This window comes from Merops nubicus, unplaced genomic scaffold (assembly GCF_000691845.1).
Source record: "Merops nubicus isolate BGI_N331 unplaced genomic scaffold, ASM69184v1 scaffold4002, whole genome shotgun sequence".
Taxonomy (NCBI): Eukaryota; Metazoa; Chordata; class Aves; order Coraciiformes; family Meropidae; genus Merops; species Merops nubicus.
In genome coordinates this window covers 17,216-140,218 of record NW_008594102.1, presented here as the reverse complement: position 1 = coordinate 140,218, position 123,003 = coordinate 17,216, and the positions used below count along the sequence as shown (strand labels likewise).

At 38.7% G+C, this 123,003-nt stretch overlaps 1 protein-coding gene across 1 annotated transcript; it reads left to right on the top strand.

Moving 5' to 3' along the window:
* Positions 1–1,586: 1,586 nt before the first annotated feature.
* ADCY1 (adenylate cyclase 1 (brain)) lies at positions 1,587–106,049 on the top strand (the record flags this gene model as incomplete). The annotated part of the gene is made up of 19 exons (XM_008935621.1): positions 1,587–1,736; positions 18,311–18,429; positions 31,287–31,398; positions 47,019–47,146; positions 57,896–58,054; positions 59,484–59,625; positions 72,572–72,727; positions 76,413–76,607; positions 78,023–78,120; positions 81,164–81,248; positions 84,270–84,359; positions 87,231–87,487; positions 88,117–88,243; positions 96,896–97,012; positions 98,156–98,302; positions 98,675–98,773; positions 102,744–102,858; positions 104,467–104,591; positions 105,464–106,049. Coding segments are annotated over 19 exons (2,760 nt in total), but the record flags the coding sequence as incomplete, so codon positions are not given.
* Positions 106,050–123,003: the final 16,954 nt, after the last annotated feature.

Below are 123,003 nucleotides of genomic sequence, written 5' to 3'. Positions count from 1 at the left end.
AGGAAGTTTCTAGATGTCATTTTGGATCTTTTCTTACCATACTGGCTGAATGCAAGCCTCCAACCCTAGTCCTATTAGTCAGGAAGCACTCTCTACAACAATGTAAATGGTTTCATTTTTCTTAAAATTTGATTGTGGTGTTGGCACAGCTGGATTCACCATGTAGTGCAAACAAGGTTTTCCTCTTCGATTTACACTAGCAGATCATACAACAGTAGAGATGTACTAGTTCTTGTATGTATACCTTGTATTGTATGTAATAGGTATATTATATACAAAAGTATATAATACAATAGAAATATATGCACTATATATACTATATAAGATGATGTATGCCTTGTATTAAGAAATAAATGTCAGTTGCATCATCAGTTATGGGGTCATATGTATGGGGTCAGTTAATATGGTCTTATACATTATAGGCTCTTTATAAACTAATTTAGGTGCATAGGAATTTAACATTAATTGTGTGTTACTTGCTATAATGTCTTTCTTTGCTCTTTTTATAGCCAATATTGGCCAGTTTATGTGTCAGCTGATTTCTGAAATTTTGAAATTCATGAGTCCTGTGAGTCCTTTTCATGATGCTGTGATAATAACTAGAGTAAATATGGAGAATGAGACCGAAAAGATATTGGGTAAACAGGCCTTATTCCCTCCTTCTAAACAAACATTGCATTGCATTGCAGAATTTACCATCTCAAGGCGTGCTTCAAACATCAGAAATGCAGTGAGAGGTTTGGACAGGGTTGTCTTAGGGAGATTGTGTGCAAACCACTATTGAGTTCTTTAGGTTAGTTAACTAGCTTTATGACATATAGTAAAAACATTTAAAAAACCCAGAAGGACAGTTGGGTCATTTATGTGTCCTTCATCAAAGTACTTTTCAGAGAAGCACTTCCAAAGTACTTTGTTGTCCCTACTTATAGCATTGTGGTAAGGCTTGGTTTGAGCCAAGGGCCATCATTTGAAAGCACTCAGCAGCTTCTGAGCGGTCTGCTGCGGGACAACATCAACAATATTTGGGATGATTTCTCAAAAAATATAGTATGATCCCTAACAGTACACGCGTGGGAACAGAAATACATTTGCCAAGTGCAAACTGCACAGTATGAAAGCTTGGGGTACCCAGGAACACATTTTGGGGAAAAAAAAAAAAAAAAAAAAAAGGGCAATAATATCCCTACTTTACAAAAGAATAGGAAAATAATTTTGTTCTTTGGGACATCTCACAATTGCACAAATGCTAAACGTGCTGCTGTTCTTATCAGATAGATCTGCCAGTGGGCTGATGGAAAAACCGGTGCTGAATGGAAGTGATAAGTATCATAAGAGAAATTAACTTCAGCAGATGCAAAGCTCTATGCTATGCAGTATTATTTGCCTGGGCTTGTGGTAGCTGCTGTCATTGTTTCACTGCGCTTGGGTTGTGGGAAGGGGTATCAGTGACATGGCCAGCAAGGCAGAATCTTTACAGACAGTGCACTAGCTTTTTATTTTTTTTTTTTTTTAATTTTCCTGAATAGAAATGTAAAATAAAAGTTTGTATTTTAAAATATTCATTTGTTTTTCTTTCTTTCTTACAGCTTGTGGCCAATGCAATCCTATTTGTCAGTGTAAATTTGTATGGGGTCTTTGTGAGGATTTTGACAGAAAGGGCTCAGAGGAAGGCATTCCTTCAGGCCAGGAACTGCATTGAGGACAGGCTGAGGCTGGAGGATGAAAATGAAAAACAGGTCAGTTTTTAAGCCTTTTTTGCTTTTCTCTGTTTCTTCTGAGATGACTGTAGCTATGTGAACCACAGTTCAGGACATTGCTGCCAAGTACCTGACAGGGCATATATGTGTTTCCATTGTGAAGGAATGGTGCTGCTTCCCTCCACCTGCTCCAGCTTTTCCTCCCCAGTGCATGCACGCTCTTCATTCTTCGTCTGCAGCACACACAGATGGTGCAGGCTGGCCCTACACCTGATGTGATCTCCAGCACCAGAGGGGCTTTATTTTAGGGCTGAGGCAAAGCTAACATACTATTGCAATCTGAGATCTGGGGGTGTGTTCTGCATGGAGTTTTTGGGTGGGTGTTAGCTATGCTGTAAATACTTCTCTTCTGGCTGTGTGTGCTACAATGTTTGCATTCATGGCACCTATAAGTAATAGTCAACAGCTGGGGGACAAGGAACTGCACGGATATACATGAATAACTGTGGTAACAAGCTATTCCTTCCCTCAAAAGCCACCTCAGTAGTTTGATTATTTATTTTACAGAATTTTATCAATCAATCTTCCAAACAGATTTGGAAACAGTGAGAAAAAACACTATTGTGGAGCTTGCTGTTGTTACTCAGAGGTCTAAAACTTAAACTTACTAAGATCTCTTAATCTGTAAGGTTTGGACTAGATTTTCCTTTTTATCTAGGTGATAATACAGGGCCACACTGGAATACAGAGATACAACTCCACTGACATCCTTGGAATGATAGTAACTTGTGCCGGTAAAGGACTTAAGTGGTACTCAAACCTTTCTGTAGAAGATGTTTAGGTCCTCAAAGCTTGTGTACCTCCCACACTTGTACTTCCCTTCACTTGCAATTTTTCTAGAAAGTCTATTCCTGTGCATGAAGTAACATGGGCTTTTAAGTAGTTTTTGTTATTAATTTAGTGTATGCATTTTTATGACCTGAACATACTCTGTAGTAAGTAGATGTCTTCTTTGAACAACTGCGTATCTTTGCTGGCTGTGTAAAAATGGTATTAGGATCAAAGCCTTTAGGTTTGTTCCTGGTCTTTTGTAATCAAAAGCTGCAGATTTTCAAAGGCATAAATGTGTTATAAGTCAATTTCCATGGGATTTAGGCAACCCTGCCATTTATGCCTTTGAAAACACACTTCTGGGTTCCAACATGAAAATAATACCGATTCTTCTGTTTCTCTAGTTAGCATGTGAGCAATCTGTCTTGTTTTAGATAAAAAAAAAAAAAAACAAACAGTAAAGCAAAAACATTACACATAAGTACCATCACTGTTGATAGAATACCTAGAGAATCCTGGAAATTTTTTTCCAATGCAGTGTACAGGTCAGTGAAGAGAATACACTTTTCTCCTACACTTGTGAAATTAACTTTATGCAGCACAGTATAAAACTCAATGCAGAGATGATATATGCTTATTAGCTGTCAAAAGTACCACCTAAATACTTCCTTGGGCTGCTCTCACACTACATTAAAATACCTCTAAAAACAGGGTGAGAATTAAGATATGATTACAGGCTGCAAAATTATTCTGCAGTTGCTGTAGCATAACATAGCCCAAGTTTCCAGCTGGCAACACTCAAGAGTGTTTGAAAGGAAAAGAGACGTTGCTGACCTAGTTCAATTTTTGTGATCATTCCTGTATTTTTGTTCTCTGAAGTATTAACATTACATGTAAAAAGGGCTGATTTTTTTCATTAAACTTCCTTGTCTCATTCAAATGCTCTGACCTAAATACCAGAGCCCTTTTTACACTGAGAACTGTAATCCAAAATGCTAAAACCTTTCCCTGGTATTTCTGTGAAAGTCTCTAATGGGAAAGGAAAGAACATCTTCTCTTTTGAACATACACAGCCTTCTGGAGTTAAAAGTGTTGACTGTGTGAGACAGATAGCACAGCTGAAACTGTCAGTGAGATTTCTTCTTCTGTGTCCTACTTACAGTGATTCTCCTCATGTGGGACGTGTTTGTAGTGATACTCCCATGGGATAATTTTGATAAATATATTTTTATGATCAAGAGTAAAGATTTCATTGCTATAGCATTTTGCAAGTAGCCTTAGAAAGTGTTGCTGGGGAGAAGGGTAGCAGACAGACTCTCTTTAAACTCAAGTTTATTGTTCACCCTGTTGTCTGTTCTCTGTGGTCACAAGTGACTGACCTTGATGGTGGCATCAGCCATTTGTTATGCTGCTGCCTGCAATTCCAAAGTAACACCAGCAGTGAAGGCCAAGAACCAAATAAGTTTTAGACCATGAGCAAATAATTTTAATCATTCACTTGGGATAAGCTGCTTCTCTGATTGTCTGTAAATCTTCAGCAGCAAGATCACCCTCTGCAGAGCAAGCAGATAAGAATAAATACTGTGGGGTGGGTTCTGTTCCCTGGAACTGTATTTATTCTGTCCCCTGGAACTGCGTTTATTCTGTTCCTGCTCAGTGAGAACACCTGAGCACTTCCTCTTTACTCCCACTACCCATCTGTCTGTGTCCATGAATACGAGCTCATCGTTTGCCCATACAGAAAGCAAGGCATTGGCACCCTGCTCCCTGGAGTGCTGCCAGGATTACACATCCCTGCCAGTTCTGAGAGCAGCCTCCAGGCAGTGCTTCACCCCTTCCCAAGTGAGCAAGAAAGGAGCAAGCAAGGATGGGGAATGGGGTGTGTGTTCAGCATAGAGAAAGAAGTAAGCTGATGCTGATTGAAGCTGCTTGCCAGCTGATTGAAAAAGGGGAAACCAATAAGAAAGTTGTGGCTTGCCATATGTTAATTCCCAGTATGGCAGCTCCTGAAGTGGTGCTGTGCTGTAAGGAAGTGGTAGCACTGTACTTCTGAGGCCATTGTAATTCAAAGTGCAACTGGCCACTGTGTTTAGAGGCCTGTAGACTCCCATTTTCCATTTTTCTAGTCTCTCTTTCAGCATGTATTGGTTTTGTCCTCCCCACAGTTTTGTGATGGTGAATTTTGGTCTAATTATGCAGTCTGTGAAACAGAACTTCCTTTTATTTGTCATGGACTTGTTGTCTGATGATTGGTTACTCTCCAGCTCTTGTTTTGTGATAAATCCTGAGTAATTATTCTACAGTAACCTTTTCCATTCACAACACTGTAGACTTCCTTCATAACCCTGCTCGTCTATCTTTCCAAGATAAAGAATTGTAGCCTGTTTTGTCTCCAGGTATGTGGAAGGTATTTCCTACCTCAGTCTTGCTAATGTTGTAATGAATCTTACTCATTTCCCCCCACCTCCCTCACCTCTACAGTAAGAAAGTTTTTATGCATATTCATAGATTGGATTGGGAGATAAAGCCTATAATTTCCACGAGTGAAATGCAGTTGCTGCAGCACAGGCTAATGTGAAAAGTGCCTGTTTTCATATGAGGAAGGCTGGAAAAAAGTCAAACTTCATGCAAACCTCCAAAGCACACAAAACCAACTTAGATATCTTCACTCATTATGAATTGCATAAGTACAGAAAATAAAGACCATCTTTTCAAGCAACTTACTTAGATCTTTCTTTTCCTCCTAAATGTTAATTTTGTATTTGCTTATAATTAGAACATGGTGCTGGGAGAATAGCAAAATCTCCAGAATGAGGGCTTGTCTATCTTAAAAAATCTTTGTGAACTAACATTTAGTCTGTCAAGCCATTGTGACTGGAGAAATTTATTTAGTGGTGGCACCAATCTTTCATGAAATAGTTGTGTACTCCACTACGATGCATGAAATTTCAGTTTATTAGAGGCTTTAACAGAAGCTGAAGGAAGCACTAAAAACTGCAGGAAATTAGGAAGCAGTGGGCTAAGACAGATGATTCTGTGACTAGCTTCAGGGCCAGAAGCACAGCACTCCAGGTAGTCTAATTGGTTTTGCTGAGAGGTAGAGTTATTCTGTTTGCTACTACAAGACTATGTTACTGCAGTAATGCTTCCATACAGGTTCACCAGGTCATTTGAAACTAGCTAAAATCGCTTTATGCAGTACAATTGTCTGTGTGTATATGTGTATGCATTCCAAGTATCTGCTATATTTTAGGGCAGTATTCTTAATACTGCATATAGTAACTGGGACATAACTGAGTCAAAAATCTGATTAATAACTATTTGTGGAAAATGAAACCGTGTCAGCAAAATATACCATGAGTCTCAGTGCAGAATGCTTTGAACTGCTGCTTAGGATGTTTTGGGTTCAAATTCCTTTCTGGGTTCAGATTCAACATCAAAATAATTTAATGTAGATATTACACTTTTGGGATATGTGTAATGCCTCCCATACCTTTTGGTAAAAGGATAACACCTGCAGCAACCCTCCAGTGGTTTTGCCTGTTGTTATATAATTTCCAACATTTATGAAAAAAGAAAAAAAATACATTATGTTTGCATAAAGCAAACCATGTTGAACTTCCGTTCTGATAATGGATAACAGGTTGCTGTTTTTTTTTTCTTCCAGTTCTGCAACTAAACTGAAGAATTAGGTATTTGCACAGCCTCAGGCAGAAGTAATTTCTAGGGTTCCTGACAGCATGCTTATCAATGCATAATCAGGTTCTCCTCATGTTTCCAATACTTTTTATTCTCAGAATCTTCATCTTTCTTCATTGCACTGCAGAAGAAAATAAGAAATTTATTATTAAAACACAGGCCCTGTTTCCAGAATCATTTATACTAGCTCTGTGCATCAACAAATTACCCTGCAGCAAAAATTTCATTTGGATCACGTATGGGCACAAAATATGTTCTTGTCAAATTATCTAGCGTGCAACAGGGAGGTGATCCTGATCTTGCACAAACTGCAGGGTGAGATATAATACCCAATCCTCTGCAAAAGCTAACCAGTACAATCTTTGAAAAATGTAGGTAGACTAACTAATTTTAGCTGACAGGGTGAGCCTGTACCACATTAGTGCTGTGTTCTGTGTTTCAAGGAGGCTTAAAATTGACTTTATTGTGTCATTGAACCACAACCTTACACTGGAAAGTCCACCTTCAAAAATCTATTTGTTCTTTTCCAGGACCAGAGAAAAGATAAAATAAGGACTGTTATAATTTCAGGCTCTCAGATAGAACTGCTGGGCTTCATGCCCACTCATGCAGGCTGGTCACCAGTGCCTCCTAGCCAAATAGCAGCAGCAGGAGAGAGAAGAACTTGTCCCACTCTCTGTTTGATTTGCCACCTTTGGCTGCTTAGATCCTTACACAGAACTGAGGTGAACTGTTGGCTACCTTCATCCTGTTATGTGGCACCTCTAGTCCATCTTTCACCTTTCTCAGGTAAAAGCAGTGGTGGAGGCACACTTCTTTCTCCCACAGCCCTGTCGCTTTCCACTGACTGGCATCAGTTGGTTCCCAGTACTGCAATAGTCATGCATGTGTCTATCCTTTGTAGAGGAAATAATAAATCTGAGGGCTACTCAGGTTAAATGCAAACTTTCAGGTGGAAGGCTTCATCTTCAACCTGAAGCCATTAGGAACTGCTTATTACCCTTTGCAAAGCAAGGTACAGCAAACAAATAAATGTGTTCTAAATCTACAGCTCCATTGCACCTCTTTATGGAGAATAAACATCTCATGTGAAGGCACTTAGTGCCAGAAGCTGCATAGTTTTGTATATCCTTGGGATTCTTCTTACCTAACTTTGGCCAATTAAAAGTGATGCTTGTAATCTAACCTTTTAACCTATAGGCAGTAAACCTTCATAGTCACAGGCACATAGAAGGGCAGCTCAACCCTTCTATTCTGAACACCTTGCTGATGGTGAGATGAGGTTTTTTTCTGAGAGTGGCTGCAGGGCAGCACCTAGGCTTAGGGCTTTGCAGCTGTATAACAGAAAGGTGCCTGGACTTGAAATGTCAAAGTGTAGAAACTCAGTCATACACAAGAAAAAACATACAGTTGTAAATCATACAAAGTACATGTATCTTAATTGCATTGTAATTGTGTTACTCCACCCACATGCCTTTAATTTGCAAAATGTAACATACAGTATTATAGAAAAATCTTTAAAAGCTTTAAAAAGGCACACAAAATAGTAGGCCAGATCAGTACTATAACAATTTGGTTTAACTTTATTTCACCACCTGAAAGCTTCCTGATGTTAGTAAGTATGTCAGCTAAATTGGCTATCAGCCATTTCATTTTTTTGACACAAGATGTGAACTATGGCAACTGAACAGATTTCTAAAGAAGAAAATAGGGCATATGAACTTTGGTTTTTAGTACAAGTCTGTGTAGTCACTCATAATCTAACAGTGGGATGTCCTGGACTGCTATTTGTTGAAGTTTGTTTTTTCTTATAGATGTATGGATGATGTATCTGTTAAACTCTTAAGCATTGTAATAGATGCTGGCTTACACTGAGTAGGCAAATATAAATAGATAAGTTGAAAAATAGTAATTATATCATTCCAAAAGCCACTGATACTTTGGCTGTTATGAGGTTTTAAACAAACGCTGGGAAATTTCAAATACATTCTGCTTCAAAAAACTGTCAATTAAATATGCTGGTGGTGTTTGGCTTTTTGTGACTTTTTCACTTTATTTTTCCTACTTGCTTCATGTATTTTCCATTAGATGTAATGGAGGAGGAGCGGCAAATAAGAGCACACAAACCTGGCATTACATGATTAAAAATACACTGGCACACAGTTTTCAGTAGATAACATCATGGATAACAGTTGCTAAGGCAAATTATCATAGGTAAGAACACTGGCTATAGTGCATCAGATTCTTAAGTTAAACAGTAAGAAAAAATACTTCAAAAGTAATTTCTTAGGGCTGATTTCTAAATTTAGAGCAATATCCATGACTCTGTGGACACTCATGCGATGTTTTTATGTATTTTAGGAGGATGCCACAGTACAAATTAATACAAACTCAGGAGTGAATCCTGATGTTCTTCTCTCAGCACCAGGAATTCATAGGGAGCTTGAAAATGTCATTAGGGAAGTTCTCTTACATATATTTTTGTTGTCCACAAAATTGTTTTCACTTCCAGAAGATACTGAGTGGCTAGTGCAGCTCTAAAGTTATGCTTTATCAGATGATAGCAACGTTCTGAAGAACCAGTACTAGTGCACCAGCGTGTCCATAGTGTTCTTCTGATTTTTCCCCTATTTTGGACCCTCAGCTGCAGAATGTTTCTGCTCCAGCAGCAAGTAAGGAAGATAGATGTCTGTGGACTTTCTGCCCCTGTCCTCTACTCTGGCCACATTCTTAGCAAGGTGCTGGAGCAGACCACAGATGGTTTGCCACATATCTGTCTGTGGTGGTAGGATATTGTTATCTCATGGGGTAGGGAAAAGGCAGAAAGTGCCACAGTCCCAGTACCATCTCAAGCTGGAACACGTAGCATGTTCTTTGAGAAAAATCCCACTAGCTGGGGACTTGAGGAATAGTGAGGGTAGAAGAGGGAGATGCATCTACCTTGCTGAAGGTTGAGCTCTGTGACTTCCTGAGGAGTACATATGTGCCTAGCCCAAGTATTCAGTGTTATATTAGTGGAACAAACCAGACATGACTTTGGACTGGAATGAGGTGAACTTGTAACTCTAGAGGAAACTTAGTACAGCACGGAGTAAGCCACTGCAGCTCTGTCTCCTCTTCCATTTAGACTGGAAGGAGGTAGAACTGGCGAAGCTGATGCTGCTTGCAATGCAATCTTCCTAACATCTCCAGGAGAAAAAAGAGATATAGAGTGATGGGATAGTTGTTCCAGTCCTGTTCACAGTGGAACATGTTGCCCTGCACAGCACTTCAACCTCTAGCAAACCAGAGCTCACATGTGTCTCAGCTGCATGCCTGCCTAGGAATTGCATTACTACTTCTCTGTTCCCTCTGATCATGGCATTGGCAGGTGATTAGTACTGTTTATGATCATTTTTAAGGCCCTTCTTTATTTGAATCAGAAAACCTGTTTTATTAAGAAATTGAATTTTCGGAACTTGTGCTTTAAGTGTCTTTTTGTTTTTAACAAAATGTGAGGGGATCATTTCCCTGAAAGATGAAACCTGGGCTTTCTGACTCTGCAAGAGAATGGGCAAAATGTTTTCTTTTCCACATAAGAAGATTTAGAACAGGATGTTCAGTGGATGTTCTGTGCCAAAAAAAAAAAAAAGCTTCATCTTCACTGATAGACCCTCAAGAACCTGCTTATTAAAAACCTACTGGAGCTTGATAGCTAGAAACAAGGACATTTATTAAACTAACATTTAATAAATAAGAAAAACATTGAAAACTCCTGTTTGACTTTTTTTTTTTTCCTTAGCAGATATTTCCAAGTATATCATATTACTATATTCCCATACCCACTAACCTTCTCTAAATATTTCCACGGTTGGTAGTATTGTCTTTACTGACCCATACATCTTTTTAACAGAACAGTGATAAAGACTAAAAGAAGTAGTTTGTGTTCAGACTACGTGCTTTACCTTCTAACTCCTACTAAATTCCTCAAAAGAAGAGTACTGTGTTGAAGTGTATCTGAAATGTATGTTTTAAGGATATAATTCCATAATTACTGGTCATTCTGTCAAGCATAGGGAGGGTTTCAAGTTTTTTGATCTAGAGAATGGTCTGATTATATCTGTGTGGCAACTTGCCTGCAATATAGTGAGGCAAATAAAGAGGCTTGAAGTATAAAGGCGCTGTTTGGTTGTGTGCATTTAGCTGCTTCTAGATCAGGTTTGCATCCAGTAGGAATATTTCCATTAGCTGAAATGAGTATCACCTCTTTTCCTGTCAAAATTTCTGTGATGGTTTTGTGGATACACTGAATTTTGCCAGTTAAGTTTCAGAGACAGTGAATACTAAGGATATAGAATGAAAGTAAAAAGATTAATGGTAGGCTGATATTGCAGTCATTTATTCATTGCCAGTTTGTATCGGGTGTCAATGCTGTTAGCTTGCCTTTCTGAAGATTGATACTTCCTGATTTATTTCTAGAGCAGTCTGGTTTAAGAGATACGGGGGCAACCAGGGAAACAGGCTATACTTTTTATACTTCTAGTTTCCGTGTTTATCCTCATAGCCTCTCTCTGTTCTTGTTCCTGTTAGAAGAAGATTTGTGGAGCTGATCTCTAGTTATCCTACTAGTAACTTTCCAGTCCATTCTGGAATCACACTTGCCTTTTTAGGATAGCATCACATACATATTTCATGGTCGTTCAGTGGCCAGTGGGTATGTGAGGCTTTTTTACATGCTGAGTTTTCCAACTGATTTTATCTCATGTCTTCTTGTGGGTGGTACCTAAAAGGTATGATGTACGGCTGAGTTTTTGTCGTTTTGATCATTCAACTTCTTGTATGCTGTCCTGTGACCTTTGCACCTTCTAGCAGTTTTATGGTCTCTTTATGCCCTCTCCAACCTGATGCCTCTGCACTCCATGCTACCCGTTGCTCTCTCCATTTTAGCCAAGACTTCACGCTCCCCTAATTTTTTCACAAAGCCTTGGCTTCTCCATTGTAACTAGTACTGTTCCATGTAGAACCTATAATGCCTCATTAAACACTACACTGATGATATATTCTGCCTTTATTGAAAAAAAATAATCAGTTAACCATAGGAAGATGTCAAATAAGTCTAGTACATCTACTCATCTTGAATCCATCTTGCAGTTCATACATCTATTGCTCATCTACCATTACTGTATATTGCTAGCCATCCTCTTACTACTCAAAATCTCTGCAATAGACGGCAGCTTTATGGATGATCTTTTATGACTACGATTGTAACGATGACTTACCGATAAATAGTTTTTCAAGAAGTCTCAGGAATGTTCTGAAACATTGCCACCTTGTGGCTTTTAAAAATCACCATAACAGGATTTTTTTTTGTGCTTAGTTAGAAAGGGCATAACATAGTTTAATTTAAAATAACTTAAAATAATTCATTAATGAAATCTACTTTCTTTGTTTTCCAGCTTACAAGAAATATAAATGAATCTTAGTCGTTTTACACAAAGTTGCTCTTCCATGCATTGCACTAGGCTTCTTTTATCTCTTTTTTTGGTTGTGCAATGTAACATAGGGATGACAGAGACCATAAACCCACTAAGCAGTAGCTTTTAAAATTATGCAAGAGTGAATTAGCAAGGTATAATTAGGTAGCAGGTGGTAATATTTAGGATGTACTCCTAAGTCCCTGCTGACTAAGTAGAAGCTGAATCTCAAAATTATATAGATGAGTTGTCTTTGAAACAGTCTTATTAATGTTTTATATGCATGTCTGAAGCTTGTCTTCTCCAGGAAAAAGATGCTTTTAAAATATGGTGACACTTTCCATTGAAGCATAGCCATAACAAAAGAAGAAATTGATGAGTTAGATTTCATGTTTTGTGTTGTAAAGAACCTTGTAGAGTGGAAGATCTAAATGTTCCTTTCTTTTGTGAGCTCCCTTTCCTCTTTGTCACCATTATTGGATTGGTACTATAACAACCAAAATATTCATATTTAGTCATCCAGGAAACAAAGGTGCCAAAACTGTTTTTGCTACATGCTTCTTTTTTCCTTTTTTCTTTTCAAACTACCTACGAGAATGCAAAAAGCAGTGGACCATGGGCATGCAGTCTATCCTGAATAATGTGGTTCAGTGCCAGGGAGTGTGGGAAAGAAGAAGGATCTGGAGTGCCATCAAGAGTTACTCCTTTCCCCAGCACAAGCTCGGGAGCCTCTGAGTCTCAGTTTGAGCAAGCTCCACAAGACAGAGCTCTCTGCCAAGGCAGGCATAGGGCCCAGGCTGCCTGCTGGAGAGGGCAGCACTGCCAGCAGGCAGCTCAGGAACCCAGCAAAACTGACTGAGAGAGACCGAGTTGCATCCACTACAGTCCTGTTCTCCTGGGATTGGAAGACACGCACAGCAGCACAGTTTTCTGCATGACCCTTCAGCAGGTCCAGACTGTAATTTTATTCTCAAAATGAATTCCACTATATGAGCATATACAGAGAGGACAGTGAGATGCAAAGAACCAAAGAAAGAACCCACAGCTCTGAGGCAATGCTACATTTTCTCTGTTTGCCACACTCCTGTATCTCAGAAAAAAATAGCAACAACTGTTTCCTGTGGTAAAATAGTTCATATTGACTTTTTCTCATCTGATAATCTCCAAGAATACAATTTAGCATGGAGAAGCACAGCAAGTGCATCTAGTTTATAGTTAGAAAGTTGTGAGGGGTCATCCAGCTGCACAGCAGGCAAAGAAAGGAGAGGGTGCTGGCTAGGATGCTTAAGACGTTTTTCTGCATTTCAGCATTCTTTTCTGATGAAGGTAAAGTGCATTCATAAATGATTTACAACTTGCTGAAGGAACTTGAAAATGTATCACTGTCATGTGCCGTACAGATGTCAAATCATTTTGTACTACTGGAATAGAATGTGATGTTGGACTGGGTAGCATTGTTTGGGGAGCTGCATGAAATGATTATAAATCAAGGTGAAAATTTCAAAGGGACTTTGAGAAAGTCAGAAGTGTTTGGAAGAAGCAGTAAAATATGAAGGTCATGGATTTCCAAAATAGAAGGGGGCAGGCATCTTCATCTGGAGACAGGCACAAGAAACATATTTAGGAATATGCACTGGGACTCCCATAAAGCAGAGCCAGGGTGTGGGTGGAAGAAACTGGCCAGGACAGGGAAGGAGATGGGAGAGGAATTTGTGTTGAGAAGCCTCCAAATTGGAGAAAGCTGAAGAGAGTGTTGAGGCAGAACAGAGCATGCAGATGATGGAAACGCTTGCTGCAACAATTTTTGTTTTCTGCTTGCTTCTTTGTGCTTCCCCTCCCAGAAAGAGAAATCACACTACTGCTAGGGGGTGCTGAGCCTTGAGGTCTCTGCTATTTTAGAAGCCACACTTGTGTGTGGTAAGGTAGCAGGATGGTATCAGGCCTCCTAAGGAAGGCACAAGCACTCTCTACTCCTGATGCTTGTCCTTTTGTCCCACTTGGTGTACAACAACCAGAAGGGACCACTGGAGAATATCCAGTCCAACCAGCCCTTCAGAGCAGGAGTGCCAATAACACCAGATCTCATTAAATTTTTTCCCTAGGTCAAATCCATATTGAGAACTGCAGTACAGGAGCTCGTACTTGCAGTTAGGGTTGAGAATGTTCCAAACAATAAGTAGCAGTATAGACTCTTTCTGGCCATTAACAATGGAAAACCTTTTTTTTTTCCTCTGCCTTTGGATATTTTCCTTCTTTGTCACATGCATAATGGTGCTAGCTTTAAGATAGTGCCAAGGTAACACTGTGCATTTCCTAACTGACTTGGTATGCACATTTTGATTTGTCTTGGAGTGTGATGGTTGCTCTTTCTCATTTCTTACAATGCTTCATTGCTGTGGGAGAAGGAAATCTGGACGGTTTTTTTAAATCAAATGTCCTTTTCAAAATTAACTAAGTCTTCATTAATGGTGCAGGAATCCTCATTAATGAAGATAAGACAGTTGGCAGAGACAGCCCAGTTTGGCATTGCAAATCCCACACTAGGACTGGCTATTTAAAATACAAATTTAATGAAAAATGATGTGAATGAAGGAGATATAGGTCATCTTCTACCATTTTCTTTTCTTAGTAGGATTTCCACAGGGAATGCAAAATCATTGTCAGACAATTACAATCTTGAAAAGAGCCTTTTTTTCAGCATGTGATTTTACTTTAGAGCTTGTTAATGCTGAGAGGAGATTTAGAGCAGGAGAAGAAGAGAGTACAAATTTGTAAAATAACATAAGGTGGTCACAGGGCCAAGATTTAATTTTCTGGGTAGAAACCAGCTGTAATAAGCCTAAACAGCACTGTGGATCAGTGAGAAAGGTGAAAAAGTGGAAACATTTTTCTATCTGCTAGGCCATGTGTTTTGGAATATGCCACATATCAAGGCTACCACAACACATCATTTGTCACCACTAAGGTGGTCTGCAGCAGGACTGTTGTGTTATTCTACTTAAAGCTGTTGCTAATTGATTAGTGCTCCCTGTCTCACTCTTATTTTTTTCTATTGCCACCCATCCCCATCAGAGGCCACAACCACTCGAGCACGAATGTCACCACAAATGTGATTGGCCTTGCTTCAGTGCTACTGCTTGTTCCATTCCATGCAGCCATACACATCCAGTTTTCCTTTCCGTTTAGTTTTCAGATAATTTTTATCCTCAGATCTGTCGTGCAAGAGCAAATAAAAAGAAATTAAACAACAATGGTAAGACTTGCTGAATAGAGATCCATGCGGAGCCCTTTCCAAACCTTCCAACAGCTGTATTGGGCATACATGAATTCACTTATGCAGTTCCAAACCTCTGAGTCCTTAAGCATTCCTTACACTGGCCTGAAGGGCAATACCACTTTCCTTGGCAGATAAGATTTTGCCCAAAATAAAAGCGACTACTCATATTTTTTCTAGAGAGCTAGGTACTATTGTTCATTTATTTTCAGTGTCTCTATTCCTTCCATTGTGGAGTTGTTTCTTACATTTTCCAGTTTATCCTCCATGATGGTGGTTCCCCCTTGCCCTGAAAGGTCATCAGGGGCTGCCCTTTGAGAAAGCCATAAATTAGTATTTCTTCACTTGGTTTCCTGAGACTGCTAACCCTCTTTGTAAAGAGTCTACAATTCTTCTTCAGTAATCCATCTTTTTATTTGTTTAGTTGGTTTTCCATCTCTAACGAAAAAAGCAAGCCACCACAATTGGATAATAAGATTTTCATAAGCTCCCTTTCATGTCTTTTAATAGTCAGACACAATAAAATTGGCATCCAGGATAATACTTATGAAATTCCAACATCCTTTGGAGTTTACACCAACTTAAGCACCAGAGAATTTAAACATCAGTCCAAACTTCTCTCTTATGTGGATTCTCTGTTGTCTGATAGGTGGTCAGCTCATTTTCCAGCCTCGTTGTTTTTCAGTTAAAACAGTACATCAACTGTAAGACACAACTTGTGAGCAATAGAGCTTTGTAATATCTACAAAACTATTTGTTTTGGATTTTAACCTAAATTTTGGGTTACTGAAATATAATTCTGCTGCAGAGATATAAGCATATTTAATTAATTTAACATAAAAATTATAATTATGAACAATTTTCTACCAAGATTTGGGACTGTTTGTTTATTTGACATATGCAAGAACTGTTAACAGCTATTTAATTTCATTGTATTATTTGCAATATTCTTAGTAGATAAGAAAAAGGAAAGAGACTTTGTTAATCATCCTGAGTGTTAAGTCCACATCAACCGCCACAAACATATGAAGGAACTTTAGTCTAAAGGAAGTACCAGGGCAGTTCTACAAAGTTTACCTTATTCCTTGATGACACAAATATTCATTGTATCCATTCCAATTCCAGAAGAAACTGTAAAATCAGAAACCCTTTGAGTGCTATTAGGTGGGTTTGGCAGGTGAATGTGTGAATGTGAACAGTGGAAAACACTTTTCTGTGCAGAGTGCTGAGGACTCCAGAGCTGGACACAGTACTCCATATAGGGTCTCATCAGGGAGGAGCAGAGCAGCAGAATCACCTCCCTCAGCCTTCTAGCCATGCAGACCAGGATACGTGTGCCCTCCTGGGCTGCAAGTGCACATTGTTGGCTCTTGTTGATCTTTTCATCCACCAGTACCCTCAGGTCCTTTTCTGCAGGGCTGCTCTCAATCCCATCATCCCACAGCCTGTATTGATACTGAGAATTGCCCCAACCCAGGTGCAGGGCCTTGCACTTGGCCGTTTTGGACTTCATGAGGTTCACACAGGCCTGGTTCTCAGGCTTGTCCATGTCTCTGGGCAGCATCATATCCCTCAGTCGTGTCCACTGCACCACTCAGCTTTGTGTCATCTGCAGACTTGCTGAGGGTCCACGTGATCTCATTGTCTGTGCCACTAATGAAGATATTAAAAAGCACTGTATGTACCCATGAGGGACCACTTGCCACTGGTCTCCATCTGGACATTGTGCCATTGACCATTACCCTCTACATGTGACCATCCAAACAATTGCTTATCCCCCAAACAGTCTACCCATCAAATCCATATCTCCCCAGTTTAGAGAGAAGGATGTTGTGGGGGACCATGTCAAAGACTTTACAGGAGTCCATCTAGACAATATCTGTAGTCCTTTGTCCAGTGATGTAGTCACTTCATCATAGAAGGCCACTAGTTTGGTCAGGCAGGACATGCCCTTGGTAAAGTCATTCTGGCTGTCTCAAATCATATGCCTTAGCATAGCTTCTAGGAGAACCTGTTCCATGATCCTCCCAGACACAAAAGTGAGGCTGACTGGTCTATAGTTCCTAGTGTCCTCCTTTCTACCCTTTTTAAAAATGGTTGCAATGTTTCTCTTTTTCCAGTTCCAGGGACTTCACCTGACTGCCATAATTTTTCAAATGTGAAGAGTGACTTGGCAACTACATCAGCCGATTCCCTCAGGATTCTGGGGTGCTCTTGTCAGGTCCCAAATGTCATTAAATAAAAGGAGGATGTAGTTTGGCCAAGATATGCACTTCTGTGATGTCTTGCAGCTGTCATTATGGTGGTTCTTGATCATCAGATAACAGAATCACAGAACAGTTGAGGTACACTGGAGGTCATCTGTTCCAGCTATTCTGGTTTCCAGAATGAGTTGCACCATCACATTTCCAGGACTCAAGGTGAAACTGACTGGCCTGTAGTTTTTCTGGGTTCTCCTTCTTGCCCTTCTTGAAGATAGGAATGACATTTTCTTTCTTCCAGTCTTCAGACATTTCTCTTAGTCATCATGTTTGATCGAAGATTATTGAGAGTAGCTTTCTGTGTGAAAACAAAACTTAAGCTGGTATTGAAGGAGCACCTACTACAAGTTTTCCAGGTGGTACCTGGGAACGTGCCAGAATACATGGAAAAACTACATAGGTCTCTATAGCAAATACTGACAAGATCCAAAATGTTAGAGGTCCTTTTTGTGCAGGTCAGTGACCCATGCTAAAAGTCTCTCCGTGGATGCAGCAAGAAGAGATGTTTTTAACTGGGGCTTGTACCTGATGCATTCCATTACTGAGCTGGCTGGAACAGATATTGCCACACTGTATAATATGCCATTAAAACTGTACCTTTATTAGTGTTCAGCTGAATCAGACAGTGGTTGAATCTATCATCCACTCTGGCTGCTTAATAACCAGCTGTCATAGTCCTTGTAATGTAACACTTTCATTAGATTCAGAAATAAGACACACAAAAGGGTAGCAAATGATCCTGGGAAGTCTTTCCCAGACAGATAAATGCTACTAACAATAAAGTAAGTTGTTATTATTAGCATTGTGATGTTAATGAAAATTATGGACAATTATCTGCTCTTGAAATCCACTCTACATTATGTAAATGTCAGAATTTGTTTATTTTTTTTTTTTTTTTTTTAATACAGAAGATTTAAAAAGTCACCCGCGTAGTTTGCAGAAATTTGAGAGAAATGGATCATATCATTTATGCCATGTGAATTCTCAGGAAACAGACGAGATTAGCAAAATATTATCTAGTTTGCTAATTTAAAACTTTTGCATAATTGTCATGGACTATACCACAAAACTGATGTTGTTTATGTTTTCTTTTAGGAACGTCTCCTGATGAGTCTGTTGCCCAGGAATGTTGCAATGGAAATGAAAGAAGATTTCCTGAAGCCTCCTGAAAGGATTTTCCATAAGATTTACATTCAAAGGCATGACAATGTTAGGTAGGATTGATGTAGCCCATTAAATAATTTAAAGCAGAGAATATTTAGTACAAATACAGTGATATGCAATTGCAGTCAGGTCTTAGAGGAAAAAAAACAAGTAGTATAGTGGAGTGAAGATTTTTTATTTGTGCAGAGAGGGAGAATGGGTGCACTAGGAAGAATTAATAGTCTTCTCAGAAGATAATAGTGAATCAATAAATGGCTTAGAAGAGTAGTGCTGGGAGGCAGACAACTTTTTTTCAAATGAGTAGACATTCTTTTTGTACTGTATTATGTTGGGGATGAATAAGGGTATTTATTTTGCATGGTAACTTTTATACTTTTCTATTTTCCTGATAGTAAGGTGGATTACTTTTAATGCAATGAGTTTTCTGGGTAATAGCACAGAAATACAGAAAGAAAATGTGATGTAAACTTAAAAGATGTGTATTTGTCCCCATGATATGAGCATTTCCGCTGAGAGGCTAGTGACTGAGGTTCAATTCTACTTCTTGCTGTTGTTCAGTAAAAGACTGTTGTACAAGTGCCCTTATTTATGGTGGTTGTTGTGAAAGTACATTCGAATTTGCTGTTCTTCTCTGTCCCTCCAGACAAATTCCTTAAAGACCTTGTCTGAATGGTGTTGTTTTATCATCCTGACTCTAGCTATTTTTTCTCCAATTGCCTTGCTTTCACACCAAAAATAGTGTCAAAGAGGTTTACTTGGTGCCACCCTTGCACTAAGCAAGGCTTAATAAATGATATAGGAAAGCTACCTTGATTTGCACTGTGATTTTACTCATGGCAAAGGCATAAACTCCCTTAGCACCTCCTCCTCTCTGTCATCCACTGCTAAGTTCCTTCTCTTGGGGTTCAATCTATCTCTCATTGAGCTGACTCCAATATTTCCAAGGACTACTTCCCAATGACTACGCTGTTGCAGCTGAAAGTATGTCAATGGGAGAATCAGAGAGGACTGTGGTGGGAGTGTTGAGAAGACTGACAAATTACATCAGTTTTACACTGTAAAATTGAACATTACGGTCTGTAACAATCAATGTAAACTCAGCTCTAAGCATACAGTACCCCAGAGCTGATGCTGCAAAGTTAGCATTGTTGATTAGTCTTTGATGGTTCTCAGTTGCTGAAATGGGGCTGGAGAGCTCCTGAATGGGAGGATTCAAGATCAAAGTGGGTTGCCTTCCTTAGCCGCCAATTTCCCTTGTTTATGCCTCATGCTTTTATGTTGATGTCCTGTCTATTTGCAGTCACTTGAACTTAACTTGTCTGCTGCTTGCCAGATTTTTATTGCTTGGTTGCCTTCTATTATCTCTGTCCCTTTGGTGACCACATTGCTTATGTATATAAAAAGAAATCGTGTCTAGCTATGCCATTGCAGTGCTATAAAACACATGTATGCTACTGTTGGTTGCACTTAAATTCAGGTTTGAGGCAAGTCAACAATAATTATATCCTGATTAGTACATTTATACCTTCTACGTGTCACATGTCTCTGCATTGGTTACAGTGTGGATAGTCTTCTTAAATAGCATTGCTCTGCAGCTGGACTGGTTGATTATAATGCTGGTGAGACCTCTCTTGTGCTGAGATCTTTTTGAAATGTAACCTCAGGAGTACCTTTTTTTTTTCCTCCTACATGAAATGGTATTTTGCATAACCGCTAACACTGCTGTGGCTTACTCACTGCTTAAATGTGAGGTTCATAGCAGATTTTGAACCTGAATACTCTGTCTGGAGAAATGAATTCATTCTCTGACATAAAGTACTTTTGGGGCAAAGGGAGGCAAAGTAAGATGGTCTCATTTCCGTGTCAAAGCTAAGCTCTTCAGGAAAGAGAACTAAAGCCAGGAGTCCTCCCCTTACCATCTGTACTATAAGAAACTGCATTACCTTTTATTTCAGTAATGCAACTACTGTATTAAAAAAATAAATGGGGGGGTAACAGTGTCCCAGCAAATACCCAGCAAACTGTTGCTAGCAGGACCTAGTAGACTGGAGTTTCATAGCAGGAGCTTTGTGAAACTGGAGATCTGAACAATGCAGGGGACTCCCTGCAGATGCCACCCTGACTCCAGTGCAGAGGAGAGCACCACATCGTCCCTCTGGGAAGTGCTTCTGGAGGTCATTGCCAATAATAAGATATGCACTTTACCTTTTTAAGGAGACAAAAAGCATTTTCCTTTCTTTTGAGTAGTGGCAGTGCTATACCAGGCAGACCTAAGAGATCATTCCCATATTCTCATGACTTGCCCTCTTCACATCAATTGTTCTGTGAAGCACCACTGTTAAAACAAACAAACAAAAAGCCCCGATATAGTTCTAAATTGCTGAGGTTTTTAACCCTAAAGCTACACGGTGGAAAATAGAAAATAAGCTGCACTTTTATCTTTCCTATTGCAATGCTTTCTTTTTCTCCCAACAAGTATCTGGAAGTTCCAGAGAATTACGCTATAGAAAGGGCAGGTTGGAGGAAACAGGCATACAATTAGTAAACTGCATGATTTGTCCAATCCTCACCTATTAAAAGAACAAAAAACTCCCAACAACAGAAAAACAAAAAAAACCAAACAAACAAACAAAAAAAAAAAAAAACCAAACAAACAAAAAAAACATCTGTTTCAGTCTTCTAAATAGCTACTTGAAAAAAAGAGTCTTTAAGCACTAGATCTTGCATATGAAAAACAAGATATTCAGAAGAACACAGGAGGATACAGCACAGTGGAAATATATATACCCCTGTAAGAAGTAAGCAACAGACAGGGAAAATATACTGGCATATTTCAGATACCTAATGGCAACAGCCCTGGTTTATCAATTAGCTGGTAAATATTTCACTAGCTGCCAAATAGTTGTTGAGTGACTGCCTACAACTGACTGCACTTCCATAAGGGAATGGAAACACACCTCTCCACATCATGGGCAGAGCCCTCAGTGTTGTGTCAAACTTTGATGAGCTCTTCCCAGATCTGCAGGAAAGAGAGGAATTAATTCTGCTCACAGATAACTCTTCGGTTAGAAATCACTTCAGACCTCCACCTTAGCACCCAGGAGTTTGTTTTTCTTTCTGCAGTACAATGCATTAAACTCCTTCAACATCAATTGAAGATTTCTGTGTGGAGAGCAGGCCAGTTTAAAACTTAATTTATGTTTCCATTTAGGAGTGTTCTAGGGGCATCAATGAATATGGCCCATAAAAGAGCACTGGATAGATGGCTTCCTGTGCAGAATGACAGTGGCGTCGAAGGATCTTGCATGGTCCCTGGGAACCGTAGTGGTTTGTGGGGAAAAAACCCTTTTTCCTCCAAAATGCTCACTTTTAACAAACAAAAAATGCCTGCTAAGGACACATACAAGGTTGTAAAAGAGAAATATTACTAGGCCATTATTTTTGAGGTAAGATTATGGTACAAGAAATTGTCATTACCCATTCCAACTCTGTGTATGGATTTGTGCCTGCGCAAAAGGGAACAAGAAATCTTTCACAGGCAAGTTTTATAATCTCCTGTGTACACCATGTAAAGGGTGGTGTTTAAAATGGGATACGTTTATCCATGGAGCCTTCCCAAAGATGTCAAAAGGAACTATGACAAACTGATGAAAATCAGTGCTTTGCCAAGAAAATCTTCACTCTCCAGATATGCTACTTCTTTTCCTGTGTTTTCTGTGGAACAGCTGAATAATACCCAATGATCCTGAAGAAGATACAAGTGTTTTTGTCAAAGATGAAGAAATGAGGCTTTTTTGTACATCTGCTATCTTGAAAAGTTTTTTAATTGCAATACACTAGGAAACGGGTGCATGTGTTTTAAATAGAAACTAATAAATTAATACAAGCGTAAAATGCAGAATCAGGCATGCAAATACACATCCAATATATAGCTTGAACAGAGTGAAGACACTAAATTCAGGCACCAGGAAGGTAAAATAATCACAGCCAGTATAATATCTTTGCCTCGTGAGAAGGAAATAGTCTATGTGCCATTCAGGAGCCATTTCAACACAGTGCAGGTTGTTATCTTACCAGGGTGATCCCAGGCAAGGTCACCATGAAGGATGTGAGGACCAGATGTGAGCTTACATGTGAAGACTCCCCAACAAAGCAACTCTTCTGTGATGCACAGGAGTATGGTTTATAACAGGCAAGAGACAGCTCTTTCCTCAGACTAGGTTAAGTACTGTAGGATTAATATTTCATTCTTTTACCCCTTGTCTGGCCTTACAGGGCTGAGGAATTTACAGATTACATATATATAATATGTACAATGGCTGCTGTAAAAGCATACTAGTCCTGACTGAATCTCTGCATGCAGCTGTAATAAAGTTAAGTAATTTGAAGTTGTGTTTCAGCTCAAATATATGCACTGTATGGAGCCTTCGACACATTTTGCTGTTTATTTCTTTTGGAGTGGACTTTTTTCACTCTATTAGATATTAATGAAAATGTTGCAAAACATGCATGGAGAAGGATATGGCTGACTTGGTATGTTAACAATTTCTCACTCTGCTCCATAAGTCAATAGTCAAGAGAGAAAAAGTGAACACTGGACTGCTACCAATTTCTTGAGGCTCTGGTACAACATTTCATTTAGCCTAATTTTTACAAGTGTGAAATAGAACTGGCTGCTTTGTAAGACGAGATATTAATTTCAGGCAACGCACTGCCTGATTCAAAGCTACCAATTAAAAGATTCCTCATGGCCATTTAGAGGTTCTTGTGATCCAGTCTGAGGCCAGAGCACAGTCTGTAGCTATTTATATGCAAATATTCCTGGTCTGTCTTGTCTTCTAGAAAGCATTAGAACTAAAAAAAAAAAAAATTGCATTTAACTTACACATTCCAACATTTTAAAAAGCCATGATCATGATGTCTGTGAATAGGTCTTTGTATATAGACTTTCTCCACTCTTAAGACTTCACAGTTAACTAGTTTTCATGAATTACTATTTTGTAAAAGCAACACCTCCTTTGTTTTTAGTTTTAACAGCTCTCTTTAATTTTTTGAGAGCATTTTTTCCTTATTCATTGCAGTGAGCTATAGATAAAATTTTTAGTAATTTTTTCCTATATTTGGTCTTTAAAGAAAAAAAAATAATCCTACAGGTTCCTTTCTTAAGCAGGATGTGCCATTAAAATGTCATTCTTATTATAAGTTATACTCTAATGAAACAAATGACCCAAATGGAAAAAAAAAAAAAAAAACAGGGCACAGAACCCCTCCTTTTTTCATTGAGTATTTGTTTATACAAGTGGCTCCATTGAAACCAGCAGGACTATTCAAGTTCACAAAGCACATGAATGAGTGCTGTTAAAAGTGAATATTCACCACCTACAAGCTCTTAAATCTCTTATGTAACTTGGCAGGATTTCTCCTCCTGAATGCCCTATAGAGTGGCACAAAAAAAAGGGTTGCTTGTCAATACTCACAGCTGGGAAGCAGCTTAATTCTCTTAAACAAGCCCCAGGTTTTCCATGTTTGGTTTTAGCAGGTGGAGCAGCTTCCTGTGGTGCCACATGAGGGCTGTAGAGGTACTGGGTGGGTGCTGGCTGTGCTTGCCTGCAAGGGGTTACAGGGGAAAAAACAGAAACACGGAAGATCCCGGAAAGATGATTCAGGGCTTATCAACACAGAAATAGTCCAGAGAATCAAAGAGTATGAGATACTGGTGTAAGTAACTTGTATGCCTGTGCTGAACCAGCTCAACTTTTTGATTCTGAAGTTGCTCACTGCAGTCTTACTTTGATTTTATTCAGAATTTTTCTACCAGAAGCAGTTAGAAATAGATGTTTGTGTATCAAATCCAATACTCTAGGTCATTTTAAAAAAGTCCTTCCAAAACCTCTCTTAAAAGTTAGCGTAATGGAATCATAGAATGGTTTGGGTTGGAAGGAATCCTTAAAGATTATCTAGTCCAATCTACCTGTCATGTTCAGGGACATCTTTCTCAAGATAAGGTTGATCAAAACCCTAACTAGCCTGACCTTAAACACTTCCCAGGATGGTGTATCTACAGCTTCTCTGGGAAACCCATTCCACCCTCACAGTAAAAAATTTCTTCCTTATATCTAATCTAAACCTCCCCTCTTTTAGTTTAAAATTGTTACTCCTTGTCTTGTCACTACAGATCCTGATGTCTCTCCCTATCTTTCTTATAAGCCCCTTTTATAAAGTGTAAAGCCACGTTAAGGTCTCCCCAGAGCCTTCTTTTCTCTAGGCTTGACAACCCAGATTCTCCTAAGCTTTCTTTGTAGAGTGCTAGCCCTCTGACCATTTTTGTGAACCTCACCTGGACCCATTCTAAAAGGATGCAGCGCTCCAGGTGACATCTCATGAGCATGGAGTAGAGAGAGAGAATAGCCTCCCTTGATCTGCTGGCCATGGCCACGCCAGGCTTTTAGACATCCTGGGATGACAATTGGCTTTCTGGTCTGCAAGTCTGCAGTGCCAACTCATGGCTGATATTTAATCCACCAGTGGTGAACAGGTCCTCCTCCACAGATCTGCTCTTAATCCATTAATCTCTCTGCCATGTTTGGGATTGCCTCAATCCAGGTGCATGACTTGACCTGATTGAACTTCCTGAGGTTCACACAGGTCTGCTCCTCAAGGGTGTCAAAGTGCCTCTAGATGGCAACCCTTCCCTGTAACATTTCAACTGCACCACTCAGCTTGGTGTCATCCACAAACTCACTCCCTCTGTTTATGTCATTAATAAATTAGGAGGGAAACTAATAGTCACAAGACTATTTTTGTTTTACATTTGCTTGTCAATGCTTACATATTAAGATACAAATATTTCTCACATATGGTTTGTTGCAGTAGTCTGTGGGATGTACAGTGTTATACTAAATTTACGTGGATATTAGAGTTTTCATGTGTTGTCTGCGTGTGGACTGTCTAGCAGGCACTGTTCATTGATAATTGTAGATGGAATTACTGTACACTCTAACTAGAGGAGCTTTTTTCAAGCTTTTCTGAAAAGTTATCTTTTCAGATAACTCTAAGACTCTAAGATCAGATGGAAAGGTATAAATCCCATGCATTGCAACAAGAAATGTTCTGTAGCAAACTTAAGTCCCTTGAAGAAATTTGTTTGCAAATGTGGTGGGTTTTGCAGTTGCAAACAACTTCTGGAGATTGTGTATATTTCAAAATGTTTTGGACATAACTCTTATAAGATCATTTAGTATTAATGGTAACCAAACCTTTTATGTATAAAATATTAATGAAATAAAATTAGGTAGCTCTCTGTCAAAAAAGAAACTAATTTTCCTATCAAATGTAGAAGGGTGACTGTGTAAATGTTAGGAAGACAGGCCATGTTTTCAGTGGGGAGTATTTATGTTTTTATGAAATGTAAAAGATTGTTATACAAAATCCCCAAGTATTTTTAAGCTTATTGTACTAAGTAAGAGAAAGTAAGAAGGGCTGAGAACATAGCTACAGAAAAGTTAGCATCAAAATTGGGCTTTAGCCTTGCTTTGTGAGCACTGCAAGCAGGAAAGCAACAGTAACCCAGGTGCAGCTGCACCAGCAAGCAGTTATTAGCTATGAGCAGAAAGTGTCACAAGAGAAATAAGAGGTTTAAGTCATGGAAGGGATAATGTTAGCTGTTACCTTGAGAGAGAAAACCAGTGACAAAAGTATGTCTTGCATCTCAGATAGAGGGATCAGAAGGAAAGATTTCAAACTAGTCCCCTGCTGGTGCTGTCTTGCACTTTAGCAATACTCAGCATATGTTCCTCTCATCTTTTGGAAGCAAGCAGGCAGCATTAGAAGCAAGCAAGCCCCTAACCCAGGACAGCACAGCTCCCACAACACAATGGTGTCACACAGACTTTTATCTAAGAGCAGAGCAGAAGTTTGACAAAGCTCTGCTCAATAATTGATTATTTCTCCCTCTAGGTTTTAATTAGAATATTGACATGCTGTTGTAATTTATGACACTTAATAACTTGTCTATCTAAAGGCCAAAGTGATTTCAGTTTTTACCAGATTAGCCAAACTTCCACATCTTGTGAGCTTACTGGTAAAACTCTGGTGTGACTGAAAACTACAGGGCAAATGGTGAATATCTCAAAGAGCAAAGGACTGATGGCAGAGCTTTTGGCACAGCACCCAAGGAAAGAGAAAGATAGCTCCGTAGGGTTCCTTTGCTCAGTTGTGGAATGGAGGAATAAGAGCATTGCTAGCCCCTTGGGCAGTGGGGCAACACCAGGCTTAGCACTGTGATAACTACTTAGCCTCGCTAAGCCTCACATTTACATCACTTGTCACAGAGAGCAGCGCTTGAGTCATGTGCAAGATATGCTGTGGAACAAACAGAAGTAACCTTTCCCCTTGGTTTTCACTTTCTTTCCACTTTCATTTCTCTTCTTTCTTTAATAGTTGCAATTTAATTGAGATTGGGTTTCTTTGGTTGGTTTGTTTGTTTCCAGAATGTCCCAATAGCATTGTTAAGTTTTCTGTGGAATTAAAGCAGGGAGAGCCATATCCCTGAATGGTCGTTAAGAGAAACAATTGTTAATGAGTAGATTCTCACTTCTTGTTTCTGTGTATGCTATTACGTATTTTTTTTTAAATAAAATCACTTGTGCTGTGAAGTATCCCGTTGTATATCGTACCACTGTAAGAACTTTTTCATGCATAAAGAAGGTAGCCCTAGTTTACTCTGGTTTAATTCTCTCTGAGGATATGAACCTCCGTGGCAATTAGCAATTAAGTTATAGGGAACCGAGGCTACTTTGCTCATTTATGTACTTTGCTCGAGAGATTAATGTACCTTAACACTGATGTCACTTCTGTAGTTGCTTTGGTTTAACTTTTCTAAGTATATCAATATCAGACATGGCCCAGATTTAAAACTCATTATTTGAAGGTCTCTTCCAAACAGTATGGTTCTATGATTCTAAGAGATATTGCCAGTGAAGACTGAGGCAAAAACAGTTGTCAAGTACCTCAGCCTTCTCCTCATCTATTGTTTACTAGCTTGCAATCTTGCTCATGGGGGTGAGCTTTCTTTGAGCTTCTTTTCTGGTTGACATCCCTGTAAAAGCCCTTCTTCTTATTTTTTGCAGCCCTTGACAAGTTCAGCTCCAGCTGTGCCTTGGCCTTCTGAGCCAGTCCCTACACAACTAAGCAGTGTCCTGTACTCTTCCCAGGATACCTTGCTTCCACTGCCTGTGCATTTCCTTCTTGCCTTTTAGTTTGACCAGCAGATCTTGACTCAGCCACGCTGGTCTCTTGCCTTCCTTGTCTGATTCCTTACACCTGGCTCTCCTGTATTGCTTATAGCTTGCAATACTACTTTTCCAGCAGCCTGTAGTAGACACCAACCACAAGGTTCCCTTTGTTTCCTCATTCTAATTTGTACCCATAAGCTTTTGACCTGCTTGTGGCTATTCTTCAGGGACAGCTCTTCACACTGTATCCATTTCTTGACATAGAGGACAATGTCTTTACCCCTCCTTCCTCACCTGTCCCTTCTGAACAGCCTGTGGCCATCGATAAATGCACTCCAGTCATGGGATTTGTCACACCAAGTTTTAGTAATGGCAATCGGATCATATCTTTCTAGCAGCATGGTAGCTTCCAGCTCCTGTTGTTTGTTGTTCACACTGCGTGTGTGGGTGTAGAGGCACTTGGCTAGACTGTTGGTCATGTCACCTTCTTAAATGAACACCACTTCAGTCCTTCAGTATTTCACCGATGTTTCTTCTTGGGTGCTTTTTCCTCAGGAGCTTCTGGCTTGTCTCTAAGACTTCAGGTGTGCTGCAGTGTCCCCAGCACACCTCAAAGCAACAGGTTGAGGGCCACTGCTAGCACCTCATCCCTCTAACCATGGTATGTCTTCCTAGATCTTGTCACAGGCAAGCCTGCTATTGTCCTCCTCTCCCTTCAAGTCTAGTTTAAAGCCCTGTCAATAAGCCCCACAAGCTCCTGAGCAAAGACCCTTGTCCCATTTTGAGAAAAGTGAATCTCATGTGACACCAGCAAGCCTGGTGCCATGTAGGCCATCCCACTGCTAAAAAAACACCCCAGGCTGTGACAGTGACACCAGCCACAGATCCATGTATAAATAGACTGGACCTGTCTGTTTCTTCCAGTGTCATTGCCCATAACTAGAAGGAGAGCGGAAAGAAATACCTGTGCCCTAGATTCCCTCACTAACCATCCCAAGGCCTTGAAGTCTCCTTTGACTGATCTTGGACTACAGGTTGCAGCTTCTTCTCCACCCATATGGGATATTGGTAATGGGTAATAGATCGAGGGCCATACCAGACTAGGAAGTCTCCTACCTCAAAAATCAGGTTTGGTCATTTGAATTTCAGTCTACTTTCAAAAGAAATGCAGCAGGTGCTATGATTGTAACATTTTGTGGTGGCAGAAATGAGCAGAATGTCTTTAAAAAAATGGCAGGGCTCATACTCACAACATTGCTCACATCTGTGCCATGTCAAGACACAGGAGTTTGTAAAAAAGCAGTTAGTTTTTTTTAAAAAACTAATCCCAGGAAAGTGTACCTGTAATCATATTACCTAACCTATTCCACTAGCTTTAAAATATATTCCTGCAGTTAACTGCAGTATGAAATAGTTGACAAGCATAACTGAACTACAGCTGTCTCAGCACACAATAATGACATAATTTACCAAAATTTTCCCTGTGCTCTGTGCTTAACTGATTGAGAGGTTTTAATGTAAGTGTACCTGTCAGCAGTGTAGTGGTTACTCTGTTAGTTGTTATGACACACTCATGTAGTGTCCACCAGCACTGCACATTCTGTTTTGTATGTTCTTCATCGTTACCTTGGTGAACAGGTAACACTGTTATTACCTTAAAGGCCTAACCCCCAACACCAATTGGTAGATTTTTTCAAGTAGATGTTCTTGATGCTGCAGGAGAGATTACTGTTACTGTGAATGTGATTAGACAGGAATAAAAAGTGGACTGCCATAATTAAAATGGAAATAGAAATAAATAATTAAAATGCAGAATTTGCAAAGGTTGAGATGTAAAATGGCAGAAAAGCTAGCAGAAGCTGTTGTTATAAAATAACATCTACACTCCCTCTTGATACCAAGAGTATCTAATTAAAACCTGGAAACTACATGATGTGTTGGATTGCAGCAATTGTAGTTGTCTTTTTCTGTGTCTTTTTTGACTGTTGGAATTCTGTTCTGAATTTAGGTAATAAAGTAAATGGGTCATAAAGCAAACTGTATGAAAGACCTGGATGCACATTTAAGTAAATCTGAAAATCTTCAAGGAATTTAGGAGGATGATTTGATATTAATTGATTAATTTCCAGAAGAGACCAGCCTAGGGCTGTCAAACAACAAGGTATTAAGAGAATAAGTAGATCTCCATGGGCAAATATGCAGAGCACTTTGCTGGCATTATTCCACTCTGTTAATGTCTTTTACAAGCTGTCACTTGGTTGGTTAACAAGATAGCAGAGCCATGAATCACTAATATTAACTAAATGCTTAATGTTTTATTTTAAGAAGTGGTTTTGTTATGTTTAAAAAGCACTGGAATTGAATAGCTATTTTTTCCCTGAACCAGGGCCATCAGGGCCATCTTGAGCAGTGTTCTTATAAAGTGTGCTCAAAGGAGAGCAGAGTGGGGAGACTGCCCCAGCGATTAACATGACAACATGTAAATTTAAAAACAGCTTTGTAAATTAAAGCTGTTGAATTGTGCTGGGATATGTTACCTAACCTCCTCGGGTGAACAAGGGATTTTAGCAACAGACTTAGTCAGGAGTTCTCTTTGCTCTTTTTATAGCTTATTGGGAGAGTTCAGACTTGGTTATGGTGAATGGGAAACAATAGACTTATTAGTCCTGCTTCTCTAGTATCTGCTGTTTTATCTACAGAGTGAAGATTTGTTGAGTGGAAGGGGAGTACATAATGCTTAATTGCACTTACAGTAGGCAAGCTGAGTTTTTTACTGTGTCAGGTATAACTAGGGCATGTAGCATGGGACTGTTTGATAGCATTTGCATAAATAAAGACTTGTTTAACATTTAGAGCCTGGGTGTTGGAGATAAATGCATTAGGCTCCTGTAGTGGGCTCTGGGCCTCTGCCAACATATGAAGGCATCCAAATAATTGAAAGGATCATAGCTCAATATTCTTTTGAGTTTCAGCATCTACCCAAGAATTTTATTCTATCACAGTAGTATCTGTACTTCTTTCAGTTTTCTCCCTTTATCATCACAGCTGGGTAAGGATTGTTAAGGATGATTGAACTGTTGAACGTTAAAACCTTGCTGAAGCTGGACATTTACCTGAGCTATGCAGCAAAGTACAGAGAGGCCTGGCCTGACACTGTGGATGTTGGCTCCTCGAAGGGAACAATAAGACTACGTCACAGAGCTACTGTATGCAAGTGATTAACTCCTTTCTTTCAGTACTTAGTAAAAAAACTCATGCAAAGTTTATCAGTTTGGCTGTGCAACTCCCCCAGTGCAAAGCCCATCTTTGAAACCAGTTGAGCTGAGAAGATCCCAGATGTAAAGAGGAGAAGCAATTGTTGTCTGCTCCTGGAGTGCTCACAAGGGAACTATGTGAATGAGGTGCTTTGCTAGATCTTCACTGTGTAGGGATATAGGAGAGATATAAGGTGCTGATAGTGTCCCAGGGTTCCCTAAAACAGTTAACAGCACCAAACTGATGCCTGTTTGTCTGAATCTTTGCAATTTTTGTTGCAACTAACACTCTATTGTTAGTGTTCCAGTGAGCTTGCTTGAGTTTGTGGTTTGGATCACATTTGTGCAATAAAGGAAGACAAAAAAAATGTGAATATATCTTCTGTACTGATATGTCTGTGTCTTTTTCCTTCTTTACAGCATTTTGTTTGCAGATATTGTGGGGTTCACTAGTTTGGCATCACAGTGTACTGCACAGGAGCTGGTGAAGCTGCTGAATGAGCTTTTTGGCAAATTTGATGAATTAGCTACAGTAAGTACAGCATTCTTATTCCAATCTAATTTAAATTTCCTTCTGAAAAATGAGGTATGAGTTACACCTGTTAGAAATCTCTGATAGATTTATTTAGCCCCGTATGTCATGACTTTCTAAAGCTTCCATCTTTTAGTAATATTATGTAGATAAAACAGTCTATTTTAATTGTTTAGGAAAGAAGATGTTGCTATTTTTAAATATGCTTTTCTTCCCCTTCCTTGGATGCCCTCAGTGTTCTTCATTGGTTTTGTTTGCACAAAATAGAGAAAATATTTCAATATTTACATTTCTATCCTGCAGGGAAAATAACAGGATAATGGAAAGTGTGAATATCTGCTATAAGACATAAAACTACATTCTGTGATAATAAGACCCTAGAAAGTAGAATCATTTGTTCACAGAGAGCTCTCCTTGTCACAGAAATGGTTAGCTTTTCAGAGAGGCTACTCTAGGCAAAATGGGATCCATATCCTAACTGACGCTTATGGTTTTGGTCATTGCACTTACATTGTACCACTTCCCCAAGTTTCCTTTCAGAAAATGAGGTAAATATTCCTTGATTATAACTCCTATCAGTCTGATGGTGCAACAAGCATTTGACATGAAATAAGAGGAACGAATGTGCCTGGAAAAGTCACGCATCTTGTTTCAAATTACATTTAATGATATGCTGAAAATGTGTTTTCCCCTGGAACAAAGCAAAACGTCATCAAATCTATCTTGTTTGCCAACCATGTCCTCTGCACCTTCATTACTGAGAATTATCACCTACACAGAAATTACGCTTCTCAATTATCTAGCTATCTTGACTTCAGGCTCTCTGCAGCAGCCTAGAGAACATATTTCTTCTTCAGGTCCCCAGCATAGGGGAGAGCAGTGGATGTTGTCTACCTCGACTTCAGCAAGACTTTTGACACTGTGTCCCATAACATCCTCATAGGTAAGCTCAGGAAGTGTGGGTTAGATGAGTGGACAGTGAGATGGATTGTTAACTGGCTGAACAACAGATCTCAGGGGGTTGTGATGAGTGGAGTGGAGGTCAGTCGGAGGCCTGTAGATTGTGATGTTCCCCAGGGGTCAGTACTGGGTCCAGTCTTGTTCAACATCTTCATCAATGATCTGGATGCAGGGACAGAGTGTACCCTCAGCAAGTTTGCTGATGATACAAAACTGGGAAGAGTGGCTGAGACGCCAGAAGACTGTGCTGCCATTCAGCAAGAACTGGACAGGCTGGAGAGTTGGACAGAGAGAACCTAATGAAGTTCAAGAAGGGCAAGTCTAGGGTTCTGTACCTGGGGAGGAATAATTCCAGGTGCCAGTCCAGGTTTAGGGGTTGCCCTGCTGGAAAGCAGCTCTGCGGAAAAGGACCTGGGAGTCCTATTGGACAACAAGTTAACCGTGAGCCAGCAGTGTGCTCTTGTAGCCAAGAAGGCCAATGGTGTCCTGAGGTGTCTTAAGAAGAGTGTGACCAGAAGGTCAGGGGAGGTTCTTCTCCCCCTTTACTCTGCCCTTGTGAGGCCACTCCTAGAGTACTGTGTCCACTTCTGAGCTCCCCCATTCAAGGGAGACAGGGAGCTACTGGTGAGGATCCGATGGAGGGCTACAGAGATAATGAGGGGACTGGAACATCTCTCTTACAAGGAAAGGGTGAGACACCTGGGTCTCTTTAGCCTGGAGAAGAGAAGACTGAGAGGGGATCTTATCAAAGCTTATGAATATCTAAAGGGGAAGTTTCAAGAGGAGGGGGCTGGTCTCTTTTCAGTGGCGCCCAGTGAGAGGGCAAGGAACAATGGGCACAAGCTAGAAGACAAGAAGTTCCATCTGAGCGTAAGGAAAAACCTCTTTACTGTGAGGGTGACAGAGCCCTGGAACAGGCTGCCCAGAGAGGTTGCAGCATCTCCCTCCCTGGAGACTTTCAAAATCTGCAGGGACATGTTTTCTGTGTAGCCTGCCCTTCGTGAACCTGCTTTGGCAGAGGGGTTGGACTAGATGATCTCCAGAGGTGTCTTTCAACCCCTTAGCACGCTGTGTTTCTGTGATTTACTATGAGTAAGGGAGGTTTTCAAGGCTGCAGTTACCCAAGTAGCAACATACAGAGTTGAATGTGCTCCTGCTCATGTACTGTCATGGTCACAGCACCATTATCTTGTGGTGGATATAGCTCAGCTATATCCAAAATATTTTCCCTGTAGTAAGTTATCATGAAACAGGTTTGCTTTTTAGAGAAATTTTGATCTTCTTTAATTGTTTTTTTCTTTTGGTAGATATTTCTCACATACTTCCCACACCTAACCTATGTGGAGAATTAATTATTTATGTTTATAGATTCAGTTGTGTCCCTTTCAACTTCCATGTTACTTCATCTTGGCCCTCTAGGATGTTCCATTTACAAGTGGATAAGGACAGATGAGGTTTTGAGTCCTCTTGTCAAAGGACTTCACTAAAAGAGGTGAAGAGGTTGATATTCTGAATGGAAGATCTTACTTATTTGTGCCACTTTTGGCATGTCATCTACTAGCCAAGACACACACCACTCGTTCTTTCCATTTATGTATACCTTCAGGCTTTGTCAGTATTTATAGGCTGAGTCTATTTTTATTTCATTCTGTTTTGATTTAGCATCCTTCCCTGATTATCTTCTTAGCTTTTAACAGTCTTTACTTTCCAAATTTCGCTGTTGCTGAAATGGCTTTTTGTACCTGTTCATCCTCAAAAGATGCTGAACTTAACAACATTGCTTCTGAGCCTTAAACAGAAAGTAGTATTTTTAATCAGTTTCTGTGGGTTATTTTTCCATTGTGTCGAGAATAGTAATTTCTTTGCTGTGAACTAGCTATTCCTAGAAGCAATCACTTTAAGAAATTGTTTCTGAGGAATCTATAGAATGATTTTAGTTTATATGAAGATAATTATGATGTATTTTTAAAATAAAAAAATAACAAAGTTATGTGGGCTCATTAAGATGGGAAAGTTCATGCTGGAAAACATAGATATTAATTTACAGCACTTAATCCTTCTTTGTGGAAATAGCTAAGTGTGGACTGGGGAGGGGATATTTAAAAAGGCTAATTTTAAGAAGATTTATCTCCCCAGGTTCTCTTGACACTGCAAGACACAGGATTCTGCTGAGGCAGATCATGCATGTAATCTCAAGTCTGGTTCTGATCAGCCAACTGGAGAGGTCTTCTAGAGAGACCTAAGGGATTAAGCTTTCTTCAATTAAAGTGGTCTTAATGAATATGCCTGTGACTGTAGGATCAGGGACTAACGATGTGGGTATAGTGTGAAGCTAAAGTGTCTGTGGGACAGTTTTCCAGGGAGGAAGATAATCTTACACACTTTATTTAATTATTTATTGTTTAAATATTGTAGGGACATATAAATGGGCAGGTACCTACCACAGAGGTTAGGTCTTGCCTAGCCTCCTTTATAGTACTTTTTAGGTGAGAGGATGCTGTGCTTGATATGCCATTTCTTTGTTATAACTCTTGTCATGATTTGTATGCTCGTGGTAAATGACCAAATTCTTTCTAAGTTTGTATTCTGCAAATCTGAGATTTGCGTATTTGCATAGGACTCTGTTGGATTAATCTGATCAGCTTTAGATGCCTGCAGTGTGCACAATTGTACTGAAACAAATTATTCTGACTTCTTGTGCCTTGAGCATAGAGAAGGATATTTCTGGAGTTCAGTGTGTGTCATCCAAGTCTAACTGCACTCTAGAAGTGCCTGTTCCACTTCACTGTTGTAGAAGCAGTTTGATTGGTAACCCAGGTGTGTATTTTAGCTCTTTACTCTGCATACATAGTCCTACCTGGAGCCATTTTCCCATGCACAGGTCTGTTATGCAGGGTGTAGCAGTGTATCAGGGGAGCAACTGCCAGGATATCTCCTCAGCCTGGGGTGGACTGTGCCCCCTGTGCTGGAATCCAGATGCACTATTCCCAGAGCAGTCAGCTTTGCTCTTCTCAAGACAGACTTTTTATCTCCTTGAAGACAAGGGAAATCTTTCTGGAAACTACTTTCTTTATAGCCAGCTCTGTACAATATCTTGCTAGTTCTTATGCATCATTTTTCAGCAACTCTGTCAAGCAGAGGGGAATCACCATTTCCAGCAATTAGATCTTGAAGATTTCCCATGTGTTTTTGTTTGGTGCCTAACTGAATTTCTGACTCTTGTTGATGCACAAACACCACAGTTTTTAAAAATCCTCTCTATTGTGTTGTTTGCAGAAGAACCTGGAAAAATATCTAATTCCTGAAATTTAGAGCTTGGGGTTTTTATAATATATTGTGTTTAGGCTTGTTTCACCTGGGATATTTCTCTCTGTAAAAAGACAACATCTTCAAGGATACTCAGTGAAAGCTAAAAAGGAGCCAAGCATGCGTATCAGTCATGACAATTGTGTAAAATATTCTCATGTGATGGGTTGATGATGGCTGGATGCCAAGTGCCCACCAAGCCACTGTATCAATTCCCTCCTCAGCAGCATATGGGTGGAGAAAATAAGATGGAAAAAACCCTCATGGGTCAACATAAAGGCAGCTTAATAAAGCAAAAACAAAGACTGTGTACAACAGCAAAGCAGAACAAAAGATTTATTCTCTTAATTCCCATCAGCAGGTGTTGTCCAGTCACTTCCCAGAAAGCAGGTATTCAGTATGCATAGCAGTAACTCTGGAAAAGGAACATCATAATAACAAATGCCCCCCACCCCCTCCTCTCTTTGAGCTTTTATTGCTGAGCAGAGCCATAAGGTATGGAATATCCCTTTGGTCAGTTTGGATCAGCTGTCCTGGTTATGTCCCCTCCCAAAATCTTGTCCAACACCCAGCCTACTGGTGAGGGGGGCAATGTTGGAGAGACAGCATTGATGCTGTGCAAGCACTGCTCAGCAGTAGCCAAAACACTGGTGTGTTATCAACACCTTTCTAGCTACCAATACAAAGCGCAGCACTGTGAAGGTTGTGATGGGAAAGATTAACTCCATTTTAGCCAGACCCAATTCGTCTTGCTAAAATCCTTTTTCATTTCCAAGTAAGTTAACATAAATGACTGGTTCTCACTCTCCAGGACTAAAAACATTGAACCTTCTAGTTTTGTAAAATTACTCTCCATGTGGAGTAGGGTAGGAATTCATTATGAGAATGGGAATGCACAGAAAAGGTAGGCCAAGAACCTACCTTTTTCTAAACCTTTTTCTAGCTATCCTAGATAATTCTACATTTGTTCATGCATGATATGGCTCCCATGATTTTAGATAATTAATTCATGACTTCACAAATACATCACTAAATTACAAGCTTACATATTCTCATCTGGAGACGGCCAGATCTCCTCAATCAGGGCCTACTAAGCCATTTTCTGTCGTACTTCCTAGACTGTAACCAGATTTGTTTTCCTATTATTTCCACTACTATCTAGAATCTATTTTTGGTAAGTCTGCACTGGTACTGCTCCATGGTATGTCTCCATTACCCTGCTAAATTGAAGTCTATGGATTTCTGCAGTTAGTTCGTTCTCAAAGATTTTTATACTGAGACTAACAGATGTGCAAGAGCTAGTGTAAGTTGGTAAAGTTACTATTTGCAGACATTATTCCATTAAAAGATTCCTAAAAGAGTTATTTCAGTTTTTAAACCCACAGTTCAAAACGTGAGTGAAAATAAATGTTAAAATGCATATGCACTAATTAACAGGTTCCAATGAAATTTTCTGATGGGCTGGACAGTTTTCAACAGTGTATTATCAGTATTGGCACACTGCAATGTCATGGGAATGGTGGTAATTTCTATGTCACTTCATTGCACTCAGGATTTGACTATGATGTTTATCTGTTAAGCTGACTTCAATAATCTCTCATGTTGTGGCCCACATTCAGGGTAGTTATTAAAACAGGTCTGGAGAAGGGGAGGCTTTAGAGAGACCTTATTGTGGCCTTTCAGTACTTGAAGGGGGCTTATAAGAAGGTCAGCAAGAGATTTTACCAAGGTAAAGGATAGAAAGTTGGATGGAGCTTTGAGCAACCTGACCTGGTGGAAGATGTTGCTGCCCGTGACAGGGGAGTTGGAGTTAGATGATCTTTAAAGGTCACTTTCAGCTCATACCATTCTATAATTCTGTGATTCTATGATTTTCACAGATGTAGCTGTTAAAAGTTAGGGTAAGTAGGCTCACTTTTCACTGGCACAGAAAGAGGACCCTTTCAAAGGGCATTCAAGGTAGGATTCTAAGGAGTGTTTTGCATGTGAATCTAAAACCATGTCTTCATCTTTTTCTGCACCTAGCTGCATCTTTTGCAAATACTTCTGTAGTCTAAGAGATTTTCACTGGGTTGTCCTTCCTGTGGAAAGTGTTTGGGTTTGTTTTTCTCTAAAGCTCTTTGATACACAAAACAGAGTTGTAGAATGAGGGGAAAAAAATAAAGATCTTTTGTTTTGTTAAATTTTATAAGAAAATTAAATATAGTAGAAAAATGTAAATAATAAAAATGTAAAATGACCTTTTACAAAGGATATCTCCTTCTTACCATGCACTGAACTCAATGTGGCATTTCTAGTTGCACAGCCTTTCAACTAACTCCATCCAGATTACTGCCTTTGCTTCTATGACCCTGAAGGAAGTTGGTTTGTCCTTCACCATTTGCCTTTCACCAGGAGCTTCACTGGAAGACATTGTACAGAAGGAAAACTATGATATGGTTGCATCACAAAACCATGGTGGGATGATTAGCATAACTGTAGTGCTGCACTGCATGACTATAAACTCAGAAGGGATAGGCCAGAGAGGAGAGGTGGTGGAGTGGCCCTGCATGTTAAGGGGCTGCTTTGATTGTCTTGAGCATAATGATGGTGATGATAGGGTTGAATGTCTAAGAATCAGAAAGGCCAACAAAGCAGATGCCACAGTGAGAGTCTGTTATACACCACCCAACTAGGATCAAAACACAGACAAATTATTCTCTCAAGCATCTGGGAGAAGTCTCACAATTATTACCACTTATCGTGGAGGACTTCAACTTACAAGATGTCTGCTGGAAATAGAATATAGCAGAGAGGAAACAGTCTAAGAGGTTCCTGGAGTATGTGGAAGATAATTTCCTGACACAGCTGGTGAGAGAGCCAACTAGGAAAGGCTCCTTGCTGGATCTGCTGTTCATAAACAGAGAAGGACTTGTAGGTGATGAGAAGGTTGGAGGCCATCTTGGGCATAGTGATCATGGATAGAGTTTTCAGTTCTTTGTGAAGTAAGGAGGGGAGAGTCAGCAGAACCTTGGACTTCTGGAAGGCAGACTTTGACCTGTTTAGGAAACTGGTTGGCAGAGTCCCTTGGGAGGGAGTTCTAAAAGGCAAAGGAGTCTAGGAAAGCTGGACTTTCCTCAAGAGGGAAATCTTTAAAACTCAGAAGCAAACTGTCCCAAGTATGCTGTAAGGTGAGCCAAAAAGGGAGAAGACCAGCCTGGCTGAACAGAGACCTTTGGCTGCATCTCGGGAAGAAAAGTCTATGGCTTATTTTGTAAGGGGCAGGGCGCTTTGGAAGATTACAAAGATTCCATGACTCTATGCAGGAAGAAACTTAGAAAGACCAAATCCCAACTAGAGCTTAATCTGGTAATTGCCTTAAAAGACAATAAAATTTTTCTATAAATACATTAACAACAAAAGGAGGACTTGGGGGAATCTCCTTCCTCTCTTGGATCCAGGACAAAATATAGTGACCAATGATGAGGAAAAAGCCTTCTTTGCTTCAGTCTGTAACAGTAAAACCAGTTGTAATCTGAGTACACAGCCCTCTGAGTTGAATTACAGGGACAGGGAGTAGAATGAACCCCCTAGAATCCAAGAGGAAAAGGTCAGTGACCTACGACACCACTTAGATACACACAGCAATGTGGAGCTGGATGGGATACACGCAAGGCTACGGAGGGACCTGACATAAGTGTTCCCAAAGCCACTTTCAGCAGTCCTGCCTAACCAAGGAAGTTCCAGTTGGCTGGAGGTTAGCAAATGTGATGGCCATCTATAAGAGGAGCCAGAAGGAGGATTCAGGGAGCTACAGGCCTGTCAGTCCAACCTTGGTGCCGGGGAAGGTTGTGAAGCAGCCCATGTTGAGTGCCATCACACAGCACACTCAGGACAAGCAGGGGATCAGGCCCAGTCAGTGTGGGTTTACAAAAGGCAGGTCCTGCTTGACTAACCTGGTCTCCTTCTATGACAAAGTGACCCACTAAGTGGATGAGGGAAGGTCTGTGGGTGTGGTTTATCTGAACTTTAGTAACGCTTTTGACACCATTTCCTACAGCACCCTCCTGGAGAAACTGGCTGCTCCTGGCTTGGGTGGGCATACACTTCACTGGGTAAAACATTAGCTGTATGGCCGGGCCCAAAGAGTGGTGGTGAATGGGGTTAAATCCAGTTGATGGCTGATCACAGGTGGTGTTCCCCAGGGCTCAATATTGGGGCCTACTCTGTTTAATGTGTTTATCCATGATCCAGATGAGGTGATTTAGGACACGCTCAGTAAGTTTGCAGATGACACCAAGCTGGGCAGAAGAGTTGATCTACCTGAAGGTAGAAAACCTCTACAAAGGTTTCTGGACAGGCTGGATCAATTGGCCGAGGCCAATGGGATAAGGTTCAACAAGGCCAAGTGTCAGATCCTGCACCTGAGTCACAACAACCCCATGCAACGCTACAGGCTTGGGGAAGTTTGGCTGGAAAGCTGGCTGGCGTAAAAGGATCTGGGGGTCCTAGTCAACAGCCACCTCAATATGAACCGTCAGTGTGCCCAGGTGACCAAGAAGGCAAACAGCATCCTGGCTTGTGTCAGAAATAGTGTGGCCAGCAGAAATAAGGAAGTGATTGTGCCAGTATATTTGACACTGATGAGCCTGCACCTCAAATACTATGTTCAGTTTTGGACCCCTCACTACAAGAAGGACATGGAGGTGCTGGAGTGCATCTAAAGAAGGGCAACCAAGCTGGTGAAGGGTCTAGAGAACAAGTCTTATGAGGAGCATCTGAGGAATTGGGGTTTTTTAGCCTTGAGTAAAGGAGGCTCAGGGGAGACCTTCTCACTCTCTACAACTACCTGAAAGGAGATTGTAGTGAGGTGGGGGTCAGTCTGTTGTCCTATGTAGCAAACGATAGGACAAGAGGAAGCAGCCTCAAATTCCACCAGGGGAAGTTTCCCTCAGAAGTGGAGGTCAAGCACTGGAACAAGCTGCCCAGGGAAGTGGTGGAGTCACTATCCCCGGGAGGTATTTAAAAGATATGTAGATGTGGTGCTTAGGGACATGGGTTAGTGGTGACTTGGCAGTAGTGAGTTGGACTTGATGGTCTTGAAGGTTTCATCCAATTAGAATGATTCTGTGGTTTCCTTAACAGCAGAACACTGTACTATGCCCTTCCAAATGCACTTGGAGTAGTAAGGCATTCACTTTACCTCCCTGTAAAGGAAGGAGTGAACTAGTAATGCTAGGAACATATATAAACACACAGATATCTTTTACCAGCATTCAAATCGGATGAAAGAAGAGGCCCAAAACTGGTGTCTGACCCATAACTGTTGGACTTGGACACCCTAGTTAGTACATCAGTTGTGCGTATACCCAAGAGGGTGCAGGTAAACTTGCAGAACTGTGTGTCTGTGTGTTACGCGGGCACGTATATATATGGTACATACAGCTTGATAGCCAGAATGTAGGGTTTTTCCACTTCTGTTCCAATCTAATAGACAAATTAGATGAAATTGAATAGAGATGCCATTCCAGCTTTAGAGGATGCAGTAGAAAATACTATTCTTTCTGCAAGTCTCTTGTGTCTTTATACACGTGTAATTCAGATAAATTTGTTAACTTCTCAACTGACTCAAAGCTTTCTAATCCGATTTTCTATTGAGATTAATGGCACTTTGACATAATGTGCTATAAATGTTAAATAAGCTGCACATGCTAAATACATTGAAAATAAGCTGTGATGGTAGCAGTGGTGAAATCCTGTCTCATCCTCTCTCAAGAACTCTTTGGAAGCAAAATGAAGTTCTAGGTTTGTGAAGAGATAGGAGTAGGGGATGCATTTGATTGCTATTTTATGCCTTTGGGGAGTTTGAGGTGCTTTGCATTTTTTTCCCCCAATAGTAATTTTATACTTTAATAACTAAGAAAAGACTGTAACTATGGTGTGGTTAGCCTGGATTATTTAATTATGGCTTGGGTCCCTGAGGATTAGAAGAACAGCTGGTATAAATTAGTGTAGTTCCCCTGAACCCCATGATGCCGTGCTGATTAATATCAACTGAAAATTTGATCCCTTTGCCTACCTGATGCAAACAGTTCAGCTCTGTGCACAGCAGGCTGCTCAGAGAAAGCTGTTGGAATGGGGCTTTCCAAAAGAAACTTACTAATAAACCAAGAAGGAAGAAGAACAGAAAGATAAATACAAAGGGGAATAAACTACGAAAGTACTTCTGTGATGGGCCCGCTCCTTAGGGTCACTGATCTTACTTTTGGCTCAGTGAGCATCAGTAAGGGAGGGTAGTCATGCTCCTCTGTGGCATTGCCTGGCCCCAGTGATGAAGCTCTTGACAGCAGTGTCAGGGCCAAGAGAGTGGTGTATACTCCTTTTTCAGCTCTCACAGTTCACCATTATTTCCCCAGAGTAAATTCTACTCTTAGTGAAAACTGAGACATCAGAGATGTGCATTTTCATGATTTCCCCCTACTCAAGACTGTCATCAATATGTGACGAAGACATTGAGCTAACTTTTTTTTTTTTTTCAGGGAGTAGAGCAATGTTTTTTTCCCTGTCAGATTCTAAGTTTCAGGAGGTGTATGGGCCAGGGGAAGATGTGTGTGGATGAAGTTTTTGAGCTCAAGAGCTGCTCCCTCTGCTGCCAGTGCATCTCCTTCCACTCTTCTGCATGCAGTGCTGCTCTTGTACTAATTGCAGCTATGCAGGGACAGTATCCAGAGATCTCACTAATGCTGAAGTCTGAGGTTTGTTGAGGATGCCAAAACTTCCTGAGGGACTAAAGCCTTCAGTGTAAGTCCAGGCCTAACAGATCTCCTGCCTTTTACCCCAACGTGTAAATAGCTGAACTTAAACATGTGCTGTTCTTTTTGCCTTTTTTTTTTTTTTAAGACTCCACTTTGCAATAACTAAGCATCATAGGTAGTGACCAAACTCTCTTTCACATTTTTCTACCCTGCATAAAACAAAATGTTATTATTGCTCTTGTCCAAGAGCATTTTAGGAGAGTGCAAGACTGGTAGGGTCTGAGTTAGGGGAAACGGGAATTGCTTGTTTATGCATTGTTTTGTAGGACTTATATTAATCTTTTCCCTTATTCTGCACAGCATAACTAAATCCAGACTGGGTGAATGTTGTAAAGAATCTTTTTATGTACCTTAGCTGATCCAGTTTTTATTAGTAGGAATAGCAATAAAGTGTCTTTCTAATTTATGAATAAATAAAATCCTTCCTACTCACACTGTCATTCCAGGAGGGTAAGACCATAAAAGACTGAAGAGCACACCTGCAAATCAGGCTGCTAGCAGGCTTGCAGAAAAAGAAATGGATGTGTATAATAAGTATAAAATATCTTGTAATTAAGTCACACATGGTGAGACTCATCCTTGGTATAATTGCACTGCAGTTAGTGGAGTTACAAGAGACAGAAAGGCTCAATATTTAGCTTTTCAGGTCTTGGGGTTTAAAATTGTAGTCTACCTGACCTTCCTTTTTGGCTCACTTTGACAGGTACTCACCATGATGACAAGTGTATGTAGAAATACATAGATTGCTGTAGTGACAAAAAGCATAGCAAGGACTCTTCCCACATTAGCATGTGCCATTTCTAAAGTAAATAAAATCTTTGAAGAGGCTCTTTTCCTACCAGACAGTGTTAAAAGAAACAAAGTAGATCCCTGACTGTGGATCTATTCATATAACTAACAATACTTACTTGGGTAGCCTATAAAAAAACAACCCAAAAACCAACAAACCCACAACCCCTGAAAAAAACAAAGCAAAACAAAACAACACAACAGTACCAATAAGGATAGTTGCAATCTGACATCTGAGGGAGATCCTCCTTTAAAAGAATTTGCACTTATCTAATAATAATCTAATAATCTCTCTGTTCCAGAGAAAACCTAGTCTGCTTATGTATTCTGCTGAGATAGGTCTGAAAGCTCTTTAGACTTTGTCATTTCTTTGAGACAATTTTATATATAAAGATGTATTACAAACAGCAAATTCTTTTCCCTTATTCTACTTACTTTTAATAAAACCCCTTATCCTCTGTATACAAAGCAATATTTACCTTGTGTAGTACAAAAATATTGAGCTAATGGTCCAGATTCCCAGTTTTGCAGTCTAAGTCAGCAGACTTCGTTCTTTCTGCCCAATACATTTAAATACAGAACTGCCCCAACAACAAAACCCCACAGCTTTTGGAAACAGGAGCCCACTACCCCAGTCCCGTTTTACCTAACAGCTCCATAGAATGAATTCCTTTATAAAGTGCCTCTCTGAAAGTGCAAAGAAAGCTCTTAGCAATTTTGGATTATCTTTTGCTTTCCAAACTGGGCTTCCTCTTCACACTGATAAACCCTGTGATTGACAGTTCTGTCAGAGGGAATTCTGCAGATCTGCTTGGAAAAATCTCAGCAAGGCACCGCAGGTGGGCAAGCTGCCTGGGTAGTGCAGTGCTAGCAATCTCTGGTGCTTTTTATCTTGTGCATAAAACCAAATTATCAGCTGTTTCTGAACAGACATTGCTCGTATCAAATGTGACTAGAAATTGTAAATATCACACTTGAATTCATCACTGTCACAAATGTGAAAAATATTGCAGAGTCAAGGGCTTTTTGGAAGTTGCTGAGAAAACAGAACAAAGGGAGGGGAAAGGGTTTGCTTTGTTAATTTGCATATCAATCCTTAAAAAGATTGCTCTTACAAAGCTGCACTGCATCTCCTTCCTGGAAATCTGCCTCATGTCAAAAAAAAAAAAAAGAAAACAAACAATTTTTCTAAAGATGACTGTATACTACTTGATTATCATAAGTAAGGACATTGAGGAGAAGATCTGATAAGCAACAGTGTGGTGGTTTCAAAAACAGCAGGTGATTTAGCCATATGTCTTCCATCAAAATTAATAACTCTCCAGAAAATGCTATCATTTTTGTTTTCTTCTTTTATTTTTCTCCTACACAAGTAAACTGACTTGGAAGAGTGGTAATGGATCAAGCTCTGTTCTGCTTTGGTTTTTTTCTTCCTTTCTTAAACTATCTGCCAGGCTACTAGATTGTGCTGTGCCAGTCTGACAGCAATTTAGTGTATCCTGTTATAAAATGAGCTCTGTAGCACAGTAAGGTCTCAAAGAAAACCAGGTCACTAGAAATGAGATGTCTTGGAGGTAGACACTGAATAGGAGAGGACACTAATCACTTAGCATGTGTGTATTGTCTACCCCAGATTACTGAAGTGGTTTTCTGAGTAACTTTAAGCCGAGTCAAATAGTCATTGCCTGGCCACAAATCCTGCATACACAGGTTGAAGATAAAAAGGACTTTATGGAGGATTGTGAGGTGTGGGTTAAAACTAGATTTATTTTGGGAAGTAAGTTCCAGCTTTAACTATTGAGTAACCTCTACTGCTTCAAGATTTGCTCATAATTAAAAAAGATGGCTTATTTTGGCAGTATAATTTAGTGGTTTGTACTGAAAAACTTAGTGGTTTCTACCAAAAATTCAGTGATTTCTGTCAAAAAACCCTGAGTTCGAAGGCCTATTTTGTATCAGGATATATCAGGATTTTTATCAGGATAGCTTTTTGAGGTTTGCAAATTACTTTGTGTGCATTAATAATTCTTTTAATTATATTATATATAACATTTAGCCAGAAATTCAAAACAAACAATTAAAACTCTAAATTGGTGAGACATTTTGTGGCTGTATGCCGCAGGAATACTCTAAGACCCTGGCAATAATGTTTCTAATTATGTTTACAGTCATTAATATATATATACGTGTGTGTGTGTGTATATATATTAGCAAGGATAAGTAGTATTATACTTAAGATCTTTTGTACAGAAGAAGAAATGTTTAGTGACTTTCAGAAAAGCCTTTTCTACTAGTTAATCATACCCAGAAACATGACTTTCTTCTTTGATTCAAGGTCTGAATTCCCTTCTTGTTTTATTTATAGACAGTAGACAAAACAATTTTCCCAGACAGTGTTAGCATCCTTTCTTCTATGCCTGAATAAAGGTAATTCTCATTTTATAATACTTGCTCAATACTCAGACACATTTACAAAGAAGACAGGCGTGGGAATGTCTGCAGCTGGAAGAGTGTGTAATAACCAGCCCTGAATGCTGGTGTGTGACATGTTGGAGAGAAAGGGTCACTGTAGGAGTAACCTTGGCTTCTGAGCTGGAGTAAGGGTAATGATGTGGAGAGTGTGGTCAACTCAGGAAGCTTCTGATTCTTGTAGGCAGGAGACTGGATGATAATATGTGCCTGTATGAGAAGCTGAACCATTATGACTAAGTAATTTTTTTTTTTTTTCCACAAATTTTAAATTCCCCCATCATTGCCCTTCCTGAGTTTCCTGCCTTTCTGTGCCACTGAAGTCAAGTCTATATAGAACACTGCTGGGGGAGGAATCTCTTATCATATTCACAACAGCTGATTTTCCGTGGCATTTGCTGGCATGGTCCCAGATGTGTAAGCTGTATGCATTTAATCAGGTTATTTACTTTTCTGTACCTTACTCTGCAAACAGGTAGAAGTTTCCATAGTCTAGCTGCAGGGGATACCATCATCTCTTTATGTCTCCTCATAGTTTATTATTTAAAGGCACTGCTTTGTTGAAGGCTTTTTATGTGCTCTCTGTTCAGACATGAGCTTTCTACTTGGACAGATATAGCAATCATCACATGCCATCATTGATTTTTCAAAATGGGAGTTGTTTAGCCAGATCCCTTTGGCTGTAAAAATTAAACTGTATGCAAATGGGAGATAAATTCAACAGTAAAGCAGACTGACTATTTTCTGATGTGCAAGTGTGTTGTATTTAGAGGGATCATGCTGTGTTGTAAATTGTGATTTATGAAAGCACAAATGCCATACCTTTATAGATAAATACATCATCTTCCTTAGCAAGTTGGAACTAAATTTGGAATAAAGGCTTCTCAGAATACAAACTTTTCCTGATATTTAGTAGTGGTTTGGCTTCACTCCTTTGATTTGGATTCATACTGAAATGAAGACTTTTTGCAAATCTTGAATTTATACTGACCTAACCCGTGGACAAGGGAATAATATTTGTTCAGAGCTATAGTTTTAAGCAGTGTTATCTCGTGTGTGCAGGGGTTATCTCAACAGTGTGGGGCTGATCTCCAGTATATATGTGTGTATTTATAAATAAACAAGTGTGTGTATGTTAGCTGTTCTGTACAGAGAACCCAGATTTCATGAGCTGTAGATGACTTCATGTGACCACAAAAGGATTCCCTTAATGATTTTATACTGTTGAAGAAGAATTTATCCTGCAACTATTAGAATATTTATATAAATAGTAAAACTTCCCCCATTCTGTTTTTATTAAAGGAAAATCACTGCAGAAGAATAAAAATCCTGGGGGATTGTTACTACTGTGTGTCAGGATTGACCCAGCCCAAAACAGATCATGCCCATTGCTGCGTTGAAATGGGACTGGATATGATTGACACCATCACGTAAGTATTGTTGTTCTGCCAATGACCAGGCCCAACAAAAATGATAGCACCAGCAGAAAGAGAAACCAATACACAGACTGTATTGTAAACAAAAACGTTATGATATGAATTGTCGCCAGGGGTACAAACAGGTCAACCAGCTGGTACATAATTGACACCACCCTCAACGATCCCACAAAAGATGTGACTCGGCCCACAACAGGTGGTACAAGCAGAGACCCGAGGTTGCCCATAGTTGGCATGGGAAACAGCCAGACCAGCCAGTTAAACACATAAGAGAAAGGTGCCCACATGGCGACTCTCACCCAATCCACCCACAGTTTGCAAAGGCCTAAACAGACCAGGGCCCAGCTCCAGGGAGAGTCAGGAGGTCTGCCCTGAACCAGGAAGCTCTGTGGAGTGCACTCCACAGACAGACACTCCTGACTCCCTGCCAGTGGTCCCAGCTTTTATCCCCAAGCAGGGACACCTGACCTTTGTCAACTCAATGCAGGACCCCTGGGGCTCTTTTCCCTTATGGCTCTCCCTAGGGGGAAGCTATAAGGCAAACTCGCCACCTCTTTATGAAGGGCTGTAGGAATCACCCATATGGCAACCTTAATTTGGGGCTCGGGGTTCAAACCCCAGCATTTCAACTGTGTGTGGTAAGCCCACACAGGACTTCTACAACAGCTCCTGTGTGGCATTCAGGAGTGTGTTCTCAGGGAAACAGCAGTGTCTGCTAGCACTGCCCACCTAGCAATTCACACTGTTGCATTTAGGTCTCAGGATACTGATTTTAGAAGTGGTTGTTCTGGACATTGATTTTTCCACTCCATTTAATCACTGTGAGGAAACAGTGCACCAATGTGAGTATGTGGAGGCACACACATATATTAATCAGGGATTAGAAAAATAACAGCAAATAACAAAATATTCCTATTGCCACTTGCCACAAAAAATGGAGTCCAATTTCTTGTTTTACAGTGAAAGCACTACTGATTTTGCACACTGGTATGTAAACTTAAAGCTAGTCCTGATGTATGCATGTTGTATTTGTGTTTGTATTCTCAATATGATAGCTTGCTGATTTCTCCTTTCTGTATGCCATGTATAAACCTTTAATTTATTCTGCTTTTCAGAAATGTAATGCGGAATTCACTTTGCTGATCAAAACATTTTTTTTATGTTTGAGAGCTTTGCATTGATCATTATTTTAACAAGGTGCAAAATGTGAATGTGAGAGAATTGTGAATAAGCTGTTAGAGAGAGCTGGGGATCTATTTCATTACACAGAAGGGAAGGGCTAAAAGTGGGAAATTTCTTCACTACTGGATTGCTTTGTGCCTGTGTGCATGTGTCTTAAAGGGAAACTACAGGCAGGAGAGCACACCTGATTTAATTCTGTTTATAGGTAAATACTGGTAAGCACAGTGCTGTTGCATTTGGAATGAGCTTACACAAGTGTGTTGCATCCGGGGCCTTAGTCTGTTTTTTGTTGGAAAGTGTTTGGCTACTGTTTCCAATAGCCAGTTATTTGTTCTCTCTGTTGTCAGATGGACTCTTGGAGTTGACTCAGGGTTCTGCTTCCCCTCACTTAATCCCTAAGTTTTTGCATTGTACACAGAGAAGCCAGGTCTTCTCTGTGAAGGTGAATAAACCACAGTGTACTCTCAGTTTTAAAATGAATAGTAACCTATTAAATAAAGGGGAAAAAAAAAAACAAAGTAAGTATAAGACATATTAATTCAAATTATACATTTTTTTTATTTGGATCATTTCACCTTCTTTCAGGTTTCTAATAAAGCTTTTGCAAATCATGCATTCTGTGTCTTCCATTTGTGTGTGAGGATGTTTATGCACATATATGCACACAAATTGTTTTTCCAAAACAAAATTGTGCTACTTTCTGGAGAATCTTGGTGTTGTAGAAGAATACATTATGATTTTCTCACGGAGTTCACTGTAAGTTTTGTGCAGGAGAGTTTGGTTTCTCTCTGAAGTAATGATAGTTGTTCAAATCCTGCTAATATCTCAGAGGAACATGGACATTATCACATATTTTTGTTGTTTCACATCAAACTTAAACTTTTCTGTGAATCTGGATTCATTGAGCTTTTTTTTGCAGATGCCTTGAAAGCATAGGGAAAAGGAGAAAAATACTTTAAGCAGTTGAAGGCTGATTCTAATTTCTAGCTCAATCTATATGTTTTTATTATAATGTTCATTTGTAAAATCTCTCAGCGTGTGAAGAGTTGGGTAAATGAATCCGTACACTCCCTCTCATTCAATGTAAGTTCATCATCATTGTAAAATCCATAAAAATCTTTGTAATCTGTGATAATATATGGCAGTCTGTGGTCATATAAAATGCTAAAAGAATATCCTAAGTCTGCAAATTATCTATATGTTCATTCTTCCAGCAGTGTATGGATACTCCTTTTATAAGAAAGCGTCAGCCTTTAGAAGCATAGTTAGATATACAGGCCTTGTACACATTTTTCCAAAGTTCAGGGTTTTTTTAATCCCTGGAAAGCAGTAGCTGATGCCCTTAACCTCTGTTAAACCTAGCATTACTCTATAATTCATTAGTTTTGCTCTGTTTCATGTATAAAAATAATGTAGTGATATAATTTTCTGAACTTTCCTTTTCTGAATGTTTCAGTTTTACTAATGTTAGAAATGAAACATGTTCCCTTTTAATGTCATCATTTATTGGCTGCTGTCATGCTAATATAAACTTGAAAAAGGAAGGGCTGAACTGGGAATGTTCAGACTGGAGAAGAGAAAGCTCAGGGGGAGTCTCACCAACGCATACAAATACCTGATGGGAGGGTGTAAAGAGGACAAAGCCAAACTTTTCTCAGTGGTATCCAGTTTCAGGGTAAAAGGAAGTAGACACAAGTTGAAATACAAGAAATTCATTTAAACATAAAAAAAAAAAACTTTTTTACCGTGGAGGTGGTAGGTTACTGGAGAGATCGCACTGGAAGGTTGTGGAGTTTGCATCCTTAGAGAGCTTTAAAACCCAAGTAGACACAGGCTTGGACAATGTTCTGCTGCTGACCCTGCTCCGAGCAGGGGGTTAGTCTGTGTGATTTCCAGAGGATCCTTCTAGCATCATCCCTCTGTGATTCTAAGTGGATGAGCTGCAATGTGTTATTTAGACATGTTTATTCAGAGGTTGAGGTAGAAGACAAACCAACTGACAATTTCAGCATTTTATTTTGTAAAGAAGTAATAAATTGTAAGTCTTTAGTGTAGTCATTAGTCAGAGCAAGTTGAGAGGGCAAGATGGAGAAGATGCAAGGTTATAAGAGAGTGCCAGATTTATTTAGGGTTGTTGAATGGCTAGAGACCTATTCTGCATCCTTCGAACATAAGCACAGTTAATTAATCCTTTTTTTTTTTAAATGAATAATTAGTAGCGTGAGTAAGGACTGTAAGATCCAGGCTCTACACATATTTCTTCTGTTATTTAAATGCATGTACCTGTTCTGCTCATGTTACAAAACAGGAAAATTATACATTCCAAGTACCATTGACCTTGATGACAGTACTATTTTTTTCTTTTTACTGCAAGTGGAGCATCATCTGTTCAGATATTGTTGGGCTCTGGGTGAGGTTCATTTGTTGACAGAAACATGTGGCTAAGCCAACTGCACAAAGAATTTCAAACTAAGAAAATAGGTTCTGCTGAAGATTAGATAAAAGCTCTTCAATCCTTCCCAGAGACCAGAGTTAGAAAATTGATTACCCAGATTAATTTGATTGAAAATATGTTGAGCAAATGAAAAGGCGAATTGAAGAGCTTATGATGGTAAAGTTGGAATGCAACATTTTATTTGCTATTTTATTTGCTATTGATATGATTATTATGTGTTATTTATCAGTCCCATGAGACACAGAGTCACTTTTGGTTTTAAATGTCAGTCTTTGATCCAGAGTTGGATGCCAGATGATAGCTCACTTTAGTGCAGAAATCAGGAACTGGCACTGTAATTTATGATTGAAAGTTGTCATCCTTAGTGGCTGTCTTGTCACATTGCTTAATTACTTATTTAAATAAATAATAACACTTGAATTGTGATTCAGCAGCTACATCTTTAAAAAATGCCTGTCTGAGAGATATTTTGTCCCACCAAGACATGATTTCCTCAGGAAATTAAGGAATAGAAACTTCTAGTGACTAGTCCATGAATCTGTGATTTGACTGAGTTGAATGTTATGAGGTCGTATAAACTGATACTTTCTATTCTCTTCATGTGCTCTGTTACTGTTATTTACTAACCTAGAATATGGTGCAGCATGTGAATACCATCAGAAAATGTTGCCTCATTACATTTAGATTGATATTTTCAGGGTAGTTTTCAAACAACATTAAAAATACCTAAAATTTTCATAATTGCATCTGCCTTCTTCGAAGTATTTTTTTTTTAATGGCACAGTTAAAGTCAGACCAGAATCATTATGGGAGGATCATTTTTTCACTTAAAAAATCCCAACAAAACAGATAGTGTTATATTCTGTTTCTATTCCAAAAGAATTTCTGCTGCCAATGGGTTTTGTGTCAGTGCCCCAGTAGAGGTCAGGTGTTTGTTCTACTTCAGAGTCACTTAAACCATGGCAGGATTTAAGTCATAGTTAGGTGTTGCATACCACTGATAATTGCTTGCATCAAGTGAGGTTTAACTGTTAGGGATTTGTTAGTCATATAATTTAAATGGTCATGTTCATTAGTACCTCCAATGTGCCAGATGATGTTCCAATGTGGCAGATATTGTCCTGTTTTGAACAGTGTTATGCCAAGTACATCCCTCACCTTGCTTAAGCTGCTTGCCAAATTTGGAGGTTCCACTCTATTTACTACCTTAATGTACCTTCTGAATAGATATAGTTAGCTAATTCTGTGTAGAAAAGTTTTGCCCAGCTACCCAAGCTCTTTCTCTCTCCCCTATAAACTGTCAAGAGTTCTGATTTAAGCCAGCACTACCAGGTTAAATTTATACATTCTTAATAATAGTTTGCCTTTCCTTATGAAGCACTTCAGCAACTGATGACAAAGATATTAAACATTGTTTGGCTTAGTCCAGAAATGTAACCTCTTAGGAGATTAAATGTGATGAAGTGAGGGAGTTGCTTAAATGCACTCAATAATGCCATAGGGCAAGATGTGAACTATGTTTGCAATTGGAGATTAGCAGGAAATCTGGGTGAACAGAATCTAAATACTAGATTTTGGATTGGGTCAAAATACTGGGCTTAACATTCACAGACTTTTCAAAACTGTAATGGGATCCTATAATCACTCGTGTCATCACATAAACAACACATCTTCACAGTACTCCTCTTGAAATCTTAAGAGGATGCCATTTTAGCACTGACTGAGGGGGACTTACAGCACTACCTGCACCACGGGCTCTGTACATTAGCAGGGAGCATGGCACGTAGGAGTACATCTGTAGATCACAGTAGCTGGTGCTGACTGCTTCAGTTTAACCAATACACAGTACAGTGGGGAGGAGGGGGAGGCTTACTTTAGAAGACGCCTTGTCTGGCGTTCTGGATTCAATGTTCCTACTGCATGTGGGGTTTGAAGAGGTCTGAAGGAAAGTGGCCATGAACATTTGCTTCTTGAAATCTGGGCACCCCAGTGGGTTCTGTCAGCTTTTCTCTGTGCCGCATAGGTGAGTTTATCCCATATGGATGACTCCACCTAATATAGACGATTCCACTAGTTATCTGTGTGTGACCTCACAGATGAAAGTTGGGTTTGTTTTCACATACACATTGTGCTGCTGCTTAATTTCATGGGACATTGTGGAAGGTGATGCTTAACTATCTGCTTGCTATGGTTTGGCTCATTGGCTGTCCAAAGGCACCGTGCAAGGCAGAGGAGCCACAGCAGCCAGTTTGAAGAAGCCAAATTGAAGTGTTAAGTTTTCGTGTGTGATCTTTTGTCTGAGGAAGAAGACAGAAATACTGACTTTCCTGGTGGTAACACTGTTGATGCTTTTTCCCTGGTCCTTTGGAGGACCAGGGCCTGGGAAAGTTTGGACTCACAGGAGTGAAAAACAGCAACTGTATTTTCAGCAGTGGAGAACGCTGTCTGCACTTGATGAAAGCTTAGTCAGCTTGCACCACTGTCAAAGTGATCCTCTTGACTGCTGAAGCCATCAGACCCTCACAGCCCAGGCTCTCTGTCCTAGTTCTCTGCTGCTGTGCTCCAGGTGAGCAACATATTGGGAAAGCAAACAGCTTTGATCATATTTAAAAAAGAAAAACAAAACCCACGAAAACCCTTGAGCCTTACCTTACAACTGCCGAAACAGGACAGCAAAGGCTTTCAAACAGCAAAATTTATTTGCCTGAGAGGCCTAACATGGCCCCACCATGTGGCAAGACAACTTTGAGATGAGGCAAGGGGACCGAGCATGTGGGCAGGACTTGTTGCTCTAGGCCATGGCCACCAGCCTCTCCTCCTGTGTCCTGCAGGACTGACAGAGCAGTTCACAGAAAGATAGTCTTAGTCCTTAACACCAAAGAGCTGACCAGTTCCTAAAATAGCTGAAACAGAACTGACATAGAAATATTTAAAGAGATATGCAAAATTAAAGGCACCCTTACCTTAGAACCGTGCATGTATAAAAAGAAAATGTAGGTAACTGAACCAAAAATCTTGTCTATACCTTTAACCAAGAAACATCTATTTCTGTGCATAAATTTTTGGACCTAAAGAAAGACCCTAAATAATTTAAATGCAGAGCTTTTCCTTTTTTGTTCTTTTTTTTTTTTTTTCTTCAAGCACAGCACAAGTCTGGAGCTGTTCCGCAGGTGATCTAAATGACTTTGATGGTTTGTAGCAGTGCGTGAAATATTTTGTAGCTAAGGAGAAAAATAAAATATAAAGGCTTGGTAGGATACTTGAGCTGTCAGAGCAGATGGTTATCTTATTAGTCACTCACATAGACTGTGCATGTTTCTAGTTTAAAAAGAAAATGTTTTACTATTTCCATTTGTTCATGGGCCTACTTTTGTGTTAAGATATGGAAAATTTTTGAGTCTATGATATCTGATCCTAGGAGAGAATAAGTTACAGTGAATAATTTATTTGAGAAACTTTTCTTTTTCCTATTCATGACTTGTTTGTGAAGTGCTAGTATTTCTTCAGAATTATAATTTAGAATGCATTGTTGGACACTAATGATATTTTAGCACAGAAATGTTCATATTGTTCGGAATATGATCATGATATTGCTCTGTTTTGTATGTGAAGCCTTAACATTTCTCATTTTTGATAGTTTGGTGGGGTATATTCATGAGAATTAGCTGCATGAAGGGCACACAGGTCTTCAAGGTGAATGCAAAAAGTTCAACTTTTCATGAACTTTTTTTTGCTATTCAAATTTAATAATGGTGAAAGCACCCCTGAAACACACTCATTTCTTCAGAAAATGTAGAAATGTGTTCTTGATTTAGACTTTTTACTGTGCCTACTTCTTGAAATCTTTTGTTTAAAACAAAGTGGTTTTAGATTCTGCTTTATGCTTCGTTGGTATATTATACGGTCCAGCTTATTTAACACGAGTATGATCAGCCATATTGTATTTCTCTGCTCATTTAATTTACTCTTTGTTATTCTATTCAAACTCCTAAAAGCCAATTAAATTTCTCCCTCTCTCTAAAGTTAGCAGGGACAAAGCAAGGTCAAAGGTCTGGATTGGTCTGAATTTCACTCTTTTCACTTACATTTAGCCTGAGGTTTCATATACTGTTTTAAATGGGAAAAAAATATTAACAGTAATTTGTGAACAGAGAAACCCACACACTTCCAGGTTCTCCAGTGAAGATAATTACATGGATATTTAGTTATGCAGGAGAACACAGACAGGCAAGCAGGGTATAATCCCGAAGGGCTTTGGTTTGCAGGGTATGGTCTTGTTGTAAGGTCAGCCTGTTAATGGCTCAGTACACATGCACAAGTGAAGATACAAAGGTTAATTTATCATCGGTTGGCTTATATTATTAGCTCCTTTCATCTCCTCAAGGCTTTGTCAAGCAGACAGTGTGCACAACAAGCCCTGTAACACTCAAGTCCTTGGAGTCATTTTTTGAGACTTAACTGGGAACAGATATTGAATAAAAGAAAGCTGAGTTGCAATGTAGAAATAAGACAAGGAAATATTTAATCTTTCAGAAAGCTGTGCATAAGCCCTTCTCTGCTGTTACATAAAATATGACTGAAAGCTGTGGTGTGCTCAGATTCCCTGTGGGGACAAAAGAGATCTCCACATTATGTATGTTAGTGATGGTTGACAGGTTATATACTTCAGCACTTCATGGCTGTAGAGTTCATTACTTAAGCTGAGGCCAGGTATGTTGTGCTGCTCACTCCACGTCTTGATTTATGCTGCCCTTTCTGTTAATTGTATTTAAGCAAGTACAACTATACAGGAGACAAATAGGGTGACTACTCCTGAAATAATTGAGAAGTCCTCCTAAAGAATTCTCTGCCAACTCCAGTGTAGCTGGACAATACTTTAAAAAATATATCGATCAATAGAAAGGGAAAATTATAGTCAGGGCCTCAATTTAAGGTCTTCTATTAAATGCATTGGAAAATTTAAATTTAGAAACATAAGGAAAATCAATTCTTACACTAATTAGTTTCATTTATTCACTGATATTATCTCTTTTGAGACTGCAACTTAACTGTGGAATTCCAGGTGTCTCTGTAGCAGAAAGAGTTGCAAATATTTATGCACTGTGTTATCTCTGCATGTAATGTGTAAGACTATTAGCTTCAAGGCTCCTCTTCAGTGTTCACAAGTCAGTACAGGGTGCAAGTTACAGCATGTCTTGCACTCACATAAATGAAGAATCGTTCCTTACTGTAGCACCAAAATTAAAACTGCATTTAGGAATGACTTTGCCAATTAATTCATCCTTTCCCACCTACACAATGAAAACCTCTGAAGGTTAAATTAAATTTACAGGTGCAAGTCCATAGGTACAGGTATGCCACTTTTGCAGTAGCTTTGGGAAGGTAGTCATGGTTATAATCACTCTTGATCTGCTGTTCTTGCTCTGATTTACTGGTTTCATCTCTTGCAACTGGGTAATTGAACAGATTAGAACATAGCAGAGTGGAGTCACTGCTTATCCATTTGCCTTCTCAACTAGTACCTCTTCATACCTTTTTTTCTCAGAGAAACTCTAAGAGTGTTTTAATATGTCTATGCCCTTTCAGTCTCATCATAGGAAATTATGCTTAGCTGGGCATGCCATAAAGGTAAAGACATAGAACAACCCTCTGTGATAATTACTAGTAGCAACAGTTTCCTAGCAGTAGCAGAGTGAAAATGACAGTTGAAAAGATCATGAAATATTAAATAAGTATCATCCAGGAAGATGGACAGTCTGAGACATTTTGGGAAAAAAAAAAAAAAAAGGTTAATTTTTAACTGAGTGGGTTTTCATTCAAGTGGAATTTTAATTAAGTGATGAATTTAAGAGAACATCACAAACCTGAATCTTTATTTCTCCACGTTATTTTATACAATTTTAGTTACAAGTTAAACATTTTATACTATTACCTTGAAATCAAGCCACTACAAAGAAAAGGAGTAAGGAAAATTAAGTGCTATTGTGATATTACAGATGGAGAACTGAAAGAGGAAAAACTGTGAAACACAGTGAAATGGTAAAAGAGGAGAGAAATTAAATGCAAGTCTTGGCTGACTCAAGTTTATTTTTTACTCACAAGACCAACGCTTCCCTTAGTGTTTAATATTGAACTCCTCCATGATGTAATTCAGTTCGCCCATATAGGATCAAGAATGATATTTGTAGGAGTGAAGTGAGGGGGGTTAAAAAATAGAGAAAAATCCACCAACCAGTGGAGAGAAATATTAACATATTAAACATCTCTTCAAATAAGAAATATTAACAAGGGATTTTTGGTAAAAAGAAGCAGCCAGGCAGCCCATTTATTAATACTGAGTTGAAAGCAACCTGGAGTAATGGTAGAAATGAAACATGTTTGCTTACTTATATGTCAGGTTAAAATTAAGCCTAATAAGATATTTTCAGAAGTCTTTCGAAGCAAATGTTGTGGTCACTTGTTATCCTGCTGAAACTAATATGCATTGGGAAAAAGGAACATGTATGACCAAAAAAAAAGTAAATATGTGTGAGGTGTGAGATAAACACAAAAGTGCAGGAGTTAAGCTGGCTGTCTCTGAGTTATTTGAGTTACAGCCAGAAAGTTCTTTGTTCAGCTCCCAGTAAGATATCTACATTTATGTAGGACCATGATAGCAAATACTGGAAAAGTGGCAAATAAAACCTTAAAGTTATAGTCTAAGGGAAGTTTCATGACAAAGCCATTTACTACACTTGCTTTATTGTCTCTTTTTTGTTTTATTATTTTATTATATGTAATGAAACATAACCTTTTCTGGATTTCCTAGAAACCTGGAAAATTAAATTTTAGTTTATCAGGTCAAGAACTTTAGAAATACTGACATATTTGTTCAACAGTGATTACAATATGACCAAGAAATTTTTTTTTTTTTTTTGGAATTACAACTGGGTCTTGGAAACTAGTGAAGGAAAAGAACACTACCTGAATATATAATTTGAAAATTTGAAAAGATCCTGTCTATTCAATGATGCATATATATGTTAACTTTGGTAGAAGGAGAGAAAAAGAAAATCAGGAGCAATGTCATTGTCTGAAGATTAATGTTCTGCTACTGTCTCTTTCAGATCTGTTGCAGAAGCTACAGAGGTTGATCTCAACATGAGAGTGGGATTGCATACAGGCCGGGTGCTTTGTGGCGTCCTGGGTCTCCGAAAATGGCAATATGATGTCTGGTCAAATGATGTGACTTTAGCTAATGTAATGGAAGCTGGAGGACTGCCTGGGTATGTCTGAGAGAGAACCATAGAAAAAGAAAGAGAAACCTGTATGGATGAAAACTATTTCCTTCTTTGAGGCATTTGCAATGTAATTGCTATTAACAAAAAGGGTTGTTTTTAGTAAGGGAAATCAATGTATTATATGATTTATCCTGTGCAATTGTCCAAATTATATTAACATTTACATGAATAATAGGTTAGATCAGAAGTAAAACATTTCAGAAGAAAAGTCCTATTAGAAGCTACCAAACACAAAGAGTAAGGGTGAGGCAATGCTAGGAGTGTAGGAATGCTAGACTTTTACCATTTCATAATAAAAGTAAAACCCTCTAGTTATTCCAGGAAATTTTTACCCTTGCAGCTCTACACAAGCGGGAAGTGTGTGGCAAGATTTTCAACACTAGTAGTGTGTTATAGAAAAAAAATACCTGCTTCTGCACTCAAATATTGATGTTGGGTGTGCAAATGATAGCACATAAACCTGCAGCCAACCCATGGGGCATATCCTGGGATTTTAAGTGCTCCCTGGGCAGCCTGGGACCCAGTTTAAATGCACACAGTGCATTTTCACAAAGGTGCATTCAAGGGTGTGCTCCGGTGTGCAACTCACCCTTTGGCTGAGACCTACCATCCTCTGTTGGAGTTTCACAAGATCATGATTTGCTGACCAGGGGGACAATGGAACCTCTTAGTTATCATGGTTAAAATGAATGAATTTCTGTTTGTTGTGTATCTCTGCCTTAGACTATTTTGGCAGAGTATTTTGTATGTTCCTTACCTTAAGGCTTTCCAGTGAAAAAAAGCTGAGCATGTGTTTCATAGAGTAAAGCACTAGGAGCTTTTGAGATATCTTCTTTGGAGACACTTCAAATATAAGGGGTCTTTCGGGAGAAAATGTGAAGACAGTTTTCAGGATGAGAAGTCACACAAATGGTGTCATAGATGGCTGTGCTGCCAAAACAAAGTGAGTTAGAGAGCTGCCTACAAAACGGAGTGAGCAAATTAAACAAGTCAGACATGAAGGGGAACAGAAAAAGAAGTTTCTCTTTTATGAACAGGAGAAATTCGGAGTGTTAAGTCACTCAAACAGCAGGATGTTTCTCCAAGCAGGCTTTGAGGTAAACACTTAAGAAAGCCACCCAGTGTGGAAGATAATGTGCAGACTTCTGCTCTCTACAAATCAACAAATGCGTGCAGACATTTGGACAGCCAATAGCTATCTTTCTCTTCACTCTGCTCAAGTTTAGAAAATGCGTGTAGTAGAAATATTTCTATGTTCTGTTTGGCTGAAAAGACAAAACAAATTTTTTTACATAAAAAATGGAGATTTGCATGTAATGTGACCTCTATGATCTTCTGCACAGGCATGTATTTCATTAGCAACTAGCCCATAATGTATTTGCTTTAAGCTGCGGTGTACGATTTTTCTCTCCAGGAAAGTTCACATTACAAAGACCACCTTAGAGTGCCTAAATGGGGACTATGAAGTAGAACCAGGATATGGTCATGAAAGGAATAGTTTCTTGAAGAAACATAATATTGAAACATATTTTATTGTGCCATCCCATCGTAGGAAGGTAAGCTCCACAAATTCTAGCTTATTCAGTTATGGTTTTGCAATTTAGCAACTGTTCTGTGATATTCTGAAAGCAGAGGCAATACTGGTATTTCTGATTTCTAAAAGCTTTTCAAACACTCTTGAAATTAGATCTTTTGGTTTTGACTGAGGCAGGGGTGCTAAAAAAGCTAACCTTGAATATTATATAGAGAAGACAGTCAATTTACTTTAGAAGTTTAATAATAAAACACATTTTCCCTTTACTCTCCCGAGAAGAAAACTTGTTTTGTTCAGATTCTGTAATCATGCTATCAGAAATTGTATGATATGTTATGCCAAAAATTTAATTCACTCTTCCCTTCCTCCTCCCTTCAAAACAGTGGTTCTGAATGTTACTGCTCACAGCTTGGAGATTTTTCTTTCTGTTTTCTTTACTCTTTCATTCCCATACTCATGCCCTCCTAACTCTTTCTACAATCACTTGTGATGCTGATGGCTCCTTTAACTGGAATCCTGGAGGATTCCCCAATTAATAGTCTCAGAAAAAGTAACATTTACAGACATGTCATGCCCATAGCAGAAAAGTTAGAGAAAAGCAGTGATTGAACTAAGGTCCTGTGAAAGTCTGGGAAAGCTGCCATGTTACCGAGGTGTACAATACGACCCCTTTTATCCAGGTCAGAGGAAGAGATTGCAGTCAACCATTCTGCTTTCAAATGCATATACCACTGTACCACGGACTGAGTATTTATGCTGCAACTGAGTAAATTTTCTGTTTGCAACAAATAATATATTCTCTGTCCAAAACATGCATCTTTTTGTCTCCTGCTACAGTGAGCTGATCATGACAAATTCAATGTTTTCCTTGCTTGTTCTGTCACCTTAGACTCCCACAATTGTTTTGGTCATGCCTTTCTTACCTTAGTTGCTCTTCCTTCCAAATTTCATTAAGCTCCTCTCTTCCTTCAGCTTATTCCTTTATTTAAAAATCTGGAGATGTGCTGGGGTGAGAGTAGATCAGCAGTACTGTTGAGGGACAATGACATTCTCTCTCTTTTCCTTGGTGGAGAATATAAAATGGAAAGTGTGGAAAGAATAAGGTAAGAGAAGATTTTAACTCCTCTGAGCAGGAACCTCGTTTCTTTAGAAGTTGCTCAGGATTTAGCCACCCCTGATGAAGATGGATGGGACTCCTCATTCTAACCAGATTTTTGGGATAAGGAAAACAGGGGCCCAGCAACGTGATGCTAATATCTGGAGTCTCAGCATGCAGTGAATGTGGTGACAGTGGTTTTCCAGCAGGTTCACTTATAGTCATGCCTTTCTTCCTTAACCAGTTGCAGAGTTTAGGGAAGTCTTTTGTTCTACTACAAAATGTTCTATGACCTCAATAGGAGTCTTGAAAGTCCGTAAAAATAATGTAAACACTTTCAGTTTGTTCCAACATTTTCCACATCAGACGAGGCTTACCTTAGAAGTTATCCACCATAACATATTTACAGGCCAAGAAGAAATTTATTGCCCTTTATCTCAGCCAGACAACTCAGGATACAGACTTTTGCACCCTTATCTTCTGAGTCTGCCCAAACAAGTTTCATTCAGGGATTTAACCTTTAGAGGAAAAATTATAAAAGCCAGTTCTGAAAGTAAGTATGAGAACAATACAGGCAAAATTTTAAAGTGAAGTCAAAGTTGCACTCTTGTGGGTGTAAGCCAATCGGTGTTCAACAAATATGTAACCAAGGAAAACCAGAGCATCTTCAATTCCATGCCTGCAGTCAGTTTCTTGGTCTGAATTTTATGACTCTGGGTTGTTTTATGGAAATGCTGGGAATCCAGTCACAAGGGGAATTTGATTCTAGGAATGAAAACTCCTGTTGTTTTATTCCAGAAATGCTGCTGCACACATGGTTTTTAAACACTTCCTCTAAAGCATCTTGTTATTAGAGAGGTGGAATGTTCTCATTCACTTTGAAAATTATGCAGTGTCACATTTTGTTCTTTTGCTGGTATAAACAATTAGATTCTTTTTTAGTTAGTATGAAAGAGCACAGGTGGAAAACTAGCAGGCTAGATTCTGTTTTGGCAGTCAGTGAGAGGTTTTTCTGGTGGCTTTCCTGAAACCAGAATTGGTTCCTAAATTAATCAATCCCAATAAAGAACAAAACATAAGGGAGCGTTTAATTAAGGTATGTCTGTTGCTTATTGCTGCTAGATTTGTTTGTCTTCTTTTTCTGCTGTCTTCACTCCTACAGCATTATCTATAATTTTATTTCTTACGATATTATGTTTCCGGTTTCATTTCACATTGAGAAGAGATATAGCTGAATTTCAGGAAATTGTTGATAGGTTGGTGTATGGAGACAAGTAGAGAGAAAAGGAGATAAATATGGCTACTGCATATAAAAACTGCATTGTGCCAATTCTGCTGCATAAACCAGTGTTTGAGGAACATTCACATATTCAAGTGATGTGGAAGGATGAGAGCCTACTACAGTGTAAGCAGACATTTGTATGTCTTTGCAAGATTGCTGAGGAACTATTGGCAATGAGACACAACTGATCGATTTGTCATTAGCTGCATAAACTAAATGCCATCTTACCCATGGGTGTCACTGATGGGTTTGTAGACGTGGCAGATGCTGCAGTACTGCTTGGCTAATGCCATTAGCTCTCTGATATGCATCAATGGTGTGTCAACCAAACTGGCAGAAAGAAACACTTCATGAGTTTTGCCATTATTGACTGGCGTCTCCACTGGGCTCTCAGATCAATCAGCATGTCACTCTGCACTTTGTCACAGTACATCACAGATGTCCCTAGTCTTTGCATGCTTACATACTGATCATTGGACCATGAACCACATAATAGCATATCTACCTACAAAATAAACACCTGCTGTCCTCTCCTACCCTGATTCAGCCAGTAACTCTTCAGAGACATAGATACAGGAGGCTACTACCCTTGAAGCACAGGCAAGATGGTGTTTCTTTAGGTGAATTCAGATATCTGCTGGTTTAATATTGTATTCCTCCCTCTGATACCTCAGTACCTGAAATGCAGACACATCTTTTATTCTTTATGCATCATCTCTGACATTAATATGTATTGACTTGAACAGGTATGATACCAAGAAGAATAAAACTCACTGTTATAAGCAGCAGATGGCCAAGAATCAGTTGAGTTTGAAAGGTGAATAGGCCCACTTATGTTTTTTTTAAAAAAAAAATAATTCAAGAAGACATGTCACACATTCTTCCGTATTTGGTCTGAAAGGAAGATCTTTCATCACAAATATTGTCCGAGCCAAGCCTGAGAATAACAGTGTAAGATGACTTGTTCGTGTACCAATTACAATTTAGATGTGAACAAACTATAATGTATTCCCAATTTTTAAAATTTTGAATCAGCTAACAACCACAGTTCTGTGATCTGTTGTGATTGCTAGTTTAGTGTATAAGCTGATATGTGTAAGAGTACTTCTAAGTCACCACTGAGGGAATACTTTTTGTTTTGTTGCAGTATTTTTTTCACAAGAGATTATATTAGTCTCTTATGCATGTTTGACAGGATAACACTTCTAAACAGACTTAAATAATTCATCTGATTTCCAAGGGCATACAGATTTTCTTTTTATTAATTTTTTTGTTGGCCACTATAGTTAAAAAGTTACACAAATATACTTTTAAAATACAGTACAGAATGTTATAATGCCATGACAAGGTACCTAGCTCTGAAAATGCCTATACATTTCTTCTGAGTAAAGTTAATTATGTCTTCACAATATTTTATATTGATAGTAAAACTTAAGAGTGATGTGACCAAAATACTGCACTGCAACAAGATTTAGAAAATTTGATTAATGTAACTAGCCACAAGTCTGACCACAGACATTAATATCTTGGACTTAGGAAACAGGTCTGATCCATTTAGAAAAACTTTCTAAATCTCTTTCTGATTTATTAAATATTCACTAGATTCATACTCTAAGCTTTAGACATAAAAGATCTCCAGGAGCAAGACTGTCTAGGACATTCTCATAGTTTCAAAATGTCCTGACTTTCTGAAGAATTGTAGATATTACTGTATGTTATTTCAGACAAAAAAATAAATCTAAGTCACATCTGTTAATCTCAGAGCCCCTTGCAAGAACTTTAGAACTGCTTAGACTCAGCTAAATAACTTTTTCCATTAATGATTCCTCAGTAATCTACCTGGCTAATCCTGTTCCAGCTTGCAAACTGTATGCTTAAATTTAATTATCACTTTTTAATAGAGTGGTTCTGGCTTTCATCAGAATTATTCTTTCGTAGTTCAGCACTGACATTAGTCAAAGTATATGTGCCTCAGTTTTACAGCTGGTGTAGCTGACTCCCAGAAGCCCAGCAGAGGTAGTGAGCTTAGCTGGATTGTCTGCTTCACCTCTATGGTTGCTCTAGAAAGTATGGTTCTCCTGCACTGTAACACCTCCAAAGATCTGGACACAACCTCAGTGCTAACTGGGTGGTTTTGTACTTGGGCTTACTTCCTTGCATGTATAGCAGCAATTCACTCCCTGATGGCAGTTTTGAAAAGGTTCATTGATTTCACCAGTGGGGAAAACAGCCCAGCACAGACAACTAAACAAAATTCCTAAAGTACTTTTACAGATAGCCAAGCAGTGGTGAGAAGTGATCAAGTTTTTGTGAGGGGGAAGACTTCTCAGAGTGTGTTAGTTTATGCATTTACAAAAGTGGGCCTACCATCACTGTCACTCATTACCAGCTTAAGGGAACCACTTCACTGTGTAACTTTGCCAGCTCCAGAGCTAAGGCAAAGACAAGTAGTGCTATAGATCATTAACAGGAAGCAATAGAGCTCTGTCTGGGAAAGACTGTCATAAAAATTATAAAAACTATAGGGAAACACTATAGATACAATTAACAAATGTTATATTTGTATATATTCACAAGTGTCTCATGGATATTACAGCATACATCAAATATAGCAAATAATTAGCTTCCAATACGTTGCCTATCAAAATTTCTACTTATGTGCTAGTTAGTTATTCACCAAATAACTGTGTATTCAAAGATGTAAGGGTTTTTTTATTTGTGGCAATGTAAATCACATGGTGTCACTACTGGAACAGCACACAGTGGTAGACATTCAGGAGAAGTCCATGAAAGTGAGTACCACATCTGTTCATCCTTTGGAAACGCTGTTTCTCTGAAAAAGCTGATGTTTCTCTTTCCTACCTTACTCTGTACATACAAAGCCATGCCATGCCAACTCAGAAAGTCCTTTCTGCAGCTAAGACAGCCCTGCTCTATTATCTGAAGTCTCATAGTGATGCTGTGACCATCCTGAAAATCCCAGGTGAAAGGGTCGTGCATTTTTTTCCTGAATGCTTGTTGAGTTACCCCGACGGCGGGAAGCGCGTGCTGGTTAGAGGCATGGGGCTCTGTCTCCTGCTTGCTTTCCTGTGTTTAATCATGCCTGAAGCATCCCAACGCAGGCACCTAAAATTCCAGTTGTATTTTTGTCCGAAGAATTATTATCGCCAAACCAAAATACCAGCAGGCTGTTTAAAAAGAGAGGTTAAACCAATAGTTGAGGAAGAAGAGGGCACCTTTGTCAGTCATGATTTCAGGAAAATTCAGTTGAAGGCCTGAAAGTTCAAGAATCCTCCCAATAAGCAAACACAGCTGAGAAGCATGCTTTGGAAAATGCTACTTAAAATGTAAACACTCTTGCAAAAGTCAGAAATACCTAGAGCAGTTAACTATGCTGCACACCTGTGGCATCACTTATTGTGAATTACGGACAGATTTAACAGCTCAAAAGGTTGATCAGTTAATTTCTTTGACTCGTACTCAGGCAAAAATTCAGGTACCTGAGATCCTTTCTAACTTGCATGACAACAGCTGCAAGAAAAGTGGCAAAGGCTGCCACACCACTTTCATATCTTGTGTCATCTATCATGAACAGTTGTGATTTTAAATTTCCTACATTGCAGTCCTGTCACCAAGGAGTGACAAGAAAATAAATTTTCTATCACTCTCCTGTTTGAAGTCAGTAAAATTTTACTTGGAGTACAACATCCTCTTTTACTGTTAATCAGCATAGCTTTGTTTTGTGAAGCAGATGAGCTGCCTTATATGTTTCAAATAAATTACTAGGCTCATATCTTTCCACCACCACCCAATGAGTTTTGTCTGCTTATGTCTTTACTGTGCCTGCTTTAGTTTTTTTTGTTTGTTTTCCCCAGCATGAAATGAACTTTATGCAGTATAGCACAGAGAAAACAACATAGATTCATGATGATTTGATTTCTATAGCTGAAATACATAGTAACTACATACGTTTGCCTTTTGGCTTTATTGGTGAATCACTTTTATCTGTGAATTGTTGTTAAAAACTAGCATGTTTCAAGAGTGTAATTGCTCATATACACTCTTGAGATGTTCTCTGACATGTCTTAATAATACTTTCATCTGTCTTTAAGAAGTGAAGCAATTTGATGTATATAATACATGTATTTCTAGGATTTTTGGCAACAGTTTGTTGGATTTTGTCTGACCTGATTAAAAAAATGTCAATTTGGCATCATTATGTGAACCACAGAAAAAAAAGAATGCTACAAAAGGAAAAAAAGTAAACTGAGCAGAACAATAGGTCAAAAATTTACTGCAGTTAATTACTTTTATTATTTTTGTTCAAATTGACATTCCAGCTATATTTGTAGGAAATTTCCTTCTCTGCAAAGTTAATTTGATTTAATCGCTCTGGTTAGGTCTATGTGAACATGCCACACTGGTCTCAGATTCTTGTTTTTTTTTCCAAATGTGTAAAATTTGTGTTTTCCAGAGAGCACTTATGGCCCAATAAATCTATCCATACAGCTAGCAACTCCCTGATAGTTTTTTGGGGGGTTTTGCTTTTTTTTTTTTTTTTTTTTTTTTGCATCTGACTCTTCTAAAAATATCCAGTCCACTTTGTCTCTAGAAATGTTTTTCTGTTCGTTTTAAGTCATCAGCTTTCTGGACTAAATCCTTCCAAGGATATTTTTACTTAAATGACTGTACACTTACCAATCCTTATGGAGTGCTGAAGCTCTGACTCCTAAGTAGTAACAGAAGTAGAGAGCTTTACAGGTAAAGCAGGACATACGAAAACCTTTTTTCCAACTACTCAGACAAACTCTCTCCTTTGCTAGTACACAGGAAGCAAAAGTGTTTTTGACAAAATTGTTCAAATTTGAAATACCTCATTAGGCATCTGAGCCCATAGCTGTGTACACACTGATGATTCCTGCTTTCACGTTGATGACTGCCAGCAGCTACTGCTGCTGCCATGACTAGGAGAGTCCAGGGTGGTCTTCTCTCTCAAAGGCCAACAGCTCCTGCCAAGGAACTTAAGTAGTGATCTGAATGCATAACTTTGGCATTTCTGGTTTTAGCACCTCAGATATACCTTAGCAGATCTAACAGATAGACACATATAGTCTTTTGACAGAAGCTCTAGCTTGTATGTAGACAGGGACTGATCCAAGCCTGAGACTTTGCATTGCACAAGTTGTTGGAATATACGCACCCCAACACTGGAATTAAACTGCTTCTGTTAACGCCTAGCAAACACACAAAGGGATGATGCTTGTGTTGCAGAGTGTGTTGCTCTAGATCTTCAGGATTGTTTCTGTAGTTGCTGTGAAGCTGCTAGTACATCATCCTTGGTGTGACATCCCGCAGCTTAGGCTGTCAGTGATGATGGAATTAGTAATGTGCTCTGACATCATTATCCTCTCTTCTTCTTCCTTCAAAAATATGGAGCCTGTAGAACAGAGAAAATTAGGCTACTGATATAAAATTGTTTGAGACTTCACAGCTGCTGAAAACTTTATCTACATCTGTGTAGAGAAATTTGCCACACCATCCTGAATGTTAAGAGTTTGTCTTACAGAAGCTGTATTAATAACTGGTAAAAATAATTAATGTACTTTCCGGATGGGCACATGAGGTGTGATAAGCAAAATGTATCATAAGGGCAGTAGAAAAGGGTGGAAAAACAAATGTGTGATGATTTTAACTGTAGGAAGGAAAAAAACAGGTAAGATTTGCTCACCTATCTCTGGACAAAATGGTTTGCAGAAAGTAACAAACACTACTAGCAAGAGGCATGGTCCTGCCTGCTTGAAGATAGCACAAGCAGGCATAGTGCTACAGCAGTTAAGGTTTCTGTAAATGTGTTTAGAATGTTATTTGTATCTTCTTTCCCATGCCATTTTAAGCACTGCAGTTGAGTGTAGTCAGGGGAACAACAGTCTGCTGCTGTTTCTGAGAATCCCAGATAAGCACCAGTGAAACCCTTACCAGAGTATTATATGAGATTCAAACACTGGGGTGTTTTCCCAGAATTTTAATAAGCACTTGTTTGTTTTCTGCACACATAAAGATACTCACAAAGCTATAGATAGTCTGGCTGCTCTGTTAAAAAATCCCAGCTCTTAACCTTATTTGCCAGCTTTGTTGCAGCAAACAACAAACCTTTCCTAAAATTCTGAAGCAATTGAACAATGAACAGAATAGGAGAGTCAAAAAGAAATGTGAAAATAAAATGTGTTGCCACGACAAGCTAGAATGAGAATGCTTCAGTCCAGCTTTCCTGTAATTCTGGCCTCAAGCAAGTTCAGAGAAAAAGCAGAGTGAAAGACAATGTGGTTAAGTTTTTTCTTTGCCTTTTTTTTCTTAAGGTCTGTTTTAACAAACTACTGCATTTCTTGCATTTGTCAAGGCTTACAGCAGAAGGTGAGATTATTTAAATATACCCCTCAGAATTTAACTATGTCAAAAGTGTTGTTCGGCTGTAGCAGTAATAATAAAACAAGAAAGTGGAAGAGAATTCTTTGTATCTTTTTGATATTGTGTATATATAATAGCAAAATGGAAAATCCTTGGTCCAAGGGCTGAATCTATATGTCCTGCAACCACTAGATTAAGGGGAAAAAAAAAAAAAAGCTATATAGAAAATTATACATCTGAGAACTGCCATCTGAATGCTGGGTATTGCAATGTCCTTTGAGTGGTTAGGTTCTTGGCAAGCCATGAAGAACAGTAACTATATCTGTTCCACACATTTTCAGAGCATCTCACAGTCGATCAATTTTGAAGGGGCCTTTGGAAGTCACATGGTTGACCTCCCTGCTCAAAGCAGGGCCAGCTTCACAGTTAGATCCATTTCTGAAACTGCAGATTGCTCAGGGCAACTCATCTGAGTGAGTGCTGTTTCCCTGGCTGGAGATTTGGCAGCCTCTCTGGGCACGCTGCTCCAGCACATGATCATCCTTACAGTTAAAACTTCTGCTCTTTGTATCAAATAGGAATTTCTCTTGAGCCTGCCCATGTGCTTTGCCTCTTGCACTTTTTCTGAGCATTTTTGGGATGCGTCAGGCTCTGTCTTCTGCCTAACAACAACTTAGGTGACTGAGGACAGCAATCAGATCCCTCCTTAAACTCCTCTTCCAGCTAAATGAATTGAATTCCCTCAGGTTTTTCTTATTTGTCATACTCCACTTTCTTGTACTGGGGAGCCCAGAAATAGACACACTACTCCATTTTTTTTTTTCAGTAACTTGGGTGGGAAACCTCTTTGACTTCAAGAGAGCTGGAAAGCTACCCTGTATTTCTAACGTACAAAGGATGTATACTATTGATATTTTATCTGCTGATGAGTATTATAGGTGAAACAAGCTAAAAATGTTCTACCTACTTATTTGAGGATCTAGTCAGGAAACTCCATGAAAATGTGTGTCTGAGGAACAGTCATGTTGGTGGCAGGGCCACACTGACTGACCCAAAGTGTATCTATTCCAAGTTTTCTGGCTACAGGTTGTTCTCAGAAATGAACCTATTAAAAGAATTTTGCATTGAGGAAAGTCTAAATTCCTCTCTTTTCACAGGACTTCAAGTCCTTGTAGAAGGATATAGTTATGGCCGTGTGCTCAACTTTGTTAGTCATGCCTTCTTGAGTCTTTGCTAGTAAAGATGTTCTACCTGTTCTTTGCCACTCTTGCACCTTTACTGTGGCATTTCCATAATAAAGGCTGTCAGACAGTTTTTGTAGCTCTCTACTTATTTAAGAGCACCTTTTCCAGACAGTCTAATCGAGGCCTAAAAATGAAAATGTAAATGTTGTTAACCTTGTTAATAGAATGTCCACAGTGAAAGGTTTCAGCAAAGAAAGATCCTGAGCTTCCACCTTTAAACTTCTGTATATTCTCATTTTATCTCTGTGTCTTAAAAAAAAAAAAAAATGAAGCAAAAAGGCTTCAGCATTTTTGTTATATCAAAAGGTTGATAGGGAGACTGAGTAAAATCTACAGTACTTCTAGAGGAATTATGACTACATTAGGAAAATGTATAAGTGCAGTAGCTGTCCAAAAAGTATGTTTTAGCTGTTGGGAGTGGTAGATCGAAAGCTGATCTTACTTGCCATACTCAAGCATAACTATCTGCTTGGTGTCCTTAGCAATACCTAAAGGATGTTTAGTATGTGAATAACCTTGTACAGTATCTTCTATGCTATTATTGCAATTCAGCAGTAAGTCTTTTGCCTGAAAGCCTTCAAAAATAAAGGTTCACACTGGGAATCTCTTCATGGAGACTTTTGCTAAGCTATCACTTACATGAGTGGTTAGAGACTAAATACACTAGTGTCCTTTTAGATTCCAGCTGCTGACCATGCAGTACAGTGCTAGTGATGCTGGCTGCCTTCAGTCAGCCCTTCAGTGAGCAATAAAGCACATATGCTCTCTAAGCACCTTTCCACGTTTGAAACATGTCTTATTTTTATAACATAGCCATCTGCTAATAAAAAATGTGCAACTATTTATATACAATTCCTTCTTTTGTTTCATAGCCCCATCGTAACTGATTAAACAGAGTACTGGCAGATCAATTAAATATGACCCTGATTCTCCAAAAAATGCAAGTGCATAGTTGTATGCATTAAACAATATAGTAAACCAACACCTGAGATGCCATCCAGATTATAAGCAGTGTCATTTCCCCTGTTCCTCTACATTTATGTATCCATGAAAACATATGTTAAACAGATGCTTCCAGTTTACTTTCTCTGTCATTCCTTGATTACTGGAGTAATGATGCACACTTCTCTGGTAAATCAGAGCATTGTGAATGCTGGACAGCAAATCCTGTTCCATTTGTGGGTTTAGAACATTTCAATAAAGTTTTTGGCATGTCATTTGCTCTGTCTTTTGTACCTGGAAACACTAGGGACCAAATCCTCTGTGCTTATTTTGCTGTTCCAAAAAAGATTACTTTTACAAGCTTAAATTCCCATACTGTGGTGGCATGGGTTCCTTCCACATTTCCCATGAACACTGCTTTACACATTCCACATGCCAGAAGCTTGAATAAGACTTGTATAAATATTGAGGGTAGAATAAAGGTTCACTCTTATTTTGACCTGTGAAAGCATCTGAACACGTGCTAGGGGGTTATTAAAGTCAGCAAAGTTAAATACATGCTTAAGAGGTATCCAAGAAAATATTTGTCCATGCTGAACTGGGAGATCCATGGTTAAAGGTAAAGATTATACCCAATCCTTTGAGAATACTTCTCTCTGAAGCAACACTTCTTGCTTTGAAGAAATAAGATAGATATAACTTCAGTGCCTCACAGCCTCAAAGGCATGTATAGAAGCGTATCTTTAAAGCAAAAGCTGTCCTCTTCTGATTTTAATTCTGACTTTTATTTCTTCTGATTTTAATTTTATTTTTACCTGTGGCTCAAGTAACATAATTAAGAAATAAGCAAAAGACTGAAATTATATTTTTAACTTTCATCAATAAAAGTGCTCATTTCCTGATGATTTTTTTCCTGTATTTTTCTAGAATTTAATGTTAAAGAAATACAAATATTGCCTCTTCTATGAGTTTATCATTAATACACTTTTTTTTAAAAGTCTAAATTTCTATGCAAAAAACAGCTCCCAAAATGTTGAGTATGTGTTTAAAGGCTGTCTGTTCAATAGATTCTTTATATCTCAGGTTAAAAAAAAGATGAAGTAGTCTTCATCTGCAAATACAAAATGTTTGTCAAAATACATTGCTTCTTGATAAGAATATTGCTTTGTTCTGACCCTAGATGGTGTAAATGTCTGCAGGTACGTATAGAACCACAGAATCATTTACATTGGAAAAGATCTTCAAGATCATAAAGTCCAGCTGTTAACCCCGCACCCTAAGTCACACATCTATATGTCTTTTAAATGCCTCCAAGGGGCGGGGACTCCACCACTTCCCTGGGGAGCCTCTTCTAGTGCTTGATAACCTTTTTGGTGACTGATTTTTTCTTAATATCCAATCTAAACCTCCCCTGGTGCAATTTCAGGCCATTTCCTCTTGTCCTATCACCCGTTACTTGGGAGAAGAGTCCAACACCTTCCTGCTTTTGGGTAGTTGTAGAGAGCGGTAAGGTCTCCCCTGAGCCTCCTTTCTCCAAGCTAAACAACCCCAGTTCCCTCATCTGCTCCTCACAGGACTTGTGCTTCAGACCCTGCACCAGACTCATTGCATTTCTTTGGGCACAGTCCAGCACCTCAATGTCCTTCTTGTAGTGAGGGACCCAAAACTGAACACAGTACTTGAGGTGTGGCCTCACCAGTGCTGAGTACTGGGGGACAATCGCTTCCCTACTCCTGATGGCCACACTATTTCTGATATATGCCAAGATGCTTTTGGCTCTTCTTGGCTACCTGGACACACTGACGGTTCATATTCAGCCAGCTGTCAAACAGCACTCCCAGCTTCTTTTCCACGAGGCAGCTTCCCAGGCCCATTCCCCAGGCCTGTAGTGTTCCATGTGACCCAAGTACAGAAGCCAGCAGTTAGCCCTGTTGAACCAACTGATGGCTGCATGGGAATGTAATGACTCAATTATAATTATTATTTCTCTGACCAACAGATATTTCCTGGACTGATTCTCTCAGACATTAAGCCTGCCAAAAGAATGAAGTTCAAGACAGTCTGCTACCTACTTGTTCAGCTCATGCACTGTCGTAAGATGTTCAAAGCGGAGATCCCTTTCTCCAATGTCATGACGTGTGAGGATGATGATAAGGTAATCTAGGGGGGCTCTTTGGGCATCCATTCCAGGGCTGCATCAAGGAGTCCTGCTCTGAGAACATACAGGGTGACCTGACCAATGGAGAGGGGAGTTTCTGGTGTTCATGTTGGATCTAGAGCTATCTAATGCTCACAGCCTTCTCAAAGTCAAGACAAAACTTAATGATAACAAGCCTCAAATTTGGATTTTCTCTTGAACAAGCCATGGCCGATGTGAATTGTATTAAGGGCTTCCTTTAAAGGAATTAGAGTTTCTTAGGCTTTTTCTGCAATTATCAAGAGCTGTTCTTTTGCATCATGAGCCCATCACTGTCTGAAGCTGATGGCAGAAAATGCAAAATAACAGAATAATACTGTATTTCTAGATGGTTCTCTGAAAAACGAAAGACAGCTGACTAGTCCAAAAAGCTCTTAATCCCTAATACATATATTATTTTCTAGAATGGCTTGTAATGACATAATTCAGAATTTATTTCCATCCTAGTAGCCTGGTTTACTTCCTTTTCTATGTATGTGGATCCAGCCAGAAACAGATGGAGAAAAAGCTTTTGAAAAGTTGCTCATTCCAATTCCTTTGCCAGCAGGTGGCAATATTACATAGGTCATTCCACCAGTGCTCTAAAACAGGGCACCTCTGCATTAGCATCAGTAATTCATCTTGATTATCAGTCCACTTTTTTTTTTTTTTAATAATGTACATTTAATGAAGATTCAGTCTATCTCTTACTCACAGAAAGCATTCTAACTTTTGTATTGTGGGTTTCTTCTTCAGGAAAAGAAGAAGAAAATTTGTGTTTGTGTTTCTTTTTCAGGAAAAGGGGTGGGAAGTCCACTAGTTCCTTTAAAACACAGTTTAAGTGAACTTTCAGAAACTCCAAACTTGATTTTGAAAATGGCTGAGTGCAAGGCCTTCCAGTTGTGAATTATTACCATTCTTTGAATATTTAAAGAAAGTAACCCATATATTTTTTCAAGGATATGCAATACTTTACTACATGTCTACTTGTGTATAAGTATGTATAAATATAGTAGTATACCCAGAAATCTTAGTATGTGTTTGCTAGGGATCTGATGAAATTTTCTATTGTCAGAACATTTGCAGTGAAATTCTACAATGCTGTCTCTAACCAAACTAGTTTTTCTGGGATTTTTCATCTAATATGTACCATTTATTGTGGAACATGATACATTAAGTTAATATAAATGCACTGTATTGCAATGCAGGGTTTCTTCAGAGATATCAATCCCCAAATCATGTAAAACAAGCTATGGCTATAAAGGCTTTGATGCCAGCACATTAGTGTAGCATGTATTTTTTTCATTTCTGAGAAATACAAATACTGAATCTTGATCCCATATGAGACATGTTGTAAGTCTACTGTGTGAAATAGTAACAGAGATACAAACAGGAGACCCAGTGAAAATAATATGTGAGCAACAGTTATTTTGATTAAGCAAGGTAACTTTAGCCCTTTTTCAAAATATTGTAATAGTGTCATTTAATCCATATATCAGAATAACTCCCATCATCTACCTTTATTCCAAATTTTAAAGCAAAGAAGCATTTTCTTTTTTTCTTTTTTTTTTTAAATGCTGTTTTGCTCACTCCAGTTATTATGCTATAGGCTTACATTTGGATTATAAAAAATCCTCAAAGCTGTAATTTCTGCTGCACCTTAAGCAATACATATGATAACTAATTGTTGTTTATGAAGAGCAAAATTTATATTCCTGATAATATTCCTGAAAGCTCTCAGTTTTCCTACAAATTTGTGGGACAAACATCTTCTTCAAGAAAACAACTTTATCTCTGTTTAGAAACATTTAGAATAGTTGTTTGGCTGGGCATTTAAGATTTCTGGTATGGCTAGCAGAACCCAGAAGATTTTATTTGAATGCTCCATGTATGTCCACAAGATTATTTTTCATGTTGAAACAGTTAGTTCTCACACCACAGACAAGAAGTAATGAGATCTGATAGTTTGAAGAAAAATGTTTTAAGTAGCCTCATAATTGTTTAAAGCTGTTATAACCTGCTCTCTACATAAAGCCAGAAAAACAGGACTTGGAAAGTTATTTTATCATTGCTAAGGCCCATTCTTTTTTACAATCAGAAAACTAAGGTATCAGTAAACAGTTAACCCTTCCCACTGTTCAGAAGTATTCAGGTATAATATATATAAGCTAGGAAAGCTAATGAACTGCTGTAGGCCACTGATGAGGATCTCATGAGAACTTCTTGTAGAATAAGACAGAAAACTTCCATTCCATTGAATAGCAATCACCACCTCTTAAAAATATATTTTGTAGTTTAGGTTTTAAAAAGCAGGCTATTAAGTACTGACTGCTGTGAAGAGAGAAATTTTGTGTGCTTTTGTAACAGCTTGCTCACAGACTCTATTGATTATATCCTGAGCCAGCATTGTCCTTACCCCCGAGCAGACTTGTCATTTCATAATGTTTAGAATTGTCTTCCTGAACTCTGCAGATGTTAGATAAAAAAAAGTATTCCTTTAACTGTATAGAAATAGTACAATGTGCCTGAGCTTAGCTGTCAAAACTCTTTTGGGAAGCCAGGCTTGAACCCTCTGAAGTGAAAAGGATATTCAATCGATTTCTCTTTACTCCTGCTCAGTGTGCTAACCATTGGGTTAAATTTTTTTCTTTTACAAGATTGGCCTACATCTTTCTCACTGTGTATTTAAAAAATGCAGCATCTGCAAGAGCATTTTGTGAAGGCCCTGGTCCTTTCATTGTGCTGGGACATGGGCAATCATGCCCTTGCAGAGCTAGCTATAATGGTTTAGATTACAGTGCTCTTAACTGAAGGTTACCAGCAGTGTGGCTGAGATGCTGTCCACCTTCTTCTGAGTGCTCTCTATGAAAAGTAAGACAGATGGTTTAAAATCCCTTTCAGATATGTTCTGTGATAAATTTTTTTCACTGAAAAGGTCTGTGAGTGATCATCTTGTCAGTTGTGCTATCTCAGCCATGGAGGAATTAACCCCAGTTAGGCACAGGTTAGCTCTGGCAATTTATTGGACTGTTCTATCTGGTTCTGAAATACCCAAGAGGTATTTCACAAGAGGAATAATAATAAACAATAACAATAAATAATATAGAGAAATAATAATACACAAGAGAGCCACTTGGGTGATTTAAAGATAGGAACACTTGAGATTTCAGAACCTCTGATTTCACATATGGCCATTGTGCAAGAGGATAAGGAAAAGTATATTTTCAAAATATATAGTTACCTAGTCTAGGACAGTAGGACTTTTCTTTTATCATGAAGAGCATGATTAGCTTGACTTCAAGATGTCCAGAGCTGTGTCTTCCATCAAGAAAAAAATATCTATTTTTCTAGGTAAAGTTACACTGATTAACATCAAACTGATTATTGCTTGAGTTGCAGAGGAATGTCAGGGCAGTATGTGAAGAGAATTTCTGTGGATGAGGATTGAAATTCTGGAATGCAGTAGGAGTTTTCTCATTGATTTTAATTATATCAAGATTTCATCAAAGGAGTTTTTAAAAGACAGCAATCACAGAGATAAATCTCTGTAGTATTGCTGCTTAATGGATCTACCATTCTGGCTGTGAGTTTGAGATAATATGAACAGCTATGAAAAAATTCAATGTTAATAAAACCTATGCTTCTTTATTCATCTGTGCTACAGAGGAGAGCATTAAGGACAGCCTCTGAAAAACTCAGGAACCGTTCCTCCTTTTCTACCAATGTTGTATACAACACTCCAGGAACTCGAGTCAACAGATACATCAGCCGCTTGATAGAGGCCCGGCAAACAGAATCTGAGATGGCTGACTTGAACTTCATCACCCTGAAGTACAAGCAAATTGAGCGTGAAAATAAAGTAAGGGGGTTTAAAATTATGTTTACCATGAGCCAACTAGCACTGTTTTTCTCTTTGTTTTTAGACAATATTTAAATTCTACTGACTATCTTTAAATAATCCTCTGGACCGTGTCTCAGTAAATAGGGAGACATTAACTCCATCCTCTATGGAAGCACTTGGAGTGAATGAAAAGAAAGATCATTAACTTTCTACGCCTGAAGATCCTTCCCCATAAAGTTACACATCTTGGCTTTTAGCCTTCCTTCTGCTTCTCCAAACTGCCTGACCTGTGTGACCTGTTTAATGCTGTCTTGTGGCAATGTGGCTGCCTACTGGCTCATCTGCTGTGGAGAATGACAGGAGGATGCTTCCCTCAGTATATGTAGCCTGAAAAGTATTGATCCCATCAGTCCTAGAAAATGTTAAAAAATCTTAAATCTCTAGGCAAGGCTGTGATCTTGTGCCAGTGTGCCTGTACTGAAATCAGAGTACTTACTCCAGACTTATAAGCATGCAGATAAGCTAACAAAGTAAAATGTTTGGTCCTGCCTTGTACGGGTTTTGCTTGTAAGTACAAATTATTTCAATTGTGAAAAAAATAAAAGCCTTTGGTTTATGTATTTGAAAAAGAAAAAAAATGATATGATTTTGGATTAGTTTAACAGCAGCATTTATTTTTCCACTGTAAGTCACTTCATAGTCTAAGATTTTGTGTCACTACTGTTTCAAGTCAAAAGGCTTTGTGCCACATTGGACACAATTTTTTAGGGTGTTGAAAATTAACTTTGATTTAAATTTTCCACAGTAATTTATTATTTACTTGTAACTGTTTTCTTTCAAAATAAGAAATTATTTTGGTGTAAATGTGGTTGGAATTTGGATCTTTCTCAGGAAACTCTCATGTGTTTCCACCCCTGAAAAGTGTTCTTTTGTAAGGAATGCGGCTTAGTGGAATCAAGGACAGTAACTGAGCCTATATCTCTCAGTAGCAGCTGCCTTTAGCCTGTCCTGAGCAGATAAGGTGACAGACGTCCTTGAAGGCAACACCAAGAAGGTTTTGGCCTTTTTTTGTTATGAATAAGTGGAGAGGAGGGAATATCACTTCCTTATGGTTCAACTTGGCTGAATACTTTTAGTTCCAAAAGATAAATTTATATCTGATACTAACCCAGATTTGACTAGTTATAGGGTGGAAACTAAACAGCTAAGCCAACAGGAGCAGCTGAAATAGAAGACTGTCAAGGAAAATCCTGTATACACTTGCCTTATCTTTTTTTTCCTGAGAATTAAGCAATGATTACTTGCATGTTTGTACAATGAGTAGGGGCTTGTTTTATTTTAGGCTATAGCTCTTTCTTACTGAAAATGGACAAGTGTGAGTATCTCATTTGTATAAAATGCTCACTGTCTTCATTTCTTCCTTTTGTTAACAGTACCACCAGCTTCAGGATGAGTACTTCACCAGTGCTGTAGTTCTCTCACTAATTCTAGCTGCCTTATTTGGCCTTGTCTACCTTCTAATAATACCACAGTAAGTTTCTGTCTTTTGCCATTATAACTCAAAGTGGACCATCTTGAAGCATCCTACACAGGTCAAAGCATTACTGTTTTTGGAATGACATTAGCACCCGGGTTGGTATCTTCTCAAACTCGTAAATCTCTGGGCAAGGTTGTGAACTTGTGCCAGTGTGACTGTGCTGGAGTCTGTGGACGTGCTCCAGACTTATAAGCAAAGGAGTTTCTCTTCTGGTATACATTCAGTCTAACTTATCTCTTCCATTTGTCCAAAAGAGACATATTTTGCTGTATAATTTAATACAATTTGGACAAGATACTTCAGATATTTATAGCAACATAGATAAAACTATAGAGAGCTTAACAAGAACTAAGTACTGAAGTATCTATCTGGCTTTTCAACCCAAATTTATAGCCTGCATTGAGGTTTTTGGTATTGGTGCTATCAGTACAAAACCTGCCTAGTGCATAGTTTGGCCATTCCCAGGAGTCACAGTCAGACCTTGGCTACACTAAAGCAGACGTAACCAAATGCTCATGATGTATTTGGAGGGTGTCTTATACCTAGTGTTCAGTGATGTAGTTTAGTGATTGCTTCACATTTTGTCAATTCTGTGTGAATGATGACTGAAAAAAAATAATTAGACTTCACTTTCAAATCCAGGGGTTATGAGAAGTAGATACAATTGTGTTCAAGGGATAAAAATTATTAGTAATAAGCTTTTTCAGGTGAGATTGTCAAAAGATTCAAAATCAGCTTCACTCACTTTTACTAATTATTAGGACTTCAGTGGGAATAGAACTGGTCACAGGACAATTCTTTTGAAATTCCTGTTTTAAATTCTGGTTCTTTTCTATTCACAGATCCCATCAGAATAAGTTACTCCTGTATTCTAGTGTTTCTAATTGAAAGTATGAGAAACACCTTTTTTACTTTAATAATAATAATCATCATTTAAATTTATTATATAATAACTTCCACCTGAAGAATTCAAACTCACAAAAATCATCTAACTGCCTCTGTTGACTATTTGTAGTGTAGCTAAGAACTTTTTCACCTACTTCTGAAGCAAAGTGCAGATGCAGTACATGGCAATTTAGAACAAGGAGAGAGAAAGACTATTAGTAGTTGACACTAGACTGAGTTTCCAATAATCATATGATATGGTAGTTGGTAAACTTTCCAAAAAGTACTGTCACTCAGAAAAAAAAGAGATTCAGTTTAAGCTCTGATTTGACAGACAAGCAAGCTCCAGCAGAATATAACCACTGAAGGCCATAACTGATGGTCACAGGATGGATTGGTGCATCACTGGATTAGCTAGAAAAGCCACCTGCTGCATGGTCTTAAATTCTCTCTTCCAGTGTCTGTTGATGGTGGCTTCATACAACCAAATTACTGATCTTCTCAGGCTCTTCCCACACTGTGACACAGATGCAGCCATGAGCAAGACTAAAACTTTGGAAGTGTTGGAAAATTTCCCCTCTCCACAGAATTTGGAGCTTTTAGTTGCTTTTTAGATTGCCAAAGTAGTTATACATATGACAAGAAAATACAAAAGCCAGGACAAGAAGTGCAATGTGTTACTATAAGGGGAGAAGGGATAATAATAGTATTTGACACGTATCGCAATATTCCAAGGAGGAGGTTCAAAATCTAGAGAGAAGAAAATATTGTAAGAAAGCCAGTTGTTGCATAAATACACAGGAAGCACTGGGTTTGACATTCTCACAATTCCTATGATCATCTGCACAAAACAGCTTCTCAGCTAAAGACATATTTTATAACCCCAGATGGAGTTGGTGAAAGTAAGGCTATGTTCCTGTCAACCTAAGCTGTCCAGTTATGGAGACACACATGCAATGTAGCCACAAAAAGCCCTGATGATGAACCTTTCTGATGTCTTATGCTGGGTTTAGTTTTAAAAAACAACATTGCCCTTTGTTACTGGTGATAAGCCAAGTTCTGTCAGGGTCCCACTCGCCACTAGTGTCAGTTTATTGGCTATTGCTGCCTTGAAAGATGCTGTTGCAATCACACCCCCTGCATTTTTTTCTAGCATACTACCATCCTGAATACAAGCCAGTTCTCTAAAAGCAAAGGAGAGCCTGCTGTCTGTTAATACTTGTTTTTAGAATCCACACTGACAGCATCTAAACTCATGTCCCCATTCTGAGTACACTTACTATACCACAGAATTTTCCCTGTTTGTGTACTGATGGGAATTGTTACATGACTTTGAAATCAAAGCCAAATACTGAGGAATTCTACATCAGAAGAATTGCAGTCCTGTACTGTCAGAAACCCTGTGTAAGCAATCTTTCCTCAGTGATGGTCAAGGGCACAGATACGTATATGCCTGCAGCCATAGCTCACACCTTCTGAACTGGCTGGGTTGTTCTAACAAGGCTAGAAAAGAAACTGTAAAGATCATGTTATGCTGCTATCATACAGCCCTGGTTCCATGGTTGACTTGGGGCCAGGCTGTTCCTGGGCATAAATCAAAGCAGCAGCAATGGTGGACTAATTTTTGCCAGCTTGTTCACATCCATAGTGTACTGTTACAGAAACAGGTTTTCTGGAGGAGGGAAGTGCTTAGTCTGCACCCCTCCTCTCGTGAAGAACAAGCTTATTTTGAAAGATGAGAAGAGGGAGGATTAAGAATTAAAAGAATTATTGCAGCATATTTGTGAAACCTAAGATCTTTCTAACAATTGAGGAAGACTCAGAAAGCAGGAGTTGCTCTGTTTCATTAGAAAAAGGATCACAGTCTGGTTTGACTTTATCTGATTTGATAAGTGACTGAGTTGACTGACCTCTAATATTTGAATCTTTGAGAAGGAGAGATTAAAAGGGAAAAGAGTCTGGCAACTGTTACACAGCTGCCAAGTAATTGAGTTACACACTCCACTTTTAAGAGTCATCTTGGTGAATATTCTAGTCCTAGAGCAAGGGTGAGGAGGAGATCCTCTACTATTCATCCACAATACAATTTCAGGACCCCTGTGCTCTTTGTTCTCATCTGCATTGGTTTGCTTCTACTGTGTTTTGATTCTAGGAGTACCATAGTTCTCGTTCTCCTGGTGTTCTGCATATGCTTCCTAGTGGCTTGTATTATGTACCTACATGTCACACGAGTACAAGTAAGTGATTTAAGATTTTATTACTGTTCTTCCTTTGCTGGCTATGTTTTGTTTGTCCTTTGGCATATGAATCCATCAGCACATGCTTCACAGATTCAGAGTCTGAAATCTATGTGCTTTTCAAGTTCATTCCTAAGTAATGTATTAGGCATTTCAGAAACTAAGACGGTTCACCTGAAAGTAGACGTTTTACATGAGTAATCATTACAGGAGTGTGGCATTCAGTGCCATTAATGCTGTGCTTTTTGTCTTTTTTTGCTACACCTTCCCTGAACACTTACCTCTAGCTACTGAATCATTCTGGTGTTCAGATAAATAGCTGCTTTAACCTGACTTTTTCTCCTTTCTGACTATGGAGTACCCTATTGTTCCTTTCCATTCCAGCTGGTATCTGGGTGTAAAGTCCTGCTAACTTCCTCTCTGTTTTCAGAACGTTTCCTGCCAAAGCAGCAGCTGTTTTGATGGTAAAGCACAATGTTTTGAACACGAAACTCTTGGCCTTTTCAAAACCTTTAGTAATGATTAATTCTCTTGAATTACATTTTCAAAACAGTAATGATTCAGAAGGACATTTGCTTGTCGTAGGAGAGAACTAGGTCTGCCAGATCAGAATAAAACATCTACAGGCTAATTTTCTGATGAAAGAAATCTGTAGCGGCTTAATCTAAATTTAGTCTTTTCAGACAAATATCATGAGAAAACACCTACACTGTTAATCAGCTTTACTGATTAACACGCAGTAATTTTTAGCTAAGAAAAAATGCCCTTTGGCAGGAAGAAAGTAAATGTTTTCATGGAAACATAAATAGTATATTAGCTGAGTATCTGGTACAGAACAGATGATTATTTATAAACTTACACAATTATTTGGGAGTAATCTTGTTTACCTCTTTTGTTTCATAAAGGCACATTAGTTAATCATCTATTATTCTGTCTATGGACGGTAGAAACACAGATGAAGTTTGTAGGAAATTGCTCCTCTCTATGTTATTTCCCTGGGGCTAGTGCAAACTTAAAATTTGTTCCAGTTGTTTTGGCAGTCAACAGGATTTGAACTTATTCCAGGCTCCTCCGGAGATTCAGTACCTTACAGGATGAAATTCAGGACTGGAAAAATAAAGAAATATAAAAACTCAGAAAATTACAGTTTTAGATTTTGTGAAAAAAAAAAAAAAAAAAGTCCCATATAATAAATTATTATTTATTTATGCTATCTAATGTACTATGTAATAAGTGGGGTATCACAGGAGTTTATCCTGGAACCTGTCCTGTAAACATTTTTATCAATCACATGGAGAAGGACATGGTGTATACACTTTTCAAGTTTTCAGGTGACTCCAATTTCAGGGGAACAGCCAACACACTGTCAGGATGACTATGGAAGGGGAAAGGGGACCTAAATCGGTTGGCAGAGTGAGCCAACAGGAATCTTATGACATACAGTATGGACAAATGCAAAGTCCAGGCCCTGAGAAGGAAGAACCCCCTGCAGTGACACAGGCTGGGTACTGACCAGCTCTTCAAAAATGGCCCCAGGGATCAGGGCAGACACTACTTTTGAGACCCTTGATGTCCCTTCCGACTTGAACTGTATGATAATGATGAAGAAGTACAGAAATACGCTAGCTCATTTTTCATGGTGTAATTCTGGATACTGCTATATCCTCTCCCTTGAGAACACAGCTTTTCAATATGAGATTCTTACAATTTGAGGATTTTATTCTAGAATATGCTGTTTTATTAACAGTGATATACCTTGGGTATCTTGATGTATTTTACTGATGCTGTCTAATAGTTAAACTGGTTTCTGGTATAGCAAAATTACTCAGGTCTATAACATGCTTAAATAAATCTACTATTGATATTACACTGGTTGTTCCCCACCTATGATGACATGGATTTAATCCATACTGAAGCCATAATGTATTTGCAGATCACAAATTTTATTTATTTATTTATTCTGTAATTCTTTTATTATTTTTTTATTTTTTGTAATTAGTTTTTAATTTATTCTGTAATTGCTGTATTCTTCTGCTTCATAGCCCAGATGTAGTTGATGAGAATATGATGGTCACTTGAAGTGAACAACTTTTATTCAGGACTGGTGTCCTTGATCTAAAAATTAGCTATTGGCTTTCTCCGTTTGATCTTGTCAGATCCAGCCTTGATAATAGTCATCTCCATCCTTTTAAGGGACGCAGGATTGTTCCCACTTTAAATCTGATTGTTTTCTCACCCCTTGAAGACAGTAGAAGTCCTGTGGTCTGGAAGATGTGTCATGGGTCCAGTAGATAATAGATGCTCCAAACATTCTTAATGCAAGGTGAAAAGAAGGAAACAGCTTTCCCTGAAACCAGAGTAGAGCAGTATGACTGGAGCAAGCATAAGTACTAGAACCTGACTGACTTAACACTTCCTCTGTAACCTTCCATCACTGGCTTGGTATATGCTCAAAGTACTTCACACTTCACAGTGATGGAATCAGAGTAAAAATGGAGCTTAGCAAGAGATTCACAAGACTCCTTTGTTCTCTGCTGCTCTTTCTGCTCTGACAAATTCAGTATTTTTAATGAATCCTGATAACTAAAGCTACCCTGGTGTTTCACGTGACTATTATAGCCGAAGACACAAATACCACTCTAAAATTCTGTGCTACCACCGTATGTTCTCTTGGATCACTATTTGGAGCTGACAATTCGCAAGGCAAAAGATGCTTTGGGTATTTTTCCCATAAGAACAAAATCAAATGCCATCCTAATTTAATATTTGCATTACAAGCAGACATCCTACTAACCTTTCAAAGACTTTTAATTATAGTGAAAAATAACGTATAATAATAATATAACATTTATTACCTCCCAAAAGACAATTACCATTAAAACACAGATACACAATAACTGCATGCTCTTTTCATAAGGTGCAGTGCAGGCAAAATTTCTGTTTTCTTTATTCACTTCTGTTATGGAATACTAAAAAATATTTTTAAATCTTTATCTATAAATCTTTTTTTTTCTTCCTTAGTGTTTTCCAGGGTGCCTGACAATACAAATTCGTACCATTTTGTGTATTTTTATTGTGATCTTGATATACTCCGTGGCTCAAGGATGTGTGGTGAGTATTTAAATCAAGTGTTGCTTAATTTAGCATTCTATTTAAAGAGCAACCTGGTACAGATCCATTCAACACATACCATATCCTCAGCTTGTGAATTCATACTCTTTATTATTCATAGCTGCAAAGCATATTTCTTCAAAATTAAAGCCCTTTGCTGTAATTTGAACTTTCACTGCCCTGAGTCAGGGTGTTGAATTAGGAATGGCAAAGCTGTTAGCAAATTACACAGATAATACCTAGTCCATACCTATGGAAATTTTTATATCAGACTTTAGTATCACACAGTCTACTGATGTCATGTACTTTATTGGAAAACTAATTTTAAATGGTCAACTTGCTTACTAGTTCAGTGGCTAATATTTTGTGACAGACAAGACAGGGTGTCAAACAACATTATTTATTTCTGTGTGGCAACTGACAGAACATATTTCTGTGTAATAAAAGGGAGATATTTTTAGTCCAGACAGATCAGAAAAGATAGGAGATCTTAAAATATGGACAGTATTGCAAAACGAGAAGAGGTGCTTATGCTTTGCTACTTCATGATCCATTCACATCTAATTTCTAGGAAGCTTCTCTTGTATGAAGTCGACTTGCTCAATACTTCTGAAAATTGAGCTTCTTTTCCTGTAGGTTAACAGCTAGTTCTACATGGTGGATTTGAATGTCAAATGAGATTTAAACTTCCAGCTAAGTATTTGGCATCTAGTTGCCTTGTCAAATTCCTACCACTCAATTTCAGCATTTTGGCTGCTAATGCTAATGAATTAAACATGTTAGGGTACACAAAAGAAAGAATCCACACAAAAATAGCACGCTAAACACAATTGGAAATGCTGAGGAGGCAGATGTCTCAAATTGTGCCTCTCTGTGGGATTTAGGCAGTGTGTTCTGACCAATAAGAAAGCAGTGATTCCATGAACAATTCACAGTGCTAACTGAGATGCCAAGCCCCTTATTTTGTATTTTATGTATTCACTCAACCCTGGGTCTCCCCTGAGAACATCTGCCAAGCTGATCCCCATGAACTGAATGGGCAGAGCATCCCATGTGTGCAAATCCCAGTCTTCTGAGAGTTACCAAGAATTACTCATTTTCAGACATTTCTGAGAATTCCTGAACATCAGCTGCGTGAGTAACACGTAGCCCTAATAGCACACAGACATACACATGATCCACAGTATGCATATAAACCCAAAATGCATAATGTGCAGTGATTCCAGGGTGCCTAGCATCTCAGCAAGTTCTGTGTGGGATTGAGATTAATATTATGACAACTAGAACCTTTGTGGATCAGCCTCTCTGGATCTGACACTTGGACCAAATGAATAAAGCACTGCTGTTGTCACTTAAAGATGGTGAAAATGAGAAACAGACATCATAAAGCCTGAGGCAATGCTAGACACTGGTGGAAGAAGACAGATTAGAACTCAGAAGTTTTGGCCTCCAAGAAGGCAGTGATCATGTAGTTACAACTTAGAATAGGTCACAAATAAACCTTTATCCTTTGCTGAAGCAAAATAACTTGCAACCATTGAAATACTTCGGAGAAATGTTTAATCAGTAGAAATCTTTAGTTCCTGCAAAGTAAGGCTTCTAGGATGATTAGCTAGCAGAGGAGCTAGGTGTTGAAGTTTCAGTCATAGTTGTAGAGCAGATGGTATTTTCCTGGATGAATTGCATATCATTTATGAAGCCCTCATGCTTGCCTGTGGTTTTGGATGAGTTTAGTCTGAACTGCATTTTTAAGGATACTGGGAAAAATCACACTGAACAGATTTTTCACTTCGCTCTTTCTCATTTCATAGTATTAACCATTATGAGTTTAACTCACATTTTATCAGTTATGTCTCATCTTTTAAACTACTACCGTCCCCTGTGAAATATATTGCTTAATCACCTTTCAAGTTGTCTGTTATTTTACAGCATGCTATAAAATCTCGTTATCAGTGGTTAGGATGAAATAAGAATGTCTAATAACAAACTTCAAAAGAGAAGCTTAAGTACACCACAAGGCTTATGTGGTGGTGCCTGTTAAAATCAATTTCACACTACTACACCACTCTCCCCATTTATGCTAACTCTTACTGTGTCCCTTCATAAGGGATGAAGGTTGGAGTGCAGTTATAACTGGAGTTCTATGGACTCACATGATTTGCCTGAAGTTCCTCCCTTACTTGGGAGACAGCATTGAGATGTGTACATGACTGCTTTGGAAGAAGCAGGTTAAATTGTCTCAAATTTCCCATAAGATGTACAATAAAACATTTTTTTTATTTTTCAGTTTAGGGAGAAAATCGAGCTTTTTGGATAACTGAAGTGGCAGGGGTAATTAAAGATGAGGCCTTGTATTTGAATCATGTGATAGCAGAAGTAGCTCAGAGGTGAAGAAAAGATATTATTCATGTTTAGCTTTTCAAACAAAAAGTATGTTTGATGTTATAGTTGATTCATTGAAACTGATGCAGTTTACATAGTAAATAAGACTCACATTTCTTCCTGCGCTCTGTTGCAAGAACCTTTCTCACCCTTATAGGCACATAAAATGTTTACTGAATTCTCTTAATTTTGCAAGAATATGTTTGCTTGAGAATCTCTTGATTTTGGTCAGAGAGGGGAACTATTAAACTAAGCCCAGGCTTTAATTGGTTGACTGTGTTGGCATATAATGAACAAAGAGTGTGTCCATCTAAAACTAAGCATTAAAGGAAAAGGAGAGAGATTTTATTAGAGCAGTGAGCTGGATGCAGACTCCATGACCATATTCTCCCAATTAGAAACAAACTACAGCCAGCCTCTATAGCAGCTGCATTTTTGTTTATTTCATATTTAACTTTCTTCCCTTCTCATCTCTCCTGTCTTTTCTAGGTTGGCTGTATGCCTTGGGTTTGGAATACCAATTCCAGCAGTTCAATAGTTATCATTTCTCCTGGTGGAACAAATAAAACAATGAATGAGCTTCCATGTGACACAGCCCACTATGCTTTCCTTTCTTGTGTAGTGGGGACTCTCACCTTGGCAATATTTCTACGTGTATCTTCCTTGCCAAAAATGATTCTCCTGCTTTTTGTTACAGTTTTGTACATAGTTATTCTGGAACTCAGTGGTTACAGAAGAGCAGTGGGGTAGGTATCTTTCAAAAGTTAAAGCAATGGGTATTTCTGTACAGATGTTCATAACAATGACTGCTCATCTGTTAATTGTCCTCTAGCACTCAGTGCTGCTTAGGGCTATCTACTCAGTGGACCATAAGAAATACTTAAGGCATCTTCTCCCCAGTAATTGTAGTATCTAGTGCTGTCCATCAACAGGGGAACAGCTTTGGAAACTAGCAACCGTTACCCCATTATTCTGTAATTCTATGCTAACATACCTCAGTTGAACACACTGCAGTCTAATTATAATATTAAATAGAAAAACACAGTTAAAAATTTCACTTCCATGTTTCAGCAGCCCTCAACCAATTCCAATTTCATTTAAGCTTTTGCATGGCTTTGTATTTCCTAATTAAAAGCATGCACATGCATTACAATAATGTATAGCATTACAGGATCCTCAAGAAGTTGAATGTTGGTATGATGCAGTGGTCAGATTTACTGTCACCCATCTCCCTGCCCGTATGAGACACTAGCCAGAAAAGGCTAATGATTAGGGGGTACCCACATGAATAAACTAAAGATATGATATTAAAAATACGTAGTATTAAGTACTAGAAAATCTACTATAACCCATTCACTTTCCTTTTATTTTGAAGGGGTGGCTCCTTTTATATGCGTGGCTATGAACCAATCCTAGCCATTTTGCTATTTTCTTGTGCTTTGGCTTTGCACTCCAGACAGGTGGACTTGAAGCTGCGTCTGGACTACCTCTGGGCTGTGCAGGTAAGTCATAGGACTTTTTTTTCCTAGTGTCCCTGCTCACAAAATGATGTTTGACTTTTTGAATTGGTTTGCAAGTACTTTCAGAACAAATTAGTTGGACTAAGACATTTTGAAAACGTTTCATGTATGATGGGTTTTACAGAGAAATATTATTAGAACTTTCTTCCCACAGAAGTATGACATTCATTTGTTCTGGAGAAGTATGGGGTTGGTTTTGTCATTTGTACATGTTCCACAACAGTACCTCATTAATGAAGTGATACCTTTATATCTAAGGTCCATTATGAATAGAGAGAATTTCAAACATGGGAAATTGACTGTTAACAATATAAACTTGAGATAAAGAAATTAAATCCATGGATTTTTTTTATCTTATAATACAAAAGGTGAAAATAAGTTGATGTTCACGTAAACTGAAAAGAAGCAAATAAAAATTATAAAAGGAAATACTTATACCTCTCCTATGCAATGAAACAATGGTACTCTTTTCCAAAGGAAGACTGGAAGTTTATCTAGATACTGAATGCATGGAGGTATTTGGGATTTTTTAAAAATATGTTTTCTAACTATCATAATCACAGAAAAAAGTAGAAATTATACTAGCCATAGGCAGGGGTATCAGGAAATTACTACCTCCTGCCATGCCTCATAGGAGTCCTATTCCCACCACCAAAGTGTTTCGCACTTAGTCCCTGAGGAAAGGAGAAAGTTGAACAAGATGTATGTTTGCTTTGGTGGAATTTGGAAGTTGCCTTTATGACAAATCTTACATTCTTACATGCTTGTAGTTCACAAGTGTCACATTCTCTTCTCACCTACTAACTGTTAACTATGCGGTTAAGAAGATAAATCATAAATTGTCACAGTTCTTGCATTTAAGTGTAAAACCAACACTGGAACACATGGGTTGAACACATCCCTGGTTCTGCTGTGCTACTTAGAAGGGAGAAATCAGGAATGACTTAGCTCTATTATCTTATTTAAATTCTTAAAGTTTTTGTACCTACCTAAGAGTTAAGCTTTGTTGGGATTTTTTGTTTGTCCTGACATCCAAGACCACGCCTACACCTCCTTTATGATTTGAGTGTATCTTGTGCTATAATTTCTGTGGACTCTGTGCTGTTTATCTGAGTCAACAGCATGTGATCAGTCCATTTAGTTTTTCTCCTATGACCTGCAGTATTGATAGGTGCTGTGGCTGTCAGCCTCAGAAGTTTGTTTTGGACAAACTGATAATAGTTTCCACTTGCTGTGGTGCCAAATATAGCTTTCAGGTGGAAAAAAAAATCCCCTGACTTTGAAAACTCAGAGCAGCACATGACTAGCTGTATAGCAGCTATCTTTAATCTAGGCCTGCACATGGTGGAGGTATGTGAGTGACACATAATACATAAATATGAGACCTTCCATATGTTATTACTAGCTGTGAAATCGAGCAGCAAGCAGGAAAATACTGTTCTGCTATGCTGTTGCCTTTCAACTGGCCAAGAGTGAGTTCCATCTTAGATGCTTTTCGTCATTCCAGCTACCATGACTTGCATGGTGAATTCTGCATCCCTAAGGAATATGTTACTTAAAGATTCTTTAAGTTGGCTTTTAACCAGCAATCAATTAATTTTAAAAACTCGATTACAGGAAACTAATAGGACACTTGCCTGCTGAAAGACTCCAACTGGACATTAGTAAAGGAAGAAGTACAAACTTTTCCTGCTTGCTTGGGGTCAGGTTTTACAGAAATACCTGGTCATCTACCACTATTCTTAAAACCATTGTGTACTTACTCCAAAGGACAATAAGAGGAGTTAAGACATATGGATGCCTATCAAATTTCAGTAATGTCCGGCGGCATCTTCAAGTACCATTTCAAACAGTGCTTTTCACCTGAGAAGATTAAATGCCATTTTCAGATCATTTCAATTGCAAATCAGGCACTTATGTGGTACCATCTTGTCTGTGAGATTTGCATGATAATAATCAGAAAGGGAAAAAAAAATCAGTGTAGGTAGAAAATTTAGAAATTTAGGATCATCGTAACTACTATTCTTTGTAATCAGTATGCTGGATAGATGTTTGGCCTCTGTGATGATCTGGGCATATGACCCTTCTTCTCAATTCCTCATGGCAGATCTGTTCCCTGTACAGTAAAATATAGTGGATAACATGTTGTAAGGAATATTGTCCTGGCTTCCACTCTGTATATTGGTTGTAAATGATATTGAATGTCAGGGCTAATTAACATAACATGCAGAAGTACCTTTGTGAAGTGCTTATGGAGCTTACCTATTTAAATGAATAAGTAAAAAAAAACCTTGTCTTTGTACCAATAAGGCTCATTGGCCTAGTAAAAATCTGAGCATTAAAAGCTCTGGGAAGACTCTTGGTTGGAAATATCTGTATGTTAAAACTGCCTTTGAATAGTTAGCAAACTCCAAGCTACTAATTGTTTAACAATCTCTAGGAGGAGACAAGGGTTAAAACCACCTTCCTGAGTGAGAGTTTTCTCTAGCTGCTGGACTGTATTCTCATCATGTTTATCTACAGCAGCAGTACTGCTTACTGTTATACCACATTGGCTTAACGTGGCTACATACTTGGTAGCAGAAGGTTTAGAAGAAACATTGACTTAGTGCATGGGGATTGTGGAGATTTTCTTTTGTTTTACAGAGTGGGCATGCTGGTTCTTTGTGCAAACACTGAATCGCATGAACCACTGCTAGAGCTGGGGACTTACATGTCCCAGCAGCCAGCCACTGCTGTATGCCAGCATAGTCCAACACCTATTTCAGGAAGCTTCTCAGTTCTTGGCTTACAACTGGAAGAATTTCAGACTCAAGGGCTATACTGGAAGCTGTAAGCATTTTGTTTGTCTGCTTTTAGTAAGACTCATAGTAGGGCTAATCCTGTGAAAATGTTCTCAGATGAATAAAACCATTTGTGGCATAAGCTACATAGAAAGGGTTTTATAGATTTTTTTCATTTACTTCATCAAGAACAACACACAGTCTAGTACTAATTTAATGATATTTTGAACACTGAAACTCTTCTGAAAATAATACCATTATGAATAAGAATATATAGGTAGATGCTTAGTTATCTGTACTAAGAGAAAAACCCATTTCCACAGAATCTGTCTTGTCACATCAGGAAAAAATGTGTTTTGAAGAAAAGCAGATTTCAAACAAAACAGATTTAGAAAAATTATTCTGTTTCAAGAGAAGTTAATCTAATTTCCATGTATCTATGTTATGTAACCAGAACAGAGATAATGCAGTATGATTTATGTACATCATGTGGAAAAAATACATTTTTCTGATTGATGATACGGAGTTAAAACATTTATATTTGTAATTATTGTTTAGACCTCACTGGTGTTTTGATTTCATGTTGATTTCACTAGTTTTTTTCTGTGCCAAATTTAACCTTTCTGAATATCACAGTATTTCCGGAAAAATATTTGTTGCTTGGTTGTTTTTTTTTAAGCAGGCAATGTGAGAAGAATTTAATTTTCTACTTAACATTGTGGAGTAACTCTGTGTGTGCCTCACAGGACAATAACTGTGAATAGCAAATATAGGAACATTTTACTTACCTGTGGCTGATAATCACTCTTGCTTATGCAAGCTATTCAACAAAACCAGAAAAAAAAAAATAATTGACAAATAAATACACTTAATGAATTTATGAAAAAGATAAAACTGCCAAAAAAAAATTGAGTTACCCAGGATTTGTCAAGGAAGGAAAATAAAAATAATACAATGATATGGCAGATTGTTGCATTCTTTAGGGAATACTAGGATATCGTTCAGCTATCTTCTCTAATCCGTGCCACTTGTTAGAAGGATGTATTTTACTGTCGGCAGGCAAGACTTGTCAGGTGTGCTTGCACTTCCACTCAGAGCTCTGGCCCTGTAGAGGCAGACTGGTGGGTCTCTTCCCTGTGCTTTTAGTGCCACCTCCAGGTACAAAGATGATGTTTCTGCTGCACCGATGCCTGGCTTTTTAGCTGTATCCTGAAACTGCATTTTCCTGTCATAACTCTTCAGTCAGTGACATCGCTAGAGCATTTTTATACCTATTAAACAATCACCTGACGGTTCAGGGGACACAACAGCTTAGACCACTTCCTGAACAGAGGGTGTGTAACCAGTTAACAGCATTGTAAAAACTGTGGGATGCTGTGTAACTTTGTAAAATGCAATGTCTGTTAATTGTATCAAAGTGAAAAAACATAGTACCAAAGATCATTTTAAATTTTGCCACCAGGTCCAAAACAAAAGCAAAGCCTGCTTTTAAATACTGCAGCACTACAAATACAGTTAAGTTCTGCAAAATGACCTAGCTGCCACAAATACCAAATAGGTATAAGCAAAAAGCAGAATGTACAAAATTATGTTGCTTATGTATTTTCTTTCTTGTTCATTTTTGCAGTAATCTGCCCTTTTCTTGAGCCAGCAGCTGCTGCAGAAATATCATGCTGGCAGCTTTTCTTAATTAACCAATAGGAATAGAGGCAAATAGGTGAAGGTTTGGATGCTGTTTAGCTGTCTGGATAGTTTTTCCACTAAGAATGGAAATACCTGTGATCTGTGCTATTTTAATCTTCTTCCTCCAGCTTCAAGTGCTCCTTCTCCCTTCTCAGTGTCTGTTTTGCCTGGGAAAGTGTGATGCCTACACGTCCTTATATCTCAGGTGCTAAAGAGTAAGCACTAGGAGCTCATGAGTCACAAGGAGGAAAGACAGTTTCATTGCATTCCTCTGAAGGGCAGAAAGCAGGAAGCTGGAAAAAGGTCCAGAAAATATCAGTAATCAGTTCACTTCCCTCCTCATAGAACTGTGTGGTGGTATAGTTTTAGACCCTCAATGCAGAACATGACCAAGTCCTTTTTTACTTGACCTTCACTCCTTATTTTCCCTTGCAAGAGACACAAGGAGATCTTTCCTCACATCAGCCTGAGTTGTTGCATGTGTGAGAGTTGCACTTAGGCAGTGCAAGGCAGGAGGGCGGATGCACAAACTCTATGCAGTAGTAGCACAGCAGGTACACTTCAGTTCCTATTCCTAGCAGATCACTTTAATAAAGGCAGGATGTTAGACATTTGGTATGTCTGGATGGTGTAAGTGCAGTCCATGCATAGACACTGGCTACTATGCTATAGCAGTTCTATTAGCCCAGTGTGTGGTCTAAGCCAGTATACCTTGTTTTTCCAACACGACTACGTAGCTCAGAAGGAGTCCTATGCTAGTTCCATGAACATTTTGCTTCTGGGTCTGGGGCAAGGTCGGGCAAAGCTAACACACCTTATTCTTCATGGCACTGCATTGTCCCACATAAGCATTGCCAGTGCAAACAGTCTCCCTGAACCACAAGGAGAGTGTGCACGCCAGGCTAAGGAAATGCCTGACCTGAAATGGGCCAGGGAACAAAAAGCTACAAGCACTTGACCTACATTCCCCTAGTTCTGCTGTTTGCATAATTTGTCTCTATTCAGGTTTTGCTGCCATTACCAACCATGGTGTTATTCAGGGACCTTCCATGAACTTAGTGGCTTTCACCTCATTTCTGGCAACTGAACCCTCTCAGAGTCAAAAACTGTAGTTAACAGTTTTTCATCCAAAGAGGGAGAGAGACACTTGCTAGGTGTGCTGGAAGTGTAGAATTCTACTGTGTTAGAAATGGTGACATCCTTGATGTCTTTCCCTGCTCTTAGAGGATTTTGCCACCCCTTCCATCATGACTTTGGTGGTTTGAGCCACTAACTCTTCACTGACGAGTTCATTTCTCAGCCTCTTAGCACTGTGGTCCCATCATTGTGAACACTGTCACACCCACACCTGCATAATATTTCCCCCTTATTTTCATGACTGTATTGAAGTGAGACAGAAAGGAAGAGAAAAGTCATTGGATGCCTTAAAGTTCTGTCAGAAAGAAACAACCAGAAAACCAGTAGGCTAGAGTATCCTTTCTCTCTCTTTTTTTTTTTTTTTTTTTTTTATGGTGGTATATTAGAATTGTCTATTTCTGTGCATGAAAGTCTAGACAGAAATCCAGCCACATGACTGAGGTCATAAGGATCTGCTTCAGTGCCAGCAGCTTTGTCCTTGTGCTGTGGCTTGCTCTGAGACCTTTGTTGTGAATCATACACCATAGTAGGAAGCACTACATATTGCTGAAAAGCCTTCTCAGTTGTGTCTTCCAGAGTGAACACTTTGGTCTATGACTGGGCAAAGCAGAGGAATATGATCAGACCTTTCTAGATCAGAAATGAGCAGCAGCTGCCAGTGATTGAGCAACAACACTATCCATGCAATGCATCAAACTGATCACTCCACTTACCTAATCATAGAATCATAAAATCCTTTAGGTTGGAAGGGACCTTTAAGATCATCAAGTCCAACCATTGAGCCATTAGGGCTTTAAAGTCCTCTGCTAAAACATGTCAGAATCTGTCAGGGTTGGAAGGGACCACAAGGATCACCCAGTTCCAACCCCTCTGCCATGAGCAGGGACACCTCCCACTAGATCAGGCTGCCCAGAGCCTCATCCAGCCTGGCCTTAAAAACCCCCAGGGATGGGGCCTCAACCACCTCCCTGGGACTGATTACTTGAATTGGTCAGAAATCTCCATGCTGTGGCCTAAAGGTATATTGTTCCTTAGGTCGATATTCTGCCCCATATTGTATAGGGAGCTTAACTGAGGACCTTAAATATTCCTAGGGAGAAAGTAACAAAAAAATTTCTTATTCAGAATTCAGAGGAATGTATAAGCAAGCAAAAATGGACTTTTTATTCAGAACACAAATTCAGTTTGCAAATCTATTTGCTGTCATCAAAGTAAGATTTTCCATATTTCAGTAAGATGTAAAGATGGAGTTGTAAGCTTGGTTTGGATTTTCAGCTGGAAAAAAACTTTTTATTTTTACTATTAGAAAATTTAAATTCCAACAGTCACACTAAACACAAGAGGCCATTACACATGTTTATAGACAACAGTGAGTCAGAGACAGTTATACCACCAAACCAGGGAAAGAATATTTTAAGAAAACAGCATATGGAATGCAAACAGCAAAAAAAAGTGTCAGGCAAACAACTCACAAAAAGGAACTAGATACTTGCTTAGAATAAAAATTTCTGTGTGTCTCTTGCAGAGCTTAACTGGTGCTTAATGTTTTCTGATATTTCACCTCTGGAATAAGTTCAGATTCTTATTACAGAAATTACAGTAGGAGCTGAGAACATATTTCAAAAAAAAAAAAGAATGATTCCTGAAGAAGTTACGTTTATAAAACCAGTTCTCTTTCATCATTCTTTCTACTTTTAAAGAAATTCAAGAGTACAGAAATAAACTTCAAGGCAAAGTTAATCACTGTGTGATTTGAATTAAAAGGTTCCCTAAGTTTTGTCATGGAAAGCAAAAATTAGCTTCTTGAAATGAAAAAACCTAACACATGAAAATAATATTGTAAGACTATACAAGGGCAGTGGATACTGAGAAAAGTATGTAGGCTTTAGATCAGAATAGCAAATTTGGCCTTCCAGTCTTCTGCTGACTGTAACTAAATCACATTGGGATCACAGCATAAAATTTGTGTTACAGTTCTCTGAGTGTGATTGAAGAGAAAAGAATAAACTGTGATTTCTGTGAGATGGATTATATGGTACTCATCAAAAGTTTTCTAATTGAAATCAGAATGTGGAGCCAAAAGTCACTCTAAGAACAAGGAGCAAACTACAGAAGTAATTTAGCAGAAGTGTCTACTGAGGACTATGCTGGAATTTGCAAACCTAGAAGTCCCAGTTGAGATCCCTGGATATTCAGTATTTTTCCAACAAAGGGCCTGATTTTTAAAATTGTTTCCTAATGCCCAACTCCCACTAACTCCTGTGAGTCAAGGCACCTGTAATAAGCTGCCAGTATCTTGGCTGAAGGCTCAGCTGTGCTAACTCCTGGGCACCCTGTGTGAGTGCTGGCATTCACATGAATGATGGAATTACTCTTGCTGTTGTGCACAGAAAGTTCTGTGTGCAGGAACTGTATATGTTCTCATGACAATACCAGAATAATTAAACCACCTCTAGAAATGCATATTAATTCTTATGTTAAAATAGGTCATTCTAATCACATATTATTCTTAAGGATGATGAATTTTAAAAACTTTTTTCTTTGTGGAAGTTTCTGTCTTACCAGGTGTGTTTCCACTTTACAGAAAAACGACATAGATTTGCTCTAAACACTTCTCTTTTTTGAAAGGTGGATCAAATAATGCTGTCACTGTCTCCACCTACATGGGAAATAATTCGCCTCCAAGGCCAATAAGACTTAAGGGGATTATTCTTGCCTTTTACTCTGTAAAAATATCAAGGGCCTATTTAAAAAAACAGAGAACTACAGAGGACACCAGCACACTTAAATGATCAAGCCATGAAAGTAGTCATCAGGCCAGAGAGTTCAGTTTGAATTACTAAGGACTTATAGGAATTTTGCCCTGATGTAAAAGCTATATACCTGATGGTACAGGAGAACTGTTCCCAGGCATTGCAGGCATTGTTTTGCTCTGATTAATTTCAAAGGATGAATTAATAGAAGCTATTTGATGGCTTCAGCTAATTTTTTTTCTTTTTGGAAAGGCTTTTCTTTTCCTCTGTCTCCACAGGCAGAAGAAGAGAGAGATGATATGGAGCGAGTCAAGCTAGATAATAAAAGAATTCTCTTCAACCTGTTGCCAGCACATGTTGCACAGCACTTTCTTATGTCTAATCCAAGAAATATGGTAAGCCAAGATAAAATTTAAATGAATGTTGATGTTGTATGGGTGTGGCCCTATGTAGCTTGAGTCAGCTTTCAACTGTGTATTTCCACGAAAGGCTTGGACTTATAAAATTTCATTCATGTTAAAAGGAATAGTTTTGTAAAATTGTATGTTCAAAAGTCACGTTGAGATTATTTCTTTCAAATTCTCTCTGGAGAATTTTAATAAGCAGGATGAGGGAATTCTGTGTCATTCAGTGTCAATGCAGCTAAGTGTCTGCATGCAAATCACTATTGTTTTGTTTTCTTTCAATCATTTTAGAACATTCGGATTTATCTTAGCGTTTCATGAGCTCAGTTTGGTTCTATATATTGAAATGTATGGACTGCTAGACAATTCCATATGACCCACTCTATTTCTGGTAACATGCTGACATTACCAAAACTCATCCATTTAAAGTTAAAAACAGAATTGCAGCCACCCAAGGAAGACACGGTAGCTTTTAATGTCAAAAGCTGCAGGGATGAAATAGATTGATTCAGGAAGAGCTTACCAGAGTCTTTCCAGGGCAGCTGCAACACCTGCAGCACTGGAGTAGTCGTAATGGCCATGATGCTGCTCTTGAGATTTTGGATCAGTATGCTTGAGCAACAGAAAACTGAGTTTACTTTCCATAAGCCCTGCAAATTCTTAAGCAGATAATATTCTGTACAGAACAGCATTATATTCCTAATGTGTGGGACTCTGCAACTCGGGGAAGGACATGAAGGAGCGAGGCTGGTTTTGTGCTGCAGGGTAAAATTGTTCCATCTGCTATGCTAGTTATAGAACAAAATTGGGGAAATACAATTATATTTCTATTACTGTAAGAGTTCTACAACTCTTAAGACTTTATACAAAATTCTTACTCTCTGTTTCCATATCTAACCAGGGAAATAGATGTTTGTTTTTTATGGGTTTAATACTTTAGGTGTTTATTTTTGTTTTGGAGTGGAGATTCCTTTCAATTTTTTTTTTTTTTTTTTATTAAGGCTGACTTTCTCTCTACCAAAAATGATTACTTCATCCTAGCTATTGCTTAGAAGTAGAATAGTTTTCATAATAATGATGCTTGATTTAGATTAATCTTTTAAAATAAAAATTATATTTGCTCATGAACTGCAGGACCTTTATTACCAGTCATATTCACAAGTGGGAGTGATGTTTGCTTCCATCCCAAACTTCAATGATTTCTACATCGAATTGGATGGCAATAATATGGGAGTGGAATGTTTACGCCTGTTAAATGAAATTATTGCTGATTTTGACGAGGTAAGGTCTTTTGACCATATCAGTTCTACTAAATCACTACCAATAGAGATTATCTGTAGCAGCTCAGCATATCTTGAACAGCCTAGTAAAAGTACTGTAAACTTCCTGTTTAATTGTAGTCGGTCTCCACTGGGCTTCTTCAAAGTGCTCAGTTTGTACTTTCAGGCACATGAGTTTGACCTCAAATTCCTCTAATAGAGCAGGAGTATTAAAATGCAGGTTAATGGTAGTTTTTTAAATTACCTCAAAATGGGCGAGCCTCAATTTACCAAAAACAATATGGTTTAATCAACTTGCACATATTATCTGATAACAATGGTTGTTTGTCTAAAATATTATATAATATTTAACAGTTTTATGTTTTAAACAAAGCTTATGGACAAAGAATATTATAAGGACATAGAAAAGATCAAGACAATTGGAAGTACATATATGGCAGCTGTGGGACTTGTACCTACTTCGGGAACTAAGGTAAGAAGGTTTTACATGACACTCATCTGTGGAGGAAGCATTCTCCTCCAGTTTCCAGAGGAATATCAGAAATGCAACTAATTCGATGTGTTTATAGATAACTTGTATTCCTTCTTAACAACAATTTTAATCTGAAATTCAAAGAACAGCTGTAGCCTGAAAAGAAAATTTGTGGTCCTAGCAGCTGCTCATGTGTCTTCATTTGGGATTTCATTGCAGCTCTGGATTTTATGCAAATTGGTGTATTAGGCTCCTAAGTCAAAGTGGCAGTGTTTTAAACCTGGTATCTTAGATGATAAGGGGATATTCTAGGTGTAAAATTGCTGTGAAACTTTAACACAAGTATAATAAAATGGGTTTTTTTATTTATTTATTTCAATATTTGACTGGGTGCAACCTACAGTCAAAACAGTCTCTCCCAACCCCCATCATGGGTAGGACCTTGGTGTTAGATAAATGGCTGCACTTTACCCCAGTCCCTCCAAATCAGCTCTTCTTCGTTGCTACTGATAGCATCCTTTTATCCCTTTAATGACTCAACAAAAAAAAAGTCAAAGTCATTTCAGACCCACTAGTTCTGGGGTGCAGTTCTATATCCTAATACTTCTGAGTGTGTTTCTCACCCTAAGTTTCTTTCTTGAGACAGAGGTTTCCTAGATTTACATGCAGCATCTAGAAAATCAGAACACCCTGTGGGCAGTGTACAGGATGTATTGCATACAAAATACTATGCACATTAATAATTACGTTAATAAAACAAAATAATAAAATTAATATATGAAAAAGTTATAACATTAATAATAAGAGGAATAAAATGAAAACTAAAGCAATCCATGCATGGAATTTTCAAACACCTCTCCACTGTTCTGATATGCATGTATATATGTTGTAGAGGTATACTCATGCATATGGCTCAGCATTGCAAAATAACAAGGAGTTAGAGGGCAAAAGCAAAAAGGGCCAGAAAGTGGCATGTGACCTTTATAGCAACAATTATTCTTGTTAAGTAAATAAAAAACAAAGTCACATTGAAATCCCCTGTTAGAACTATGCTGAAGTATGTCACAAGAAACAATTTTCTGGTCTGCAGGGTATTTGCAACTGATGCTTTCCATTGCATCATTCCTAGAAATCTACACATTACAAAAATGTATTTTAAAAAGTCTGTTTATGCTGAAACGTGTTACCCCCGGGTCATGAGTCAGGCCAAAAATTTGATCCTTTGAATTTTGTTCAGTGTGATCTCAGGCAAAGAGACAACGGCATATTTGTAGTCTGCTATAAATGCTCTTTGAACTATATTCCTGAAAAAAAATTGTGTTATTGGGTAATTCTGGCAGTGTATCTTCCAAAACCTAAACATGTTTACCTCTTGTATTTTATAGCTGCTAAGCAGAGGGTAAGCTGAGTTAGCCCTGTACTGAAGATACTGCTCTAAGCTTATGATAATAATGCATTTTAAATCACTGCAGAAGGCCTTTTACAGGCCTTGTACAAATTTGCCTTTCTCTGAAATCTTGGGCCAAATTTTGATCTTTTATGTACAGGTGGAATTTATCTAACATTCTTTATTCCAGGAAGCCTAAAGATCTTGTATGAAACAGCAAATATTTTTTTACTTTAACTTGGGATTTTTAGTTCCACTGCTCATGTGATGCAAATGAGTAGAAATTATTCATACCCTCTTGGCAATTTCCCACTAGATCTTCAGCACACAGCTAGGTGTTTTAAGGCAAATGATCCTGGGTAGCCCCTCATGCATAATCACTTCCAGCCATCATACAGTCCCTCCCTCTGGAGTCACATTTGTCCACAGGGAACCATAAGAGACTCAAGTGCTTCTGGTCTCTCCTCTGCATGACATGTGCTCGCTTCGTCAGAAAATCTGCCACAGCCTGTGATTGTGAGCCACCAGTTTCATACTAGGATTTGAACATGGGCAGAAAGCAGTGGATGGGGTTAACTGTGCTCTGAATTGAGGGTATTTACACACATAAGAACCCGGTGCCGTGATGAAGTTAGATATCTAAATCCCATATTTTGCAGGACTCTCATTTCTGCAGTTTGACTTCAGCAGGTGATTACTTTAAATGCACCATGCCTCTGTCAGAGCGGTTTTGCTGTGATGCTCTGGGCAGTTTTTCCAGTAACTATTCCTCTGTTTAAATAAATCATTGCTTGCCAGTTGCACCATCAGGGCAGCACAGAAACCAAGCTCTTTGTAAATCTTTTGCATGGTGTAAGTTCGTTGTGTGTGGAGGCCTTTGAAATTTTGTCTGTGATTTCACCAGGGTCCTGATTTCACCAGGGTCCTACCTTTGTGATGTTCTCCAGTGCAGGTTCAAAAGAATTCACCAGTAATCCTTCTAAGAGGCATCTGTAGCAGAACCAGTATTTGTCACCAGTCCGCTCTCCTGCAACCCTGAGGGGCATTGCAGGAAATCAAAACATGCATTGGGCAGCAATGAAATAGAAGGATAAGGAATATAAAGAAGCTTAGAGGATTAAATACAACTATACACTCCTCCCAGCCCCTCCAGACATTCAATATACTTTTCCTCTGTTGGAAGTATAACTGTCAGCTCTTCAAACTGTTCTTTGTCTTGATGAGGCTGGAAAAGAGTAGAGTTAGTTGACATTGCAAGAAGAAGAATGCAAACAACTCAGACAGATAACTAAGAATATCCTTCCTAAAAATTTGGACTGGCCCAAAGATGACTTTCATAATACTTTGTTAGCACTTTCCTCTAATTTTTTGTAAACTTCCAAGCCACATGAAGGAACCCTTTCAAACTGAGACGAATAAAGCAAATAGTAACCTGTTTATCAAGTTTCTCAGCCACTGTAAAGTACTCCATTTATAAAATCTCACTGTCATGACAAAAACCCAGAAAGCTCTCATCTCATGCCAGCTGCCACAACCCTGTTGTGCAATACCCTACTGAAGCTAGACTGCCGCTGACCCTGCATTTCTTTCACCATATCCTACCTTTAGCCCACTTCCACTTCGTAAATCTGTTCAAGAATTCATATTTATTGTTCAAATAAGAGCACAACATAAGAGCAACCGTACAGAGTCAGGTCAAAAGTCTATTCCAGTAGCCTGTCTTTAACTAGCCAACTGTGGCTCCTGTGGGAGAGTTTTAAGTTACAGGACAAATATGCAAACCTCCCTTTTCCACTTTCTAAAGATACACTAGTTAAGAAATACTAGAGCCACAGATAACACCTTTTTCCTATTTTGTAGCAAGTATTTCTTCTATGAATTTGAGCAATTATGCTTGAGTTTACCTAACTTCTTGTATCCACAATATCCTCTGAAAATTAGTTCCACAGTTTAATTAGACTGAAATTGTAAAAATTATTTTCTTATGTTTTGGGGTTTTCTACTAGTTGAAACTTTAGCATTTCATTTTAGCCCTTCTCATTCTTTTGCTTTAGTCCATTTACACACATTTTATAACAACCCACTTCAGCTTGCCTGGAAAGGAAAGAAAATAGGGGTGTTCTGCATATCACAGAATTAAACCTAACAGGAATTTTGTCAATGGGAACAGAATGCACCCAATGGAGCTGGGAGCTAGCACAAGTCCCAAAGGGAGAAGAGGGCAGAAACTATAGTTATTAATAATCATCAGGCAAAGCAGTTTTGTAAGAAAGCAGGTTGTATTCCCTGCCATGCTCACAACAAACATCTGCAGCTCTCTAGCAACAGAACCGCTTTACCACGGGAACTTCTCTTTCCATTCTTCCCAGAAATCAAAAAGAGGGAGAGAAGGGGAAAAAAAATAATTCCATACTTGAGAAAAGAATGTATGTGCTGTAGCTACCATCAAAAGTTTATTTTCACAAACAGTAAAATGGGTAGATTTTTTTCCTAAGCCATCCAGTCTGAGCTTTTAATTGTTTTTCACTTCACCTGCCTCTCAGTGCCATACGAATCTAAAATGCAATACTATTTTGTTTCTAGGCTAAAAAATCAATTTATTCCCATCTGAGTACACTAGCAGATTTTGCAATAGAGATGTTTGACGTTCTTGATGAAATCAATTATCAGTCTTACAACGACTTTGTCCTACGAGTTGGTAAGTCACGTTTCTACAATTATCACACAAGCAGAACACTGTTGTTTGCTGACTTTTCCTGTGCTGTCTGCAAAGAATCGCCTGTTCTGTGCTCGTGATTGAAAATGAAATGCATGACAGTCATATCCATGTAGAAGTTCAGCAGTGTGGATGATCAGTATTAAGGAATTATAATAGTGTCCAATTCCACTGTGTTTACTTAATCTATGCACACTCAAAAGGAAACTGCACCAAGAATTTTATACAATATTACTAGTGTGCCCAGTCTCGTGGCTTACACTGCTTTGTATTGCTAAGCTGCTGAAAACTGGACCTGGCTATACTTTACCCATTAAGTTGCATCTGCAAACATTTTTTTTCAGTTTTAAAAGTGTGATGAGAACTTTTTGTCCAGAGATGCCAAATCCCCTCAACCTGTCCTGATTTCTCCAACAAATCAAATCCTCTGGTCTTCACAACACAACCCTTCCCACACAATCTTTTACACATTATTACATGTCTTACCGCTTTGAGTCCTTTCTCCCAGCCTTCTTAGAGAACAGGTTCCTTTCTTCCTTTCTCACCCTGCATCTCTCTCCTCTCCAATGGTACCTCCATTGCTGTTCTGATTCCTTTGCATATACTAACACAGATAGTTTTCTCTAGCTTCTTTCTCTGTGTATGTTCATGGCTGAACTGTAAAAGTAGGCGGGACAAGAAGAAAAGTGAGATTGCTAACAGCAATGGAGAAACACCAAAGACATCAAAGGTGGCAATAGGAAAGTTACACATCTTTGCCTTCCTTTACATCCTAATAATTATAAATCCCAAATTCTCTTTGAAATCTGTTATAATTGGTCTTTCCAGTTTTACAAAGGGGCAGAAGCCAAATATCTAACCCTCATTTTTCTGCATAACTTGCCTAGAAAAGCCTTTGCACAGCACCTCACGCAGGGTTTAGCATCTGCAGCTCTTCAGGGCACTCAGAAGGAATGTCCTCTTCTGTCATCCAAACAAGGTGTCAAAATCAGTCAGAAACATAGAATTGAGCCCTGTGATTTAAACAAAAGATGTTTGAGCCATTTTCATATACTCTTGTCTTCTTCCAGCTTCTCCATGATCTGAGTTGTTTAGTACTGACATCCAATGTGACACACTTCCCTTACCTCATTGCTTGTGTCTTTCAGACCACTCTCTGTGTTCTGCTTGGAAAACCTCCACCAAAAGGCTTTATATGAGCAACCACAGTGGCAGTCATAGCAAACAATAAAAGAACTTTAACTGTTTGTCCTGAATTGTTCTACAGCTAAATTCTGTACTGCCACTGCTGTTCTTCTTGTCCTATGACAAACAAACAAACAAAAAAAAAGAAAATCCACAGATGAGCCAAATTTTTATGTTGTCTGTCATACTGCTTTTCTAATAAGATATCTCTGTGTACGTCTTTGTTTTGTTTCTAAATCTCTAAAAACATATAAATGTCCAATTGGCATTAATTTAACATATATTATGTCCTATGACCAGAAAAATTCTAAGGCACTTTTGTGTTAAATCTTTTCTGCAGGATTCATGTTTCCTTTGCATAATTTACTGTAAAATTTGAAATAAAACTCATTGTTTTGGTTTTAGGTATTAATGTCGGGCCAGTAGTAGCTGGAGTCATTGGAGCCAGAAGGCCACAGTATGATATCTGGGGGAACACTGTAAATGTTGCCAGCCGGATGGATAGTACTGGAGTGCAGGGGAAAATTCAGGTGAGTGAATTCTGAGGCAATTTTGCAAACTTTACATACCTCCTGGTTTATATGTGGTTACATTTTCAAGAGCACTTAGAAAATGAAGCCTCACTTGATCTTGTGGTTATTATGAAAGGGGCAACATTCTCCAGATGATTCAAGCATCAGAGGTATAATTGTTTTCCATTATAAACACTTCACTACTTGAAGGCAACGAAATCCTCAGATAAATTGTTTCCCATCAGAAGAAACAGAGTTCTCTGCTGTATTGCACACAGCTGGGGACAAGCCTGAGAATGCCGACACGGCCAGGGCCAGTCCTTGTGCTGCAGCACTTTTGCCTGAATAAGGACTACAAGAAAAGGACCCATGCCCCATTTGCATCCTGTTGCATATTATGTAGCTTTAAGACATCCTTGGATAGTTTGGACCGGAGTAGCTACACAGACTGAGAACACTGTAACTCTACTAGAGGTCAATTGCAAGCTATGATGCACCTCTCAAAATCTCAGTGAACTCTTTCAGTCCTTTATCCAAAATACATATATAGTCTACAGGCATCAAAAGTTCTTCTGGAGTAAACTAGCTGGAACTGATCCAGCTTAAAACAGGGGGTAGTTTGGTTACACATTTCTGTTGAATGGAGCTTAGTCGGGCTGTGTAATTATTCAGTTCAAGACCAGGAGTTCTGCTTCTCAAATTCCAGTTTGGCCAGTGATTTTTAATTCCCTAAGAAAATTTTAAGTGACCCTGAGAGCTGCAGTAGGTGTTAACTCCATTCTGCGTCTGCATATTTTGTGACAGAGAAGTAAAATGGGGAGAGGTGGCCAGTTCTAGGAGTAATTGTATATGAACAGGAAAACTAATAGTTCTTTTTTTTCTGTCTTCAGGTGACAGAAGAAGTTCAGCGGATATTAAAAAGGTGCAGTTATGAATTTCTGTGCAGGGGTAAAGTCAGTGTAAAGGGAAAAGGAGAAATGTTGACCTATTTCCTGGAAGGAAAGGCTGATGGAAATAATTCACAAACACGGTCTTTAAACTTAGAGCGGAAAATGTATCCTTATGGGAGAGCAAACATTCAGACAAAACTGGGCACCAGCTGTCCATCAGTGTCCTCAGCTGCCAGCTTTCCTGTAAAAGCTGGGCTTGGAGCAGGTCAAGCATCTGCCACTCACACAAATCCAACACTGCATTATCTTCCTTCTGTGCCAGCTGTGAAGGAGGCATAGAGCAAAGGAGATGCGGTTGTGCCATTTGCAGTGAACTTGGAGAGCAATGGTTGCCTGAATTTTTACCAAGAGATCAGAGGTCATAGGCCATGGCATTAACCAAGGACCACTACAACCCAACCAAAGAGAACTTGGGGACTGTGTAATGAACTCTTGGGATGGAACATATAAGGGCTAGCAATTCTATTAGGAAAAGTCAAAACCTGATTTTCTGGAAATGAGGAATATTTTCTTGGCATTTTTAAAGGGTAAATGAAAAAAATGAGATAAACATGCAAGCAATTACTTATGTGTGTGTGTATATATATATGTTTTAATCTATATATGCACATATACAAACAGTCCTGTGTAGACTTAATAGAGATTTATAGAGATAAACAAAAAAAAAAGTATTTATTTACACATCCACCTGCAATGACATAGCAAAGAGATTTCTCTTTCTGTCATAGCCAGCATTGTTGGGTCTATGATTAGCAAAGCTGCATTTAACTGTGGAGTGTGGGGCAGCTGGAGACTCTCCAGGGCTACAGCAAGACGTAGAGAAACAGTGCTCCCAGTGCATGAGTTAAGGCAATCAGAACAGCGTTCATTGTACTGTCAGTGGCAGATTAATGAAGGCTGGACTAAGCTAATTACAAAACCCTATATATTTTTTAAAATTCTCTTTGCATGCTCTAAATTTTTATTTTTAAATTCCAATTCGAACTATAACACTAGGATATGAAATAAATAAACCACAGAGCTTAAAGGACGGGCAGAAGAACAATATATATTCCTTCCATTAAAAAAAGAGAGGGTGATAGAGTTTAGAAGTTACTGCCTCTTCACAGATCATTTGACTCTCTGCAAGACAGAGGAGCTGCCCTGCAAGCACAGCAATATGCTTATGCAATATAGAAACATTCCTTTTTGTACAGTACGTACAGTGCTGATTTTATTGACGAGCAGAAGGATAGTATTATTTTAGGCTTTTACAAACAGCACAGGTTCTGTGGCTCAGTTTCAGGATTTAGCTTTACCTTTCCAAACGGCTCAAAGAATAGTCCTGTACTGGCGACAAACATGCTGTTGCTAGCTTTGTGATATTTCTATGTTTTCCAGCATAGTCTTATGGCTTAATTGATTTTTAAATTTATACCACAGTTTTATTATATCTTGATTCTACCCAGGCTCACTCTTCAAAGCTGTACAATTATAGAAAGCTATAATTCTGAGAAACAAGCACAGTCAAACTTTGCCCAAATGAGGAGCACACTGGTAAACATGCCAGGAGAGCGAGGCCTGCTCTTAATCTGCATAAAAGCGAACAAATTTCGACTGCTTTTTTCCTTTAATGCAGCCCACATCCTATTGTTCATGGTTTCATCTTGAAACGCAGATCTGGATGTGAAATGTGGAGTGTACTCTTGTACTCAAGGTGGGGGCAGCTGGAGGTCATCCTGCTGAGCAGCATGTTCCTCAAAGGCAGGTGCCATACCATTTTAGTGGGGATGCACAGGCTAACCACCCTCACTGCTTTCCGGAAGAGAAGCAAAACTTTATGTTGTCTAAAACCATGCAAAATTTCCTTTTAACTAGCAAGCAAACAAACTAACAAAAAAACCCCAAACAAACCAGAAAAACCCACCTAAGACTACAGAAGCTGTCCAGATTGTACAGTAGAAAACTTGCATGTAACAGATGTCACGTTTCCCTTTGGTGGGCCTATTTTATTACTGATTTCAGCAGAAAGAAGATTCTGAGCGATTCTCCTGCAGTCAACATTTGCTTTGGAGCAGTCTCTGTTTATATGGACAAATACTGTGTCAACAGATGCAAATAATTAAGAAATGCTGCAGGAGTTTCCATTCTCTGTGTAGCCATATCAGACTCCAGGGATTTTCAGCGGGGTTTTTAATTAATTTTAATGCACCCTGTCAGCTAAGTGTTTCATTACAAAGCTAGCAAGATTACTGTTGTATTTAAGGTGACTCTAAAAATCTGAGAAGTGCTTCCTAACTACCAGGAGTACACACCCTGCTTGATCTGTGGAAAGTCACTGCATTTCTTTATGTCCCTAACAGCTATCCAGTTCACAGGTATTCTTCTAGAATAGTTGAATTCTGGTTTTGAGCCATTCAATGCCATTTCCAGGAATACAGATTTAAAAGAACAAATATTTACATAATTGAACTGAATAAGTGGTATCCATGTAAAGCATATTGCATATGTACCTTTTCTAATAGGTTTGTAAAAACTAAATCATCACACAGGTAAGTCAAATATTTAACCAAATTGGAAAGCGTTATGTGCAGTAGCATTTTCCACTCCATTCCGCTCACAAAGCCCAAGTTACACAGTTTTTGAATCAGTGAATTTGGTATCATTTCACTAATAATATTAAAACATTGTTTTTATTTATACTATTATCAAAAGCATCTTCAAATCCTAGCAGTAGATATGCTAGTGTGTGAGTACTAGTACTTAGCAAGTACTAGTAGAATTACTCCAAAGTTTTTCTAAGCCTTATTCTCCATCAGTCAAATGAGGCATGTGACTTCTATAAAAATCTTTTCCATGTTGAATGCAAAGGACCAGATAGGCACAGTCCATCACCAGCTTCTCATTCAGCCCTTTTGCAGGAGGTCTGTGCCTCTAGAGCAAGTGAGTGGACGAGGATGGCCTCTTGGTGCTGCAGCCCGTCCAGTGTGCATGCGCTAGCTTACAGCATCAGTCATGGTGCATCTGGAGTCAGCTTCCAGACTTTGTTTGAGTCCTACTGTTAATGTTCTTTGTGTTTTTGTTGTGGTTGTTGTCGCTGGTTTTACTGCTATGGGGAAAACAATATTTTACTACGTAGTCCTAAACTGAGCAGTACAGAATCAAGAAAGTTCAGTCAAGGCACAAATTGGTAAATGCCATGTGAATGTAATAGTGTTCAATGGCTTTCCCAACAGAGATAACTAAATGCCCATTGAAATCAGGATATAATGAAGCTGTGCTCTTGCTTTTATGCTTTCCCTCCCTACTTATATAATTTTTTTCCCCATTTTCTTGTACTGTGTACATTTGTTTCACTTCAGGTCTCGTGATAGCTTTAAATGAGAGATTTAATCTCTCTGTTCTTCTGTGTTCTTTGATATGTTCAGTAAGTCTTATACATGCAAAGAGCTAGTAGTAATACTTTCATAACCTCACAAATGCACATTTTCTACAAAACTGGGGAAGCTTGCCATCAAATTTTTATTGGCAATTGGCTGAGTATAATACGTGGCCTTCTCCAATAGCCCTGAGAAGCACCAGGATTTCCTTGGATTTCTGTGGGATTTGGGTTGTGGCCACCTTAATCATGCCATTTTATTTCCTGTCTTGTATTTATTAACTGTCTGGTGAAACCTTGTAACTTTTGCCTGGGTGATCTTGCTGTAGCCCCAGCAAGGAGTCAGTTCTGCCCCACAGTACCCAAAAGTACCTCATGTTTAACTGAGGATTGTAACTTGTTGCATTGTGGGCAGAATAGCTTCCCGCACTTTGGTTCACTGTTCTGTGCAGCTGTTAGCTTGAAACAACAGATACAAGCCCTACAAAAAAAGTGATGCCATTTTGGCATGCTGATGTCTGTCAATAGCAAGCACAATATTTCACATCAGTTTGCACGTTTTCTCCTTCAGATAATAGTAATAATCAAAGTCTTTCATTCTTGATATAAGGAGATAAGTATCTTCAGGCTTCACTGTCTTGGGAGCTAATTTCAAAGTGTTCCTATGCTACCTTTATCTTTAAATTACTTTTAAATTATTATTTTCTGCTGAGATTACAAACTGGCATTCAGTTGAATTATACTGGCTAGATATTTCCAAACACTTCCCATCTGCATTGACTAGAAAGCTACTTTATCCAGCCTGTAAAATGCATTGGCTTTTGTAGCTGTGTCCTGCCATGGCAAGTCACACTCCCTTGTCTTCACTAGAACACACACAAATCCTCCCTCACTTTCTCTAGGTGAGACCGAGAGCTCCAGCTTGTTAGGGCTGAATCCGCGTCCCTTCTGTACCCACAAGGCCTGCAGAAATCACCTGGAGCTTAGCATGCTTGTGAAGGTCAGGGGTTGAGTTCCTGTAGGCCAGGTTCTGCTCGGGGTCACAGCGATGTCTCACATCAGTGCTGAACTGAGTGTTGTACAACGCTGTAACCGGGAGTGGGACACACGCCTGAAAAACCTCTTTCACACTTTTGCCTCTAATTTATCTGTAAGGCAAAAGAACGTACTTGGGAGTCAGTGTTCAAAGGGAAACAGTATATGACCTGTGCCATTTCAGTGCTTTGAGGAGTCTGAACACATTAGCAAGTAGCGTGAATCATTTTCATGTGTTGAATTCTTCTTGTAGCAGAAACAAAGCATTTTCTTTACATCAGCAAGACCAGATTCTGTATGTGTTCTGCCCAGGCAGGAGGAGTATTTAGCCATAATGTTCTTTCAAGTTAGAGTTTTGTATTACAGTGAAAACCAACATTTTTTAATTTGTGATAAACCTGTATTATAATGCCTTATTTATTTTTAATCTTGTACAGTGTTACAAAGCAACAGAAAACATTGGCCTTTCATGTATTATTCACTTTAAAAGATGTATTGTATTATGAAATTTTGTAAATAGTTTTAGCTTGGACAGGTAATTGCATGTACACTTGTATAAAAAGAGGCAAAAAGGCACACTTTTAACAAATGTTAATGATTTTTGTAAGAGACGTTTTACATGTGCATGGAGATTATAAATCCTTTGGAAATTATGTCCTTTTGCTTTTCCTTGCAATCTACTGCATGCCACTCATGCCTGACTTCGGTAAAACAAAACAGAACAGTAAGTTTTCTTAAATGTTTTTGACATATCACTTCTGGCACAGAGTTAAATCCACTAGTTGCATGTGCGTTCAGCAAAGCAAAATCAAAATGCAAACAGCAAATAAAGAAGAAAAATAATTTAATGATTGTGATCTGCCAACCTCAGTGTTCCAAGATCCATGATACAGTATATAAAAGTGTTATCAACATCTATGCTGTCTTCATAAGGTACCTTCTGGTCATTAGAAGCAATAAACTCTACTTACTGTAATATAAAATCAAGCAGATATTCTAGTACATAATGGTGTAATATCTGACATTCAATGGGTATTCTCTGATACTGCATTTGATGTAGTATTGTCATCAAGAAGGACCAAGTGTCAAATCCATCATTGCTGTATGCAGGTGCAACACTATGGAAGGTAAAGGAGGTGAATTTGGCCCATTGATGTTACCCAGAGTATATTTCTAACGTGGTAATAAGTTATTGTATGTGAAAAGTACACGATGCAAATAGATTGCTTTCCTAGATACATACATATGTATATATTTATATATAAAAATTCATTTTGTTGCCTTATTTTTCTTAGCTTTTCTGATTCAGTTTCTGAATAACTTCTATTGCTAAGCAGAAAGTATTTAACAGAACTGTTAGGAGAAGGGTCAATGGGTTTTCTGGCTTTGAGCCAGCAGGGTTCTGCGCTGATGTTAGTCCTGCTCCCACTGAAGCCATTCTTACAGGGATGCCTCCCTTAGGAATCACAGTCTAACTCACAGCTTGAGGCCCATGTCAGTTTGTAGCATAGGAATAAGAAATCAATATCCAATCCTCTAGCTGATTCTTCACATATTGCTGCTCAACAAAACTTTAAATTCTGGAAGTATTCTGCATGTGTTATTTTTAAAGTGGTCATATCTGTGTCGTGATAGCTTCTATATTGGGACTGCTTCCCAAATTGCTTCTATAACGGCTCTATGACAAATGAGGAGTATTGTAGGAACAGAACACTGAGGCTGGTGGCAAAGGAAAAGGGAGAGTGGACTGTGAATACTTTCTGCTATGGATTAATAAGGACTTCTTGTATTTTACAGATCTGAGCTAATTTTATCATAGGACTTAGATTTGTTTGTTTATCATGTGACTGTGGTTAACTAAGCAGTACAGCTTCTGCAAGTGCTTCTGCCATCATAAGTTAAGATGTAGATTCATGCAACATATCCCAGTTGCCTTGTGGTGGTGGTACATTTGGCTTATACAACAGTTAAGGGTTTTTAACAGTTATGAACTAACCCATCTAAAATTCAGCAGTTTTTACATCTCAGTGTGCCATAACTGTTGGGACTAATGACAATCTGGACTCTGCACCTCTACCCCAATGCTGTTTCTTATTGGCTTTTTCCAGAACTCTGTATAGGCTTTTAGCTCTTTGTTTCTCTTAATTCTATCTCTCACAGAGTTTTCAGGACATATCTAAACTATTAATAAACATGTAAATGTAAATAAATGGGGGGGGAAAGGTATATTTAAGGGGAGGCTACCTGTTGCTTTTTAATTCTTTTCAAAAGGTCACACTGCTTGTGTGGCCTGGTAGCATTTATAATCTGATCAGTGCAAGGACAAAAGAGAAAAAGAAAGGGGAAAAAAAGCACAAAGTTAGCAGGAGTACAAAATAACAGAAAGAAAAGAAGCCTGTGAGATAGCAATTGCTGAACAGAAAAAGGTGAAAAGTCAGTACTCCTCCTGAAGTCAGTAGTAAAGCTCTCAGTGACGTGGGACAGGTCTTGAGTATCTGAGCTAGCAGAGTACTCAACCAGATTCCTAGTGCAACAAAAATAAGGCTTATGTTTAACTGTGTGGCCAGGTCCACTTGTGATTTTTCATGTCTGTTCACATTCACAAGAGTGTTCAACATATCTTGATAAACTGCTTTCAGAATTTCAGAAGGAATTAGTAGAAACGGTTGGAGGTTGTCACCTTTAATGCCTGTTTTCTGATCATGAGGAAACACCTGGAAATTTGAATTAGCATTTGTTAATGTACATAGACTGTGTGCTGAAAGGACTTGGTTTTGCTTGTGCCTTACTGCATGCTGGAGGATCTGCTGCTTTATATTAGGATCCCTGTTTTATGCCTTCTGTGGCATCAGACCCGTCACGCCTGCATAAAACTGAAGGAAAAAACAGTGCTGCATCACTGTGAAGTTCTTTTACTACTTCCTTTCCTGTTTTGGCTTACTACCAGCACAGCTATTTGGGTGCAAGGAGTGCTCCAAGTGTTTATGGAGGAAGGCCATAGCAGGTATATGTACGTTCAAGCTAAATAAGAACAGATTTCCTAGAAAGCTCAGGACTCGCAGTTCTGCAGAAAATCCGTCCAGATAGTTTGGAGCTGCTTTGAAAAAGCTGACTGCCTTCCTCTTCAGAGCAGGATTACACAACACGTTGATTAAAAACACATACAGGGCACGTACCTACAGCTTGGAACTGCACTGCCACGTTGGTTAGACATAGGGTTAGCCTGCTGGTGGTGAAGCAGCTAACAGTTCTCATTGTGGGCAAGGCTAAGGTGTGCTTTAATTACTGCGGTTGTGCAGACTCTAGTGTCTTACATTCAAGTGCCTGACCTGCTGCTTTGATCCTAGACTTTTCAATAGTGGCATCAGTTGTGGAAAATTGGAGCTGGCATTTTGAAGTTATTTAGGTGATATCTCGTGTCTTTTCATTGGTGCACACGGGTACAAAGGTTGTCTGTTCTTACATTTCAAATGCCATTCAAGCAGTGTGTCAAGAATTTTCAATGAAATGTGGATTTTAATGAATTATCTGTGCCATTACAAAATAGTTTCATGTTAATTACATTCTTAAATTGTTACAGGATAAATTCACTTAGAATTCCTGCTCATTTTTACAGTAGCATTGTTTGGGTTCAATTTAAAAAAAAAAAAAAAAAGAAAAGAAGTAATTGTGTTACTTCCTAAGTACAATTGTCTGCACAACTTTGGACTTAGACACAGGAAATGATAAGTTTCTTTCCTGCGTTCAAACAACTGGTTATTATAGACAGGTAGCTTTGGAAAATGTTACAGAATTCAGTAAAAATGAAAGTAATGCTTTCAGAGTTACTGGTCTAAAAATCGTTGTCCAAAAGCAGTCACCATTTCTACCACAGTGTAACCCAATACAGAGATTTATAGAGCAGTGATACGATTTTCAGTGAAATTCTAACAGAGAATAAAAACCTTCTTTTTGGGGGTTCTTTTTCCATAATACACTTGTGTATAGATCTGTCTGTGTGCAGATCATGTTTGTGCACAGAATGTAGATAATGGTGCAGAACAAAAGTAATACACACGTTTCACAGCTTCAAGCAGATTCAACCAAATTTGACTCATCTCATAAAGTCCTTGCCACTAAAACTTGTGCTGCAAATCACATCTGTCTGGATTTTATCCTACTGATTAATCCTTGTACTCTCTGCTGTCAGGAGGTTATTTTTTGTCCTTCTGGTGTATGTCCACAGGTTCTGCTCAGAAATGAGATGTGAAGTATTTTTCTGATCTGTTAATTGGAAAGATTTAAAAGTGTATATGTTTCCTTCTTTTTATAATTAAATGTTCAGTAGGCTAAGGTAGGAAGCAAAAAACCACATGGAACATGTGTTCTCCGATCAAAATTGGTCTGACTAGGCATGATGGCACACTGTCCATTGTAGGCTTACTCATAATTTTAACCATACTAGAAATATTTAAATGTAATACTTATATATATAAATGTAAGCACCACAGCATTAAGAGGTAAAGGAGGTAGGTGTGCCTGCCTGCCTCTTAACACCACATAATTCTTCTTTAGACAGAAAAATGTGACTGAGAGCTCATAAAACTCTACGTAAGGCACCAGTGCCCCTGCTGCCCTTAACTTGCCTTCGGTTGCTCAGTGCTGTCCCACTGTTGTTGCAGGCAGTTACTGTCCACTTTGGTCTGCTTGTCATCTCCCCTGTGCATCCTCCATCACATGGTTGCCAAGCAGCTTCTTTTTCAAAAAAAAAATAAATATTTTCGAGCACCACATTTTTCATAGAAGAGGTGTTTAGGGGGAAATAAATAGCTTTGACATAACATGATTAGGAAGCAGCACAAGTGACAGCTAACCTGAAAGGGCAAATAAATGTACCCTGTGGTGGGAGTGCAGGAACCATCAGCTGGCAACAAGCTGCGCAACAGGTCTTGACCCTGACAGCTGTAGGCAGAGCAGCATCCCTGCTCATGTACCCAGAGAAGAAACACAGATAAGCAAGAGTAGGGTAGCCCAATTAATTTTCCTTAGCAGTTTACTAAACACATGCAAACCCATTTCAAGGGCAGTCATGTCATCTGTGTCTGGATGCCACTTTATATAGAAAATCAGACCAAGCAAAGATACAGTCTTGGGGTTTTATAAGGCCAGTTGAAGTATTCAGTAAGAGGACTGTGTAAGAGGAATCTTATCAGCTGCTTAATCTGCAGATGTTTGCAGCAGATTTTGCATTGCTTCTGAAACAGCTTGAGTATTCGGCTTAAACTTTAAAAAGAAAAAAATAGATTATTTGTATCAGGTAGAGACATTCTCTTCCTCAAAGAGAAAACCAGATGTATTCTTCTCTCTATTTAATTAGCATATGAGATTTCAGAAGATCTGAATTTCAGAAGTCTGATTTACAGTCCAGTAAAGTTAATGAGAATATTAACTTCAGTGATTGTTGAATTTTTAGATCAGGCCTTATTCTGATGTCTATTTCTTTCCCACTGATGTCAAATGGGGTGTTGCCAGTGACTTCAAAGAGACCAGGAAAAGGTCTGCTGTATCACAATGGAAACATCTACATAGGTAAATAAAGTGAACAGTCCTAACTTTAAGGAATGAACTGGTAAGTCAGGATGTCATTTTTCCAGCTATTGTAGCCCACTGAACCTATAAATAATTTTTATATCTATATAGCTATACACTATATATATATGTATGTATATACATGGTACAATACAATAACTTAACACTGGGTAACTTCTAATGATATATTTGCATTAATAATACGGGTCTATTTTTATGTAAATAGAATATTGTAGAGTATCTTCCAGTCTTTTTCAGGATTGTTAAATTGAGAAGAGCAATTGAATATTTGTCCTATTTTTATGTTAAAAAGTGAATGGACTGAAATGTTAAATGTGAATGTAAATTTCTTATTGCAACTTTTATACTGAGTGTTTGCACTATTATAATTTCTGGAATCTAATTAAAAATAAAGGAAAAAAAATTGCTTGAATAAACAGCTGTTTGGGATTGTTGTTTTGGTGTGGGTTTTTTTTATATTCAAGTTACACTTATTATTCCATACTAAGCTGCCTTTCACAGGGTTCAACTACAGCTTTTCAGTTTTCAGGCTAAAATAATGCATCTAGAAATCCTGCAATTTTACTTTAACAATTGCTTTGAACTAAAGACCCATATGGGAACAATTCAGCTCCCTTGTGAGTCTTGTTGACTTTCTGCGTTGACCACAGTGGAAGCCAGCTTGGGCCAAGTGCTCCATCCATTGTGCAAGCCAAGGAAAGTAAACATGTGCAAATACTGGCAAAATACTGTCCACATAGACCAGAAGACAGGGAGAGGAAGCTCATCTCTTCCTTTCCACAAACCAGAAATACTTAGCCAACTTGGGCTGAGTATAGATTGTGTAGGCAGTTCATATTGTGCAAGACACAGAACCAACCTAAGTGCAAAATTGCATAGATTAATTTAATTTATTTTTTAATTGATTAAGATATATCAGGTAACATGTATCTCAAGAGACTTTATAAGCTTGGGCACAATACCAAAGTAATTTGATTGTACCACTTCCAAATCACAGCAGACTCCCATCTGGCCATCTTGGAGCAAAAGCAGAGGCACTCAGGTCTGTCAGCCTGCCCATGCAGATATGCCCTCAGATAATTTGGAAATGCAGAGTCTCTTGTGATGGAAAACAGCCTGGTCTCAGATGCAAGGGGTTTTATTCAGCATGCTAGACTAAGGCTCCCCTGGTCTTACTCGTGCAGGTTAGAGACCTCAGTGTGAGCTGTACAGGATTATTGTGATGACAGTGAGTGTGACAGGACTGTTCTTGGTTTGCTCTTACACCAGTGAGAAGTGCTTGAGGCCTTATGTAGCCATTTTTTACTTCCTCATTCCCCTCTGAAAGACAACATTCCAGATCTTCGTAAGAATCAAATGAGAATATAAAGCTCCACTGAAGTCAAAAGGACAGAAACAAACTGAAAATCTGGCCTTCATCTTTCATTGCTCCTATTCTGCCACACTGGTATTTTAAATCCTTCTTATAATACTAAAATGTACAACCCTCCTTGTGTTGTTTTGGGGGATTTTATCTATCTAAATAAAGACAAAGCTATATATACTTGTGTATAAAATATGTACATGCACACACATCTGTTAATGAGTTAGTGTACGTTTTGGATTAATGACCCAGGTCAGGTACTTGGAAATGTTTTTCTGTTGTGCCCTGTTACACAGCCAAATCTCTTCAGAGACACAATCACAGTGTGAGAATTTGCTCTCTTGAAGAATGTGGTAGTATCAGCAGTGGGTTGCTCATGTCCTCTGGTAACATTTTTGGACAAGAACAGCTTTTCCAGGTGTGGATGGTTTATGGAATAGAAAGGCAGTCTCTCAGTGAGAAATTCCAGGGAGGCTGTCTTTCTATAGCTTAAACCAACCAGGACTGGAACTTCTGTTCTTGTCCAGAAATATTACCAGAGGATATTGTCGTTTTGAAACAGGGAGATGGGGAGATGGAAAATGAGAACATTCTGTGCATTGTCCAGGCATTATTGGTGCATTGCCATCATATCTGTGTTAAAGCCTTCTAGTTTTGCATTCATTCTCTAGGGCAGTGGGTCACCTAATGCACTGTTCCTGCTGGCAGAACATGATGTTCAATGCAAGGAAACAATTATACAGGTGCACGTCATGGACCATATTCTCATTTGGGCTGTTTTGATGGAAAAAAAACATCGCTGGAAAGTGAGCCATGTAGTGGAAATTGTCTGTGACAATTCTGGCTCTCATTAAACCCACTGAACTGTGGACAGAGCATTTGAGGTTGATCTTGAGGTACAGTTGGGCTACTTAGAGTCCTGATCTGATCCTAAACATCAGTCCTGTGCAGATTATTTCTGCTATCAATTGCAGCAGTAGATTGTGTAGGTTTTCAGGCTCAAGGCTCAGAGACTAGAAACCAGCTTTTAATATTATATTAACATGGGCCTCCCAGGATTTTGCTGGTTTTATACTTAGAACCAGACATTGGTCCACTATTATTAGATTTAGCCATAACAAGCTAGCAATGAAGTAGAACGAGCTGGTGATAAAGAAGTAGTTATGATTATTATGATTGTTAACCTTTCCATTTACTAAGCATAGTCTGAAGATGCCACTGAGAGCTTTCATAGAGAGTGTAATATATCAGTTACTATACCACTACAGACAAAAGAGATGAGCTTCCCTATCACAAATGATCTGCTTCATTAAGTCAGTGGGACTCTGGTGACTTTATTAGCATTCCCTCATCTCAGGCTACCTTATGATTCGCCTGCGCAATTCTAAGATGTCAAGAAAGAGCCATTGATACTCATCTGGCCTGACCTCCTGCACAGGACTACACTCAGTCTGGCCACACTACTGCACTGCACAAACACAGCATTTTTTGTTTATTATTAGATGTAATAAAGTAAAGCAAATCCATCATCTTCTGGTCGCTGAGAGATTTGAAGTTAGACATTTGTTTGGCATAGGCCAAACTGTGCTCATACTGTTGCCAAAGGTCATGAAAGCACCACCGACTGTTTTCCCCCAAACTCTATAGTTACTCTGTATGTTTATTGAACTTTGGCAATAATATTATGTGCTCCTCAGCAGCACTGCCAACATCATTAGAAAGAAGCAGTCATATCAGAAAACACACATCAAGTTACTGAGGAAAGGTCCCAGTTGAATATTAACTCAGATCGACTTCTGGGGTGTAGAAACACGTAGAAAGTGTATAGGACACCGTCTAGTGAATAAACAACATGCAGATAGAACACATTGTGGCACTCTGGTAGAGACTGAAGTGGGTAAGCATATAATGAAGAGGAGCTACTGACGTAATTACAAAGGCAGGTGGTGGCACATTGATTTTATCAAGGTCAGTGACCTCTACTACTATTAAAGTGTACCTAGTTTCTTACTACTGAGGTAATTAGACTTTTTGAAGTCAAATATTAATCCACCAGACCTCTGTATATAAAAGATACTTTTCTCAGTTTGGCATTCCCCACAATTTTAGAATGGCTACCTGTATATTATAACCTTGCTTAATCAAGAGAGGCAATAGTTTTTAATGCCTTAAAGTTTTATAATTGAGCTTAAGATAGTAACATCTTTAAATATGTGCTCTCTAATCCTCCTCTCATGCAGATATCAAGCACTGCATCTGAGGCCAGAGCTGGTCTCTGCAGAGGGAGGATGTAGCACTAATCTTGTCTATGAGGGATAAAGGTGTGTTCCTTAAGGCTTTCATTTACTTAGTCTTAATGTTGCACTGAAGTAGAAAAAAATTCAGCTGTTACAACAGCACTTTCAGTTCTCTGAGATTGATGGATCTGGGTGAAATTTTATAAGATCAACATCTAAACTGAATGATTTTAAGAACATTTGCAATGCTTCAGGGACAAAGAGCTAAATCTCATTGTTCCTCAACCTCTCACTGAAACAAATCATATGGAAGGTAATCTAGATATTTAAGTAAGGGTTTGACTTTCTGTGCAGCCATGAATGAAACACAGTTAGTAGGTCAAGGTTGTGGGTTTGAGTGTGCAAAATGAGATTTGCTGTCCAACTGGACAAATCCAGTCACACCAGAGGTACACTACCCAGAATCTGTAGAAATGTATAACCTGAAGCACATGTCATGACCCAGTGTTTTGTTAGTACTGAGACATTTTTTTCTCATAGGTCATGAAACCCACAAAACAGGATTCCCTAAAGCCTTCTTCTCAGGCTGCTTAGGAGATGCTCCTATGACAGGAGTCAGAGTAGGTCATACTTAGGTCTGTTCCTGAACACTGTAGCCAAAGACATTGACTTTGCCTCTGGCCAGAAAAAAAAAAGGTCAGCTACACAGAAAAATGGGATGTTTTAACTGATGCAAAGATATCATTTCCACACTATTGCAATAAATAACGCTGTATTTTTCTCCAGTGATCATAACATAATAATTCAGCAGAATCCTACCAACTATGAGGAAAGTCTTCCAAAAGACAAAAACTTTAAAGTTGCTGCAGAGCAAGTCCATAGATGCACATAAGTGCTTTTCAGGCACTGAAAAGCTTGTTTACCAGACCACAAAATATTTATATAGTCCTTGGTTTCTAAGGGTTTCAGAAAAGTTTTTTCTGGTAAAAGGGTTGGAAGACTATCCTCTGAGGAGCAGCTAAAGACTTTGGATTTGTCTAATTTGGGGAAAAGGAGGCTGAGGGGTGACCTGGTTGTCCTCTACAGCTTCCTGGGGAGAGGACATGGTGGGTGAGGTGCTCATCTCTGCTTCCTGGGATCTAGTGACAGGACATGTGGGAATGGTTCAAAGCTGCACCAAGAGAGGTTCAGTCTGGACATTAGGAAGCATTTCTTTACTAAGAGCATGATCAAACATCAGAACAGGCTTCCTAGAGAAGTGATTGCTGCTCCATGCCTGTCAATGTTTAAGAGGAATTTGGACAATGCCCTTGATAACATGCTCTAACTTTTGGTCAGCCCTGAAGAGGTCAGGCAGTTGGACTTGATGCTCATCGAGATCCCTTCCAACTGAAAAAAAAGATTATTCTATTCTATTCTATTCTATTCTATTCTATTCTATTCTATTCTATTCTATTCTGTCTTCAACACACATATATAAAATGACTGTTTCCAATCACAAATCACAGGATTTTCAGTAGTGCCCAGGCACATATTTCCTACTGAAATAAGTGGAAATAAAGTGCTAAGATGCTTTTGAAAATTCCCACTGGATTCCTCTGTGCAGCTTTATGTACCTAAGGAGGCTAGATCCATAGGGAGTGTTGGTTGTTTCCATTTCAATGTCTGTGGCCGTCCAAGGAACTAATGAATCACTGGGACAGAGAGGCCGCTCCTTCTGCATACCTCACTGTACCATGATGCTGGAATGATGAAGGTCTCTGCTGGTTTCAGCCTTCATGTCAACAAACGAGATGTTCCACACTTTTTTTAAATAAGGAGTACAGCCTGATCAGCAGTCTTAGAGCATTCCTGTTTGACTTGCCTATACACAAAAAATGTCAGAAACAGGAAGAATAGGCTATGGGATTTTGACTCAGATTTTCATTTTAATGGAGTTAAATCCATAAACAGCTCATAATCTGGGCCTAGATCTTCTAAATAATTTAGAAAATACAGTTTAATTCCCTTTCTTTTACATTTTTTCCTTTATCTTGCTTGTTCCTCTAATATTTCTAATTTGTTCTTCCCACATGGCTGTAAATTTAGGGAAGCATTTTCACCTTTGTGTCTCTTTCTCCATTTCTTCTTCTTTTTACACTCCTTTGACTCCCCACCACCACTTGTTATCTTCTTCTGGTTCTTCCTTCCAATTGCCAAAAAAACATGTCATTCCACCTTGTGCTATCAGACAGAGCAGACTGCCAAGCTCCACTTACCAGCTCCTACTGCCTCTTATATACCTCTTTGTGGAATCACTCTGCACAAAAAACATCAGACTGGTTTCAAGAGAAGGGAGAAGGCCTGTTCTGCCCATGAAAGACTGCATCTAGCTTCTAACTGCCTGGACATTTTTGCAAGATTTATAGCTTCACAAACTACAATTACATATCCAATGCAATATAATACATTAGGGAAGCATGAGCTAAGGGCTGGTTCAGCATCCAAGTTCCCTTCAGGAGAACTGTTTGGTGACATTATCAGAGTGGGAAATGAAGAAATGAATAGAGCAGCAACTGAAGAATCACAGTCTCTCAGATTAAATCAGAGTGCTAAGGGAAAAAGATTCCCCTTTATGTCCCTGTATATATGTTACTCCTTGGTAAACTGAACAGTAATTACAGTTTTGCCCTTTTCCAGATGAGGCCTCCTCTAACTCCCATGTCTCTGAAGGTTTTTTTGTGCATTTGAAGTGGAATTAAAGGGCTGAAATTTGAACAAAATACTGTGCTGGTTTTGTTTTCCCCACAATTTTGGGTTTTGGAAGCAAAAAAAAAAAAAATAAGAATTAATGTTTACACAAGGGGATGCAATAAAAATATTTGAATAATTTTCTATGGCTTTATCTTTTTGGAACAAATTTAGAAAGGGAGACAAGTTATCTCCTAAAACAAGATCAGCAAAAGAATCTTTCAAGCCATAAGCATAAAGTAGTGGGAAGTGTGATGTAATATATACAGAAGTGCATAACAGTATTGCTAGGATTGTGTACCATCTTACATCACAGAGCAGAAGGGAGGAAGCTGTGTAAACATAAACCAAACAGCTTGATCCAGACCTATAGAGTTATTGTTCCAAAATATCAGGTAGACAACCCTGAGAAGGAAGATCATGATACCAAGGAATGTCATTTTAGTGGAGGAATGAACAGGTGTGAGTGCAGGACACAGTATTGTGTCATTCTTTGAAAGATGCATAAAGCCTCCAAGGTGCCACTCATGGCAGAGCTTGGGTGTTTCACGTTCAGGCTACAGATACACAGCCAAGGTGATACTGATCTGCTCAGATCTGCATGCTTACATTCATTTTGGACTCTTTTCTGTCTGATCACTGCACAGTAACATCCTTCCTGATCTCTGTAACATCCTGCCACCACTTCATAAGAGACTATATCTGTAGGACATAAAAGAAATCATAGCCAGCAGTGAAAGCAATGTGCAAATCTCCTAATTTGTATCTTGAGAACATTTGGCAAGAAAGGAGAGGAAACAGCAAGTAATGGCTTTGCAGGAAAGGGGAAGGTTATTTTTTACGAGGTTTGTAGGAAAAGGCCCTGGAAGGTAGACATAAAGATGATGCAGCTCCCGACAGCACTGGTGGGCTGTGAGACGCCACACAAAGGATACACTAGCAAGGGAGGGCAAGCATGGCGAGGAGGGAAAAGCACAAGCTGGAAGCCAAGGCCAGGAGCTTTTGAAGGGGTCCAGTGAAATGTTGTCAGTTTTGCTCAAACACATCAAAAAGTTTCTCCTGCAGGTTCATGCTGCACAGCATTGTCTGCATGACTGCCTTGCTGGGAGGAGAGGTTTTGTGTCTCGCTGACACAGCAGGACAATGCAAACATTGCCACACTACGCCA